A 105,619-nucleotide genomic window follows, 5' to 3' on the forward strand; every position below is an offset into this window, starting at 1 on the left:
GCAAAGCTGTCATCAAGGCAAAGTGTGGGTGGCTACTTTAAAGAATCTCAAATATATTTTGCTCAACGCATTTTTTGGTTACTACATGATTCCATGTGTTATTTCATAGTTTAGGTCTTCACTATTATTCCACAATGTAGGAAATAGTAAAGAAAGAAAAACCCTTGAATTAGTAGGTGTCCAAACTTGGCTGGTACTGTACGCAGGGTACCAGTACCGAGTAGATGTGCAGGGGTACGAGGTAATTGACTAAAAAGGTACCAGGATAGATAAACAAGTGACAAGTCAAAACAGTTAGTGCAAAAAAAGGGTAAATGCAGATAGATAACCAAACACCTACCTGGGCTAACTACACCCGACAAAAATATAAATGCAACATGTAAAGTGTTGGGACCATGTTTCGTGAACTGAAATAAAATAGACATTTTTCTAATGCACAAAAAGCTTATTTCTCTCAAATTTTGTGAACAAATCTGTTAGTGAGCATTTCTCCTTTGCCAAGATAATCCATCCACCTGACAGGTGTGGCATATCAAGAAGCTGATTAAACAGCATGGTCATTACACAGGTGCACCTTGTGCAGGGGACAATAAAAGTCCACAAAAATGTGCAGTTTTGTCACAACAAAATGCCACCGATGTTTCAAATTGCGAGAGCGTGCAATTGGCATTTGACTGAAGGGATATTCACCAGAGCTGTTGCTGGAGAATTTTATGTTAATTTCTCAATCATAAGCCGCCTACGTCGTTTTAGACTCCAATTGGCCTCACAACCCCAGACCATGTGTCCACGCCAACCCAGGACCTCTACATCCGGCTTCTTCATATGCAGGATTGTCTGAGGGGAGGGGGAGTGCTGAGGAGTATTTCTGTCAGTAAAAATGCCCCTTGGTGGAGAAAAACACATTCTGATTGGCTGGGCCTGGACCCCAGTGGGTGGGCCTACGCCCTCCTACGCCCACCCATGGCTGTAACCCTGCCCGGTCGTGAAATCCATAGATTATGGCTCAATTAATTTCAAATTGACCAATTTCCTTATATGAACTGTTCCTCAGTAATATCTTTGAAATTGTTAAGTTTATATTTTTGTTGGATGCCAAGCAGTTGCCATAAGAAGCTGTTCAGGTTCTGTTGGTTCCAGACTTGTTTAATAGGTACTGCTTGCCGTGTGGTAACAGAGAGAACAGTCGGATTTTGTTGGCTGGAACCTAGGCCAGTCCCCGGAAGAAAACAAATCTTTGTTGACCAAGAGTCGTGTGTTCTTTTGACCAATCTACAGGTAGAAATTTTACAATGTGTATTTTTCCACTATTAGGACACAGCCTGTGTTTTAAAGATATCAACTATTTGTAGGCTACTGGGCTTGTCTGACACTAAGCACACTGTGATTAAATAATTAAGACAAATAACTCAAGAGGGAGCTAGAGATCAAGATAGCCTAACAAGCAGGAAAAAACCTGTTCCCGAATCTCCTCCCGCTGCTGCTCACGAAGTTGCCGGTAATAGGATACACCAGGGGTCCGCAACCCTTTCCATTTGGAGTGCCAATTTGTGTCACTGTTTTTAACCAACCTGCGTGCCAGTTATTAGCTTCATCTAAATAAAAATTATACAAATCTAAAAGTAACTTCTATTGCCATCACCAAACATGTAAAAAGAATTGCCTACATAAAGCCAACAAATAAAAGCACTGCAGCTGGAAAATATCCTGATAAAAAAAATTGTCACATTGGCAACTCATGGCGTGTCTGCAAGGAACTTGAAACATTGTGTATCAACAATCATCTTCACCCAGCCAGAAGCGTGCACTAACAAACTTGCAACATTATTATATATATATATATATATAAAATCCCCCTAGGCCTATTTTGGGAAGTTTCAACTGGATCAGCATTTTACTTCTTTTTTCTTCTTCACACTGAGTTGTTATCGAAAAGGAGAGGGCTGGAATGATCTTTTCAAATAAGCTACATTGAGGAAGTATTTTCAAAGGGCGTAAAAACAGACTTGGTTTACTTGCCATTTCAGGTGAAGAAAACATTTAGTTTGAGAAGCTACACAGCTCATTAGTGGTGGTGAGTTAAGACAATCAGCAATACTATCAGATCCCCAAATGGGCACGTTTATAAGCCAACATTTGCATGCAGGCCACTTCTATGCATAATCAGGCCAACATCCTTACTCAACATTGACAGGAATGCTCCAAACACAATAAATTGACAACTCGTAAATAGAACAAGTGTAGCCTAGGTTGTGTGTCCACTAAGACAACAAAAACTGTAAAAGACAAATAATATGAATGCATTAACAGAAATTACAGTAAACAAATTCTAGATTCAAAATTATGGGAATTAACGGTAAATGTACTACTGGTGAGGTGATGCTGTTGTGCCATCCAAGCGGCATTCACAATGGATTAGGCCACTGAGACAGGCGTCAATCAAGACGGGTCAAAACATTGACCCAACAAAATCGGTGAGTCGACTAAATGAAATTTGATTTGTCACATACACGTTTAGCAAATGTTATTGCGGGTGCAAATGTTATTGCGGGTGCAGCGAAATGCTTGTGTTTCTAGCTCCAACAGTGCAGTAATACCTAGCAATAGACAAATCTAAAGTAAAGGAATTAAGAAATACAAATATTACGGCCTTCCTCTGACACCGCCTTGGTATAGACGTCCTGGATAGCAGGGAGCTTGGCCTCAGCGATGGACTGGGCCTCTGTAGCGCCTTGCTGTCAGATGCCAAGCAGTTGCCATTCCAAGCAATGAAGCGGTCAATCAAGTAGCTCTCAAAATGGCGCCGCTGTAAAAATGTGAGGATCTGAGGGCCCTTGTCAAATCTTTTCTGCCTCTAGGAGGAGAAAGAGGCATTATCATATCCTCTTCCCAACTGTCTTGGTGTGTCTGGATCATAATAGAACCATAGTGATGTGGACAAGAGCCTTTACCCAATCCACCACAGCCCCGTTGATGTGAATGGTGGCATGCTCGGCCCTCTGTTTCCTGTAGCCCAGGATCAGCTCCTTTTTGTCTTGCTGAAGTTGAGGGAGAGGTTGTCCAGGCACCACACTGCCAGGTCTCTGACTCCCTCCCTATAAGCTGTCTAATCATCGTAGGTGATCAGGCCTACCAACGTCTTGTCGTCAGAAAACGTAATGTTGGGAGTCAGCCGCAGCCACACAGTCGTGAGTGACCAGGGAGCACTGAGGGGACTAACCACACACCCTTGAGGGGCCCCCGTGTTGAGGGTCAGCATGGCGGATGTGTTGTTGACTTCCCTCACCACCAAGGGGCAGCACGTCAGGAAGTCCAGGATCCAGTTACAGCATTCTCACATAGGTGTTCCTCTTGTCCGGGTGGGAGATGGGCAATAGTCATATAGACAGGTTCCTTTGGCATTTTTGGTATGGTATAGAATGGAGCTGCAATGGATAGCTGTTGATTTGCGGGCTCCTGGCCAATTCTGCAATTTTGTGCGTTTATTTGTGCCGATAAACTTTTGTGCATAATGTTTCCACCATCGTTTCATATGACTGAAAAAAGCTTCTGAACATCAGAACAGAGACCACTAACCTGGATTTGGATGAAGATTCTACTTCAACGTTTCGGCTGCGCAGGACATACTGCTCACCCCGGACAAGGCCACAATTCCAGAGACTCTGAAGAGTCTGCTTAAGATGCCAACGTGCGGGCACCCTGACTAAACTACATTGGAAAATAAATGATCTGCCTCTACCCTCTGTCCGAGACTATTCTAACAACGGGGCCTGAAGAAATGGAATATCCTATGTTCCTCGGAGTTGTGGCTGAACAAGGACAATATACACCTAGCTGTTTCTTATGCATCTTCAAGACCGCATGACAGCGTCAAGAAAGGGGGCAGGGGTGTGTCTCTTTGTTAACTGGTGCTTGATCTCTAATATTAAAAGGAAGGCTCAAGGTTCTACTCGCCTGAGTTTAATACCTCATGACAAGCTGTAGACCATACTATTTACCTAGAGAGTTTATGTATACTTTTCATAGCAGTCAAAAAAAATTGGTCAGAGTCCACAACAATGGGATCACAGCACCATCAAATGTAGCTTAGCCCAGATAACACACTGTGTCCCAAATGCCACCCTATTCCCTATATAGTGCACTACTTTTGGACCAGGACCCATAGTGTAAAAAGTAGTGCACTATATAGGGAAAATGGCACCATTTGTGATACTTCCCATGTCAGTGTTCGCTGCCAAAGGATCACACTTAAGCCCAGATATTCACCATATCACTGTCCTTTATCAGAGGCTCAATCAAATCACAGAACACAGATGAGTTGGGTTGAGATTGCATCACCTGTGTGTGGGTCCAAAGCCAAGAAATGAGATTCCTTTAATTTCTATAGTCCCAGACCACTGTTCTGCTAGGCTTTAGAGCCACAATCATGCAAGTGCCAGGTAACCATGACAACCATGATGATCTTTAACCTCACTTAATCATTTCTTGTTTAGGTCACCTTTTTTTCCTGTGTCTGTGTGTGTGTATTTCAAATGCATGTAGTTACTACAGCATACTTGCTGTATGATGTTGACCTAGTGAGTGATTGGCAGGGATGACAGTAACATCCTTCAGAAATCCATCATACAACAACAGATGTGCGCTGGACAGGTTAGAGGTCGAAAGAGTTCCCATGAGGATTATGACAAACCTATTTGTAGTAGATACAACAACAAAAAAATGGATTCCCTCTCTCGCTTAATGCTTCCAGTGTGTTCTCGTCTAGCAGGAAATCACAGGCTATTTGTCATTCACCGTGTTTTACTGCAAATCCATTTATCGGCCCATTTAATAATCAATATCGGGCTACGGGAGCTGCTGTAAACATGTTTAAGTATGTAGCTAGCTATGTAGCTAAATATGTTACGTTTCATGAACGTTACAGGGCCAAGCCCATTTCTAGAGCTAACTAGGGGAGGGGGGTTTCAGAGTGTACTCTCCCTGAGCAACGCACAGCCTTGTGCTGTATACCCTTTATATGGCTGAGAGTTGAAATCCAGTCATGGTAAGCCCAATTAGCCTCCGGGCATTTCTAAAACAACATGTATGTGTGCTGTTGACTGGCTTCCTTTGCTAACAATCTATTTCGGCAGTCACAAGATGTCCATTAAAATTGCTCAATAATGTACCACGTGTGTTCCGCAAGGCACCCAACATGAACCTCCATTACGGGAAATCGATTGCTAACGGGGAACTACGGTCGCTACTCGCTACAAAAGAAACGTAGTTAGTTGCCTGCCCCTCGTGAAACATCGAGTATAAATGCATTTACTGTCTCGTGAAAAAGAAAGAATAACGTTACATTATAGCGAATTATGCAATACATCGACTTGATATCAAAATCGTTGCAATAGGGTAGAATTTCGTGTTTGTTTTGAGCCATTTTCTATCATGGCCTACCTGTTACTGAACAGAAGACTCCGTTGCTGCCCTCTGTTCCTCTCTATCCGCTCAAGCAAGCGGCATGAAAAAAAATCAAAAGGGCGGCTGCCGCGTGTGCTGGTTTTTCTCGCGCTCTCACAGTAACGACACCGAAACACACAAGCAATTCTTTCTAACTGGCTATGTTAAAAACACTTTAGAATGACGACTACCTAGTCCGATAATGTCTGGAACATGTTAACTCCGGAAGCACATGTCACTTCACTAGCATTTCCTTAGCCAAGAAGTAAACATTTTTTTACAGCTAGCTAGCTAGCTAGCTACCCATTTCACTTGTTATGTTACTCAGACATGTCGGTGAATTCTCGTAAAATTAACAGTGCGTTGAATGCACTTTGTGGCGGTTAGTTTATTATAGGCAATTAATGCAACACGAAATATTTAAAATGTCGGTTATTAGAATCTAATAAACAGTTACTTACGTTGTATCTTCCGAGCTCATCATCAACCGGCTTTCTACCATCCTATCCGGATGAAAATCCAGACCACTGTATGTCGAAGTCATTTTCACGAGCTACAACCAGAACCCACCACGCTGTAGTCAACAATGAAAGTGAGTGAAATCGCCTCGAGATTCAACTCTGCGCGACCACAAAACGCAGCGGGACAAGTGCAGGGAGGGGGGCTTATTCTAGCCTTCTACTCAGAGCAGCAGCATGCGAATACTAATCATCAGTCGGTTGACATTCGTATTCTGCAATCCCCAGCTAATTTCTTCTGCAATCCCCTGTTGAAATAAACTACAGGCGCGCAACTGGGCGGATTTGATTATGATGAACCGCGGGGCCCCGTTCTGTGGACCATGACGTGAACGGGCAAAAACGGCGATGGAGGAGCGCCCTCTCAAATCGAACAATATCAGAAACATACATCTCTTTACCATAAAATATGATAGCATTTTCTAACTAGTTTTCATTGGGAATCCAGACAAACCGTTTTTATTAAAAGTAATCACTTTTGCATGTGAACACACATAATCCTACGCATTACTCCACATGCCTATTTACTTCCCTTTTGTTTTAAGGGGACTTTGAAATGGAGGCAGCCCAGTTCCAAAACGAATCCAATCAATTTTCACCCGGTGCAAAACACGCTTACCCGGACCAGGTTAATCGAATCCCCTCACTGTCAAAGCGACTGCAGAAATGGATAGCTGGAGAGGCGTGGCTACTTCCATTCCATGTCAAGTATGTAAAAATAATGTAGGCTAGGCTAGTCCAGTCATCTTGGTTTACACTTTCACAGAATCCACAACGTGTTTGACTATTTTTTGTCAGTCTATTTAAATTAGGCTACACAAGTGTCTTCACTCACACCAACCCACCATGGCTCTCAATCTGACCTAAATTATGTGTTTGGGAAATATGGCAGGTGTTGATCCAAGGACATGAAGACCCCCACATTCCCTGGCTAGACTAGTACAGACCTAAGACAGATGATAGCAGAAAGCAATTTACATTTTGTAACAGAGGTAAAATATTATCAGAGAAAGGAAAAGTATATAGCAATCCAAACCCCTTCCTTGAACCTTGACTACAGACACAATACCATTTGTGAGAGAGGTTAGAGAGTATAGGCTATATGGCAAACCCATTCCCCGAGGAGTCCTTAGCCCAAGCACTTCGCTATTACTGAACCAATCAAGTAGCTATAGGAAATTCTCATTCTATAATCCTCTCGCCAATAATTCGAATGAATTGCTCCAGATTGTAGGTTGAGCCACTCGACTCCGAGTCCAGTCCTTTCCTATTAGTATCTGGGCCAGTATTCAGAGTAGAAGTGCTGATCTAGGATCAGGTCCCTCCCTGTCCAAAAATCATATTCATTATGATATGAAAGGCAAAACTGATCAGCGCTGCACTTCTACTCTGAGACTCTTTGTGAGTATAGGCCAGGAAGAAAACCAAGTGATTAAGATCATTAAAATTGTAAAAATGCCGGGCATCCTGAGTCTTTGGCTACATCCCAAATGGCAACCTATTCCCTACAAAGTAGGGGCCCTGGTCAAAGTAGTGCACTACATAGGGAATAGGGTCTATGGGTCCTGGTCAAAAGAAGTGCACTACATAGGGAATAGGGTCTATGGGTCCTGGTCAAAAGTAGTGCACTACATAGGGAATATGGTGCCATTTAGGATGTACACTTTGCTTCTATAGAGGTCACAGTTCATGTTCCCCTTTTGTGATTTTGCTGGTGTTTTCCTGGGGGGGAGGAGCCTGTCTTTCTTTGTTGAACTGGACTTGCCAGGCGAGGTCTTCCTATATGAAACCCACTCCGAGGGGGGCTGAAACCACGGTTGTCAAGTACTGGTTGTACCAGAGCAGAACAGTGCAGAGCAGGGGTGTATTCATTAGGCACCAAACGGAAGAAAATGTACTGAATCACAGATGGCGGGAGGGGCTACCTGAACTTGCCTAATAAGAAACACTCGTTTTGGTTTGCTGTTGCAAGATGTTTTGGTATGTTGTGGCCTAATGAATACAACCCGGAGCAGAGAGAGTTTGGTAGCCTCATCAACTGGACAGGAATTGTTCATTATAGCGTTCGCAGCAGCTTCACATTCACATCCCCCCTAAAATAATATTGGGAGTGACTCAGTCGCACTGATAAAGGAATATCCCATTTATGAAACCCCAGTTAATTCTGTATCCATAGCAATTTTCAAGGCAGACTACACTGCTGTTTGTGTTTATGTTAATGCAGAGTTTAAAAGAGCTTTGCTATGCATCGCCTACATACAGTTGAAGTCGAAAGTTTACATACACCTTAGCCAAATACATTTAAACTCAGTTTGTCACAATTCCTGACATTTAATCCTAGTTAAAATCCCCTGTCTTAGGTCAGTTAGGATCACCACTTTATTTTAATAATGTGAAATGTCAAAATAATAGTAGAGAGAATGATTTATTTCAGCTTTTATTTCTTCCATCACATTCCTAGTGGGTCAGAAGTTTACATACACTCAATTAGTATTTGGTAGCATTGCCTTTAAATTGTTTAACTTGGGTCAAACGTTTCGCCTAGCCTTCAACAAGCTTCCCACAATAAGTTGGGTGAATTTTGGCCCATTCCCCCTGACAGAGCTGGTGTAACTGAGTCAGGTTTGTAGGCCTCCTTGCTCTCACATGCTTTTTCAGTTCGGCCCACAAATCTTCTATAGGGTTGAGGTCAGGGCTTTGTGATGGCCACTCCAATACCATGACTTTGTTGTCCTTAAGCCATTTTGCCACAACTTTGGAAGTATGCTTGGGGTCATTGTCCAATTGCAAGACCCATTTGCGACCAAGCTTTAACTTTGTGACTGATGTCTTGAGATGTTGCTTCAATACATCCACATCATTTTCCTTTCTCATGATGCCATCTATTTTGTGAAGTGCACCAGTCTGTCCTGCAGCAAAGCACCCCCCCAACATGATGTTGCCACCCCCGTGCTTCACGGTTGGGATGGTGTTCTTCAGCTTGCAAGCATCCCCCTTTTTCCTCCAAACATAACGATGGTCATTATGGCCAAATAGTTCTATTTTTGTTTCATCAGACCAGAGGACATTTCTCCAAAAAGTAAGAACTCTGTCCCCATGTGCAGTTACTAACCGTAGTCTGGCTTTTTTATGGTGGTTTTGGAGCAGTGGCTTCTTCCTTCCTGAGCGGCCTTTCAGGTTATGTCAATATTGGACTCATTTTACTGTGGATATAGATAATTTTGTACCTGTTTCCTCCAGCATCTTCACAAGGTCCTTTGCTGTTGTTCTGGGATTGATTTGCACTTTTCAAACCGAAGTACGTTAATCTCTAAGAAACAGTACGCGTCTCTTTCCTGAGCGGTATGTATGACGGCTGTGTGGTCCCATGGTGTTTATACTTGCGTACTATTGCTTGTACAGATGAACGTGGTACTTTAAGGTGTTTGGAAATTGCTCCCAAGGATTAACCAGACTTGTGGGGGTCTACAATTTTTTTCTGCGGTCTTGGCATATTTCTTTAGATTTCCATGATGTCAAGCAAACAGGCACTGAGTTTTGAAGGTAGGCCTTGAAATACATCCACAGCTGCACCTCCAATTGACTCAAATGGTGTCAATTAGCCTATCAGAAGTTTCGAAAGCAATGACATCATTTTCTGAAATTTTCCAAGCTGTTTAAAGGCACAGTCAACTTAGTGTATGTAAACTTCTGACCCACTGGAATTGTGATACAGTGAATTCTAAGTGAAATAATCTGTCTGTAAACAATTGTTGGAAAATTACTTGTGTCATGCACGAAGTAGATGTCCTAACCGACTTGCCAAAACTATAGTTTGTTGACAAGAAATTTGTGGAGTGGTTGAAAAAAGAATTTTAATGACTCCAACCTAAATGTATGTAAACTTCCGACTTCAACTGTACATATGACCATGTGACCTATTGTACCATATACTGTACGTTACATTCAGGCAGGCACATACACAGCCTATCGACCATTATCAAATACATCTAATCAAATTGTATTTGTCACATGCTTCATAAACAACATGTGTAAACTAACAGTGAAATGCTTACTTACGGGCCCTTCCCAACAATACAGAGAGAAAAAAGGGAGATGTTATGGAAAAATTATAACACGAGGAATAAATACACAATGAGTAACGATAACTTGGCTATGTACCCAATTACCTTGTACCCCTGCACATCGACTCAGTACTGGTAGCCTGAGGCAATTGAGTTAAATACTGTATGTACATAAAGGTAGGAATTAAGTGACTAGGCAACCGGATGGATTATAAACAGTAGCAGCAGCGTTAGTTAGTGCAAAAAGGGTCAATGCAGATAGTTAAATAGTTAACCAATAGCTACCTAGACTAACTATTTAGCAGTCATATGGCTTGGGGGTAGAAGCTGTTCAGGGTCCTGTTGGTTCCAGACTTGGTGCATCTGTACCACTTGCCGTGCGGTAGCAGAGGGAATAGTCTATGACTTCGGTGGCTGGAATCTTTGAAAGGTTTTTGTGCCTTCCTCTGACAGCTTCTGGTATAGAGGTCCTGGATAGCACGGAGCTTTGCCCCGGTGATGTACTGGACCATACGCACTACCCTCTGTAGCACCTTGCGGTTGGATGTCAAACAATTTCCATACTAAGCGGTGATGCAGCCAGTCAAGATGTACTTAATGGCGCAGCTGTAGAACATTTTGAGAATCTGAGGGCCCATGCTGAATATTTTCAGCCTTCTGAGGGGAAAGAGTTGTTGTCGTGCCCCCTGAGGGCCCCCCCGTGTTGAGGATCAGCGTGGCAGATGTGTTGTTGCCTACCCTCACCACCTGGGGGCAGCCCATCAGGAAGTAGAGGATCCAGCTGCAGAGGGAGGTGGTCAGTCCCAGGGTCCTGAGCTTAGTGATGAGCTTGGAGGGCACTATGATATTGAATGCTGAGCTGTAGTCAATGAACAACATTCTCACATAGGTGTTCCTCTTGTCCAGGTGGGAGACGGCAGTGTGGAGTGCAATAGAGATCTGTGGATCTGTTAGGGGGGTATGCGAGTTCAAGTTGGTCCAGGGTGTGCAGGATGATGGTGTTGATGTGAGCCATAACCAGCCTTTCAAAGCATTTTATGGCTACAGATGTGAGTGCTACAGCTCGATAGTCATTTAGACAGGTTACCTTGGCGTTCTTGGGCACAAGGACTATGGTGGTCTGCTTGAAACATGTAAGTATTACAGACTGGGTCAGGGAGAAGTTGAAAATGTCAGTGAAGACACTTGCCAGCTGGTCAGCGCATGTCCTGGTAATCCATCTTGCCCCGCGGCCTTGTGAATGTTTACATTGTTGCCCAGAACAGCTGGTACTCTTATGAATGGTTCCGTGTTGCTTGCCTCGAAGCGTGCATAGAAGGAATTTAGCTCGTCTGGTAGGCTCGCTTCATTGGGCAGCTCACGGCTGTGTTTCCCTTTGTAATCTGTGATAGTTTGCAAGCCCTACCACATCCGCCGAGCGTCAGAGCCGGCGTAGTAGGATTCAATCTTAGTCCTGTATTGACGTTTTGACTGTTGGTTGGCTCATCGGAGGTCGTAGCGGGATTTCTTATAAGCATCCGGATTAGTGTTCCGCTCCTTGAAAGCGGCAGGTCAAGCCTTTAGCGCAGCTTTTGGTTGCCTGTAAACCATGGCTTCTGTTTGGGATATGTACATATGGTCACTGTGGGGACAACATCATCGATGTACTTATTAATGAAGCTGGTGACTGATGTGGTAAACTCCTCAATGTTATCTGATGAATCTCTGAACATATTCCAGTCTGTGCTAGCAAAACAGTCTTGTAGCGTAGCATTTGCTTCATTGGACCACTTCCGTATTGAACGTGATTATAAGGTGATCTAGAGGTTTTTCGCCTCTAGTTGCACAGGTGACATACTGGTAAAAATGAGGTAAGACCGATTTCAGTTTCTCTGCAATACAATCACTTGCCACTTGGAGCGCCACCTCTGGATGTGCATTTTCTTGTTTGATTGTGGCCCTTTACAACTTGTTGAGTGCGGTCTTAGTGTCAGCATCGGTTTGTGGTGGTAAATAGACAGCTGTGAAAAATATAGATAACTCTCTTGGTAAATAGTATGGTTTGCAGCTTATCATGAGGTATTCTAACTCAGGTTAGCAAAACCTTGAGACTTCCTTAAAGGGATACTTTGGGATTTTGGTAATGAGGTCATTTATCTACTACCCCAGAGTCAGATGAACTCGTGGATACCATTTTATGTCTCTGTGTGCAGTATGAAGGAAGTTAGAGGTAGCTTCGCAAGCCAATGCTAACTAGCGTTAGCGCAATGACTGGAAGTCTATGGGTATCTATATGCAGAAACCCATAGACTTCCAGTCATCGCGCTAACACTAGTTAGCATAGGCTCGTGAAACTAGCTCTAAATTCCTTCATACTGGACACAGATAATTGTGAGTAATAATATTAGATCTCCAAAAATGTCATTAAGAAAAGAAGATACATTTCAACAGTAGTCTCGTGGAATCCGACGAGTTAGTCTGAATATTGCAGCGGTTAAGAGAGTTGAGCCAGTAACCAAAAGGTCACTGCTTCGAATCCCTGAGCCGACTAGGTGAAAAAAATCTGTTGATGTGCCCTTGAGCAAGGCACTGAACTCTAATTGCTCCTGTAAGTCGTTCTGGATAAGAGTGTCTGCAAAATGACTAAAATGTACTAAATATAGTCAAGTCTGACATGGGAGATCTGCTGGGCAGCCTACTGTGGGCATAAAGGGAACATATTGTGCAGAGATATTAAAATAAATACTGTTTTATTGTTGCAATGGAAGTATGTTGCCGCCTCTCTCAGTGCTAGCCTCCCATGTTTAATCCATCAGATGATTACTATGATAATCCTATTGTAATCCCTACACATACCATGCATTCCTTGTTTACATCTTTTCTATTGTATCCCTCTGTAATGTGGGACGATCCGGACTATTCCTAGCCCCTACGAATCAATTCATCCAGCATTTGATTTGCACCTCTTCTAAACCAATGGTGGAGCGGGTCAAGTAAAAATAGGCCAACTGCACAGAGCGACCCAAATGGGTTATGTCACGTCTGTTTGTATATGTCGCCATAAACTTACTGCCTGCCTGCCTGCATGACTGACATACTTTCTCTTAGCTCTGAAAGCATTTGCAGAATGGCAAACAACTGAAGCTGGCGCTCTCAAAATGGAGAAGGAGAGGATATGAGTATGACTCAATTTTGTAATCTAATCTGAAAAGAAATGCACAGCGTCGTAGCCTGGCTGTAACGTTGGTTAACACAAACCTTATCAGAGTAGTTTGAGTTTAGGTTTGTGGTACTGGCTTATGCAAATTCCTTATTGGCTAATGTAAATTGTCCTGTGCCTTGCAGAAGATAGCTCAGAGCTTATGCTGATTTTGACTAGAGGCGTTAGAGACAGGATGGATGAACTTGTTCTCAGAAACTATGCCCTGTACTTTCCAGTGGCCTCTGTCATTTTCAAGAGGTGGAATTCTGTTTGCGTCACCGGCAGCCTGACTGACAGAGCCCCATTTCTTCAGTTTTTAACTGTGAACGAGTCGCACCTATTTTTGCCTTCGACCCATTTATTTTTCTTCCATTTATTTTCATTTCTGGGTGACCGTTGACCTTCAGAAGGGACGTCCTTTAATTTAGATGCTGTTAATACATTAGTATTGAATACACAATTCTTTGGTTTTTAAATCAGATAATATGTTTTTTTTTACACAATTGATTTGATGATAACTTCAATCAATAGGACTAATTGATGCGTCCTGATCAGGTCTGTCTGTTTCTTAAAGATGGATTTTCGGGCAGGAGGGGAGATTTTCCCCCAGATCACAAGTTACATTGTGTCTCTTTTTCTTTCAGTGAAAAACATTCACATCATAAATCTACCCTAACCCACCATGGAATGGGAATGAATACTGCAAACAATGAATCCATCCTATAACAATAGCCATTATCCACCACCACAGGAACAAAGAAGCATTACAATCACTGAGTATAGCTCCAACTACAACCACAGCTACAACAAAAGCCAGCCAGTTTAGATCCGATTCCTTCTGAATGAACTAGGGGCCAATCCAACATCCAACCAACCCGACGGACGTACCTCAGAGATCCTAGGTCCTCATTCCTGACGGGGACACCAGCGGCGGAGGCAGAGGGGGGACAGCGCATGCTGTTAACATACAAGCTCTGCACCAGGGCTAGATCCGACGAGTGTTCCAACATCGCACGGTGCTCTTCCAGAAAAATCCAACTTATTGTGTGTGTTTAAATGGCCACTTCTCTTCTTCTCACTCTTTCTCCCTCTCTCCGGGTAGCCTATTTCTCTCTCTCTCTCTCTCTCTCTCTGTCTCTCTCTCTGTGTCTCTCTCCCGCTCCCCCCACCCCCTCTCTTTCTCTCCTCCTCTGGTTTAGTGCAGTAGAGCACCCCCTTCGCTAACTGGCGTAGCTGAAATAATCCTTTTTGACAGCTCATCGTGGGCTAATGCATTGTGCCGCCCGCGGCAGCCTGGTTCGCAGGCTGCAAAGCTGCGGCCACAGTAGCACTCTTCCACTAATTGACACCCGTATTAGGAAGAGTCCAGGAAATTGGACAGGGTTGGTTTGTTCCTACTGGCACACTGGGATACATGGGGCAAAGAAGGGGAAACTTCTGAATAATTTACCAATGGATCCTTGGATCTGTTTTTCACTCAGGTCCTGGGGTTCAGGTTGTTGTGGCACGATCCCTGTTTCATGTTTTGCATGTATTTTGAATGATGCCTGGATACAGGAAAAATACAGTATAAATGTAGTTCAAACCCAGGTCAAATGTAGGTCAAACCCAGGTGTTGTTGTGATGAAGCACATACATGGAAGCTAAACCCCAGGTGCACTTGTGGCAGGAAGTTTGGTCCAACCACAGTCTCTGGGTCCAACAGGGGAATCAATACAAAAAGAAAAGCTCCACACTCTTTTGTAACAGATAAAGGAATTTCTATGTGTTGATAAACTGTATTCTGAAGTGTCAAACTTCAAATGTTGACATATTTCAATTTTCAAACTCCAATTTTCAAACTTCAAACTCCTAACTACTAACTATGCAATTAAATGCGGGGCTTTTGCCCAAGATTTAAGCTGTGAAAACACCAAATATTTAACACCGGTAAATATTTATTGGGGCCCGGCTCCTATCCCAAAACCCATCTCCAATCCAGTCATACCATCACTTCCTGAATAATCTCCTGTCTGACCGGAGGGGATGTGCATATGTCACATTCTCCAGATTCTCTCGACTGATGGATGATAAGCCACAGGAGGAGAAGAGAGAGAGAGAGAGGAGAGACACAGAGAGTGTGATAGAGACATTGAGAGAATGGGGGAGAGAGAGACAGTGTCATTATTACACTAGAGTAGAGATGGGGGGGAAGGATAGTGTGCTGCCTATACCGTATATGTTTAGTCAGTAAGCCAACAATGTGGTGAGCATGAGTACCTTTTAATAAAGGAAGGATTATGCTTGTCTTTTGTTTGCCATCTCTGTCAGGCCGCATGTTGAGCCTGACCTGAACAGAAATTTCTGCAATACTTTTGCTAGATTAAATACTGTATATCCCCATTGAGACATGGTGTGCATCCTAAATGGACTCTAATCCCATAGGGCTCCGGCCAAAAGTAGTGCACTATAAAGGGAATATGGTGCCTTTTGGGACACACACGTGATCATATCCCATTGACAGTGTAGCATATTAGCTGTTTGACCATCTCTGTATGGTCATCAGATGTGCTTGTACTACAGACAACGTCTCTTCTACTGTAACGATTGTTCAGTTGGCATGACAACGCGAGTTAGAGAAGTTGGCTATTAGCACACTCAGATCTGGCAACTTGGCCAGTCAAAATGCACTCTCATCAACTTCTTCAGATGAGATAAGCATGCACACAAAAACACTCACGCACACACGCACACACCAACACAATATGTTACCCAAACAGGTTCCAGAACTAAAATATTTACATAGTGTTGTCCCAGACCCTGGAGCCATTGGCCATCGCCCAACTGACAACAGGAAGTGACACATGAAGAGGCATACCCTAGTTTCAAATTACTTGTTTATTACTCTAATTTAGTTACTCATATCTCATCCGCCGTCATATTTATCAAAGTGAAGAGTATGGCAGGCAAGAAGTTCGATCATTTCCTGCTGATAGCCATATGTAGTTTCAAATTACAACTCGATTTCCTTAGTTTGCATAGCAACTCATCATTGCTCATCCACCTACACACTACATTGTTAAAAAAATATTATGACTATGACATGCAATCATATTAGTTCCAAGTGCTTTCGCCTAACCACAACATTAAGATGACATTTTGAATGAGATTTGCTCTGTGAAAACCTTCTCTGACTCTGAGAGCCCAGGAGAAAATACATCTAGGCCTCCGACACCCATAGGTCTCTCTCTCTCTCTCTAACATTAAGTAGGAAAGGGATTTGAATGCAGTGCACGTGGATGTGTGTGTGCGTGCAGTTTGTGTGCACTTCATGCAGGCTGGGCGGGTATCATAGGGATAAGACTGACATGATGAAGGGGATCCTCTCTTCCTCTGATCTGAGCATAAATCCCTCCTGTTTCAGCACTACTCTTACAGTCTTAGTTTCCACATAAATCATTTAACGCTGATGTGGAAATACTAGCGAGTCTTTGTGATGTGTTGATGATGTCTGTCTGCCTGTGTGTCTGCCTGCGTGTGTGCCTGTGTCTCTGCCTGTGTGTCTGCCTGTCTCTCTACCTCTGACTCTGTCTGTGCTAGGGGCAATTGCACATTCATATTCTGCACATCTACCATTCCAGTGTTTAATTGCTATATTGAAATTACTTCGCCACCAAGGCCTATTTATTGCCTTACCTCCGTTATCCTACCTCATTTGCACACACTGTATATAGACTTTTTCTACTGTATTATTGACTGTATGTTTGTTTATTCCATATGTAACTCTGTGTTGTTGTATGTGTCAAACTGCTTTGCTTTATCTTGGCCAGGTCGCAGTTGTAAATGAGAACTTGTTCTCAACTGGCCCACCTGGTTAAATAAAGGTGAAATGAAAAATTAAATTAAAAAATGTATGAAGCAGAGAGCTAAAGTTCCTGGATTCTTGGCACTAAGTTAACTTACATTAGTATTTCCTGAAATACCTCTGATCCAAATGTTACATTCTAACACTGTAATATCTATAGTCTGATCCAAATGTTACATTCTAACACTGTAATATCTATAGTCTGATCCAAATGTTACATTCTAACACTGTAATATCTATAGTCTGATCCAAATGTTACATTCTAACACTGTAATATCTATAGTCTGATCCAAATGTTACATTCTAACACTGTAATATCTATAGTCTGATCCAAATGTTACATTCTAACACTGTAATATCTATAGTCTGATCCAAATGTTACATTCTAACACTGTAATATCTATAGTCTGATCCAAATGTTACATTCTAACACTGTAATATCTATAGTCTGATCCAAATGTTACATTCTAACACTGTAATATCTATAGTCTGATCCAAATGTTACATTCTAACACTGTAATATCTATAGTCTGATCCAAATGTTACATTCTAACACTGTAATATCTATAGTCTGATCCAAATGTTACATTCTAACACTGTAATATCTATAGTCTGATCCAAATGTTACATTCTAACACTGTAATATCTATAGTCTGATCCAAATGTTACATTCTAACACTGTAATATCTATAGTCTGATCCAAATGTTACATTCTAACACTGTAATATCTATAGTCTGATCCAAATGTTACATTCTAACACTGTAATATCTATAGTCTGATCCAAATGTTACATTCTAACACTGTAATATCTATAGTCTGATCCAAATGTTACATTCTAACACTGTAATATCTATAGTCTGATCCAAATGTTACATTCTAACACTGTAATATCTATAGTCTGATCCAAATGTTACATTCTAACACTGTAATATCTATAGTCTGATCCAAATGTTACATTCTAACACTGTAATATCTATAGTCTGATCCAAATGTTACATTCTAACACTGTAATATCTATAGTCTGATCCAAATGTTACATTCTAACACTGTAATATCTATAGTCTGATCCAAATGTTACATTCTAACACTGTAATATCTATAGTCTGATCCAAATGTTACATTCTAACACTGTAATATCTATAGTCTGATCCAAATGTTACATTCTAACACTGTAATATCTATAGTCTGATCCAAATGTTACATTCTAACACTGTAATATCTATAGTCTGATCCAAATGTTACATTCTAACACTGTAATATCTATAGTCTGATCCAAATGTTACATTCTAACACTGTAATATCTATAGTCTGATCCAAATGTTACATTCTAACACTGTAATATCTATAGTCTGATCCAAATGTTACATTCTAACACTGTAATATCTATAGTCTGATCCAAATGTTACATTCTAACACTGTAATATCTATAGTCTGATCCAAATGTTACATTCTAACACTGTAATATCTATAGTCTGATCCAAATGTTACATTCTAACACTGTAATATCTATAGTCTGATCCAAATGTTACATTCTAACACTGTAATATCTATAGTCTGATCCAAATGTTACATTCTAACACTGTAATATCTATAGTCTGATCCAAATGTTACATTCTAACACTGTAATATCTATAGTCTGATCCAAATGTTACATTCTAACACTGTAATATCTATAGTCTGATCCAAATGTTACATTCTAACACTGTAATATCTATAGTCTGATCCAAATGTTACATTCTAACACTGTAATATCTATAGTCTGATCCAAATGTTACATTCTAACACTGTAATATCTATAGTCTGATCCAAATGTTACATTCTAACACTGTAATATCTATAGTCTGATCCAAATGTTACATTCTAACACTGTAATATCTATAGTCTGATCCAAATGTTACATTCTAACACTGTAATATCTATAGTCTGATCCAAATGTTACATTCTAACACTGTAATATCTATAGTCTGATCCAAATGTTACATTCTAACACTGTAATATCTATAGTCTGATCCAAATGTTACATTCTAACACTGTAATATCTATAGTCTGATCCAAATGTTACATTCTAACACTGTAATATCTATAGTCTGATCCAAATGTTACATTCTAACACTGTAATATCTATAGTCTGATCCAAATGTTACATTCTAACACTGTAATATCTATAGTCTGATCCAAATGTTACATTCTAACACTGTAATATCTATAGTCTGATCCAAATGTTACATTCTAACACTGTAATATCTATAGTCTGATCCAAATGTTACATTCTAACACTGTAATATCTATAGTCTGATCCAAATGTTACATTCTAACACTGTAATATCTATAGTCTGATCCAAGCGTCACGTTCAACAGTAGGCTTGATTCTAATGGAAGGGATTTTGAAAGTAAAGCCGTATCTATTAAAGAAACAGTGAAATTATATCATTCAGGAAATAACATCAATTTTAAAGATAACACTTTTCAGAAGGTCAATATAATCTGAAAGGAAAGTCAAGCACATCCGTTAGTCAACCACATCCGTTAGTCAACCACCACATCCGTTAGTCAACCACCACATCCGTTAGTCAACCACCACATCCGTTAGTCAACCACCACATCCGTTAGTCAACCACCACATCCGTTAGTCAACCACCACATCCGTTAGTCAACCACCACATCCGTTAGTCAACCACCACATCCGTTAGTCAACACCACATCCGTTAGTCAACACCACATCCGTTAGTCAACCACCACATCCGTTAGTCAACCACCACATCCGTTAGTCAACAACCACATCCGTTAGTCAACAACCACATCCGTTAGTCAACCACCACATCCGTTAGTCAACACCACATCCGTTAGTCAACCACCACATCCGTTAGTCAACAACCACATCCGTTAGTCAACCACCACATCCGTTAGTCAACCACCACATCCGTTAGTCAACACCACATCCGTTAGTCAACCACCACATCCGTTAGTCAACCACATCCGTTAGTCAACCACATCCGTTAGTCAACCACATCCGTTAGTCAACCACCACATCCGTTAGTCAACCACATCCGTTAGTCAACCACATCCGTTAGTCAACCACCACATCCGTTAGTCAACCACATCCGTTAGTCAACCACATCCGTTAGTCAACCACATCCGTTAGTCAACCACCACATCCGTTAGTCAACCACATCCGTTAGTCAACCACATCCGTTAGTCAACCACCACATCCGTTAGTCAACCACATCCGTTAGTCAACCACATCCGTTAGTCAACCACCACATCCGTTAGTCAACCACATCCGTTAGTCAACCACATCCGTTAGTCAACCACATCCGTTAGTCAACCACATCCGTTAGTCAACCACCACATCCGTTAGTCAACCACATCCGTTAGTCAACCACCACATCCGTTAGTCAACCACATCCCTTAGTCAACCACATCCGTTAGTCGACCACCACATCCGTTAGTCAACCACATCATGTTAGTCAACCACCACATCCGTTAGTCAACCACAACATCCGTTAGTCAACCACATCCGTTAGTCAACCACCACATCCGTTAGTCAACCACATCCGTTAGTCAACCACATCCGTTAGTCAACCACATCCGTTAGTCAACCACCACATCCGTTAGTCAACCACATCCGTTAGTCAACCACATCCGTTAGTCAACCACCACATCCGTTAGTCAACCACCACATCCGTTAGTCAACCACATCCGTTAGTCGACCACCACATCCGTTAGTCAACCACCACATCCGTTAGTCAACCACCACATCCGTTAGTCAACCACCACATCCGTTAGTCAACCACCACATCCGTTAGTCAACCACCACATCCGTTAGTCAACCACCACATCCGTTAGTCAACCACCACATCCGTTAGTCAACCACCACATCCGTTAGTCAACCACCACATCCGTTAGTCAACACCACATCCGTTAGTCAACCACCACATCCGTTAGTCAACCACCACATCCGTTAGTCAACCACATCCGTTAGTCAACAACCACATCCGTTAGTCAACAACCACATCCGTTAGTCAACCACCACATCCGTTAGTCAACACCACATCCGTTAGTCAACCACCACATCCGTTAGTCAACAACCACATCCGTTAGTCAACCACCACATCCGTTAGTCAACCACCACATCCGTTAGTCAACACCACATCCGTTAGTCAACCACCACATCCGTTAGTCAACCACATCCGTTAGTCAACCACATCCGTTAGTCAACCACATCCGTTAGTCAACCACCACATCCGTTAGTCAACCACATCCGTTAGTCAACCACATCCGTTAGTCAACCACCACATCCGTTAGTCAACCACCACATCCGTTAGTCAACCACATCCGTTAGTCAACCACCACATCCGTTAGTCAACCACCACATCCGTTAGTCAACCACATCCGTTAGTCAACCACATCCGTTAGTCAACCACATCCGTTAGTCAACCACATCCGTTAGTCGACCACCACATCCGTTAGTCAACCACCACATTCGTTAGTCAACCACATCCGTTAGTCGACCACCACATCCGTTAGTCAACCACATCCGTTAGTCGACCACCACATCCGTTAGTCAACCACCACATCCGTTAGTCAACCACATCCGTTAGTCAACCACATCCGTTAGTTGACCACCACATCCGTTAGTCAACCACATCCGTTAGTCAACCACATCCGTTAGTCAACCACATCCGTTAGTCAACCACATCCGTTAGTCAACCACATCCGTTAGTCAACCACCACATCCGTTAGTCAACCACATCCGTTAGTCAACCACCACATCCGTTAGTCAACCACATCCCTTAGTCAACCACATCCGTTAGTCGACCACCACATCCGTTAGTCAACCACATCATGTTAGTCAACCACCACATCCGTTAGTCAACCACCACATCCGTTAGTCAACCACCACATCCGTTAGTCAACCACCACATCCGTTAGTCAACCACATCCGTTAGTCAACCACATCCGTTAGTCAACCACATCCGTTAGTCAACCACATCCGTTAGTCGACCACCACATCCGTTAGTCAACCACCACATCTGTTAGTCAACCACCACATCCGTTAGTCAACCACCACATCCGTTAGTCAACCACCACATCCGTTAGTCAACCACCACATCCGTTAGTCAACCACCACATCCGTTAGTCAACCACCACATCCGTTAGTCGACCACCACATCCGTTAGTCAACCACATCCGTTAGTCGACCACCACATCCGTTAGTCAACCACCACATCCGTTAGTCAACCACATCCGTTAGTCAACCACATCCGTTAGTTGACCACCACATCCGTTAGTCAACCACATCCGTTAGTCAACCACATCCGTTAGTCAACCACATCCGTTAGTCAACCACATCCGTTAGTCAACCACATCCGTTAGTCAACCACCACATCCGTTAGTCAACCACATCCGTTAGTCAACCACCACATCCGTTAGTCAACCACATCCGTTAGTCAACCACATCCGTTAGTCAACCACATCCGTTAGTCAACCACATCCGTTAGTCAACCACCACATCCGTTAGTCAACCACATCCGTTAGTCAACCACATCCGTTAGTCAACCACCACATCCGTTAGTCAACCACCACATCCGTTAGTCAACCACATCCGTTAGTCGACCACCACATCCGTTAGTCAACCACCACATCTGTTAGTCAACCACCACATCCGTTAGTCAACCACCACATCCGTTAGTCAACCACCACATCCGTTAGTCAACCACCACATCCGTTAGTCAACCACCACATCCGTTAGTCAACCACCACATCCGTTAGTCAACCACCACATCCGTTAGTCAACCACATCCGTTAGTCAATCACCACATCCGTTAGTCAACACCACATCCGTTAGTCAACAACCACATCCGTTAGTCAACCACCACATCCGTTAGTCAACCACCACATCCGTTAGTCAACCACCACATCCGTTAGTCAACAACCACACCCGTTAGTCAATCACCACATCCGTTAGTCAACACCACATCCGTTAGTCAACAACCACATCCGTTAGTCAACCACCACATCCGTTAGTCAACCACCACATCCGTTAGTCAACCACATCCGTTAGTCGACCACCACATCCGTTAGTCAACCACACCGTTACACCACCACATCCGTTAGTCGACCACCACATCCGTTAGTCAACCACCACATCCGTTAGTCAACCACATCCGTTAGTCAACCACATCCGTTAGTCGACCACCACATCCGTTAGTCGACCACCACATCCGTTAGTCAACCACATCCGTTAGTCAACCACATCCGTTAGTCAACCACATCCGTTAGTCAACCACATCCGTTAGTCAACCACCACATCCGTTAGTCAACCACATCCGTTAGTCAACCACCACATCCGTTAGTCAACCACATCCCTTAGTCAACCACATCCGTTAGTCGACCACCACATCCGTTAGTCAACCACATCATGTTAGTCAACCACTACATCCGTTAGTCAACCACCACATCCGTTAGTCAACCACATCCGTTAGTCAACCACCACATCCGTTAGTCAACCACATCCGTTAGTCAACCACATCCGTTAGTCAACCACATCCGTTAGTCAACCACATCCGTTAGTCAACCACCACATCCGTTAGTCAACCACATCCGTTAGTCAACCACATCCGTTAGTCAACCACCACATCCGTTAGTCAACCACCACATCCGTTAGTCAACCACATCTGTTAGTCGACCACCACATCCGTTAGTCAACCACCACATCTGTTAGTCAACCACCACATCCGTTAGTCAACCACCACATCCGTTAGTCAACCACCACATCCGTTAGTCAACCACCACATCCGTTAGTCAACCACCACATCCGTTAGTCAACCACCACATCCGTTAGTCAACCACCACATCCGTTAGTCAACCACATCCGTTAGTCAATCACCACATCCGTTAGTCAACACCACATCCGTTAGTCAACAACCACATCCGTTAGTCAACCACCACATCCGTTAGTCAACCACCACATCCGTTAGTCAACCACCACATCCGTTAGTCAACAACCACACCCGTTAGTCAATCACCACATCCGTTAGTCAACACCACATCCGTTAATCAACAACCACATCCGTTAGTCAACCACCACATCCGTTAGTCAACCACCACATCCGTTAGTCAATCACCACATCCGTTAGTCAACACCACATCCGTTAGTCAACAACCACATCCGTTAGTCAACCACCACATCCGTTAGTCAACCACCACATCCGTTAGTCAACCACCACATCCGTTAGTCAACCACATCCGTTAGTCAACCACATCCGTTAGTCGACCACCACATCCGTTAGTCAACCACCACATCCGTTAGTCAACCACATCCGTTAGTCGACCACCACATCCGTTAGTCAACCACCACATCCGTTAGTCAACCACCACATCCGTTAGTCAACCACATCCGTTAGTCAACCACCACATCCGTTAGTCAACCACATCCGTTAGTCAACCACCACATCCGTTAGTCAACCACATCCGTTAGTCAACCACATCCGTTAGTCAACCACCACATCCGTTAGTCAACCACCACATCCGTTAGTCAACCACATCCGTTAGTCGACCACCACATCCGTTAGTCAACCACATCCGTTAGTCAACAACCACACCCGTTAGTCAACCACCACATCCGTTAGTCAACCACATCCGTTAGTCAACAACCACATCCGTTAGTCAACCACATCCGTTAGTCAACCACCACATCCGTTAGTCAACACCACATCCGTTAGTCAACCACCACATCCGTTAGTCAACCACATCCGTTAGTCAACCACATCCGTTAGTCAACCACCACATCCGTTAGTCAACCACCACATCCGTTAGTCAACCACCACATCCGTTAGTCAACCACCACATCCGTTAGTCAACACCACATCCGTTAGTCAACCACACATGTTTCAGTCTCTCTCTCCCCTCTCTCGCTCTCTCTCTTCTCTCTCTCTCAATTCAATTTCAATTTAAGGGGCTTCACTGGCATGGGAAACATATGTTGACATTGTTTATTGTCACGTTCCTGACCTTATTTCCTTTATTTTGTCTTTGTTTAGTATGGACAGGACGTGAGCTGGGTGGGCATTCTATGTTATGTGTTTCTATGTTGGGTTCTTTTCAATTAGCCTGATATGGTTCTCAATCAGGGGCAGGTGTTTTACGTTTCCTCTGATTGAGAACCATATTTAGGTAGGCTGTTCACACTGTTTGTTTGTGGGTGATTGTTCCTGTGTCAGTGTTTGTGCCACACGGGACTGGTTTGTTTGTTTGTTTGTTTGTTTGTTTGTTTGTTTGTTTGTGTGTGTGTGTGTGTGTGTGTGTGTGTGTGTGTGTGTGTGTGTGTGTGTGTGTGTGTGTGTGTGTGTGTGTGTGTGTGTGTGTGTGTGTGTGTGTGTGTGTGTGTGTGTGTGTGTGTGTGTGTGTGTTTGTTTGTTTGTTTGTTTGTTCCGGTTCGTGCGTTCTTCGTTGTCTGTAAGTTCTCATGTTCAGGTCTGTTTACGTCGTTTGTTGTTTTGTAATTCATCAAGTGTGCTTCGTGTTCGTCTTTCTTTAAATAAATCATTATGTCCTCATACCTCGCTGCATATTGGTCCGATCCATGCTCCTCCTCAGACGAGGAGGAGAAGGAACGTTACAGTTTATTATCTATTTCACTTGCTTTGGCAAACGTGAAATAAGCAATAAAACATTTACAGTAAACATTACACTCACAAAAGTTCCAAAAGAATAAAGACATTTCAAATGTCATATTATGTCTATATACAGTGTTGTAATAATGTGCAAATAGGGAAAATAAATACGCATAAATATGTGTTGTATTTACAATGGTGTTTGTTCTTCACTGGTCGCCCCTTTATTGTGGCAACAGGTCACAAATCTTGCACACTGTGGTATTTCACCCAACAGATATGGGAGTTTATCAAAATGTGATTTATTTTTGAATTCTTTGTGGGTCTGTGTAATCTGAGGGAAATATGTCTCTATTATGGTCATACATTTGGCAGGTTAGGATGTGCCTCTCAGCTTCCACTCATGTTGTGAGCAGTGTGCACATAGCCAGTCTTCTCTTGAGAGCCAGGTCTGCCTTTCTCAATAGCAAGGCTATGCTCACTGAGTCTGTACACAGTCAAAGCTTTCATTCATTTTGGGTCAGTTACAGTTACACTGGGTAATCTCTGTTTAGGGCCAAATGTCATTCTTGTTTGCTCAGTTCTTTTGTTAATTCTTTCCAATGTGTCAAGTAATTATCTTTTTGTTTTCTCATGATTTGGTTGGGTCTAATTGTGTTGCTGTCCTGGGGCTCTGTGGGGTCTGTTTGTGTTTGTGAACAGAGCCCCAAGAACAGCTTGCTTAAAGGACACTTCTCCAGGTTCATCTCGCTGTAGGTGATGGCTTTGTTATGGAAGGTTTGGGAATCGCTTCCTTTTAGATGGTTCTAGAATTTAACGGCTCTTTTCTGGATTTTGATAATTAGCGGGTATCGGCCTAACTCTACTCTGCATGCATTATTTGGTGTTTTACGTTGTACACAGAGGATATTTTTGCAGAATTCTGCATGCAGAGTCCCATTTTGTGAATTCTTGGTTGGTGAGCGGACCTCAGACCTAATAACCATAAAGGGCAATGGGTTCTATAACTGATTGAAGTATTTTTAGCCAGATCCTAATTGGTATGTCAAATTTGATATTCCTTTTGATGGCGTAGGCCTTTCTTGCCTTGTCTCTCAGATCGTTCACAGCTTTGTGGAAGTTACCTGTGATGCTGATATTTAGATCGAGGTATGTATAGTTTTTGGTGTGCTCTAGGGCAACAATGTCTAGATGGAATTTGTATTTGTGGTCCTGGCGACTTCACCTTTTTTGGAACACCATTATTTTGGTGTCACTGAGATTTACTGTCAGGGCCCAGGTCTGTCAGAATCTGTGCAGAATATCTAGGTGCTGCTGTAGGCCCTCCTTGGTTGGTGACAGAAGAACCAGATCATCAGCAAACAGTAGACATTTGACTTCAGATTCTAGTAGGGTGAGGCCGGGTGCTGCAGCCTGTTCTAGTACCACTTTCCCTTTCTATTAGTGGATGCACTTTCACATGGGTCTGATTGTGAAAACGGATTCTGAAACTTCTGTCAGTCTGTGTCTTGTTATCCATTATTTTGTAGAAATGAAAGCTCCATCCGTAGGTATTGGTTCAGGTATTGGTTCTGAGTATTGGTTCAGGGTATTGGTCGTTTCTGGCCAGTGACTATGTCTATGAGAACCTCCAGTCCAAACCCTGTGATGACCAGCTTTAATTGGCTCATCTAAACACCCTCAGATAAACAATTTATGATGGAACAGATGACCTGGCAACAAGCTGTGAATGTATGAGACTTGACACCCAACAGCATGTGGGGGGGGGGGAGAAAGAGAGAGACATCTTAACTACCCAACACCATCAGATGCGTTTGGCTAAGATGATCAACAGGACTAGACAGTCATGGTATTCACGAGAGGTCACAAGCACTCCTATAACCTTGTTTCTGCTGACGTCGCCATCTCCCTGTAGGTCTCACACATCTCCAATATATCCCCTAAGGTCTCACATGTCACACAGGAGAGGAAACGGTTTGCTTGTAAGAAAGGATATGCTCGACATTGATATTATTCTTACGTTAGCAGGGAAGAGCTCGTATAAGTCCAGTTCAATTTCAAATGCCAAACTTGTTTACAAAATGTTTACACCACTTTCTCTCTCTCGGTCTCTCTCTCCCTCTGTTTACACTTTCTGTAACAGTGACTTGACTTAAACCCTGCACATACTGTATAATGCTTCCTGGCTTTTTATAAGCACATCTGAGCATACCACACTTTCTATAAAGAAAGGCATTTGAGGGAAATGTTTACACATTCAATGATCTATGTATTGTTCATTGAATGCATGGTGTTGTATAACCTGATGAAGTTGGCAGAGAGCCGCCATTAAAACACGTTTTTAGTTATCTGTACAAAGCACAGTTGGTAAATGAGCTTATCTTGCAAGAGAACACTTTTCACTTCTCTTTTTCCAAGGTCCTGTTTCACTTCCTCACATCAGAAGACTGTCTCCTTCCCATCAAGGGCCAGCTGTGGCACACACAAACACACACACACTTTCACTCTTTATCTCATAACATTCTCTATATGCCATTACATTTTTAGCACTCACCTACACTATCCACCCACCCAGCCACCACCCATACAACACAACACAGTCCAAGCATGACAGTATAGTGCATCAGTTCTGCTTTCTGCCTGGCCAAATATTTCAATTTACTGTGAAGATTTCAACAAGATTTGGAGCCCACATCATCTGACTCAAGCAGTCTAAAATAGACCAAAATGAAACCCCCAGCATGAGATGTACTGGGTTGTGACAGACAGGCAGGCATACAGACTGACAGAGAGACAGGAAGGCAGCCAAGCAGACAGACAGACCGACAGACAGGCAGAGAGACAGACTGACAGAGAGACAGACAGGCAGAGAGAAAGACAGACAGAGACAGACAAATAGGGAGATAGACAGAAGGAATAGTGTAGGTATCTCCTTAAAGGTGCAATCTGCAATGGTTACAGCTATTCAATGGTTGTTTCAATTAATAATATATTATAGACCCATTGGAGTACAGATGACAGATTCTGGTTTTAAATGTCATCACGATGCAAGTTACAAACCAATTGCCTCCTAACTCATGGAGAGACATGAGATAAAAAATGCTGCCTGTTACTATGGTGATGATTTCGCTGCTTGCATGGTGTTGCTATTCCTATTATCGGCACAGGTACTGTTATATACTGTATATAAAAGGAGAGATCTGGAGAGCGAAATGTAACATTATCATGTATCCTATTAACGACGGCAAAACAAAAACCCAGTCCCTAGTCACTGGGTGGCCGTGTCTAGTTATTTGACCTCTGAAGTGAAGGACCATAGGATTTGGCAAGATAGCACAAATGTTTTTTTTTTCTTTCATTTTTCAAAATCAAACATTGCTAACAGTACATGCCATTTTTACCTACAGACAGATGGGTAGCAACAAAATAGTTCCCTGCATGATATAGGCCTCATTATGGTCCAATCAGAACATCTATTTACTCGTCTATTGTAATCCCATGGCACCTGTGGTTTGTTGCATCATGTGGGCTAGAAGACAGACACTACAAAAGCTACTGGACTTTAATTACAGTTCAAATTGCAGAAAGTGAAAGGGGGATACCTAGTCAGTTGTACAACTGAACGTATTCAACTGAAATGTGTCTTCCACATTTAACCCAACCCGTCTGAATCAGAGCGGTGCGGGGGGCTGCCTTAAATCGACATCCACGGCGCCCGGGGAACAGTGGGTAGAACGACAGATTTTTACCTTGTCAGCTCGGGGCCAAACTATTCCTCAGAGACGTTCCACATGGTTTCTACAGCATTCTGTGCACAAAATGAATTCCACTTCTTCACGCCCCAGAATCCAACATTGGATAAGAGTGCCACACTCAATGTCATGGCATGTGAAGAAGCCTGCCAGTACCTGCATTAAGAATGACACCATGTGGTCATACGGAGAAATGCAAAATTTTAAGAATTGCTGTGTAATGGAACATAACTGTGCTGCATAGTGCCTGACAGACCTTTAAATTGACTAAATACTGTGTATTACAACACCAGGAAGACATTACTTCTTAAACATTCTACCTACCCTTGGATTTTTTATATTTTTTATTTATCCTTTATTTTACCAGGTAAGTTGACTGAGAACACATTCTCATTTGCAGCAACAACCTGGGGAATAGTTACAGGGGAGAGGGATGAATTAGCCAATTGTAAACTGGGGTTTATTAGGTGACCGTGATGGTTTGAGGGCCAGATTGGGAATTTAGCCAGGACACCCCTACTCTTACAATAAGTGCCATGGGATCTTTAATGACCTCAGAGAGTCAGGACACCCGTTTAATGTCCCATCCGAAAGACGGCACCCTACACAGGGCAGTGTCCCCAATCACTGCCCCGGGGCATTGGGATATTATTATTTTTTTTTTAGACCAGAGGAAAGAGTGCCTCCTACTGGCCCTCCAACACCACTTCCAGCAGCATCCGGTCTCCCATCCAGGAACTGACCAGGACCAACCCTGCTTAGCTTCAGAAGAAAGCCAGCAGTGGTATGCTGCTGATTTTTAAGTCTTATAAAGACATTATGAAGGATCATACATGTCTTCAGCAAATAATAAAGCATTTTACCTGTCAGCTTTAAGTAAAGTGTTACTGGAACGTTTACACTAGGCTTTAGACTAAGTAAACGCTCTGCGCTGGATTCTTGAACATTCTAGTAGGCTCCACTTGAGCATTCTACATGAGGTTTTTCTTGAATATTATCCACTAGACTTCTGGGTTCCAGTCTGTTAAATCTCTTGCCAACTCCTTATGGGAGAGGACTGTGGACATGGGAGAGGAAACTACTTATTTTGGGCTGTATGACTCCATACTCCTCAGACAATTCAAATCCAAATGACAGCAAAAAAAAAAAAAGACACAATGCTTCTTTATCCAAACATTTCAGATTCATTTAACAAATTCAACTTCGGTTTTGTTAAAATATTTCCGCTGTATTTTCATGAATTAAATGCATCAAAACAAAATAAACTAAGACAAAAGTATCTTAGGGTAAAAGGGTGAGAATTGCACACAGAACAATCAATGTAAAAAACAAAAATGCACAATGGAAGATAGAAGTGGGATATGAACCTGAATCATGGAAACAAGGAGAGATGTGTACAGAGAACTTGGGTACAGATGATGACCAACTGCCATCCTAAAAAATGGAAAGAGTAATGACATTTATGTGTAGTTAACAGACTGTTAGGCTTTAATATATGAAATATCAGCAAAATTAGATACCTTTACAATGAGCACAGCTACTGTTTAACTGATTGGAAGACAATCTATATGAAAAATAAAAATACAAAAACTTATTTGAAAATATAACCATAAATTACAGAAAATCATTTAAGTTAAAAACCAATAATCTGGAAATGGATTTAACAAATTAGAATAAAAATCCTAAGAACAAAATGCATGTGGCTTGGTTGGAAGTTGGTATTTACACACAAAGGCAGTCACCTTTATATACAATCCCCTACGTATTTATTTGGACGGGGAAGCTAAAACTTTTCAATTTGGCGATATGCTCCAGCATTTTGGATCAAATATTTTATATGCGGTGACTACAGAATGTCCTATTTTATTCGAGGGTATTTTCATACATATCTGTTATACCGTTTAGAAATTAATGCACTTTATGCATTTAGTCCCCCCATTTGAAGTTGTCATTACAAGTACAGTATTTGGACAAATTAACTTAAGTGTGTTACATTTAGTCAAGTTGAGTATTTAGTACCATATTCCTAGCACACAATGACTACATCAAGTTTGTGACTCTACAAACATTTGCAGTTTGTGTTACAGATTATGTTGTGCCCAATAGAAATTAAATGAATGATAAACAACGTTGTGTAATTTTGGAGTCTCTTTTATTGTAAATATGAATAGAATGTTTTCTGAGCTACATGAATGTGGATGCTACCATGATTACAGATAGTTCTGAATGAATCGTGAATAATGATGAGTGAGAAAGTTAGCGGCATAAATATCATAACACCTTATAAAAATGCTAACCTGTTTTTGTTAATGGTTAGAGGTTAGCATGTTTTAGGGGCATGATCTTTGTGAATATAACTTTCTCACTCATTATTCACGACTCAAGTCATGATTATCCGTAATCATGGTAGCATCCACATTAATCTAAAATATTCTATTCTTATTTACAATAAAAGTGACTCCAAATTGACACAATACATTATTTACCATAGCTTTCTATTGGACACAACATGATCAGAAACACAGCCAAAACAAACTGCAAATGCATCCAACTCGCTTGTAGAGTCACAAGCGTTATGTAGTCATTGTGTGCTAAAAATATGGGAACAAATAATCAACATTTGACTAAATGTAATACACTATAAGTGAATTTGTCGAAATTCAAATGGGCGGACTAGATACATAAAGTGCATTAATTTCTAAACGGTATAACAGATATGTATGAAAATACCCTCAAATAAAACAGGACATTGTGTAGTCACCGCATATAAAATATTTGATCTCAAATCCAAAATGCTAGAGCATAGAGCCACACTAAAAGTTTAAGCTTCACTTTCTCAATAAATACGTAGGGGATTATACATTACACATTTAAGGATACTGCAGCAGAAAGCCGAGAGGGGGAATTTTAAACAGGCAGAATCTGAATCTGTCATTCAGTTTGATATTATTGACCTTATTTTATGTGACAATACTAGCCTGGTTCCCAGATGTGTTGTCTTGCTGTCTCCAACTCAAGACAATAGCCATCGGAATTGGCAAGAGCACACACAGATCTGGGACCAGGCTATGACAATACTAAGGTAAACAACAATAATAATATGAGGATGGATGAATGTAGACTTCTCTCTATACCCTGTTCTCTTTGACAACATTGAACTCAACAATTATCTGTTTGAAGCCATGATGATTGAAAAGCATAATCTCCGTGACAACATCAGAGCACCTGAACATTCCTTCCTGAACGCTGGGCTCTCACATCAACAGAGGCTGCGTCCCGATTATCTACCCAAGTGTGCACTTGCAAGTGCACACTCCAAGAGATTGTTCAATCCATGAAAGGGACTGTGATGTGGAGTGCTAGTGCACACTGACAGAAGGGTAGAAAACCAGGACGCAGACTTAAAAGCACCCCCCTCCCCAAAACACTTTACAGAAGGGAGGGGAAGGAAGCGTAGTAACCATGGAACCCACAGAATGGCGGTTGGACATGTGCTGGTTAAAGAGTCTGTATTTCTTTGTTTCCTACAGTCATACACGGGCGTTATCATATCATTGGCTCATCATGTCATTCACTAAAGTCATCAGGAGGTGTGAATGTCTCATCTGTCATGTTTTTACACTTTTCTTTCTTTCTTTCTTTGTTTGTTTACAGCAGTGCCAGGAGTGTCCAAGAGGATGGCTTGAAGAAGCAATCAGTCCAGCAAATGAACAGTCCTACGTCCAAAGTGAGCTTTGTTTTGCATAGTCTCTCTCAATGCACTTTGTGTTTCCTCTTCTTGTGTTTTTTGTCCTTTTTCTTGCCGGCACACTTCACACAGAACCACTGCTGGTCCTCGGGAGGGGCCGAGACCATCCCGACACAAGGCCTGGGGGGAGAAAGACGGAATCAGTGAGTGATAAAAAGGAGGGAAGATGGAATGATCAAATAGAGATACATAGTAAGAGTAGATCAGCTTTCCACAGAGTAGCATAAGTTGTATTCTTTAGGTTACAACCTGTCAATGTTCCAACTAGTATAACAGCAATAACTGGTCAATGTTCCTCACTATGGTTCTACAGTAATAATTAGTCAATGTTCCTCACTATGGTTCTACAGTAATAACTAGTCAATGTTCCTCACTATGGTTCTACAGTAATAACTAGTCAATGTTCCTCACTATGGTTCTACAGTAATAACTAGTCAATGTTCCTCACTATGGTTCTACAGTAATAACTAGTCAATGTTCCTCACTATGGTTCTACAGTAATAACTAGTCAATGTTCCTCACTATGGTTCTACAGTAATAACTAGTCAATGTTCCTCATTATGGTTCTACAGTAATAACTAGTCAATGTTCCTCATTATGGTTCTACAGTAATAACTAGTCAATGTTCCTCATTATGGTTTTACAGTAATAACTAGTCAATGTTCCTCATTATGGTTCTACAGTAATAACTAGTCAATGTTCCTCACTATGGTTCTACAGCAATAACTAGTCAATGTTCCTCATTATGGTTCTACAGTAATAACTAGTCAATGTTCCTCATTATGGTTTTACAGTAATAACTAGTCAATGTTCCTCACTATGGTTCTACAGTAATAACTAGTCAATGTTCCTCATTATGGTTCTACAGTAATAACTAGTCAATGTTCCTCACTATGGTTCTACAGCAATAACTAGTCAATGTTCCTCACTATGGTTCTACAGTAATAACTAGTCAATGTTCCTCACTATGGTTTTACAGTAATAACTAGTCAATTTTCCTCATTATGGTTCTACAGTAATAACTAGTCAATGTTCCTCACTATGGTTTTACAGTAATAACTAGTCAATGTTCCTCATTATGGTTCTACAGTAATAACTAGTCAATGTTCCTCACTATGGTTTTACAGTAATAACTAGTCAATGTTCCTCATTATGGTTCTACAGTAATAACTAGTCAATGTTCCTCATTATGGTTTTACAGTAATAACTAGTCAATGTTCCTCACTATGGTTCTACAGTAATAACTAGTCAATGTTCCTCATTATGGTTCTACAGTAATAACTAGTCAATGTTCCTCACTATGGTTTTACAGTAATAACTAGTCAATGTTCCTCACTATGGTTTTACAGTAATAACTAGTCAATGTTCCTCATTATGGTTTTACAGTAATAACTAGTCAATGTTCCTCATTATGGTTCTACAGTAATAACTAGTCAATGTTCCTCATTATGGTTCTACAGTAATAACTAGTCAATGTTCCTCATTATGGTTCTACAGTAATAACTAGTCAATGTTCCTCATTATGGTTCTACAGTAATAACTAGTCAATGTTCCTCACTATGGTTTTACAGTAATAACTAGTCAATGTTCCTCATTATGGTTCTACAGTAATAACTAGTCAATGTTCCTCACTATGGTTCTACAGTAATAACTAGTCAATGTTCCTCACTATGGTTTTACAGTAAATGAATGAATGAATAAACAAATATATGAATTAATCGATGGATGAACAAAATTAACAAATGAATAAATTAATTAATGGTTGGATTAATGAATCCAAACCTCTCTCTTACCAGTGGTACCAGTCATCACAGTCATCACAGCCAATCATGGGACTACCGTCGTCAGGCTTGTTACAGCCAGGACAGATCCAGACCTTGTTTCCCCACTCATCACGGACCTACAGGGGAAACAACATTAGCAACAAGACAATCAGGAGTACAATAAGAATATGCATCACATAAAATAAACGTGTTTATTATGTATGCCTATGTACACCGAGTGTACAAAACATTAGGAACATCTGCTCTTTCCTAGGTGAAAGTTATGATCCCTTCTTGATGTCACTTCTTAAATCCAGTTCAATTCGTGTAGATGAAGGGGAGGAGACGGGTTAAGAACGATTTTTAAGCCTCGAGACAATTGAGACAAGGATTGTCTGTGTGCCATTTAGAGGGTGAATGGGCAAGACAACCGATTTAAGTGCCTTTGAATGGGGTATGGTAGTAAGTGCCAGGCAATTTGTGTCATGAACTGCAACGCTGCTCAACAGTTTCCAGTGTGTATCAAGAATGGTCCATCACCCAAAGGACATCCAGCCAACTTGACACAACTGTGGGAAGTATTGGAGTCAACTTGAGCCAGCATTGACGTGGAATACTTTTGACACCTTGTAGAGCCCCGATGAATTGAGGCTGTTCTGAGGGCTAAAGGAGGTTCAACTCGATATTAGTGAGGTGTTCCTAATGTTTGGTATACACAGTGTATATCCATTACCTGTTACTATCCGGAGCAATGGAGAACATGCTCAAGACTACGCATGCTGCAGTTGTGTTTCTTCAATAAAAACATATTTCAAAACACATAGGAGTAGAAAGACATGGAGCTGGAAACGTATATCTCCCTCACTGACTTTAAGCATCAGCTGTCAGAGCAGCTCACCGATCATTGCACCTGTACACAGCCCATCTGTAAATAGCCCAATAAAATACTTAATCCTAATATATACATACATATATTGCTCCTTTTCACCCTGGTATCTCTACTTGCACATTCATCTTCTACACATCTATCACTCCAGTGTTTTTATTGCTAAGTTTGAATTATTTCACCACTATGGCCTATTTATTGCCTTACCTCCCTAATCTTACTACATTTGCACACACTGTATGTAGATTTTTCTATTGTGTTATTGACTGTACGTTTGTTTATTCCATGTGTAACTTGTTTGTGTCGCACTGCTTTGCTTTATCTTGGGCCAGGTCGCAGTTGTAAATGAGAACTTTTTCTCAACTGGCCTACCTGGTTAAATAAAGGTGAAATAAAAATGTAAAAAATGAGATGTATATGAGTGATTAAGGGGGTCCCTCAGGAAGACAGAATAGTCAGGAGAGATACATGAGTACTAACGTGCGGTGGCACTCACCACATATGTCTTGACAGTTTCCGTGACCACGCTGCGTACACATGTTTTGCCGGAGGATGCGGGGGACAGCATGGCAGGGGGAGGGCTGTCAGGGGGAAGATGGGATGCAGGAGGTGCCAACGAGGGTATTGGAGGGAGGATTGGAGGTGGCGGCGGCAGCTGAAGGCGATTGCCGGGTCCAGATTTGGTGGCGGGGGTCTTGGGAGCTGGCATCTTAGGCGGTGGCAGCGGCTCGGAATTCACGACCACCTTGCTGATAACTCTGGAGATAGGCAGAAAGAGAGAAAAAGAGGGAAAGAGAGAGAGAGAGAGCGAGAGAAGAAGAGAAAGAGAGACATCAGAACAGAGCCAATGAGAAATGACTTCATGCGGGTCAAAATAAGAGTCCCTGAACCACATAGGACCAGCCACAGCACTTGTTTTGTACATCTATGTATAATTATTCCTGTGTCAGTGTGTGCTATACATGTTTGATGCAGCTGAATGCCACAGCCAAATTAAGTTAAAGGTACAATATGTAGAAATTGCTCAGCATTTCCTGGTTACTAAAATTCGAATAGTTCGCTTAATTTCAATTTGTGACAAAACAAGCAATGTATAGTGTAGATAATCATTGTACCATCTAAACCGCTGTGAAATCTATTTTCAATCACCAAAAATATTGTATTTTCAAAAGTTTGAAGCTGGTGTACAAAATCAAAAGTAAAAGACACAAAAACGTAACTAAAGAACGGGCAGCATAGAAATTGTGCCACATAAAACAGATTTACCTACATACACCAGTCAATAGTTTGGACACACCTACTCATTCCAGGGTTTATCTTTACATTGTAGAATAATAGTGAAGACATCAAAACTATGAAATAACACATATGGAATCACGTAATAACCAAAAGTGTTAAACAAATCAAAATATATTTTTTATTTGAGATTCTTCAAAGTTTTCACCCTTTGCCTTGATGACAGCTTTGCACACACTTGGCATTCTCTCAAACAGCTTTATGAAGTAGTCACCTGGAATACATTTCAATTAACACGTGTGCCTTCTTAAAAGTTCATTTGTGGAATGTCTTTCCTTCTTAATGCGTTTGAGCCAATCAGTTGTGCTGTGACAAGGTAGGGATGGTATACAGAAGATAGGGCTATCTGGTAAAAGACCAAGTCCATATTATGGCAATAACAGCTCAAATAAGCAAAGAGAAACAACAGTCCATTATTACTTTAAGACATGAAGGTCAGTCAATACGGAAAATGTCAAGAACTTTGAAAGTTTCTTCAAGTACAGTCGCAAAAACCATCAAGAGCCATGATGAAACTGGCCCTCATGAGGACCACCACAGGAAAGGAAGACCCAGAGTTTCCTCTGCGTTCATTAGAGTTACCAGCCTCAGATTTCACCCCAAATAAATGCTTCAGAGTTCAAGTAACAGACACATCTCAATATCAACTGTTCAGAGGAGACTGCGTGAATCAGGCCTTCATGGTCAAACTGCTGCAAAGAAACCACTACTAAAGGACACCAATAAGAAGAAGAGACTTGCTTGGGCCAAGAAACACGAGCAATGGACATTAGACAGGTGGATATCTGTCCTTTGGTCTGAAGAGTCCAAATGTGAGATTTTTGGTTCCAACCGCTGTGTTTTTGTGAGACGCAGAGTAGGTGAACGCATGATCTCCGCATGTGTGGTTGCCACCGTGAAGCATGGAGGAGGAGGTGTGATCGTGTCACCAGCAAAGCACCGTCTGATTTATTTAGAATTCAAGGCACACTTAACAAGCATGGCTACCACAGCATTCTGCAGCGATGACCTGGCCTCCACAATCACCTGACTTTAACCCAATTGAGATGGTTTAGGATAAGTTGGACCGCAGAGTGAAGGAAAAGCAACCAACAAGTCCATGCGCCGAATACAACAGGTGGAGACCATGAAATACATACTTACAAGCCCTTAACCAACAATGCAGTTCAAGAAACAGAGCTAAGAAAATATTTACTAAATTAACAAAGTATTTTTGTAAAGTAAAAAAGTAACAAGAAAATAACATAACAATAATGAGGCTACCGGTACCGAGTCAATGTGCGGGTTTACAGGTTGGTCGAGGTAATTTCTAAAGTGACTATGCATAGATAATAAACAGCGAGTAGCAGCAGTCTAAAAACAAAGGGGAGAAAAAGAGAAACTATTTACATTGATAACAATGTAAATAGTCCAGGTGGCCATTTAATTAATTGTTCAGCAGTCTTATGGCTTGGGTGTAGAAGCTGTTAAGGCGCCTTATGGTTCCTAGACTTGGCAATCAGGTACCGCTTACCGTGCGGTAGCAAAGAGAACAGTCTATGACTTGGATGACTGGAGTCTTGGACAATTTTTTGGGCCTTCCTCTGACGCCACCTATTATATAGGTCCTGGATGTCAGGAAGCTTGGCCCCAGTGATGTACTGGGCCATACGCACTACCCCTGAGCAGTTGCCATACCAGGCGTTGATGCAACCGGTCAGGATGCTCTCGATGGTGCAGCTGTAGAACCTTTTGAGGATCTGAGGACCCATGCCAAATCTTTTCAGTCTCCTGAGTGGGAAAAGGTGTTGTCGTGCCCTCTTCACAACTGTCTTGGTGTGTATGGACCATGATAGTTTGTTGGTGATGTGGACACCAAGGAACTTGAAACTCTCGACCCGCTCCACTTCAGCCCAGTCGATATTAAATGGGGGCCTGTTCGGCCCTCCTTTTCCTGTAGTCCACGATCAGCTCCTTTGTCTTGCCCACATTGAGGGAGAGGTTGTTGTCCTGGCACCACACTGCCATGTCTCGGACCATCTCCCTATAGGCTGTCTCATCGTTGTCGGTGATCAGGCCTACAACTGTTGTGTCGTCAGCAAACTTAATGGTGTTGGAGTTGTGCTTGGCCACATAGTCGTGGGTGAAAAGGGAGTACACGAGGGGACTATGCATGCACCCCCGAGGGGCCCCAGTGTTGAGGATCAGCGTGACAGATGTGTAGTTGCCTGCCCTTACCAGCTAGGGTCCTTAGCTTAGTGATGAACTTTGTGGGCACTATGGTGTCGAACGCTGATCTGTAGTCAATGAACAGAATTCTCACATGTGTTCCTTTTGTCCAGGTGGGAAAGGGCAGTGTGGAGTGCAATAGAGATTGCATCATCTGAGGATTAGTTGGGGCGGTATGTGAATTGGAGTGGGTCTAGGGTTTCTGGCATTATGGTGTTGATGTGAGCCATGACCAGCCTTTCAAAGCACTTCATGGCTACCGACGTAAATGGGGCGGCAGGTAGCCTAGTGGTTAGAGCGATGGACTAGTAATCGAAAGGTTGCAAGATCGAATCCCCGAGCTGACAAGGTAAAACAAATCTGTTGTTCTGCCCCTGAACAAGGCAGTTAACCCACTGTTCCCCAGTAGGCCGTTATTGAAAATAAGAATTTGTTCTTAACTGACGTGCCTAGTTAAATGAAGGTAAAATAGAAAAATGCTATGGGGCAGTAGTCAGTCTGCTACGAAAAGACTCTGCTATGGGGCAGTAATCATTTAAGCAGGTTACCTTCACCTTCTTGGGCATAGGGACTATGGTGGTCTGTTTGAAACATGTAGGTATTACAGACTCGGTCAGGGACAGGTTGAAAATGTCAGTGTAGACACTTGCCAGTTTGTCCGCGCATGCTTTGAGTAGTGTCCGTCCTGGTAATCCGTCTGGCCCCGCGGTTTTGTGAATGTTGACCTGTTTAAAGGTCTCGCTCACATTGGCTACGGAGAGAGTGATCACATAGTCGTCCTGAACTGCTGGTGCCCTCATCCATACTTCAGTGTTGCTTGTCTCGAAGCGAGCATAAAAGGCATTTAGCTCATCCGGTAGGCTTGCGTCACTGGGCAGCTCACGGCTGGGTTTCCCTTTGTAGTGCTCAGCATATGTGGGAACTCCTTCAAGACTGTTGGAAAAGCATTCCAGGTGAAGCTGGTTGAGAGAATGCCAAGAATGTGCAAAGCTGTCATCAAGGCAAAGGGTGGCTACTTTGAAGAATCTAAAATATATTTTGATTTGTTTAACACTTTTTTGGTTACTACATGATTCCATTTGTGTTATTTCATAGTTTTGATGTCTTCACTATTATTCTACAATGTAGAAAACAGTAAAAATAAAGAAAAACCCTTGAATGACTAGGTGTGTCCAAACTTTTGACTGGTACTGTCCAATGCCGCTCTGACATATATGTATATATATTCTTAATCCATTCATTACTTATATTTAGGTGTATTTTGGAGTATATGTTGTGAAACTGTTAGATATTACTTGTTGATATTACTGCACTGTCGGAGCTAGAAGCACAAGCATTTCGCTACAGTCGCAATAACATCTGCTAAACACGTGTATGACCAATAAATTTGAATTGATTGCCGTTTAAAAATATGTATTAAAAACCTGTTTTCACTTTGTCACTATGGGGTATTGTGTGTAGACTGATGAGGATATATTTTTATTCAATACATTTTAGAATAAGGCTGTAACGTAACAAAATGTGAAAAAGGTCAGGGGGTCTTAATACTTTCTGAATGAACTGTAAATCGACTTAAAGATGTATTGATTTGAATTGAGAAACTTACATTTTGTCCTGTCCAGCCCCCACCCTCAGGGTCAGCCTGGGGATGACAGGAGACGGGACGGTCACTGGAGTCTCCACCCTCACCTGGAACAGTGGGGAAAAGAAGGCGCAACGTGTTATTGTGTGTGTGTGTGTGTGTGCGTAAGATGCTTTACTAATGTTTTATAAAACGCTACACTACAAACCAATACTGGGAAAAGACAAGTTACCTTTTCTAGTCTGATCTTCTCTTTTTCCTTCTCTCGCTTCTCCTTCTCTTTCTTCTTCTCCTCTTTCTCTCTCTCCTTCTCCCTCTCCTTTTCTTTCTCCTTTTCCTTGTCTTTATCTTTCTTCTTCTTCTTCTCCTTCTTGTCTTTCTTCTTGTCCTTCTCCTTGCTCTTCACATCCTTGTCCTGGAGGATGAGGGGAAGAGGGGGCAACATCGAGGGGATGCGGAGACACGTCGACGGGCTGAACAGGACAGGCATGTCACCCAAACTGAACGGGGTGAGGGAGGATATCTTCTGCCTGTCCTTGCCCTTCTCCCGCTTGTCTTTGTCCTTCTTGCTCTTCTCCTTGTCTTTCTTCTTGTCTTTGTGTTTGTCCTTCTCCTTCTTGCCGCTGCCATCCCCTCCAGCGCGGGACTTGATCTTGATCATGGAGCCCTCCGGACTGCCAAACCCTATCATCTGACCCTGGAAGTGTTCCCTGAGGTCGTCCTTGTTTCCAAGGTCCTTCCATGGCATCTTGGCCTCTTTGGAGAAAGAATCTTTGCTCTTGTCCCTGTTCTTATCCTTGTTCTTCTCTTTCATCTTCCCCCTGTCCTTATCCCTCTCTTTATCTTTCGGTTTCTCTCCTTTCTCCTTCTTCTTCATCTTTGTCTTCAGCTCCTTCTTCAGTTTCTTCTTGATGTCAGCCGAGGAGACGAGTTTGTTCTTCTCCTGGTACATCTTGAGGAGGGGCTCCGGCGTCGGGGGTGAGGCGGACGCTGAGGAGAGGTACGATTCGTCCTGGGGTTGTCCTGCCGAGGGATCCCCCTGGTTTACCTTGCGTATGACCTCATTGATGGAGTCGTCCATGGTCCAGTTCCCGGGGCCGCTACCTGCGTTGAGGTGTAGTGGCGTGGACAGGTCTTTAGCCATGCTGTTGGCTCCCAGTGTGAGCTTAGGCATTCCTCCTGGCTCCATGATAGTGAGCCTCCGGGGAGAGGAGAAGCCATCGTTCTCCGACTCGCAGCCCGACGAGAAGGCGAAGGGGTCGGGCTCCCGCTCGGCGCATGCCCTGGCGATCACAGTGTCGATGGAGTCGTCGATATCGGCGTTGTCTGTGCCAGGTTCGACGAGTTTACTAGAGACGAAACCTGCAAGCTCGTGGTCCTCCAGGCTCTGCACGTGGATATTCTCCTTCCCCATCCTCTCACTGAGGGCTGACAGGGGCAGCCTCTGTAGGCCAAGGGCCTGAGCCTCCGACTTGCCCTGGGGGTGAGACCCAGACTTGGCTCCAGAGCCTATCTTGGGGCTCTTGGGACTTTTAGGGCTCTTGTTACGACAAGGGGACTTTTTTCTTTCCTTGGAAGATTTGGGCGAGCGGATGGGGCTGCCTGACATAGCCCCACCAGCGTTGACCCCCTTGGGGGACTTAGTCCGTGGCCTGCCGGGGGATGAACCTTTGGGCCCTTTGCGGCCTTGACTGCCATGTGACTTATGATCCGAGTGTCTCCCGGGGGTCACCGGCTGGGGTCTGAACGACGTTGGAGGCCCAGGTGTCTCAGGGGACAGAGACATTGAACCCAGGCTGTCGTGAGAGTGGGAGGCCATCATGCCTGGAGGAACACGCTGGGGGTTGAGGGAGGTGAGGGGCTCCCTGGGCTCCATGCTCCAGTCGGGGCTGAAGCCGGGGTGCATGCGAGGCCTCTTGGAGGTGGGCATCATACCCATGGCGGCGTCTGGGCTGTCCAGGTGTCTCTTCACAGGGTGGTTCTCATCGTTCACCGCTTCGTCGTCATCCATATCCTCGTCGGTATTGTCCAGCGGGACCTGCATGGCCTCAGCAGAGGTGCCCATGTCAGCCAGGGCTTCCTCCTCTTCTGCAGTTGAGAGAGAGATAATACTGAGTTAAATCAAATCACTCAATCTTCCAGGGTCTGATTGGCATTGAATTAAAGGTCAAAGATAAAAACATGATCTGTTTGACAAAACCTCATAAACACACAAATACAGAAGCATACTCTCCCCATCACTCCCTATCTCACAACATTCTCCATGCACAGCTGTTCTCCATAGAGGTAAGTTGTGTAACACACACACAATGCTACAGCCTTACCTTCCTGTAGTGAGACCAAAGGTGGCATATAATCTGGAATGTAGTCCTTCCTCTCCTCTGCGTCCCCCCGGACCCCCACTCCAGGCTGAGGGAACTGCAGCATGTTGTTCTTGCTGAGGGGGAAGAGGGGCGTCTGCTGGGCGAACCCTACGGGCTCCAGGTTGTGGACATAGTCCTCCAGCTCAGATAGACTCACCCCCAGCAGCCTAAATGCCTGGCCTACGTCATCCAGCACTGGGTCTGTTCTCCCATCTAGGAACAGACAGGAGAATGCATGAGACATCACACCGAAAGGTCTTCTTTTACATGCATCTTCCTAAGGGTCAAACCCAAGGGGTGAGACTGAATGGACAACAAGGTTCATATCATGCCAGGACTTGTCTGCATACAGTATTTCCTTTGTCATACAGATCATCCTCTTTCTTAAATTATGGTTTGATTGAGCCAAAATGAAGATATCCTAAACCATTAGCTGTTAGGTCTTCAGCAAATAGTTGCTTTTCTGTAATTTCATCCTGTGCAATTATTGACAAACCTACTATATTTATAGGACAGTATTTTCTTAAAAGCCATTCTAACTGAGATACCACACTGTTTTCTCTGCCATGTTGAACACTCCCCTGTGTTGACATCTGCGCTAACCATGTCGGACACAGCATGACCGGTTTTAGAGAAACACAAATACACATGGCCAAAACATACACAATTAAGCTTACTAAACAGCTACATACATGCAATACTTAGAAAATGTATACTCGCAAACATAACTAAGTCTGGTCATTGATTACATAATGTGGCTAAATAACATAGTTGGTTAGCAGCTTGGTTATCTTTACTGAAAAGGTATATTATTAGCACTAACGTTAGGCCTCGGTTGGAGGAGGCGCTTAGTCACAGAGCCGGGAATAAACAACGTGACTCAATACCTAGCCAGATCACTTTCACTTCAAGTAGACATTTCATGAAATACAGTACTTACAGAGCTCCGAATATCGATGACAACCCCTGGCCAACTGCTGGATATATCTGTGCATAACATCGGAAAGCAGGTCGCAGGCGGTGAGCTGCACCGCATCCCAGCCCAACGCTTGGCAGATCTGCGCCACCGACACACGCAGCAGCGAGCGGGCATAACTCTCGCACATCACGCTGACTTTAGTAACGGTCGTGGCTTCGTCAATCCCTACTATAGAACATCTTCCTGGTCTTCATGATGCATGAAATACATGCATGTCGCGAACAAAACGCTCGATGAGGGTTAATTTTTACATCTATTCGAGTAAATATGTTGGCGGTCTTGTCAGAACCGCCATCTTGTTTCCACCGACAAACCCATCGATTAGACATGCGCAAAAACATGGGACAACCCACAGAAGGTACGTTCGTAGGGATCATTACCCGCGCTGCGCAGCCGGAAAACTTCTCAACTACCAAACAGCCATTCCATTTCCACTGACATAAATAACCGTAGGGATAAAGTAAAGAAGGACACTCAGCTATGGATGAAGAATATGATGTTATCGTTCTCGGTACCGGCTTAACGGTGAGAAAATGGACAAAGCAATAGTACGAACTTCCAATAGTCGAAGCATGCTCATGCATGACATAGTTAGGTGTGTAGGCTAATCTGTAGGCTAATGTCATAGCTAACTAACGTTAGTGCTAAATTGGCTTGCTTTTTCTTTTGTTAGATATCCATTTTAAGTTATTTTCAGAAATGTGTCTGCTTTGTTTTTCAGTCGTTATCTGTGTGTGGTGATACTTTCCACAGTCTGCAACAAGTGACAGCTCACGTACAATAACTAGTATTTCCTGTTATTTCCAACTAGAGTAAAATCACAGATAGAACAATGAGACAGATATTTCACAGGATGTATAAATGTGAAGCATCTGCTTGGCGTTTCCACTCACTACCAAATATGGTAGTGAGAGGAAGCCCACTGGCGGGTGGTGGGAGATGGATTTTGGCCGAGATTCTGCAAATTCTTATCGACAAAAACATTTGATCTCAATACAGTTTTCTGTAGCCAAAACTAAAATATGCTATTAACAGAGTGGACCAAGGTTCGTAGACTTTACCCTTTGTGAACGTTTTTAAAAAGTATTGTTGTTTAGAAGGAACGCAAAGGCGAAATGAGCTATTGCACACGCGCACTTCACAGAATAGGCGTTCCCTAACGGAAACATGCAGATGATGCTAGAACGCGCCAATAGGATTTCGCTCACACGTGCCTGGCTCTTCACCCCTCCTTGCTTGTTCTGCCCACTATGGCTCACGTGTTCACATTGGAAACGACAGGCTGTGGTCTATCTTGGTTTAGTTATAAAAAATCATTGGTAAAATGTAGCTAACGTTAGCTAGTTGGCTACACTAGCTAAGTACTAGTAGCCAGTTTAGCTAGTTGTGATGTTAGCTGTTATACTGTTTACATTGTTATTTAAACATCTGTCTAAAACATAAAATACCACTTTTATACATCTATTTTTGTGTAACGAACTTACCTGTCTGACTTCTATCTATTTATTTCCAAAGGAATGCATTCTGTCTGGCATAATGTCAGTGAAGGGGAAGAAGGTGCTTCATATGGACAGGAACTCGTACTATGGAGCAGAGAGCGCTTCCATCACACCACTGGAAGACGTAAGCGAAGGCACACAAGATGACCATTTTTATGCTATCATGCCTGTCCTGTTTTCTTTTGGTCAAACCTTAACTAGGCCAGCCCAGTAATTGGCTCAACTCAGATCAGTAGTGTGGAAAGGGTATTAACCTGGGCTGTATTCATTATTCGAATTCCGTTGCAAAACGTTTCATCCTTTGCTAAACGTTTTGCAATGGATACCGTTTACCATTTACTCTAGAACCCAATCGGAACCAAACCGGGAGGGACCTACCTGAAGTTGTCCAATAGAAACTTGTTTCCGTTGCAAAACGTTTTCCGTTTGTAGTAAACCAAATGTTTTGTAACGGAATCCAACTAATGAATACACACCAGTGGTTCTAAAACAGCCCACATCATGTGGTGTTGTCACACAAGTATAGAGTTACATGTTCTGTTATCTATGTTGTCACACAGATATAGAGTTACATGTTCTGTTATCTATGTTGTCACACAAGTATAGAGTTACATGTTCTGTTATCTATGTTGTCACACAAATACAGAGTTACATGTTCTGTTATCTATGTTGTCACACAAATACAGAGTTACATGTTCTGTTATCTATGTTGTCACACAAATACAGAGTTACATGTTCTGTTATCTATGTTGTCACACAAATACAGAGTTACATGTTCTATTATCTATGTTGTCATACAGATATAGAGTAAGTAACATGTTATGTTATCTATGCTGTCACACCTCATTGTTATAGCTGAGGCACAACTGAGTTTGAGCTACTCAAAAACTGACAGCACTGTTTTACTGTCAAAGAAATTAAGTAATCAAATCAAAGTTTATTTGTCACGTGCGCCGAATACAACAGGTGTAGACCTTACAGTGAAATGCTTACTTACAGGCTCTAACCAATAGTGCAAAAAAGGTATTAGGTGAACAATAGGTAGATAAAGAAATAAAAACAACAAGTAATAAAAAAGTAATAACAAATAAAATGTTGAATCATTCCTGTTCTGTTTTTTTCTTGTCCCCCTCCAGTTGTACAAACGCTTCAGCCTTCCAGGTAAACCTCCGGAGTCCATGGGAAGAGGTCGGGACTGGAGCGTGGACCTCATCCCAAAGTTCCTGATGGCCAATGGTAGGAAAGCAATATGGCATTCTAGATATAATACTGAGTGCAGGGTTGTGTTTATTAGCCACCACACGGGGTGGGGGGGGGGGGGACTGGAACAGGAAGGGACTAACTGGCCTTGTCCAATAAGAAATGTTTTCCTTTGCATGCCCTAATGACCAGGTCTCTTTTCCTCTCTGGGCTCTACCCAGGTCAGCTGGTGAGGATGTTGCTGATCACTCAGGTGACCCGTTACCTGGACTTCAAGGTGATCGAGGGCAGCTTCGTCTACAAGAAGGGAGCCATCTACAAAGTGCCTGTCACTGAGACAGAGGCACTGGCCTCCAGTGAGTGTGTGTATACACACTAGGTGTACAAAACATTAAGAACACCTGCTCTTTCCATGACCGACTGACCAGGTGAAAGCTAAGATCCCTTCTTGATGTCACTTGTTAAATCCACTTCAATCAGTGTAGATGAAGGGGAGGAGACAGGTTAAAGAAGGATTTTTAAGCCTTGAGACAATTGAGACATGGATTGTCTATGTCTCAAGAGGGTGAATGGGCAAGACAAACGATTTTAAGTGCCTTTGAATGGGTTATGGTAGTAGGTGCCAGGCTCACCGGTTTGTGTCAAGCACTGTAATGCTACTGGGTTTTTCACACTCAACAGTTTCCCATGTGTATCAAGAATGGTTCACGACCCAAAGAACATCCAGCCAACTTGACACAACTGTGATCAACATGGGCCAGCATCCCTGTGGAATGCTTTTAACACCTTGTGGAGTACATGCCCTGACAAATTGAGGCCGTTCTGAGCGCAATAGCGGGGGGTGCAGCGCAATATTAGGAAGGTGTTCTTAATGTTTTGTACACTCAGTGTATATCAATGGGATTCTCAGATGCTTATTTCTATAATATTATGCCATTAAGTACAAATAAACTTACAGTACAGTGAGTGCATACATTTGTTGGTATTTATATGCTATCTTCTCGGTTGATTATTTGTGGATGACCTATGCTCCTCAAGGAGAAAAAGTTAAGTCTAGTAAGTCGTATTCTATTAACTTATGCTATAGCTATACAACTTAACCAAGCTTTTATCCCAAGCGACTTACAGTATTTCTGAGCGCATCCATTTTTTTTGTATGTGTATGCGACCCCCACAGGAATTAAATCCACAATTGAACCCACAACCACACAGGACCACATTCTTAGTCTCATTTCAGACCAAAGCAGCCTTTTCTATTTCTGTCTGACTGACTTTTTCTGACACCTCAGGTTTGATGGGGATTTTCGAGAAAAGGCGGTTTAGGAACTTCTTGATCTTCGTTGCCAACTACGACTTGAACGATCCCAAAACCATGGAGGGTGTCGACCCCAACAAGTCGACGATGCGTGACCTGTACAAGAAGTTCAGCCTGGGCCAGGATGTGATGGACTTCACTGGTCACGCCCTCGCTCTCTACAGGACAGACGAGTAAGTGGCTTTGTCTGAAATAGGACAAATATAAGCACCCATATTATTATAATAATAATACAATTATAGGGAATTGGGTGCCATTTCTATATATACTATATGTGTGGATGTTTCTTGAGGTGTTATTTCATGTTTTATTTAGTATTATTTATTGTGAGGGCTCGGGTGAGTACGATTTTTGTCTTCTACACTATTAGAAACTTGAATGATGGGAATTAATAGGACGGGCGACTGTCCACTGTGTTCAGGCAGGTACAAATAATTCATGGAGTGTCAAATCTAAAATATGTCATATCTATAAACATTTATAAGCATTTTTGATGGCTTATTCATGAACATTTTAACAAAGTAACCGTGTTACAATCTAGTATTTGTGTGATCTCTCAGCTACCTGGATCAGCCCTGCATCAACACTATCAATAGGATCAAACTATACAGTGAGTCTCTGGCCAGATACGGCAAGAGTCCTTACCTCTACCCTCTCTACGGCCTGGGGGAGCTGCCACAAGGCTTTGCCAGGTAAGATTACTTAGTCTCCGCCCTGCTATTATGTAATTGTTCCTGATTAATCAAGAATTCCTGATTTTCTGACGCTATCGTTTTCAGTACATACTAGAGTTGAAGTTAACCTACTCCCAAACCAATATCCTACTGATTTCAGTTGTTCTGATCATATAAATAAAATCTCATTCTAGTTCTGTGGTTCTGATCACATCCCTGATTTGACTGTTTTTAGCCTTTTGCTTAACTAACCCATCCCATGCTCCACTATTCACCAGTGTCTCTGACTTGACTTCTCTCCCTCTAGGTTGAGCGCTATCTATGGTGGTACCTACATGCTGAACAAGCCCATAGAGGAGATTGTAATGGAGAATGGAAAGGTGGTGGGGGTCAAGTCAGAGGGAGAGGTGAGTTTTTGTCACATTTTTGCCTCATGTTATAATTAAGCAATAAGACCCGAGGGGGGTGTGATATATGGCCAATATACTACGGCTAAGGGCTGATCTTATGTATGACGCAACTCGGAGTGCCTGGACACAGCCCTTAGCCGTGGTATATTGGCCATATATCACAAACCCCCGAGGTGCCTTATTGCTATTATAAACTGGTTACCAACTTAGTTAGAGCAGTACAAATATCTTTGGGATTCATACCCGTGGTATAGGGTCTGATATATTTTTGGTCATGTAGTGTATGCGGACACCTGCTCGTCGGCATTAATATGGAGTTGGTCCCCTTTTGATGCTATAACAGCTTCCACTCTTCTGGGAAGGCTTTCCACTAGATGTTGGAACATTGCTGCGGGGACTTGCTTACATTCAGCCACGAGCATTAGTGAGGTCGGGGCACTGATATTGGGCAATTAGTCCTGGCTCACAGTCAGCGTTCCAATTCATCCCAAAGGTGTTCGATGGGGTTGAGGTCAGGGCTCTGTGCAGGTCAGTTTTTCCACACCGATCTCGACAAACCATTTCTGTATGGACGTCGCTTTGTGCATGGGGGCATTGTCATGCTGAAAAATGAAAGGGCCTTCCCCAAACTGTTGCCACAACGGTGGAAGCACAGAATCATCTAGAATGTCATTGTCTGCTGTAGCGTTAAGATTTCCTTTCACTGGAACTAAGGGGTCTAGCCCGAACCATCAAAAACAGCCCCAGACCATTATTCCTCCCCCACCAAAATGTACAGTTGGCACTATGCTTTCGGACAGGTAGCTTTCTCCTTTACACCACTCCAGCCGATGCTTGGCATTGTGCATGGTGATCTTAGGCTTGTGTGCTGCTGCTCGGCCATGGAAATTTCATTCATGGAGCTTCCGACGAACAGTTATTGTGCTGACGTTGCTTCCAGAGGCAGTTTGGAACTCGGTAGTGATTGTTGCAACCGAGGACAGACGATTTTAACACACTACGCGCTTCAACACTCAGCGGTCCCGTTCTGTGAGCTCGTGTGGCCTACCACTTTGCGGCTGAGCCGTTGTTGCTCCTAGACGTTTCCACTTCACAATAACAGCACTTACAGTTGACTGGGGCAGCTCTAGCAGGGCAGACATTTGACGAACTGACTTGTTGGAAAGGTGGCATCCTATGACGGTGGCACGTTGAAAGTGACTGAGCTCTTCAGTAAGGCCATTTTACTGCCAATGTTTGTCTATGGAGGTTGCATGGCTGTGTGCTCAATTTTATATACCTGTCAGCAACAAGTGTGGCTGAAATAGCCAAATCCACACATTGGAAGGGGGTCCAGATACTTTTGGCTGATAGCCGTGGTACACTATATATACAATCAGCATTCAGGGCTCGAACCACCCAGTTTATAATTATTGTTTTATATTAGTTCCTCATGGTGAATGTCTTTTGGCAGTGTATACAACTGACACAATTTGAATGGTTCCAGATGGCGGTTCGCTAACTCTCACATGGTGCTGACAGAGATGGTCGCTTCGCGTTCTTAGGAAACTATGCAGTATTTCGATTTTTAATGTATTATTTCTTACACTGTTACCCCAGGAAATCTTAAGTCTTATTACATACAGCCGGGGAGAACTATTGGATATAAGAGCAACGTCAACTTACCAACATTACCACCAGGAATACGGCTTTCCCGAAGCGGATCCTCTGTTTGGACCACCACCCAGGACAATGGATCGGATCCCAGTAGGCGACAGAGCGGTCTTCTGGTCAGGCTCCGTAGACGGGCACATCGCTCACTGCTCCCGTGTATACTACTCGCCAATGTTCAGTCTCTTGACAACAAGGTAGACTAAATTCGAGTAAGGGTTGCCTTCCAGAGATACATCAGAGATTGTAACATTCTCTGTTTCACGGAAACATGGCTCAGTCGGGATACGTTATCAGAGTCGGTACAGCCACCCGGTTTCTTTACGCATCGCGCTGACAGAAACAAACATCTCTCTGGTAAGAAGAAGGGCGGGGGTGTATGCCTTATGATTAACGAGTTGTGGTGTGATCATACCAACATACAGGAACTCAAATCCTTGTTCACCTGACCTAGAATTCCTTACAATCAAATGCCGACCGCATTATTTATCAAGAGAATTGTCTTCGATTTTAATCACAGCCGTGTATATCCCCCCCAAGCAGACACCTCGACGGCCCTGAAAGAACTTAATTGGAAACTGGAAACCATATATCCCGAGCCTGCATTTATTGTAGCTGGGGATTTTAACAAAGCTAATCTGAAAACAAGGCTCCCTAATTTTTATCAGCATATTGAATGCACGACCCGGGCTGGCAGCATTCTGGATCATTGTTACTCTAACTTCTGCGACGCATACAAAGCCCTCCCTCGCCCTCCTTTCGTCAAATCTGACCACGACTCGATTTTGTTGCTCCCAGCCTATAGACAGAAACTAAAACAGGAAACGTCAGTGCTCAGGTCTGTTCAACGCTGGTCCGACCAATCTGATTCCACGCTTCAAGATTGCTTCGATCACAAGGACTGGGATATGTTCCGGATAGCCTCAGATAACAACATTGATGTATACGGTGAGCAAGTTTATTAGCAACTGCATCGGTGATGTTGTACCCACGGTAACTATTAAAACCTCCCCCAACCAGAAACTGTGGATTGATGGCAGCATTCGTGCAAAACTGAAAGCGTGAACCACTGCTTTTAATCATGGCAAGGCGACCGGAAACATGACCGAATACAAACAGTGTAGCTATTCCCTCCGCAAGGCAATCAAACAAGCTAAGCATCAGTATAGAGACAAAGTAGAGTCGCAATTCAACGGCTCAGACACAAGACGTATGTGGCAGGGTCTACAGTCAATCACGGATTACAAAAAGAAAACCAGCCCTGTTACGGACACCGAAGTCTTGCTCCCAGACAAACTAAACAACTGCTTTGCTCACTTTGAGGACAATACAGTGCCACTGACAGGCCCGCTACCAAAACCTGCAGGCTCTCCTCCACCGCAGCCAATGTGAGTAAAACATTTAAACGTGTTAACTTCTCTGGGATATGTGGGACGGTAGCGTCCCACCTAACCAACAGCCAGTGAAATTGCAGGGCGCCAAATTCAAAACAACAGAAATCTCATAATTAAAATTCCTCAAACATACAAGTATTATATACCATTTTAAAGATAAACTTCTCGTTAATCCAGCCAAAGTGTCTGATTTCAAAAAGGATTTACGGCAAAAGCACACCTTGCGATTATGTTAGCTCAGTACATAGCCACAGAAAAACACAGCCATTTTTCCAGCCAAAAAGAGGAGTAACAAAAAGCAGATATAGAGTTAAAATTAATCACTGACCTTTGAGGATCTTCATCAGATGACACTCATAGGACTTCATGTTACACAATACATGTATGTTTTGTTCGGTAAAGTTCATATTTACATCCAAAAATCTGAGTTTAGGCGGGACGCTACTGTCTCACTTGGCCAAAAGCCAGAGAAAATGCAGCGCGCCAAATTCAAATAAAATACTATAAAAATCAAACTTTCATTAAATCACACATGAAAGATACCAAATTAAAGCTACACATGTTGTGAATCCAGACAACATGTCTGATTTCAAATAGGCTTTTCGGCAAAAGCACACCAAACGATTATGTTAGGTCAGTACATAGCCACAGAATAACACAGCCATTTTCCCAGCCAAAGATAGGAGTCACAAAAAGCAGAAATAGAGATAAAATTAATCACTAACCTTTGATGATCTTCATCAGATGACACTCATAGGACATCATGTTACACAATACATGTATGTGTTGTTCGATAATGTGCATATTTATATCCACAAATCTCGGTTTACATTGGCGCCATGTTCAGAAATGCCTCCAAAATATCTGGAGAAATTGCAGAGAGACACGTCAAATAACAGAAATACTCATCATAAACTTTGATGAAAGATACATATTTTTTCATAGAATTAAAGATACACTTGTTCTTAATGCAACCGCTGTGTCAGATTTCAAAAAAACTTTACGGAAAAAGCACACCATGCAATAATCTGAGACGGCGCTCAGAAATACACAACATTTCTCCGCCATGTTGGAGTCAACAGAAATACGAAATTACATCATAAATATTCCCTTTGATGATCTTTCATCAGAATGCAGTGCCAGGAATCCTAGTTCCACAATAAATCGTTGTTTTGTTCGATAATGTCCATTACTAGTGTCCAATTAGCTACTTTTGCTAGCACGTTTAGTTCACATGTCCAAACGCTGGCGCCGGTCCAGGCGAACTGGGACGAAAACTTTTTGAAGTTATATTCCAGGTCGAATAAACTGGTCGAATTAAGTAGAGAATCAATCTTCAGGATGTTGTTATCATATATATCCAATAACGTTCCAACCGGAGCATACGTTTTTGTCTACAGAGTAATGGAACACATGGCCATATCATGACTAGTGCGCGTGACCAGGAACTAGCATTCTGCCAGACCACTGACTCAAATAGCTGCCCTCCGGCCCCACATCACACTAGAGGCTTCATTCCACGTTCTACTGACTGTTGACATCTAGTGGAAGGTGTAGGAAGTGCGAACAGATCCATATCTTACTGGGAATTGAATAGGCGATGACTTTAACATCAACCAGCCCCAGAATTTCCACTTCCTGTTTGGAAGTTTGCCTGCCATATGAGTTCTGTTATACTCACAGACATAATTCAAACAGTTTTAGAAACTTCAGAGTGTTTTCTATCCAATAGTAATAATAATAATATGCATATATTAGCATCTGGGACAGAGTAGGAGGCAGTTCACTATGGGCACCAATTCATCCAAAAGTGAAAATGCTGCCCCCTATCCCTAAAAAGTTAACACCATAGTACCCTCCAAACTCGTCATTAAGCTCGAAACCCTGGGTCTCGACCCCCGCCCTGTGCAGCTGGGTCCTGGACTTTCTGATGGGCCACCCCCAGGTGGTGAGGGTAGGAAACAACATCTCCACCCCGCTGATCCTCAACACTGGGGCCCCACAAGGGTGCGTTCTCAGCCCTCTCCTGTTCACCCGTGACTGCGTGGCCATGCACGCCTCCAACTCAATCATCAAGTTTGCAGATGACACTACAGTGGTAAGCTTGATTACCGACAACGACGAGACGGCCTACAGGGAGGAGGTGAGGGCCCTCGGAGTGTGGTGTCAGGAAAATAACCTCACACTCAATGTCAACAAAACAAAGGAGATGATCGTGGACTTCAGGAAACAGCAGAGAGAGCACCCCCATATCCACATCGACGGGACAGTAGTGGAGAAGGTGTAAAGTTTTTTTTTAGTTCCTCGGCGTACACATCACAGACAAAGTGAAATGGGCCACCCACACAGAGAGCGTGGTGAAGAAGGCACAACAGCGCCTCCTTCAACCTCAGGAGGGTGAAGAAATTTGTCTTGTCACTGAAAACACTCACAAACTTTTACAGTTGCACAATCGAGAGCATCCTGTCGGGTTGTATCACCGCCTGGTACGGCAACTGCTCCGCCCTCAACCGTAAGGCTCTCCAGAGGGTAGTGAGGTCTGCACAACGCATCGCCGGGGGCAAACTACTTGCCCTCCAGGACACCTACATCACCCGATGTCACAGGAAGGCCAAAAAAATCATCAAGGACAACAACCACCCGAGCCACTGTCTGTTCACCCCGCTATCATCCAGAAGGCGAGGTCAGTACAGGTGCATCAAAGCTGGGACCAAGAGACTGAAAAACAGCTTCTATCTCAAGGCCATCGGACTGTTAAACAGCCATCACTAACATTGAGTGGCTGCTGCCAACATACTGACTCAAATCTCTTGCCACTTTAATAATAAAAAATTTGGCCTCCCGGGTGGCGCAGTGGTCTAGAGCACTGCATCGCAGTGCTATGCTGCGCCACCAGAGTCTGGGTTCGCGCCCAGGCTCTGTCGCAGCCGGCCGCGACCGGGAGGTCCGTGGGGCGACGCACAATTGGCTTAGCGTCGTCCGGGTTAGGGAGGGTTTGGCCGGTAGGGATATCCTTGTCTCATCGCGCTCCAGCGACTCCTGTGGCGGGCCGGGCGCAGTGCGCGCTAACCGAGGGGGCGGGTGCACGGTGTTTCCTCCGACACATTGGTGCGGCTGGCTTCCGGGTTGGAGGCGCGCTGTGTTAAGAAGCAGTGCGGCTAGGTTGGGTTGTGCTTCGGAGGACGCATGACTTTCGACCTTCGTCTCTCCCGAGCCCGTAAAATAAAAAAAAAAAAAATAATAATAATAATAATAATAATAAAAAATTTGATGTAATAAATGTATCACTAGCCACTTTAAACAATGCCACTTTATATAATGTTTACATACCCTACATTACTCATCTCATATGTATATACTGTACTCTATACCATCTACTGCATCTTGCCTATGCCGCACGGCTATCGCTCATCCATATATTTATATGTACATATTCTTATTCATTCCTTTACACTTGTGTGTATAAGGTAGTTGCTGTGAAATTGTTAGATTACTTGTTAGCTATTACTGCACGGTCGGACCTAAAAGCACAAGCATTTCGCTACACTCGCATGAACATCTGCTAACCATGTGTATGTGACCAATAAAATTTGATTTGATTTGATGAACTTAACCCTGAACCTATCCTTACCCACCCTCACCTGAATTATAACCCCTAAACCCTACCATCTCTCCTTTCCTCTCCAGATAGCCCGCTGTAAGCAGCTGATCTGTGACCCCAGCTACGTCATGGACAGAGTCAGCAAGGTTGGCCAAGTGGTACGTATCATCTGTGTCATGAGCCACCCCATCAAGAACACCGGCGATGTCAACTCCTGCCAGATCATCATCCCTCAGATCCAGGTCAACAGGAAACATGGTGAGACCCCTGGATACTAGGGTACTTCGTAACACATTTATAACCCATACATAACACATTCATAAGCAGTACATGAGCATTTCATCAATTCTGTGTGTGTGAAATTAAGTTGCCACTTGTTGTGACTTTTTTGAATGGCATCGCCTGTGTTCATTCGGGACCAAACGGAAGAAAACAGAAACAGGGAGGGTCTACCTGGAAGAAACGCAGATGTTTTTGCTTTTTTTCTGTTTTCAAAACGTTTTGCTACTTGTTACACCCTACTGAACACAAGGCAGTGGAGCTTAGTTGAGGGTGTATGATATGTCACTGGTCTCTTGTGTTTTTTGTGGCAGACATCTACGTGTGTATGATCTCCTCGGCCCACAACGTGGCAGCGCAGGGCAAGTACATTGCCATCGCCAGCAGCGTAGTGGAGACTAACGACCCAGAGAAGGAACTCAAGCCAGCCCTGGATCTCCTGGAGCCCATTGAACAGAAGTAGGCTTTTTATTCTATGTTGCTATACTGTACTGTACTCTGCTATAAGATACACTGTTATACTACTGTACTGTTACACTAGTGTCTAGTAAAGGGTCTTCACTGACATTTTCAACCTATCCCTGACCCGGTCTGTAATACCAACTTGTTTTGAGTAGACCACCATAGTCCATGTGTCCAAGAACGCCAAGGTAACCTACCTAAATGACTATCGCCCTGTAACACTCATATACACAGTAAGAATATGTACAGTTGAAGTCGGAAGTTTACATAGACCGTAGCCAAATACATTTAAACTCAGTTTTTCACAATTCCTGACATTTAATCCTCGTAAAAATTCCTTGTTTTAGGTCAGTTAGGATCACCACTTTATTTTAAGAACGTGAAATGTCAGAATAATAGTAGAGAGAAGGATTTATTTCAGCTTTTATTTCTTTCATCACATTTCCAGTGGGTCAGAAGTTTACATACACTCAATTAGTATTTGGTAGCATTGCCTTTAAATTGTTTAACTTGGGTCAAACGTTTTGGGTAGCCTTCCACAAGCTTCCCACATTAAGTTGGGTGAATTTTGGCCCATTCATCCTGACAGGGCTGGTGTAACTGAGTCAGGTTTGTAGGCCTCCTTGCTCGCACACAGTTAGGGTTCTGCCCACAAATTTTCTACAGGATTGAGGTCAGCTCCCTGCCATCCAGGACCTTTATACCAGGCGGTGTCAGAGGAACGCCCCCAAAATGTTCCGACTCCAGTCACCCAAGCCATAGACCGTAATCTCTGCTACCGCACGGCAAGTGGTAGCACCAAGTGCACCAAGTCTGGAAACAACTGCTTAATAAGACAGCTAAATAGCTAATCAAATGTCTAACTGGACATTTTATTTGTTTACTAACTCTTGCACTGACTCTAAGCACACATACTGGACTCTACCCACACACTCGCACATACTTACACTCACACAGCAACACACACATACTGAAAGTATTCATTCCCCTTGACTTATTCCACATCTTGTTGTTACAACCTGAATTCTAAATGGATTAAATGGAGAATTATTTTTTTTTGACCCATCTAGACACAATACCCCATGATGATAAAGTGAAAACATGCTTTTAGAAATGTTTGCACATTTATTGAACATTAAATATAGATATCTAGTTTACTTAAGTATTCATACCCCTGAGTCAGTACTTTGTAGAATCACTTTTGGCAGCGATTACAGCTGTGAGGCTTTCTGGGTAAGTCTCTTAAGAGCTTTCCACACCTCGATTGTGAAAAATGTGCCTATTATTATTTTCAAAATTCTTCAAGATCTTTCAAATTAGTTGAATACCTCCCAGTATCTGGTGGAAAGCATACTGAACCAGATTTTGCAAGTACAAAATTCTGTTTACTTGTTATATCCTGAAACTCCCTAGTCCTTAATGATTACAAGCATATCCATAACATGATTCATCAACCACTATGCTTGAAAATATGGAGAGTGATACTCAGTAATGTGTTGTATTGGATTTGCCCCAAACATCACTTTTTTGTCCTGAATACAAAGTGTTAACTGCTTTGCCATATTTTTTTGCAGTATTACTTTAGTGCCTTGTTGCAAACAGGATGCATGTTTTGGAATAGTTTTATCCTGTACATTGTTAAAGTTGAAGATATTTACTAGAAGAGAGAGACCAAGTTGAGACGCTAGACCAGGTGGATAAGGTATGATATTTAAGGCAGTTTAATAAGTTGCAAAGATATCTGACAACACGTGCACGGGCTCGTCCATTTAGCTCAGAGGGAGCTAGCAGGAGCAGCCCCGACTCATATTGTGCAATACATTTTATACAGTGAAATGACGTAGGTTGATTCTAGTAGTTCTGCTCTCCTGACTGGTCGCTGTGAGTGGAGGGCGGTCCCCTTCAGGCTGATATCAATGTTCCATTGGTTCTCAGTAGTGTTCTTTGTCCTTGGAACTCCCGCCTGAAACAGGGGTTTGTGTGTGTGTGTGTGTGTATGCATGCGCGTGCTCGTTGAGTGCCATGCCGGTCTGGGTTGTCTCTTGTATTGACAAGATGTTGAAGCAGACACCAGCAACTGGCGCCTGAGGTCAGAGCGCCCCCCCGAGGTCAGAGCGCCCCCCTGCCTTATCAGTGCTCATAAATGGTTTGTGTCAGCCATCTCTCTCTGTGTGTGTGTGGGAGTAAGGTTAGTATCTGGCACAGGCAGAACGGGTTCATCTGTGGGGTGCAGCAAAGTGTTACAACCACGTCTGCTTTAATAATGAAGGCATTATAACAATATTATAGCTAAGTGTTAAGGTCAATAAAAACATCATTTATTACAACACGCTTCCTTTTCACTCTGTAATTTCGGTTAGTATTGTGGAGTAACTACCCTGTTGATCCATTCTCAGTTTTCGCCTGTCACAGCCATTAAACTCGAACTGTTTTAAAGTCACCATTGGCCTCATGGTGAAATCCCTTAACTACCAGTAGAGTTGAACATGTGATGGAAACACATTGAACTTTACATTTTTATTCGGTAAATGAATATGTAGAGCCACTGAACACGCCGACTTGGCACGTGTTTTTCTGTTGCTCATTAGAACAATTGTATTTCATAGTCACGGAGGTGTGTTTCATGAACGATTTCCACGTTCGGTTAATGATGTTTGTCCCCCATGAGACACTAGATGTGGAAGCCAATTTAACTTCCTCAAAATCCCCAGAATGAATCTAAGATAACTCAAGAAATCAGTAATGTTAGTTTTTTTTCATCAAACTAATGTGTCTGGTGCAGTAAGAAAATGTACGCCGTGTTGTATTATATAAACAAAATCAGAGCTGCTGGGTAGGTCTGTCTCACTGAACAAGTCCGTTTGGTGGAAACACCACTGTTGGAAAATGCTAATATTTTATTTATGCAGATCTTTGAATATTCGCATGAAAATCTGTCACCAATTGGACGGAAACCTAGCTACTGTTAGTCTACACCTGTTGTTTACGAAGCATGTGACAAATACAATTCGATTTTTGGTTTACTACTGTAACTATTATACTGTTATGTAAGGGATAATCATTTTGAGGAAGTTAAATTGGCTTCCACATCTAGTGTCTCATGGGGGACAAACATCATTAACCGAACGTGGAAATCGTTCAGGAAACACACCACCGTGACTATGAAATACAATTGTTCTAATGAGCAACATAAAAACACGTGCCAATCGGCGTGTTCAGTGGCTCTACATTTTCATTTACCGAATACAAATGTAAAGTTCAATGTGTTTCCATCACATGTTCAACTCTACTGGTAGTAATCAAAAGGGGCTATGCAATGTAAGGAAAAGTGTGTTCCACGAAGCGCTAGTGAAGTTGCATTGATTTCCGTAGAACGCATATAAATGTGTTCAACGTCTACTGAAGTAGCTAGCTAGCAAGTTTACTCGATAGCTACAGTAGTTACCATGGTAACTAAACAGCCTTACTAGTTTAGCTAACCAAACCATCAGTTCTAGTTTGCTATTATGAAAGTAGAATTCAACAATAACACTGTTTTCAATTCCACGTTTGCTTCCAAAAGCAGCTCAAACAAAACATGTAAAAATGAACTATTGAATTGTACCGTGCGTTATTTAAGTGATAATGCCCGAGAAGCCAGTGTTTGGAGGATTTATCAAACGTTGGGACAGACCTACTCATTCAAGGGTTTTGCTTTATTTATATTATTTTCTACATTGTTGAATAATAGTGAAGACATCAAAACTATGAAGTAACCAAAAAAGTGTTAAACAAATCAAAATATATTTTAGATTAATCAAAGTAGCCACCCTTTGCCTTGATGGCAGCTTTGCACACACTTGGCATTGTCTTCACTATTATTCTACAATGTAGAAAATAGTAAAAATAAGGAAAAACTCTGGAATGAGTAGGTGTCAACTTTTAACTAATACTGTATTTTCATAAAAGACGTTATTGTGATGAATTCCACAAGATATAGTCCAGACACAAATCTAGGGTTGCTACCCAAGCCGGCTGATCGTTCGTTCTATCGGTTCGGTTGCTAGAGACGTGTTCCAGTCGTTCAGTCTTTTTGTTCTGCGTCTATGAACACATCCTATGGAACACCGTTTGGGTCTTTGCGTCAAAAAAGATACATGTCATATAAAACAATTTGATGTGTCAAATAAGATGGTTGACCAATCAGGACCTGAATATGACTGCACATCACATAATAATTTAACACGTTCATAATTTTTTTACGTAGTTATTACACATATGTCACAACGATTCTCAACGATTCATGGATACGTATGCTATGATGCTAGTAAAGTTATCTCGCGCACATACAGTGCTGGTCATAAAATTTTAAAAAGTAGCTAGCTCATGGATACAAACAATGTTCTTCCCCAAAAACATAGAAAACGACATCTGTTTCAGTAGCTATAGTTAGCATGCTATCTATATAGCTAGGTGCCATCATCTAAAATAACCCTAATTTATAAGACAGTTCTTAGTTGATTAATGGTGGTCGGAGCCATCTATGTGAAGCTAGCCACAATAGTGGACTTTGTGGTTAGCCTTCAAAATAAACGTATGTCATTGACAGTGATGCAAATAAATATAAATAGTAGAATTATGCCATAATTAAATAGATCATGCTTAACGAGGTTGGAATGTTGTTATATAAAATCAACAAAAGACCATTTGTTAATTTCACAAAATTCTGTTGAAATCACACTGAATGTATTATACTTTAGAATTGCATTGGGGGCATACTTATTTCACTGTACAGCATTACCTATGGATTGTGGATCAATGACATGGGGTATCAATCTAGTCAGTGTCACCCAGAGAACATTACCGTTCTATTATTGCGGGACTCTGAAACAACTGGGAATTGAGCCACGTTTATTGTCAACCTATGTGTATTGAACACTGTTCCCGAGGAAAATCAATACTGCGTGGATGTTTTGGAGTCTGATAACTCTGAGGAGGATGTTGGGGGGGGGATATATTGGGTATTGAGTAGACCGATACCCCATTTCATTGATCCCCAATCCTTAGGTAAAGCTGTACAGTGCAATATGAATGTCAATACACACAATAGGGTGACTGGGGAGGTGATTTCACACAGTCACAGTCCCGCAACAACGCTAATATTTGCGTAAACTCTTCACAGTTGTGTTCTGTGGGTGTCACAGAGTAGACTCGCATTCCAACCTTGTTTAACATTATCTAGTCAAAATATGGCATCATTCCACCAATTGTAACCTTCTGCGTCACTTTCAAATAGGTACTTTTATTTTGAAGGCAAACCGCAAATTCCACTATTGTGCCTATGTAACCGATGTGAAATGGCTAGCTAGTTAGCGGTGGTGCGCGCTAATAGCGTTTCAATCGGTGACGTCACTTGTTGTTCCCCTTGACCTGCAAGGGCCGCGGGCTTCTACACCTGCATTGCTTGCTGTTTGGGGTTTTAGGCTGGGTTTCTGTACAGCACTTTGAGATATCAGCTGATGTAAGAAGGGCTATATAAATAAATGTGATTTTGTGGCGTGATGGGTAACGATGCTTCCTGGGTGGGGTCCCTGGTTCGAACTCAGGCGAGGAGAGGGACGGAAGCAATACTGTTACACTTATTGTGGCTAGCGTCACAACACAGTCCGGTCGAGCCTCACTAGCCAAATTAACCAAGCTGGCTGCTTATCGTGTTAGCTTTGGGCAACAGGGTTAAGTAACTGGCTAGCTAGTTATATTTAAATAGGCGAACAACAACTGACTACCTAGCTAATACTTACTCATCAAGGATTCCAAAATCATTGCTACGAATAATGAAAATGACTGCAGTTTCTACTGGTCATTGTTTTCAGGCTGGTTGTATTGGTGCTAGCTGGGTACCAAGCTAAAGCTAACTACCCCAGAAGTTGCGTTCGAACAAATAATGCCTTATTACCAACGCGTATTGTAAACACATCGTTCATGGCCGGTTTTTGCTTGTTTGCAGACTTTTTTTTTTGTACAGCATTGACAGTGCTACTAATAGTAGTGGCGCTTGGCTTGCACATTCAGTACACACAACGTTCAATAATATAACGGTGTTATTTGACGTGTCAAATTAATAGCTTATTTAACTTTTTTGACACGCAAAGACCCAAACGGCGTTCCATAGCAGCCCGGTCATTCATTCTAAATGTTCCATTGCTATACTGCTAGCTAGCCAACTACGGCTAACTCAGTCACGTCAAAAAGTGCAGCCAGAATAACAGCAAAGTATTTGCACACATCCATAACAATGAGCTAATGAGGTGCGATTTCGCCTGGCTTAGAAAACGTGCTCACTTGTCAGAACACTGTTGTTCAGAGGAGCTAGCCAACAACACAGCTGACACAATCACTTCAAACTGAAGCTGGATAGACTGCTAACTAGCTGCACTTCGTATCGTTGTAACTTTTTTCAATTAACATTTATTTGTAAAAATAAGGCCAGCTGATTCATGATTTGACTGGCTGAAAAACGCTGCCTGACTGTCTCGTCCGACTCCCAACACGTTCATTACTATGGGACAGCTGGAGATCCAATTTTAATATTGAAACAATGTTGTAAATGTCAGAGACAGACAGCAATATTTATACAAATCTCCGCTGGTCTAAAAGGTATGTGATATAATGTCTTTTTTATAGTGGAGATCAAGTTTATAAATTGCTTGACTGGGCTGATGAGACAGTGGATCATGCAGGTGTAACAGTTTAGCTTCCTCTCCTCGCCCCGAACCCTAGGCACACATCAACAACTGGCTCCCACGAAGCATCGTTACAAATCGCGCCACAAAAGCCGCGGCCCTTGCAGAGCAAGGGGAACAACTACTTCAGGTCTCAGAGCGAGTGACGTCACCGATTGAAACGCTATTAGCGCGCACCACCGCTAACTAGCTAGCCATTTCACATCGTTTACACAGGCAGATGGAACAGAGTAAATGGGCATTTTCATGTCATAGATTTAGCCGGTGGTAACTTGTGGAATAGACACCGGCTGGAATGCGGTTTAAATCAATCAGCATTCAGGAATAGACCCACCCGTTGTATAAAGAGAATTATAAACTGGGTGGTTCGAGCCCTGAATGCTGATTGGCTGCCAGCCATGGTATATCAGACCATATACCAAGGGTACAACAAAACATTTTTACTACTCTTATTACATTGGTAACCAGTTTATAATAGCAATAAGGCACCTCAGGGTTTGTGGTGTATATGGCCAATATACCACGGCTAAGGGCTGTGTCCAGGCACTCCACATTACGTTGTGACTAAGAACAGCCCTTAGCCGTGGTATATTGGCCATATACCACACCACCTCGGGCCTTATTGCTTAAATAATGCATGCTCTAGAATGCCCTTCAAGCCAATGAGAAACGAGTATTCAACAATGCCATGGTATGAACTGTTTTACTACTAGCACAGGGGCTCACATCACTGGAACACAATGCTGTAAATACCGTTTTCACACTACTGAGATGTACTGGCCTGGTAACATATCCTCCATTCGTTGATGTTTGACCCTGTTCAAACCTTCTCTCCTCACAGGTTTGTGAGCATCAGTGATCAATATGCACCAACTGACATGGGAAAAGACAGCCAGGTGAGTGAATTAGTCCTAATCCTCATGTTGGCCTTCATTTTATTTATTACATTTTTTTTAAATACATGGGCATAATTTATCTTTCCCCTCTATGCTTCTGCGATATCTATGCAGATATTTATTTCACGTACATATGATGCAACGACCCACTTTGAGACCACCTGTGACGACATCAAGGACATCTACGAGCGTGCGATGGGCACTGAGTTTGACTTTGCAGAGATGGAGCGCACGAAGAACGACATCTTTGGAGACGCTGGTGATCAGTGATCGTATAACCAACATGTCCAGACAACTCCAAATCTGGTTTATAATCCAAATGTATTGTTGGAATATGTATCAATGACCCTTTAAAACAATGGAAATACATTTGTAGAAAAAGAAGAATGAAATGTTTTACTAATAAGCGAACAATTTGTGGTGGCTGCGTTTTGTTTGACAGTTGGTTAAAAACATGCAATGATCACATTGTGTGACATCATGAAGGTTTCTTCACTTTCTGACAAATGTGAATGTCGCCAAATAATTGGTTTTATTCGGGTTTATACGTAGACAATATAAATGTGATATAAATTGTATTTTTTACATAAGGCACTATTCTGTGTTAAAGTGAAATAAAGATGTATTTTATCTGGAATAGAGAAAAGAACCATGGTCACTTTCATTTTTTTGTTGCATGTATGTGGTTGAAAAGAAAAGATGAACACTACTTCAATTTCTTTATATCGCAAAAGTACAATAAATGTCTTTACAAACATACATATAAATACACAATTGAAGAAATATAATGCTGAAGCAGATGTTAATCTATACACAATCTACCTGTTATAAAAAAAATATTACGAATAAATATATCTACATGAAATTAAAGGCAATTTACACAAAGGAACCAAAACGTTGATCTAAGTAAATGTTTTTAGCCTTGATATAAACAACAACAAAAAAAGTATTATTTGGGTATCTGTCCAGGACGATTATTTAGATCTGGGTTAGATCGTCAGTATGTATTAAACTTCTGAGAGAACGCCCAAGAATTCCCTAAAAAGTTGATTTTGGAATACAAATGTTTATTTCTTAAAGGGGCCTCCTCCTTCTGAGTGGTTCCTCTCGAGGTTTGAAGGTTTCCTTAGAGTATTTCTTTGCCGCTGCTCATTGGCCTCTTGGTCGGGTTGATTTAAATCACTTTGACAACTTTGTGACAACTAAAAAAAGGGCTTTATAAATATAATGTTATTGCATTTTGATGTACTGAGGACTTCTGTGGACAGCTTCCCCATCAGCTTAAGAAATAGTGCATGTGTCACTCTGAGAAATCAGCAGGAAAGAGTTAATATTCATTGTGAAGATCCCATGTTTTGCAAACGCTTTGTCTGCCGTTGTGTCTGCAAAATAAATAAAGAATTATGTCAGAAACAAGCATTCTTGCGACTAAGAATCCTCATGTACATTGAACAAAAATATAAATACAACATGCAAAGTGTTGGTCCCATGATTCATGAGCTGAAATAAAAGATCCCAGAAATGTCCTATACGCACAAAAAGCTTATTTCTCTAAAATTTTGTAAAAAAATATATAATAATTTACATCCCTGTTAGTGAGTATTTCTCCTTTGCCAAGATAATCCATCTACCTAACAGGTGTGGCATATCAAGAAGCTGATTAAACAGCATGATCATTACACAGGTGCACCTTGTCCTGGGGACAATAAAAGGCCACTAAAATGTGCAGCTTTGTCATACAACACAATGCCACAGATTTCTCAAGATGAGGGAGCGTGCAATTGGCATGCTGACTGCAGGAATGTCCATCAGAGGTGTTGCCAGATAATTTAATATTAATTTCTCTACCATAAGCCGCCTCAACCTTGTTTTTAAAGAATTTGGCAGTACATCCAACCTGCCTCACAACTGCAAACCACGTGTATGGCGTTGTGTGGGCGAGCGGTTTGCTGATGTCAACATTGTAAACAGAGTGCCCCATGGTGGAGTTATGGTATGGGCAGGCATAAGCTCTGGACAATGAACACAACTGCATTTTATCAATGGAAATTTGAATGCAGAGATACCGTGACAAGATCCTGAGGCCCATTGTCGCCATTACCGTATATTTCAGCATGATAATGCACTGCCTCATGTCGCAAGGATCTGTACACAATTCTTGGAAGCTGAAAATGTCTCAGTTCTTGCATGGCCTGCCTACTCACCAGACATGTCACCCATTAAGCATGTTTGGGATGCTCTGGGATCAACGTGTACGACAGCGTGTTTCAGGTCTCGCCAATATACAGCAACTTTCCACAGCCATTGAAGAGGAGTGGGACAACATTCCACAGGCCACAATCAACAGCCTGATCAAGTCTATGCGAAGGAGATGTGTCGCACTGCATGAGGCAAATGGTGGTCACACCAGAAACTGACTGGTTTTTTGATCCACGCCCCTACTTTTTTCCTTATTTTTTAAAGGTATCTGTGACCAACAGATGCAAATCTGTATTCCCAGTTGTGATATCTAGCCTAATGAATATATTTCAACTGACTCAGTAAAATCTTAGAAATTGCGTTTTATATTTTTGTTCAGTATATTTTTCAGCTACACACGTAAACTTAACGAATTCTGTATAGGAAATTCTGATATCTCACCAGTTATAAATACAGGTAAACGAGCCGATACATTCTGGACCTGTAGGCGAACTAGACAGTGGAGGTAGTTGGGTCGTTCCCTTGAAATGACATCACATTCATGGTAGGGTAAGACCTCCACCATTCCAGCCTCCTGGCAGACATCCATGAAGATTTTTTTGCCCTGTGCTTCCACACTAGACCTGTAGAGGGAGGTACGAACAGTTATGGCAGTTAGGATTTTTTTTATTTTTTTTTTTATAAAATTTTATCCCCTTTTCTCCCCAATTTTCGTGGTATCCAATCGCTAGTAATTACTATCTTGTCTCATCGCTACAACTCCCGTACGGGCTCGGGAGAGACGAAGGTCGAAAGTCATGCGTCCTCCGAAGCACAACCCAACCTAGCCGCACTGCTTCTTAACACAGCGCGCCTCCAACCCGGAAGCCAGCCGCACCAATGTGTCGGAGGAAACACCGTGCACCCGCCCCCTCGGTTAGCGCGCACTGCGCCCGGCCCGCCACAGGAGTCGCTGGAGCGCGATGAGACAAGGATATCCCTACCGGCCAAACCCTCCCTAACCCGGACGACGCTAAGCCAATTGTGCGTCGCCCCACGGACCTCCCGGTCGCGGCCGGCTGCGACAGAGCCTGGGCGCGAACCCAGACTCTGGTGGCGCAGCATAGCACTGCGATGCAGTGCTCTAGACCACTGCGCCACCCGGGAGGCCCGGCAGTTAGGATTTTACGGGATCATTAGTTACCTTGAAATATAACATTTACTTTGCCCAAGATTCAAATCAAATGCATTGTCTTTGACTACCTGCCCTAGACCTGTATCAAATAAAATCTAACTTAATTTTAAAGTGCATTTAAAATCGCAACACACTACAGTAAAACAATAACATTTTGCAAACAGAAGAATAAAAAGTGTAATGAACAATTATGGTGGTTAGTAAGGATCTTTTACGGGATGATTAGTTCCCTTTAAAATATAAAAATGTACTTTGGCCGACATTAAATGAAACGCAGTGTCTTTGATGACTAGTGCACTGCAATCGACTTTAAACGTGGATTTCTGCTTGAGCTGACATCTGTGGCATTTACAGAATTAATTCTCTAAAATATCAAGTCATCACTAGGGCTGTGGCGGTCATTACATTTTGTCAGCCGTGATTGTCAAGCAAATAACTGCCGGTCTCAAGGTAATTGACCTTTAATTAACAAACACATTTTTAGCATCTCCTGGCTTCCACACTGATGCAGACCTTTGGAACATCTACATTTTTAGAAAGTCTATTAAATCCATTTAATATAGCCGACACCATCACAATAATTCCATTATTTATTTTAGACAGGTCTAAAAAAACATGATATGAAGAAAATGAAGTCTATTTCAGAAGAACAGAAGAGCATACTCAATTGTCGTTATGGGAGTGCGCACATGCGGCTATTCTGTGTTGAGCGGTTTAACAAAGAAACATATCCTCCTATATGCTTCATTTAGAGTTACAGTTGAAGTCGGAAATTTACATAAACCTTAGCCAAATACATTTAATCTCAGTTTTTCACAATTTCTGACATTAAATCCTAGTAAAAATTCCCTGTTTTAGGTCAGTTAGGATCACCACTTTATTTTAAGAATTTGAAATGTCAGAATAATAGTAGAGAGAAGGATTTATTTCAGCTTTTATTTCTTTCATCACATTCCCAGTGGGTCAGAAGTTTACATATACTCAATTAGTATTTGGTAGCGTTGCCTTTAAATTGATTAACTTGGGTCAAACGTTTTGGGTAGCCTTCCACAAGCTTCCCACAATAAGTTGGGTGAATTTTGGCCCATTCCTCCTGACAGAGCTGGTGTAACTGAGTCAGGTTTGTAGGCCTCCTTGCTCGCACACGCTTTTTCAGTTCTGCCCAAAAATTTTCTTTAGGATTGAGGTCAGGGCTTTGTGATGGCCACTCAATACCTTGACTTTGTTGTCCTTAAGCCATTTTGCCACAACTTTGGAAGTATGCTTGGGGTCATTGTCCATTTGGAAGACCCATTTGCGACCAAGCTTTAACTTTGTGACTGATGTCTTGAGATGATGCTTCAATACATCCACATAATTTTACTGCTCATGATGCCATCTATTTTGTGAAGTGCACTAGTCCCTCCTGCAGCAAAGCACCCCCACAACATGATTCTGCCACCCCCGTGCTTCACGGTTGAGATGGTGTTCTTCGGCTTGCAAGCCTCCCCCTTTTTCCTCCAAACATAACGATGGTCATTATGACCAAACAGTTCTATTTTTGTTTCATCAGACCAGAGGACATTTCTCCAAAAAGTATGCTCTTTGTCCCCATGTGCAGTTGCAAACCGTAGTCTGGCTTTTTTATGATGGTTTTGGAGCAGTGGTTTCTTCCTTGCTGAGCGGCCTTTCAGGTTATGTCTATATAGGACTCGTGTTACTGTGGATATAGATACTTTTGTACATTTTTCCTCCAGCATCTTCACAAGGTCCTTTGCTGTTGTTCTGGGATTGATTTGCACTTTTTGCACCAAAGTACGTTTATCTCTAGGAGACAGAACGTGTCTCCTTCCTGAGCGGTATGACGGCTACGTGGTCCCATGGTGTTTATACTTGCGTACTATTGTTTGTACAGATGAACGTGGTACCTTCAGGTGTTTGGAAATTGATCCTCAGGATGAACCAGACTTGTGGAGGTCTACAATTTTTTTTCTGAGGTCTTGGCTGATTTCTTTTGATTTTCCCATGATGTCAAGCAAAGAGGCACTGAGTTTGAAGGTAGACCTTGAAATACATCAACAGGTACACCTCCAATTGACTCAAATGATGTCAATTAGTCTATCAGAAGCTTCTAAAGCCATGACATAATTTTCTGGAATTTTCCAAGCTGTTTAAAGGCACAGTCAACTTAGTGTATGTAAACTTCTGACCCACTGGAATTGTGATTAAGTGACATAATCTGTCTGTAAACAATTGTTGGAAAAATGACTTGTGTCATGCACAAAGTAGATGTCCTAACTGACTTGCCAAAACTATAGTTTGTTAACAAGAAATTTGTGGAGTGGTTGAAAAACGAGTTTTAATGACTCCAACCTAAGTGTATGTAAACTTCCGACTTCAACTGTATTTATACAACTTTAGTTGTGATACAAACGTTGGGCTATATGTTTTGATGCGACTTGCATGAAAGGCATGAGCTCTTTGTTTTTTAAGCAGGCTGTTAACACTTCATCAGTCTCTCATTCACAATTTGACAAGCACTTGATAATGCCTCGAATTTCCCGGTGGCATCCCCCTAGTGTGGCCGTAATGCCCCGTAATAAAATTTAAATAAAAACATGCATTTTGTGGCTGTTGTGCCCTTGGGTTGAATATAATAATTATAATTCCCTTCTCCCGGCTGCATGTTCCGACGCACCTCTGTCACGATCGTCATAATAACTGAACCAAAGCGCAGCGTAATCTGGGTTCCACATCTTTATTGCTATGTGAACCTTAAAGCAAAACAAAAGAATAAACGAACAAAACGAAACGTGAAGCTACAATAGTACTCACAGGCAACTATACATAGTCAAGATCCCACAAAGCACAATGGGGAAATGGCTGCCTAAATATGATCCCCAATCAGAGACAACGATAAACAGCTGCCTCTGATTGGGAACCATACCAGGCCAACATAAATCATTAATCACCTAGATAACCCACCCTAGTCACTGTCACGCACCAACCAACATAGAGAATAAACAGCTCTCTATGGTCAGGGCGTGACAACCTCTCACTCACATGGTTCTCAGATATCTCAATTCTTATTAGCCAATGCCCGTAACGTGATCGGGCTCTTCTTACAGTCATCTATCGCAGCTCTGAAGTAAGCTACAAGTGAAGACAAGACACATCGAGGACGCAACTGCGCTAATCAATCTTATCAAATTCCGAGGCGCATATTAAAGATGCTAGAACTGTCCACGTTTACTTTTCGTCAGCAATCAAGATGAGTAGGCCTAACGAAGACCAAAAGCACTAGGCTATGTCAACCACCAATTTTTTCATTTTACCTTTTTATTTAACTAGGCAAGTCAGTTAATAACACATTCTTATTTTCAATGACAGTCTACCGGGGAACAGTGGGTTAACTGCCTTGTTCAGAGGCAGAACAACAGATTTTTACCTTGTCAGCTCGGGGATTCGATCTTGCAACCTTTAGGTTACAAGTTCAACGCTCTAACCACTAGGCTATCTGCCACCCCACTATCCCCCATAGTTATAAAGTTGACCTATTCTATTGGTCCGAGAGAGAAATATTCCAAACATAGTCTGGGACAGTTGTGGGATGCGATTAAATACCAAATTAATACAACTACTTGCATCAAAAAAAACTTTCAAAAGCAATGAGGCTGAAGCAACAGATCAGAACATTTTGCTTAAAATGTTGATAAACTATTAGGCTATTTCTTCACCTTTATAAGCGCAGCAATGTGCACACAGGCAGCAGGCTATAAGCGCGAATATTCCAAAATGCAATCAATTAGCGGGAAAACACCATTCTCTAAAGTGACCACATGCGATTATACATGTAATGCTTTATTATAAAGGTGCATTTTTATGGTGAAAATGATCTTCCCCAGACTTGAAAATCACACACCGCCTATGTATGCCACTGGTTACAAAGCGGATTAATGTGCTTAATTTTAAGAAGTTATTTGGCCACTTTAGTTGTGATACAACCCTTATCAAAACATATAGGCCTATGGGCTAGACTACATGAGGCGTGCGACTATGATTTGAAAAAGTCGCCAAAAAAAAGGCACGCGCTGTTTCTTGCCTTACGCTGTGCATCAAGTGATAGGCTAATATTGTCACTTATCAGACTATTCTTGATTTAATCTGGTCTTTACATATACTAAATAATATGTGTGACATTTGTTTTGATTTAGAATGGACCATTAACATGCACCTGTCTCGGGGCAGGGGAAAAGACATGTCATCTATGCAATTAAATAGCGAATGGAGGACGCTTTTCCCCATGGTTCATTTTCATGCCAGCCAGGTAGGTTATACTCCTGTTGTAAAGGAGTTGGGAAAGTTGAGAAATATAATATGCCTAGCCTATAGAAAGCTGATGAGATCCTCTTTTTAAGAGGTCTTCAAAACTGTTTTCTCACGCAATTGCATAGCCTATAGAATTTTTGCACAACATGATGGGCAATCATGAAGTGTTTGATTTGATTTTCAAATACATTTGCATTGATGTCAGAGTGATTAGGGGGACAATAGAGTGCTGGGTACCAGGCAGTTAGTACGTTTGGTAGGCTACTAATGACCATCAGCAGCATCAGAGCTGGAAGAAGCCTAGTTACCGTGACTAAACAGCCCCGTGGAATTTGACTGTGGTCATGACTCGTGACTGCCGGTGTGGCAGTAATATGGTCACCGCCCTAACAGCCCTAGTCGTCACCACACATCTAAAGAAGCCATCGTAAAGCTTCTTACAAGAGCAAGAATAAGCTTACCGTGCGTTCTCTTTCAGTTTCCGGCTGTCTCTGTAGTGCAACAGCCATTTCCACTTCCCTTTTTTACTCAGTCCCTCCAGGAAACCAGACATTTTCTTCATGTTGCCTGAGAGAGAGCGAGAGTTACTCAGCGACTCACACATTCCATGCAATGTTGGGAGGGGACATAGCCTGGCCCCAGATCTGTTTCTTGCCAAACATCAGCCATAGGAGTTGGCAAGATGACACAAACTGATCTGGGACCAGGCTAGGGACATCCTAGTTGCTTGTAGAGATAACTGCTGTGAAAACATAATAACATGTAGAAAATGCACTTTTTTATATGTTCTCTTGCAAATAGAGAAGCGTCCATACTGAGACTGAGTGTGTGCAGAGCTGCTCCCTCAAACACCACAAAACCGCCTTTGCCGAAGAGTTCTTGGTGGGTCAGGTTCACGATGTCATCAGGACGGTCAATACCAGCAAACAACACATTCTGAGACTTCTTTAACTCAAGCAAGTGAGGGACCTAAGGGTAGAACAGAAATCTCAAAACGACGATGTAATGACAAAGTATACCGATTCAAAAGGTTGGATTTCGAATCTGGATTGATGATTATTTTCCGGGAGTTTGAAATACTTTTTATAAGTCTACAATGGTATAACAGTCTTACCTCACAAATGTGTTCAGCAATATCTTCGTTCCTTAAGATGATGTGTAGAGGGCAGGATGGACTTTCCTTTCCAAGGCAGAATTGAGACTGTTCTACCGCAATGTGGCCCTCTGCTTCTAACAGCTCCTACAAAATTAAAATGCTTGTTTTTAAACATGGCGGAATAATAAATGTTGGCTTTCATTATTGTACTAATGGTTTTCATAGACTAGTCCCAGATCTGTTTGCATTGCATAGGCTAACGTTTTTACATTCATCTTACCTTCGTCTCTCTGAAGAATGGGTCAGATGATGTCACCAGTATGTAGAACCTGAATTTGTTCTTACATGACTGTCTCACAACAGAGTTCAGATTATCATGCAGGCTGTCATACATGTCCTCTTTCATCTGCCCACAGAAGTCTTTGCTTGGAGCTCGAGACTTTGGCGAACTGTTTCTCTTTGCTTCTTCCCTCTTGAGTCTCTCAGTTCTGGATGGGTATTTTTTGCCTGCGCAGACCTCGGTCATCATAGCATGGTACGCCTTGAAACTATCCACAACCAGATCTGAAACTTTTACATGCGTCATCTCACTGCCCTTTGTACAGGACAATTTCTTAAGATGCTGAGGTTCTCCATCTGTTTCTTCAGGCATAGCCATCCTTTCAGGCATCTCCACTCTGATCTTTTGTCCTGCAAGTGACGGTATCGCCTCCCAGTGCTCCTCGGAGCCGTCCTGATCCTCCTGTAGACTGGAAAAGTGCACTGTCACAGCCGGGCTACTGGTGGAAGCTCTTTCTTCTACGTTTGACCTGCGGTGTCTCGATCGGATGTACCTGCTGCTGCTACTACTCTTACGTTTTAGCATCTGGTTCATTCTCTCTGAGAAGATGAGGGTCTCCAGATCCATAGATGACTGTGTAAGATCAGATTCATCAGCGTTATGTGTATCATCCCACCTCTTGGAGAACTCCAGAAAACTGCTCAAGCCCTGTCTGTTTGAGTCAGGAACTGTCCGTGTGTGCATGCTTGCTGTAGGTTTCAAAACGGGATAGTTTTCATAGGTGATTCTGTTTCCTTTGTGATCCAAAACGGTAACTAAGCGTGGCTTTGCCACTGAGGAGTCTTCTTCCTTGGTCCTATCCATCTGGCTGCCACTCCCCGTAGCCCTACAATACTTTAACCACTCCTGTTGGTTCTCTTCCATACGGGAAAGTATTTTGTCTGATTCTTCAGACTGGAAGGTAACCGACGAGGAAATGCCTTGCTTGCTGAAGTCCAAAACCCCATCAAATTCCCTTTGCTCCCATTCCTGAGACTGGCGTAAAGAGTTGATGAAGTCAAGTCTTGTTTTATTCAACCGGAATTTACTTCTTAAATGTTTGTCATCTGATATCCAATTGGTCTCTAAACTGGATTCAATTTTGTCTTTATCTACAGAAGGCGCCTCATTTTCACCCATAACATCCTCATCAGCCATAACATCCTCATAATCTTGCAAAACTGCAATCTGTCTCATCTCTCTGGCATACTCTGTGTTATAAGGGTGAGCATTAGTGTTTGAGCGGACAGGGGTATCGGTTTGTTTGCTTTTTAGGACATCTGAAGACATAGGATCGATATCTGTTTGTCCTTCTTCCCAGTTGTACTGTCCTCTGCTGTCCTCACTCTTGGAGAGATTCACAATCATGGCAGGTTGCTGGCTGTTTGGCTGGGGCTGAGTAAAACTGTGCACTGAAAGGTTCTGAGAAGCTGCTGTAGGTCCACTGCCCGCTGGAATACTCAGACGGGTGGACTGTAGGATGAGCTCACTTAAGGCAGGACGCAAACAAGTCTCTCTTTCTAAAGCGATTTCACTAAAGTTCCCAGTTACTGTTGTTTCATTGGACAGAACTTCCGGGTGGATTGATGGCACAGAGAAGGCAGCTTTCTCTGTTAAGGAACAGTGGGTGTTGGGAAAGGAGTAAGAGAAACTATGCAGCAAATGGCGACTTGAATGAGCATGCAGGTCTGGTTCAACAGCGGCAAGTCGCATATTTGAATATGGATCGTAATCGCTTCTTTCCTTTAAAGAAGATGAGGGAGTGTTGAGAGGTGTGCTAGTGGCGATTGGGTTCTTGCGAGGATCAGCCAATATTTGAGAGAACTGATTATCAATGGCTTCCAGATTATTTGGTTTGTTATTGTTGCTGTATTTATGCAGCTTGTGCAACCCAGTAGCAGCCCTAGCTTTATAGAGACTAAGACTTGGTTCATGATGATCCTTTTCATTTTCAATGAGCGCAAGACCACTATCGAGGTTGGGACTGTTGGTGTCTTTCGCATTGGGCAACAAAACAGTGTTTGGTGTGTGATGTACATAAGAAAATCCTGGAACGAAAGGTGGCTCGTATTCTGTAGGAGTTGGGCATCTGCTGTAACCTTCCCCAGTGCTGAGGGGTTTGCTGACCCCATCGGCATCGCAGATGGCCAAGGAGGCGCTGCAGATGTCAGGAATGGGGATGTAACCATACAGCACCTCATCCACAGTTGGGCATCGACTGACTGATTCTGTTCCCTTTGAAACTATTTTTGCTAGCATTTCAGCTGATAACACATTAGCACTATCACAGACTGTGATCAGTGTCTCTTTCTGACTTGGGTGAGTATCATGCACCTCTGTGTGATTAATATCCTGGCTATCCTTCTCTACTCCAATGAATGGTATTTCTACTCCAATAAATGGAATTTCTACCTGACCTTGCGCCATCTCTGATGCCTCACCTATTGAATGTAGAACATCTGTGTGTGCGATGTCTTCCCTGGGAATCGGTGGTATTTCCACCTGACCTGTCAGTCTTTCTGATGTCTCGTCTTGAGAATGTTGGGACCCTGGCGGGAATGTTGTGGAACTTTGAGTTGTGACATCATCAGATTTACTCTGACCCTGCATCAATTCTTTTTCCTGTTGTTTAGTTTCTACATCAGCCTCATCTATTTCATGTTTAGCCACTCCTAAAACATTATTGGGCTGAATGAGTGTGTCAAACTCGCCTACAAAAGGCATATTCCCATCGCATACTGTAAATACTTGCGTGGGCAGTTCATCATCTTTACATTTAATCTCACCATGCATTTCTGGCAGTACCCTGCTAGTCCCAGCAGAAACATCCCCAACCTGCCCCATTGGTAGTTCCTCATCCGTGGAACCATTTATATCATGCACTACAGTGGGTTCTACGTCTATGTACAGCTTGCCATTACATTTCACAGGTAGTGTCGTATCTCTCGGATCATTTCCACCATGCACCACTGACAGTGTTGCTTTTTGGGAATCAATGTCAGTATGTGATATCTCTGGTAGTGCCTCAGCCACAGACGTATTCCCATCACACACCACAGGTGGTGCTTTATCTCCTGAATCTTCTCCACAAATCATCGCTGGTAGGGTCTCATCTCTAGTATCATTCCCATCCTGCATTGCAGTTTGCACCTGGTCTTTGGTGTTTCCATAATCTCTGGGAACATTTTCACTGTGCACTGCTTTGAGTGCCTTATCTTTATCAATGAAATCCTTCCCAACATGCACAGCAGTTTGTGCTTTAGTGATTTCCTTGTTTGTGGTATCTTTCCCAGTATGCACTGCTTCTGGTTTTGCGGCTTCAACAGAATCCTTCACGTTGTGATCTACTTTGTGCATCTCCTCTTTTGACTCACTGCCATCACAGATGACAACGTGAGCCCCATCTCTGGCTTCATTTGCATTACTCTCAACTGTGTCAGCCATATTGACAGCATCACCATCCATCTGCACTTCTGTGTATGGCATTGTTTTGACTGAATCGTTATCTTTAAGTTGTTGCTCCTTATTGACATCTTTAGAGCCCATGGTTTTAAGACACGCTGCATTTGGTTCTCCATCACCCGTCATCTCCTCCTCCTTTTGGATGAGCTTTTTGTTGTTGCCCTCCAAAACCTGAGCAGTTTCAGTCTCCAGGAGCTTTTCTTGATGAATGTACACACTTGCTGCCTGTTCACACAGAAGTATGTACGATCGATCACTTTCCAAAGTTCTTTCGTAAGGGGACACACCATTTTGGAGGGTACCCTTGCTGTCATTCTCATGGTTGTTGGTTTCATAGTCTTCATCATCACCCAGGTCACTTGATTTTTCTGACATCATGCTGTCCACACGGTCTCTGTAAACCTGTAGAGAAAGAGAACAAGAAGATAAACAATTAATCATTGCAACAAAAAAAATAAGTCTACAAATGTATTGGAAAACATATGTGGTTTAAATATATAATATATTTGTTTTCCAACCTTTAACTCAACACCTGTACTTCGTTTCGGACAAGAGATGGTTTCCTTGTGCAGGCCAGTTGCTTTTCGGTATAATGGTTGATTTTTACAATCTATTATCTGCTTAGACTCTGTGTCTAGAGAGACTAGCACAGTTGAGGTTGTTTTCATTGAAAGGTCCAATACCTCAGCTTCCAGGCTTAATGGTTGTGCTTCTTTTTTACCCATGCTACTAAGGTCCAAAACTTCAGGTTCTGGTATCCTGGAGAGGGCTATATAAGCAGGGGAACTTGTCTTGGTCTCAGGTGGAACCTGGGCTGGTACCGTTCCATGACCCACTTCTGTAGAATCCATTTTTTCCAAACATGTTAGAGTTGAGTCTGCCTGGCAGAACCTCGCAGTGGACCTGCTGTAGAAAAGACCTATCCACATGTGGATAATGAGCTGAACCTGTTCCTTTGTGTCCTTAATGTCAAAATCCCATGGGCTGTACAGAGAGGGAGTGCAGAGGGATGAAGGGAAAGGACAGAGAAAAATCAGAGTTTTAATTTGCAATTCCAGTCAAACAATTAGTCGACCACTGTGAGTAATATAGTATCAGCTTTTGGTCTCTAGCAAACTCTTCAGTTATCCTTTCTTCTAGCTACTGTATGCATAACTAATCAAACTGAAGACATTAGTATTTAAGTTAGTGATTGTAAGTACCTACCCATGTAGGGCTCTAATAACTGTTTTATCCTTAGGGTCGTTGGTAAACTTGCTGTCTGAATTAAAGTTGTAGTTTTCCTTCCACAGCCTTGTCACTTGAACTGAGCCATCTTTTTCAATGAACCTCCGGAAGCGATGGAACTTCTGCTTGCACCCGATTCCTTTGCTCAGGGATTCCGGAGACAATCCGGGTTCCTTCCTGTTCTGGTCCTTCTGCTGACACAGGAAGGCCCGTAGTGTTTGAGATCCGTCAGCAAAGATATCCTTGCGATGCTGCTGAAGTCCCTCCGAAATTGGGACTTGAAGGATTGAACCTGACAAACCCAATAGTAGAGAGGATGGCGGCAGTGAGTATGAATGTTCGTGTGAGACTAACACAACCCGCTCCCCACTCCCCACTACCAGCCCCTTGGGTGATGGAGACTGAGGGAGGAGTTTAAGCCTAGCAGCAGAAGGGTGCTTCAGCAGAGCAGGAAGGACAAACTCTGGCTCACCATCTGGATCATGAGGAGAGACGCCATCTTTGACACTGTTGTCACTTATCACCAAACTTGGGTGGTCATCTTGTTTCTCAAGAGCCTTTGGGTCTGACTGTTGTTCCAGTACTTTGTCATTACTGGTACTGCGAGCCAAATTAACCAATAGGGTCAGAGAATCTGCAGGTGGGCATGATACAGTGCTGGCACATTCGCAGGTCCTACCCCTACTGACAACACGGCTGACATCCGGGTCAAGTGTCACTAGTTGGGAGGATATAGCTACTTTCTCACTTTCTAAAGAAGCTGGTGAGCGATAATGCAACCACCCTGTAGAAACAAAAGACACAAAGGAGACAGAAGAAACAGCATGAAAACAGTAGCGCATGGTGATGATTAATACCTACATGGCTGTAAAGCAGTCCCCTGCATGCAAATTAGTCAGTAAAGATCTTTATTTAATTTTTTACTTTTTGAAGCTGATAATGTATTTCTTGCAATAGTAGAAAATATCCTCGCCAACCCACTGAACCTAATTTAAACATGATCTGTAATAGATGTAACTTTATGTTCAACAGGGGGACCGCAGCAATAGGGGATCTAGCCAAACAACACACAGCAAGATGAGGCAGAGGCGGCAGCAAGAGGTCCCAGATCTGTTTGTGCCGTCTTACCACGTGCGTTACAATGACCATAGGATGGCACAAACTGATCTGGGACCAGGCAAGCAAGAGGCCATTAGCACATTACTTCAGAATGCCGCTTTGCAGTTCAGATGAAAAAGGAAATATAGAAACGGAATCGTCAGGAATTCAAGACAACCGGATTATTTCGGTATATTTCAACATTTCAGCACATATATTAACTGTAATCACAACTCAATGATGAAGAACATTGCTATCTAATTTAGCATTTGGTTTAATGAGAACAAAAGAAAATCCATCTGCATGGTCTGTTATTTGCATGACATGTGAAGTTCACAACAACCACGAACTTCCCCAAAAGGAACTTACATTTTTTCCTAATGGAGTCTGCATGCTCGTGTTTCTTTTTGAATGGTCTCCTCTCACTCGCCGAGATGATTGTTGTTGAAGGTGAGCTAGGCAAAGCCTCAGATGTTTGGTCAGATGTGGCTTGAGGTGGGACCAGGTCCAGTCTGTCCTGAATATCTTTCTTTAACGGAATATCACTTTTTTCTGGAGATTTGTGTGCGTCATTATGCAACTCCGTAGGAGTCAAGCCTAATGCTAGTGCAAACTTTGGGTCTAGGCCAAATGTCTGTTCCTTTGCAACTTCAACAGCACCTGTGGTTCTGTCCGGGTTGGCTTTGTTGATATTATCATTTTCCATTTTATCCATGCCAGGAGTATCAGCCTTGCTTTTCTTGTTCAAGGGTGATGTTTGATCTTCTGGAGCAGGATTGATGGATGTATTCCGCTTTCCCCCTCTTGAAAGAACTGTCTTTAGTTGACTGAGGGATATTGCGACATATTGACGCTTCTTTTTGTGTTTTCCTGAGGAAGGAGAATCCGTGTCTTTGTTCAGGACCAGTTCTGAGGGATTCAGAGAGGCCATCTTGCCTACATCAGCCATTTTGACCTCATGCAGACTGTCTTTACTGTCTATGGGCAAATCTTTGTTCTCATCTGACTTGTTCAACTCTAGGTTAGGTCCATCTCCTGTTTCTATGGGTTGGGGGACTTTGATACAAGCTTCAACCATCATCTCGTCAGCACATTGTTTGTGATCTAACACTTTCCCCTTAATTTTCAATGATTCTATATCCTTGGCGATAACTTCTGAACCATGAGGGACAAAGATTCTACCGCATTCGGAGATGATTGCCTTCAAGTCCCACCGTTCTGTCTTCTTTTTCAATGGATGGTCGTCATGAATCAAATCCATACTTTCTTTATTTCTCAATGGGTGATAGTGGATTAAATCCTTGCTTTTCATTTTCAATGGGGGATCTTGGATCAAATTCCTCAATTCTCTTGGCATTTTCAATGGGTGAACTTGGGTCACATCCACCTTTTCCTTCTTTTTCAATGGGGGATCTTGGATCAAATTCATCAGTTCTCTTGGCATTTTCAATGGGTGAACTTGGGTTACATCCATCCTTTCCTCCTTTTGCAATGGGTTAACTTGAATTAAATCCATCCGTTCCTTCCTCTTTTTCAATAGGTAGACTTCACTTGAATCCATACTTTCCATGTCCTCTTTTTCTTTCGCTTCAAAGTCAGCCACTGTAGACCTCAAGATCCTTTTACCCAATCCGCTAAATCTATGACGTTTCCTTGGCCGTTTCCTCCAATCAGATATAGAGGAATGACTGACCTCTGTGGGTTTTGAAGGCTGATTGGCCTTGCCACGTTGCCCATTGAGAGCACTTCCGCCCTTATCCTGTACTTTGGCACAAGGCAAACTGGAGGAGTTATTTGTGGTGGACTCTGTGTTGATCAAGTCAAGGTTCTCATTGTGAGGTAAAACGGTTTCAGTTCTTTCAGTGGCAGTGATGACTAACACTGTTGGGAGGTTACCTGATGCAGGTGAGGTTGAAACCTCTGTCACCTCTGTGGCCTTTTTCATCACTCTCATACTGGCTATCCCAAAAGCCTTTGCCGACACTGCAAGCTGGGAAAGATCAGAGGGAACCTCCTCTTGCACCTCCTTCTGAGGCAAAGTTCTCACATTATCCTCTACGCCTGCCTCTGGTGCCTTGCTATTGGGCTTGGTCGCCAGGGCCGGACTAGGTTTCCTCAAGACCTCTGCAGAGACTGGAGGCTGTGAAACACCAGAGGGCATATCCTTTTGCACCTCCTTCAGGTACAAGTTAGTCTCTTCATTCGCTACTCCTACCTCTGGTGCGTTGCAGTCTGCCTTGCCCAATGCTGCCAGGTCAGCTTTCCCCAAGTCCTCTGCAGAGACTGCAGGCTGTAAAAGATCAGAATGCACCTTTTCTTGTACATCAACTTCAACCTCCTCTGGGATCAAACTTGTCCCTTCATCCTCTGTTCTTACCCCTGGTGCATTACAGTCAGCCTTGGTCTTCCCAGGTTTTTCAGAGTCATCTGCCGACACAGAAGGCTGAAAAAGATCAGAGGGGAGCTCCTCCTGCACCTCTTTTGGAGGCAAAGTTATCCCTGGTGCATTACTGTGTGCCTTGTTCAAGCCAGGTTTCCCAAAATCGTCTGCAGGGATTAGAGGCTTGCTAAGATCCGAGGGCAACCTTTCTTGCACTTCCTTCGAAAGCAAGTTATTCCCTTCCTTTACTGCTTTGTCTGATGCATTACTGTCTTCCATAGTCTTACCAGGTTTCTCAAAGTCCTCCATTGACACTACAAGTGCTTTACTAAAGTCTGCTGCTGTGTCAGCTGTGTCTCCTGGGGCCTTTCCCCCTGACTGCTGCTCCTCTGGGCCACCCAGACTAGCAGGACTCATGGGGGACCCCTCTGGAGATGACAGACAGTAGTAGACATCATCATCCGGCTCATCTCCTCGCTCCTCTCGCCCTGCCACCAGAAGCTCCGTGGCTCTGGACACCGACAGCTCAAAGGAGCCTGGCTGGTGGAAATAAGATCTGAGACGTTTCCATCCCATCTCAGTCCACTTGGGGGCGGAGTAGAGGTATTTGAGGGCGTCGGGAACATCAAACTGATCTGGGAAGATGCTGGCCTCCCTGGATGGACTGATGGTAAGCCCAGGGTGGATGAGGGAAGCGTAGCTCTGGATATGCTGCTCTAGTAAACCACGTAGCTCCCCACTTGGTGAAGGGAGGCACTTTTCCACCTCTGTCTCTGCGTAGTTCAGTGCCGGCACCACCTGGAGGCACTCTGGTGAGAGGGAGGGCTTCTTCCAGCAGACCTTGGTGTCTGTGGTAAAAAATTAAAATAATAAAAAATGGCATTACATAAAGATACATCACAAAAGATTAGATAAAAATCACTACTGTATACAAGGGCATAAGTGTTCACAAATTAAAGTTGGCCACACACACCTCTATGTATAGCTCTGGAGTCTGGAAACACAAACATCCCCTGCAATACCTCTGGCTTACTGGACCCAGTATCTGGAAATATACAATTATAATGTCACGTTAGAAGCTAAATATCTATCTACAATATCTAAATACAGTATGTTGTGTATACAGGTTCTGTCTTACCTTCATATGTGAGGAAGTGAGATGAATGTAACAGTATAAGAAAACCATTATCATTCAGTTGTATTGTGAGGGCCTGTTAGTAAGAAAAATATAATTTATTTGAATCAAAGTCTGACAAGGCAACAATGTACTGCATTCCGTTCTTTCAATAGTCTGTGAGCCAAATTTAAAAACAATGAAAGCTCACCAGGTCTTTCTCCTTGAGGTCCTGTGTGAGCTGAGAGAGAGAGGTGTCTTCAGCCTCACTGGGTGCAAGCTCATACAGACTGCAACCCATTCCTTCCAGAGACACTGAAAAACAGTACAACTCAATATAATAAAGTACTCCTAGTGTGTAAAGTTAGTTATTGCAAGAAAATACAAAATACAGAAAAAAGGTGATCATTTAGACATTCAGCATTACATGGTAAAGAACGAAAAATAAATCTGTGTAAAGCTAATATAATAAAATATGCCATTTAGCAGAAGCTTTTATCCAAAGTGACTTACAGTCATGCGTGCATACATTTCATGTATGGGTGGCCCCGGGAATCAAACCCATAATCCTGAGGTTGCAAGCGTCATGCTCTACCACTGAGCCATACACACTCAATAAAGACTGTTATCAAAGCTGAATAAATAAACAGTTTCATCTTTATTCAGATAAGCAACACCTAAAAATTTCCTGAGAAGGTTTTGTTTGTGGTGACACTGCTCAAACAAAATGCTATCTATCAAAATGAAACCTCTTTTTGAGTACATTTACAAACATGACTGTACCTTCACCGGAGAAGCAGGTTTCAAATATAGCCTTCGGTAATTTCTGCCTCAGATCTGACATTTGAATTGCTCCGTCAACTGACATCATTGTTGGACTGCAATCAACCAAAAGGAAGGACGTGTAATTCATGTGACATTCTCAAGTTATGTTACCACATGAAAACAGAATAAAATGGGGAGGTACTGAAATGTGTTTTTAGATTTTCCGTTGCTTAATGTTTTTCCATGGTGTGCCCTACTGAACACGACCCACATCAAGTCAATTGGAGATAGATTTAGAATATATATTTTTAAAGTCGTATCATAGGGAGAGACAGTACACCTTCACAGGGTTGCGTTGAACTTACAGTTTAGCTGGGATTAGGGGTCCTGTGCTGGACTTCAGACCCACATGGTAGATCTGAGAGCTGATTTGGAGCTGGCCCCTCCACGGATAGTAGTGAAAGACTGTAATCGTATTCCATTACCATTATCATAACATTATCCAAAAGCACCAGTGCAGTGTTACAATACACACAAAAAGTCAAATTCACATGGATAACACACTAGACATAGACACATTGATAAGTAGCCATCAGTTCATTGCTCACCTGTTTTTTCTTCCTCACTAAAAAGACAGGGAGACATTTTTATTTTTATTAATCATAACAATAACAGTTTAATTCCTTTTTTCACCTAGTATTTTCTATTGAGCATAATGTCATTTGTTACAAACCCCCATGAGGGGAAAGAGGGAAGTGTACCTTTTCTCCTGCTCCTCTGATGCGGATGTCTTGGTATCCCAATAGGAGAAAGCCACGATAGCGAATGGGCAGACATGGCTGGGAGGCTGGACTGCCCCTCCAACAGGCAGCTCATACATGTAGTACTGCAAAGACCAACACAAATCTCGTCAGCTTTGCTATTGTGTTCTATTTACCACTACTGTATCTGCAGGTGTATTTCATCAACTTTGCTAAATGCCTGTGGCAAAAAGACGAATAATACCTAATTACATTTTTTTGTTAGAGGTAGCTTACTAAATAACATTTTTGTTTTATTGCTTTGACACACTGAGTGCATATTTGACAATTGAAGGCAACTTAACACACCATGTGAGAGGGAGGGATGATGGTGGAAGGAGGAGTCTCACCTGTGTTCTCTCGAAGGCCAGGAAGGAGCTGGTGTTGGCTGACACAGAACTGAGCTGCTCTGATACATGACAGTCAAACTCATTAGAGGGAGAGGTGTAGTTTACTGTGTAGTTCTCAGTCACCTCTCTGACCCTGCCCTGTAGAACCCCACAAAAAGAGAGAGAATTAAATTGCAGGCCCTTTCAACTAATCAATCAAATATATTTATAAAACAGTTGACCCAAATATATTCATCAGCAGTAGTCCCAAATTGCTTTACAGTAACCCGGGCCTAGACCGCAAACAGAAGCAGAAGCACAGTGGCCAGGAGGCAGAAACCTCAAGACAAACCTTTGGGGGAAAGGAGGTTACCCAACTTTGAGGTTACCCAACATTATGACCCGGTGGCCGGTTCTGACTAGAGGGAGTACAGCTACGACCGGAAGTGTTTTTTTTTGTAGCAGGTTAGGAGAATTAACGTGGCAGGTTAGGAGACTTAGGTTAAGGTTAGGAAAAGAGTAACGGTTTAAAATGCTCTCATAACCTGCTATAAAAAAGTTACTTCCGGTCGTAGCTGTACTTCCTCTAGTCAGCACCCCTATTGCCCTGCTACTGTGTACATACCTTGGTGAGCTTGATGATGGCGATGTACCCAGACTTCCCGTGGTACCAGCGGTTTAAGTCCAGGCAGTCCGAGTACTTGGACACGTACACACCTGAGTTACCAAGAAAAGACACACGTGCACACCTGAGTTAAACAAGAACATTCACAACACTGATAAGTCTGTTTCCACAACAAGAACATGGGGTGGTGAGTGTTCCAGTATCCCCCCTCCTCTTTCTGATAAAACCAAAACAACAAGAACATGGGGTGGTGAGTGTTCCAGTATCCCCCCTCCTCTTTCTGATAAAACCAAAACAACAAGAACATGGGGTGGTGAGTGTTCCAGTATCCCCCCTCCTCTTTCTGATAAAACCAAAACAACAAGAACATGGGGTGGTGAGTGTTCCAGTATCCCCCCTCCTCTTTCTGATAAAACCAAAACAACAAGAACATGGGGTGGTGAGTGTTCCAGTATCCCCCCTCCTCTTTCTGATAAAACCAAAACAACAAGAACATGGGGTGGTGAGTGTTCCAGTATCCCCCCTCCTCTTTCTGATAAAACCAAAACAACAAGAACATGGGGTGGTGAGTGTTCCAGTATCCCCTCCTCCTCTTTCTGATAAAACCAAAACAACAAGAACATGGGGTGGTGAGTGTTCCAGTATCCCCCCTCCTCTTTCTGATAAAACCAAAACAACAAGAACATGGGGTGGTGAGTGTTCCAGTATCCCCCCTCCTCTTTCTGATAAAACCAAAACAACAAGAACATGGGGTGGTGAGTGTTCCAGTATCCCCCCTCCTCTTTCTGATAAAACCAAAACAACAAGAACATGGGGTGGTGAGTGTTCCAGTATCCCCCCTCCTCTTTCTGATAAAACCAAAACAACAAGAACATGGGGTGGTGAGTGTTCCAGTATCCCCTCCTCCTCTTTCTGATAAAACCAAAACAACAAGAACATGGGGTGGTGAGTGTTCCAGTATCCCCCCTCCTCTTTCTGATAAAACCAAAACAACAAGAACATGGGGTGGTGAGTGTTCCAGTATCCCCCCTCCTCTTTCTGATAAAACCAAAACAACAAGAACATGGGGTGGAGAGTGTTCCAGTATCCCCCCTCCTCTTTCTGATAAAACCAAAACAACAAGAACATGGGGTGGTGAGTGTTCCAGTATCCCCCCTCCTCTTTCTGATAAAACCAAAACAACAAGAACATGGGGTGGTGAGTGTTCCAGTATCCCCCCTCCTCTTTCTGATAAAACCAAAACAACAAGAACATGGGGTGGAGAGTGTTCCACTTTGAAGAATCTCAAATATAAAATATATTTTTACCGGTTTAACACTTTTTTGGGGTTACTACATAATTCCATTTGTGTTATTTCATAGTTTTGACATCTTCACTATTATTCTACAATGTAGAAAATAGTAAGAATAAAGAAAAACCCTTGAACGAGTAGGAGTGTCCAAACTTTTGACTGGTACTGTATATCTGAATGTAAGCATACGTTTAAGATCTTTGTGAGAACAATTAAGTGAGACATTTAGAAACTTCACACTTTAATTTTTTTTTTTAGGTTTAGTGGTTTACAGTTCCAACACTGCATAATGTAACTGAGGTGGTTTGGCAGAATTGGCGCCACACGCACATAATGAACTTGTTGGCTCCCTAAGCTAATGCCTAGGCTTTAGCACAGCAGGCGAACACTGTCTTGTGGCACACAGGTACATGCTATGGATATGTGATTAGATGTTCTCTTTCCTTATAATTTCATCTAACCAAAGAAACCTGTTTCACGTTGATTAACCTACAAGTGACAAAACAGGAAAAACTAGTTGAAGGACATAAGAAGTGACAAGTGAAGAGACAATACATGAATGAAAAGGACTGACAAAAAAGTACTATTATACTGCTACAGAAGGGAAAAAAACACTTCAACTCTTACAGGGCTTCTATGGTGATCTCATAAACATCTAGAACTGTAAACTTGGAACATGACGAAACAGAACACTAGACTACACAAGGACTTTGACCACTGTTTCCTTCCTCCATAACGACGGCAGTTATCGCAATCTGAGCCTAGTAGATAAAAAAAAAAAAAAATTGCAGACTTTGTCCAACTGTAGATAATCTTCCACCACCCTCCCCCTTTTCCACTAGGGCCTGCAACCGAACACAGCCTGGCTCACTATTGTAACCCGAAGTAACAGAGATTTCATTTGAGGAATTCTAACTTCAAACAAAGAAAGATATTTACCAGAGTTTCATTGTATGTATGTTCAGAGCTAAACTCCCGTAACATAATATTCTGTTGATAAAGTAGAATCCTCTCTCATTCCTCACTTTCATTCCAATGAGGTAAAATCTCATTTCTACATCACTCAAACATTTTTACTGCAGGCCCCTAAGTATAGACTAATGTTAATATCTGGTCCTAGCAAACACTACTGGTTTCTCCTTCCACTTTCTCTTTACACGATCATGTACATGTACGTAAAGCAGTTTCACTTTTAAAAGCAGAAGGACAATTGACCAAACATGTACTGAAACCAAACATCTGAAACAGTACACCATTATCCTAGTAAGAAAACGTATTTAAATCTCACTACTTATGTTTTGACATGTCTTTAGCCATATAGTCCACACTCAAATAGAATTAGTTTAGGTTCGTGGCTAGAGACTACTCCGTGTCATGTAGTGTGTGAGTTGCCTCTATATTTAACATGTAAAAGCTTAGAAATGCTCCATTGTTTAGGTGAGGCCTTGTTCGATGATATGAAAAAGGTTTCAGTAGAAATAGTTCAAACCAGTTTTTCTCATATTTCCTTAACCCAAGACAGGTTGTTCTTGTTAATATCGAGGCGTTATTGTCCAAGTGTATTTAACTTCCGTGCTGTGGAAACCCAGGCGTCTTGTCTGATATCTCGTTATTTACACAATATGGCGCAGCTCATTTACCCTTTGAAGGATCTCCAAGTGTGGTACATGTGCTGTGTCCAGGGACAACACCAGTTTCTCCCACTTTATTTGCCTTTAAAATAGAAGAATAGTGATCATTAGCGATTGGTAACTTGATTACAATGTTTTGAGGTCGTTTTCTATAACATAAAGTTAGATATGGGTTTCTCCATACAATTTTTTGGGGGGGGAGAATACATTGTGTGTGTGACTTTACGTTTTCTACAGAAATAGAGATGTATGAATGACTATAAACATTATTGTGAGATATACATTGAAATATTTATTTTGTTACCTTATTTTCGTCGTCAAACAGCAAGAAGCCATAGGACTCCTCCATTTCTTCCTCTGAGTATCCCATGTCTCTCCTCTTTGTTCGGAAAGCCTCATACTGTCAAACAACAAGCAATAGTTTAGCCTATCTCAAATATAATAAAATGTGTATTTGTCACATGCACCGAATAAAACAGGTAAAAACTTTAACATGAAATGCTTACTTACGAGCCCTTTCCCAACAATGCAGAGTTAAAAATAAGAAAAATAAAAACTGAGGAATAAAATACACAAGAATGGAGCTATATACCGGAAGTACCAGATCAATGTGGAGCTATATACAGGAAGTACCAGATCAATGTGGAGCTACAGTGGGGAGAACAAGTATTTGATACACTGCCGATTTTGCAGGTTTTCCTACTTACAAAGCATGTAGAGGTCTGTCATTTTTATCATAGGTACACTTCAACTGTGAGAGACGGAATCTAAAACAAAAATCCAGAAAATCCCATTGTATGATTTTTAAGTAATTAATTTGCATTTTATTGCATGACATAAGTATTTGATCACCTACCAACCAGTAAGAATTCCGGCTCTCACAGACCTGTTAGTTTTTCTTTAAGAAGTCCTCCTGTTCTCCACTCATTACCTGTATTAACTGCACCTGTTTGAACTCGTTACCTGTATAAAAGACACCTGTCCACACACTCAATCAAACAGACTCCAACCTCTCCACAATGGCCAAGACCAGAGAGCTGTGTAAGGACATCAGGGATAAATTGTAGACCTGTACAAGGCTGGGATGGGCTACAGGACAATAGGCAAGCAGCTTGGTGAGAAGGCAACAACTGTTGGCACAATTATTAGAAAATGGAAGAAGTTCAAGATGACGGTCAATCACCCTCGGTCTGGGGCTCCATGCAAGATCTCACCTCGTGGGGCATCAATGATCATGAGGAATGTGAGGGATCAGCCCAGAACTACACGGCAGGACCTGGTCAATGACCTGAAGAGAGCTGGGACCACAGTCTCAAAGAAAACCATTAGTAACACACTACGCCGTCATGGATTAAAATCCTGCAGCGCACGCAAGGTCCCCCTGCTCAAGCCAGCGCATGTCCAGGCCCGTCTGAAGTTTGCCAGAGGAGGAATGGGAGAAGGTCATGTGGTCTGATGAGACAAAAATAGAGCTTTTTGCTCTAAACTCCACTCGCCGTGTTTGGAGGAATAGAAGGATGAGTACAACCCCAAGAACACCATCCCGACCGTGAAGCATGGAGGTGGAAACATCATTCTTTGGGGATGCTTTTCTGCAAAGGGGACAGGACGACTGCACCGTATTGAGGGGAGGATGGATGGGGCCATGTATCGCGAGATCTTGGCCAACAACCTCCTTCCCTCAGTAAGAGCATTGAAGATGGGTCGTGGCTGGGTCTTCCAGCATGACAACGACACGAAGCACACAGCCATGGCAACTAAGGAGTGGCTCCGTAAGAAGCATCTCAAGGTCCTGGAGTGGCCTAGCCAGTCTCCAGACCTGAACCCAATAGAAAATCTTTGGAGGGAGCTGAAAGTCCGTATTGCCCAGCGACAGCCCCGAAACCTGAAGGATCTGGAGAAGATCTGTAGGGAGGAGTGGGCCAAAATCCCTGCTGCAGTGTGTGCAAACCTAGTCAAGAACTACAGGAAACGTATGATCTCTGTAATTGCAAACAAAGGTTTCTGTACCAAATATTAAGTTCTGCTTTTCTGATGTATCAAATACTTATGTCATGCAAAAAAATGCAAATTAATTACTTAAAAATCATACAATGTGATTTTCTGGATTTTTGTTTTAGATTCCGTCTCTCACAGTTGAAGTGTACCTATGATAAAAATTACAGACCTCTACATGCTTTGTAAGTAGGAAAACCTGCAAAATCGGCAGTGTATCAAATACTTGTTCTCCCCACTGTATATACAGGAAGTACCAGATCAATGTGGAGCTATATACAGGAAGTACCAGATCAATGTGGAGCTATCTACAGGGAGTAGCAGGACCAGATCAATGTGCAGGGGTACAAGGTATTGAGGTAGATATGTACATAGGTAGGGGTAAAATGACTAGGCACCAGGATAGATAATAATAAGAGTAAAACATTTAAATAAAAACAACATCCTACTGATATTAAGTAAAATGTATTTATGTTGTAAATATGTACTTAACGACTGAAGGGGCAGCACAAAATGTCTTAAGTAATACACAAATATACTATCAAGTATTACACAGAAATGTAACAGTACATATACTAACATGTACTATCAAGTATTACGCAGATATTATCATGAAATAGTACAGGATAGTATATGTACTAAGTATTGCACAGATACTATAAACTGGACTCTATGGGCAGAGTCAGGGCCGGGTTACCGTACACCAAGGAGTAAGCCAGGGTTGGCCAAGTTTACCATGTACTGTAGTGAAATACTGACCCGTTCCTGCAGAGTAGCATTGTTTATCAAGAAAGCAGAGTTGTATCTGAAAGACTGCTTAGACTCCTTGTACATGTACGAGTTTTGCAGTGGAGGCCGAATGCTGTTGTCGAAGTTTTTCGAACCTGGTAGCACAGGTACCAACACACCTGGAGGTTGCAATAGGAACATGGTTAAAAAGTGACTACTGTAGAGTTGCAAACTCGTTCTGTTTTTACCAAAAGGTGCCATGCATTGTATTTTCTATTCTATGCATCTTGTATTTATAACTACCATACTGATATATTCTATTCTATGCATATTGCATTTGTAAATAACATATTGATATATTCAATTATTGTTTTCTATTCCATTCTATTTAATTATATACTAGGTGTCTTGCATTTTTAACAAACTTATTGATTAAGGTCTAACATTGGTGAACATATTGTTAAAAAAACAATATAAAAAGATTTATGCAACAACAAAGAAATGTCTCGCCCATGTGAACACATTATTCTCGTTGCTAACGAATTACAATGGCAGTCAACTTCTTTCGACCAGTATGCGCACTTTATAAAATACTTCAAACTGTAAATACTGTAATCCTTTAGGCTAAACTAAAACAAATGATGTATGACTAAAACCAACATTGTCGAGATGTTAACATGTTAAATTATGAATAGTAACCATAATAGAAAAGTGATATAACATTGTGATTGACCAAAAAAACATTACTCGACGTCACCTTCTCTCACGGCACCATTATCGATTTCCATGGTTGGAAATGTATAAAATCAGTTTGTCTCTATTTCTCTGGACTTTTGCAGACCACCTCTGTCTTCCATTGACATTTCGACACTTAATTTCTCTATTCCAAGGAAAATGTTGCCAATCCATATGAGCGATTTGGCGTAATCTTCGTGCCAAAATCAAATCTCAACATTGTCGGTGAGTTTGGTAGACTGAGGAAAAATATGTTGCAACCAGGAAGTAAGAAAGAGCACAAGGAAAAACTTCGCCATTAGAACACATTTCGATAGTTAGTGATTTTTTTCTGGGTTTATGCTCAGATATGTTTTACATATATCTTATATATAATGACAAAACAATGTAATCCTAACTAAACGTGAAGTATTGCTTCCAAAAAAGAAACAGAAACTTAGCTATAACTACCTGCATCCATTTCGAGACTGCTTCGCTTTCATTTCTTCACTCGCCTACCGCTAGTAGACGCAGTTATGGAAGCCCGTTCCCGCCACCCCCACAAAAAATATCTGACTACGAGTTATGAGATAGTAAGTCATAATTATAAAATAGTAACTCATAATAATAATATACTAAGTAATAATTATGAGATAGTAAGTCATTATTTAGAAATCTGTATCACATTAATCCAATGTGCACTTTGCATCAGGCCCTTCTCAACTTTCAAGGGTAACCTTATGTAAATCCTATTGTTGATCACACGTGTGTGTCTCTGTGTGTGTGTGTGTGTGTGTGTGAGAGAGAGAGAGAGAGAGAGAGAGAGTTTGTGGTGATATTTTTCCATATTAATGTATCAGAGTTTTATGTTGAAGTGAGTTGGTGCCTGCTTGGTGACTGACATCTGGTTGACATCAGATTTAAAGACAATTTTCACAATTTAGGTCCCTGATCAGTATTTTTGATGTAAATTGCATGTTATAGGTTTCAGACACTTCTTTTAATTTGTTTTTGAGAAACTTGCCCCAACAGCAATTTACTTCCTGGGCCTCATTCAGGAGATCCAGGGCATCCAAAAATAATTAACAAAGGCTCCAAAAACACCCAAATACATATTTTTTCAGACTGCAAAGCTCTCTGTATCATGATGCAGGTCTTTAGATGTTTTACACATGAAATTGTGTCATGCCAAACTTTATCCATAACGTTATAATCCATTTTGTTGAATTCGAAGCGATAATTCTTGGCATGTATGCGTGTACTTCCTTGTTATTCTCGCTACTGCGCACATGTCAGTAGGTGGCGTGCTACTGGTACTGGTACTAGTTAGTTAGTTAGTTAGTTAGTTAGTTAGCTAGCTCTTTGTTGAGTGTTGCAGGTGTTGAGTCATCTGCATACATAGAAACTCTAGATTTACTCAAAGTCAGTGTCTTGTCGTTAGTAAAAATTGAAAAAAAGCAAGGGGCCTAAACAACTACACTGGGGAATGTTGGTGCATGTTGGTGCATGTGTCTGTGCCAATGTTGGTGAAGTAGGGGCCTGAGGGCACACAGTGTGTTGTGAAATCTGTGAATGTATTGTAATGTTTTAAAATTGTATAAACTGCCTTAATTTTGCTGGACCCCAGGAAGAGTAGCTGCTGCTTTGGCAGCAACTAATGGGGATCCATAATAAATACAAATACAAATGCAAGCCCTTACACAGCCTGGAGGTGTTTTGAGTTATTGTCCTGTTGAAAAACAAATTATAGTCCCACTAAGTGCAAACCAGATGGGATGGCGTATCGTTACAGAATGCTGTGGTAGCCATGCTGGTTAGGTGTGCCTTGAATTCTAAAGAAATCACTGACAGTGTCACCAGCAAAGCAACCCCACACCATCACACCTCCTCCTTCATGCTTCACTGTGGGAACCACACATGCGGAGATCATCCGTTAACCTACTCTCCGTCTCACAAAGACATGGCGGTTGGAACCAAAAGTCTAAAATTTGCACTCATCAGACTAAAGGACAGATTTCCACCGATCTAATGTCCCAATCAAATCAAATCAAAGTTTATTTGTCACGTGCGCCGAATACAACAGGTAGACCTTACAGTGAAATGCTTACTTACAGGCTCTAACCAATAGTGCAAAAAAAGGTATTAGGTGAACAATAGGTAGGTAAAGAAATAAAAACAACAGTAAAAAAGACAGGCTATATACAGTAGCGAGGCTATAAAAGTAGCGAGGCTACATACAGACACTGGTTAGTCAGGCTGATCGAGGTAGTATGTACATGTAGATATGGTTAAAGTGACTATGTGTATATGATGAACAGAGAGTAGCAGTAGCGTAAAAGAGGGGTTGGTGGGTGGTGGGTGGGACACAATGCAGATAGCCCGGTTAGCCAATGTGCGGGAGCAGTAGTTGGTCAGCCCAATTGAGGTAGTATGTAAAGGAGTGTATAGTTATAGTGACTATGCATATATGATAAACAGAGAGTAGCAGCAGCGTAAAACAAGGGGGGGGGGGGGGGACACAATGCAAATAGTCAGGGTAGCCATTTGACTACCTGTTCAGGAGTCTTAAGGCTTGGGTGTAAAAACTGTTGAGAAGCCTTTTTGTCCAAGACTTGGCACTCCAGTACCGCTTGCCATGCGATAGTAGAGAGAACAGTCTATGACTGGGGTCTTTGACAATTTAGGGCCTTCCTCTGACACTGCCTGGTGTAGAGGTCCTGGAGGGCAGGCAGCTTAGCCCCAGTGATGTACTGGGCCGTGTAATAAATATCATTTATTATAACACAAGCATATTTGCTATTACATTGTTATAACTAACTTCTTTCCAAACAGGGTTTCTCACAAACTCAAAAGCAGATACGGAGACCCACACACACCCAGAGACAGATGGCTGACACAGGCCTTTTCATAAAGACTGATAAGAAAAGGGGTGCCTGGTACTGCATATCACGAGAAACTGAGACACACACATACCCAAGGACAGAGGGCTGACGTAAACCTTTCATAAACACAGATAAGACAGGAACATCTACGCACACACAAAAACTCCTCTTCAGTCTGAACATTTTACAGAGACACACAGAAATGTCAAAATAGGAACATCTACGCACACACCTAATCTCCTGTTTTAGCTGAACATTTCTGAAGACAAAGAAATCTACTCAGAGCCAATGAGACAGTGATACTAGCCTGAAGGGGACCTCGCCCAACTCATCAGGACCAACCAGAGGACAAGAACTTCCAGACTCAACCTACTTTCTATCTTTGTATAAAATGTCTATGCACTCTGTTATCTGGGCTTCTTTCAGAGAGTTCCATTTGAGCTTGATGAAAGGGTCCGTGCACGCTATTTCAGATATCTTTACACTTTAATAAACTGCCTTATATCATACCTTATCCACCTGGTCCAGCATCTCAACTTGGTCTCACTCTTCTAGTAAATGTATCATCAACAGCCGTACGCACTACCCTTTGTAGTGCCTTACAGTCAGAGGCCGAGCAATTGCCGTACCAGGCAGTGATGCAACCAGTCAGGATGCTCTCGATGTTGCAGCTGTAGAACCTTTTGAGGATCTCAGGACCCATGTCAAATCTTTTTAGTTACCTGAGGGGGAATAGGCTTTGTTGTGCCCTCTTCACGACTGTCTTGGTGTGTTTGGACCATTCTAGTTTGTTGTTGATGTGGACACCAAGGAATGAGAATGGGGGCGTGCTCGGTCCTCCTTTTCCTGTAGTCCACAATCATCTCCTTAGTCTTGGTTACGTTGAGGGATAGGTTGTTATTCTGGCACCACCCGGCAAGGGCTCTGACCTCCTCCCTATAGGCTGTCTCATCGCTGTCGGTGATCAGGCCTACCACTGTTGTGTCGTCTGCAAACTTAATGATGGTGTTGGAGTCGTGCCCGGCCATGCAGTCGTGGGTGAACAGGGAGTACAGTAGGGGACTGAGCACGTACCCCTGGGGAGCTCCAGTGTTGAGGATCAGCGTGGCAGATGTGTTGCTACCTACCCTCATCACCTGGGGGCGGCCCGTCAGGAAGTCCAGGATCCAGTTGCACAGGGAGATGTTTAGTCCCAGGATCCTTAGCTTAGTGATGAGCTTTGAGGGTACTATGGTGTTGAACGCTGAGGTGTAGTCAATGAATAGCATTCTCACATAAGTGTTCCTTTTGTCCAGGTGGGAAAGGGCAGTGTGGAGTGCAATATAGATTGCATCATCTGTGGATCTGTTTGTGCGGTATGCAAATTGGAGTGGGTTTAGGGTTTCTGGGATAATGGTGTTGATGTGAGCCATTACCAACCTTTCAAAGCACTTCATGGCCACGGACATGAGTGCTACGGGTCTGTAGTCATTTAGGCAGGTTTGCTTTGTGTTCTTGGGCACAGGGACTATGGTGGTCTGCTTGAAACATGTTGGTATTACAGACTCAATCAGGGACATGTTTAAAATGTCAGTGAAGACACCTGCCAGTTGGTCAGCACATGCCCGGAGCACACGTCCTGGTAATCGGTCTGGCCCCGCAGCCTTGTGTATGTTGACCTGTTTAAAGGTCTTACTCACATCGGCTATGGAGAACATGATCACACAGTCGTCCGGAACAGCTGATGCTCTCATGCATGCCTCAGTGTTGCTTGTCTCGAAGCGAGCATAGAAGTGATTTAGCTCGTCTGTTAGGCTCGTGTCACTGGGCAGCTCACAGCTGTGCTTCCCTTTGTAGTCTGTAATAGTTTGCAAGCCCTGCCACATAAGACGAGCGTCGGAGCCGGTGTAGTATAATTCAATCTTAGCCCTGTATTGACGCTTTTCCTGTTTGATGGTTCGTCGCAGGACATAGCAGGATTTCTTGTAAGCTTCCGGGTTAGAGTCCCGCACCTTGAAAGCGGCAGCTCTACCCTTTAGCTCAGTGCAAATGTTGCCTGTAATCCATGGCTTCTGGTTGGGGTATGTACGTACAGTCACTGTGGGGACGACATCCTCGATGCACTTATTGATAAAGCCAGTGACTGGTGTGGTGTACTCCTCAATGCCATCGGAAGAATCCCGGAACATGTTCCATTGCTCGTGTTTCTTGGCCCAAGCAAGTCTCTTCTTATTATTGGTGTCCTTTAGTAGTGGTTTCTTTGCAGCAATTCGACCATGAAGGCCTGATTCACGCAGTCTCCTCTGAACAGTTGATGTTGAGATGTGTCTCTTACTTGAACTTTGTGAAGCATTTATTTGGGGTGAAATTGTCACGCCCTGACCTTAGAGATCCTTTTATTTCTCAATTTGGTTAGGTCAGGGTGTGATTAGGGTGGGCATTCTAGTTTTTCGTTTTCTATGTTGGCCTGGTATGGTTCCCAATCAGAGGCAGCTGTCTATCTTTGTCTCTGATTGGGGATCATATTTAGGCAGCCTTTTCCCACCTGTTGTTTGTGGGATCTTGTTTTTGTGTAGTGCCTGTGAACACTGCATTTACTTCAAGTTTCGTTTGCGCTTTATTGTTTTTGGTGAGTTTCATTTATTAAAACATGTGGAACTCTACGCACGCTGCGCCTTGGTCCATTTATTCCAACAACGAACGTGACAGAAATCTGTCACAGCCGTTGTCTAGGTGGAAATGACCGGACCAAGGTGCAGCGTGGTGAGCTTACATTTTCTTTTATTTAGAATGTCGCCAACAAAACAGGAAACAAAGAAATGACCGTGAAGCTTACTAGGGCTATAGTGCCACTAACAAAGTCAACTACCCACAAACACCAAAGGAAAAAAGGCTGCCTAAGTATGATTCCCAATCAGAGACAACGATAGACAGCTGTCCCTGATTGAGAACCACACCCGGCCAAAACATAGAAATACAAAACATAGAAATAAAGAAACTAGAATGCCCACCCTAGTCACACCCTGGCCTAACCAAAATAGAGAATAAAAACCTCTCTATGGCCAGGGCGTGACAGTACCCCCCCCCCCCCCAAAGGTGCAAAACCTGACTCTATAGGGGAGGGTCCGGGTGGGCATCTATTCACGGCGGCGGCTCCGGTGCAGGACGTAGACCCTGTTCCACCCCTGGCTCCCCCCACTTTGGTGGCGCCTCTGGTGCGGGGGACTCTCGTCGCCGACCCCGGACTGGGAACCCTCGCCGCAGGCCCCGGACTGGGGACCCTCGCCGCAGGCCCCGGACTGGGGACCCTCGCTGCAGGCCCCGTACTGGGGATCCTCGTTGCCGACCCCGGACTGGGGACCCTCGCTGCAGGCCCCGGACTGGGGACCCTCGTTGCCGACCCCGGACTGGGGACCCTCGCTGCAGGCCCCGGACTGGGGACCGTCGCTGGAGGCTCCGGACTGGGGACCGTCGCTGGAGATCTGGTGCTTCTCCTTGGCACCACTCTTCCAGGCTGAATGCCCACTTTGGCCCGGCACCTCCAGAGCGCAGGCACAGGTCGAACCGGGCTGTGGGGGAGCACTGGAGATCTGGTGCTTAGACCTTGCACTGCTCCTCTTGGCTGAATGCCCGGCACGTACGGAGCGCAGGCATAGGACAAACCGGGCTGTCACAGCGCACCGGAGACACAGTGCGCAGAGCCGGCGCAGGACTCACCGGGCTGTGGAGGCGCACTGGAGGTCTGGAGCGTAGAGCTGGCACAAGACGTGCAGGGCTGGGGAGGCGCACAGGAGGCCTGGTCCGTGGGGCTGACACAGTCTTCACCAGATGGCTAGCACGCACCTCAGGACGAGTATGGAGAGTTGACTCAGGTGACATTAATCTGAGGACACGCTCCGTAGGGCGAATGTCGTGCCTCATGCACCAACACAGCAGCTCTCTCCTAACTCTCTTCTCCAATCTCCCCATCAACTCCTTAACTGTCTCTGCTTCACTCCCCTCCAAGTTCACCTTCTTCTCCCCGACTGGCTCTGGTTCCAACCTCGGCTCCGCCGACCGTCCCGTGTGCTCCCGCCTCTCCTGGCCACGCTGCTTAGTCCTTTGGTGGTGGGTAGTTCTGTCATGGCCGTCGTCTAGGTGGAAATGACCGGACCAAGGTGCAGCGTTGTGAGCGTACATTTTCTTTTGATTGAGAACCACACCCGGCCAAAACATAGAAATACAAAACATAGAAATAAAGAAACTAGAATGCCCACCCTAGTCACAAAATCTGAGGCTGGTAGCTCTAATGAACTTATCCTCTGCAGCAGAGGTAACTCTGGGTCTTCCTTTCCTGTGGTGGTCCTCATGAGATCCAGTTTCATTATAGCGCTTGATGGTTTTTGCGACTGCACTTGAAGAAAATTTCAAAGGACTTGAAAAGTTCCGTATTGACTGAGCTTCACGTCTTAAAGTAATGATGGACTGTCGTTTCTCTTTGCTTATTTGAGCTGTTATTGCCATAATATGGACTTGGTCTTTTACTAAATAGGGCTATCTTCTGTGTACCACCCATACCTTGTCAAAATACAACTGATTGGCTCAAACGCATTAAGAAGGAAAGAAATTCCACAAATTAACAAGGCACACCTGTTAATTGAAATGCATTCCAGGTGACTACCTCATGAAGGACGTCGCCGCGCCTGTCAAGGACCAGCAGAAATTGAAATCCAGGTAAGATATATGCTATAATGTTAGCTAGCTAGCTAATAAAGTAACATCACTGATGAAAGGGGGAACACTGAGTCTGTTGCTATTTAGCGCTAAAAGTTTGCTACGTAGCCAGCCTTGCAAGTGTGTGTTTCAGAATAAGGTAAACAACTAGCTAGCTATTTTCAGGTTGTTTTGTGCTTCACTATTGTTATATAATTCTACAAAACATGTATTTTGCTAACATTAGATGGCTTAGGGCGCTTTCACATATGCCCTGTATGATTTGGATCCTGTAGCTTTTGTTTAGGTACCCTGATTGGCTAGGTATAGCTATAGTTATGTCTATATTTGTATTTGTGTTTATTAAGGATCCCCATTAGCTGCTGTCAAGGCTTCCTGGGGTCAAGCAACATTAAGGCAGTCATAAAGCATGAATGAAACGCAGTATCGCACCCAGGCGAGTCGCGTGGACATTTTTGTCCGTTGTAAACAAACTAGCTAGCTAACATTGTGTAGAATGCGTGTCTCGTAAATCTGATCCTGAAACGGTTATGTCCAGGTCTTGTAAAAGCAAAACGTGTTTTGTATAATTCTCACAAATGCTACCGGGAACTGAATTTCATATGGGAAAACGCCCCCTAAATTGAACATCATAAGCTGGAGGTAGGATGACAGTGGATTACGGATAACCATGGTTCTATTATTGGGTAGGCTAATGTGTTGAATACTTAGTGTGAGACCCTGGCCAGGCTGGATCCAGTTGTGTTTTACACTTTTCTATTTATCTATGTTATGCAGGCTGATGTCGGTGGCAGCACAGAAATGTGTGGATTGCCCATGGCTGTTGAGATTTCCAGTGTACCACAATCTACCCCACACCAACTGTAACTCCAAGCAAAAGTCAACCTGCAACCCATGGAACAACTGCATCATTGGAGTCTGTAGATATCACAGAACTGAAATTGCTGCTCTCCAGTCCACAGCAGGCATACCCACGTACAAAGCATTTGTGTTCATTTCTCTACCATAAGCCGCTTCCAACATCGTTTTAGAGAATTTGGCAGTACATCTAACCGGCCTCACAACCGCAGACCACGTGTAACCACGCCAGCCCTGGATCTTCACATCTGGCTTCTTCACCTGCGAAATCGTCCGAGACCAGCCACCCAGACAGCTGATGAAACTGTGGGTTTGCACACCCAAAGAATTTATGCACAAGTAGTCAGAAACCGTCTCAGGGAAGCTCATCTGCGTGCTCGTCGTCCTCAACAGGGTCTTGACCTGACTGCAGTTCCAGGTCGTAACTGACTTCAGTGGGAAAATACTCACCTTCGATGGCCACTAGCATGCCGGAGAAGTGTGCTCTTCACAGATGAACCCCGGTTTCAACTGTACAGGGCAGATGCATGGCGTTGTGTGGGCGAGTGGCTTGCTGATGTCAATGTTGTGAACAGAGTGCCCCATGGTGGAGGTGGGGTAATGGTATGGGCAGGCATAAGCTACGGACAACAAACACAGAGATACCGTGACGAGATCCTAAGGCCCATTGTCGTGTCATTTATCCGCCACCATCACCTCATGTTTCAGCATGATAATGCACGGTCCCATGTCGCAAGGATCTGTACACAATTCCTGGAAGCTGAAAATGTCCCAGTTCTTCCATGGCCTGCATACTCATCAGACATATTACCCATTGAGCATGTTTGGGATGCTCTGGATTGACACATACGACAGCGTGTTCCAGTTCCCACCAATATCCAGTAACTTCGCACAGCCATTGAAGAGGAGTGGGACAACATTCCACAGCCCACAATCAACAGCATGATCAAGTCTATGTGTATCAGTGTGATGTTGTTCCCCTAGATTATGCACCAAGTTGCACACAAGGACCAATTCAAATAGGCCAGGTCAAGAGAGGATGTTAATAATTTGATAATAATAATAATAATCCAGTGTATTTTTTTATTTAATTACAGCTGCATAGCTAATGTTTTTCTTTGGTGTAGAAACACTTTTTCATATCAATATTGTACATACAGTGGGGAGAACAAGTATTTGATACACTGCCGATTTTGCAGGTTTTCCTACTTACAAAGCATGTAGAGGTCTGTCATTTTTATCATAGGTACACTTCAACTGTGAGAGACGGAATCTAAAACAAAAATCCAGAAAATCACATTGTATGATTTTTAAGTAATTAATTTGCATTTTATTGCATGACATAAGTATTTGATCACCTACCAACCAGTAAGAATTCCGGCTCTCACAGACCTGTTAGTTTTTCTTTAAGAAGCCCTCCTGTTCTCCACTCATTACCTGTATTAACTGCACCTGTTTGAACTCGTTACCTGTATAAAAGACACCTGTCCACACACTCAATCAAACAGACTCCAACCTCTCCACAATGGCCAAGACCAGAGAGCTGTGTAAGGACATCAGGGATAAATTGTAGACCTGTACAAGGCTGGGATGGGCTACAGGACAATAGCCAAGCAGCTTGGTGAGAAGGCAACAACTGTTGGCACAATTATTAGAAAATGGAAGAAGTTCAAAATGACGGTCAATCACCCTCGGTCTGGGGCTCCATGCAAGATCTCACCTCGTGGGGCATCAATGATCATGAGGAATGTGAGGGATCAGCCCAGAACTACACGGCAGGACCTGGTCAATGACCTGAAGAGAGCTGGGACCACAGTCTCAAAGAAAACCATTAGTAACACACTACGCCGTCATGGATTAAAATCCTGCAGCGCACGCAAGGTCCCCCTGCTCAAGCCAGCGCATGTCCAGGCCCGTCTGAAGTTTGCCAATGACCATCTGGATGATCCAGAGGAGGAATGGGAGAAGGTCATGTGGTCTGATGAGACAAAAATAGAGCTTTTTGCTCTAAACTCCACTCGCCGTGTTTGGAGGAATAGAAGGATGAGTACAACCCCAAGAACACCATCCCAACCGTGAAGCATGGAGGTGGAAACATCATTCTTTGGGGATGCTTTTCTGCAAAGGGGACAGGACGACTGCACCGTATTGAGGGGAGGATGGATGGGGCCATGTATCGCGAGATCTTGACCAACAACCTCCTTCCCTCAGTAAGAGCATTGAAGATGGGTCGTGGCTGGGTCTTCCAGCATGACAACGACCCGAAACACACAGCCAGGGCAACTAAGGAGTGGCTCCGTAAGAAGCATCTCAAGGTCCTGGAGTGGCCTAGCCAGTCTCCAGACCTGAACCCAATAGAAAATCTTTGGAGGGAGCCGAAAGTCCGTATTGCCCAGCGACAGCCCCGAAACCTGAAGGATCTGGAGAAGGTCTGTATGGAGGAGTGGGCCAAAATCCCTGCTGCAGTGTGTGCAAACCTGGTCAAGAACTACAGGAAACGTATGATCTCTGTAATTGCAAACTAAGGTTTCTGTACCAAATATTCAGTTCTGCTTTTCTGATGTATCAAATACTTATGTCATGCAATAAAATGCAAATTAATTACTTAAAAATCATACAATGTTATTTTCTGGATTTTTGTTTTAGATTCCTTCTCTCACAGTTGAAGTGTACCTATGATAAAAATTACAGACCTCTACATGCTTTGTAAGTAGGAAAACCTGCAAAATTGTCAGTGTATCAAATACTTGTTCTCCCCACTGTACATGTGATTGTAAAAGTTGTGTATATTTTGGTTGGGCCATCGCGGGTTATCTGTATTTCCGTACCCCCTTATTGTTCTCTTTTGCCTGACCTTCGGCTAGCAAGGTATGTTGTCCTTGGCTCCGAAATTGTTTAATATAAAACCGTCATAATGTTACACAATGTACTGTTATGCTACCATAAGTTTGTTACAATGTGGATAATATAAAGATTTATGTTAACAAGTTTCACAAAGCTCGCTAACTAGGGTATCTATTGTAACTTGTGAGTACTTGGGACAGTGTTTGAGTGAGTGTCCATGTGCTTGTGCAGGTGCCTGAGAGCTAGGACGGCGCCAAGGGTTAACATAATGTGTGTTGTCTCTTCGTGTGCAGGGCAAATAAAAATAATTAAACTAGCAGACCTTCAGTTGTGGCAGCGTCCTAATTAAAAGTACACAGCGCAGAATGAACCACGCTACATATGCGAAGGAGATTTGTCGTGCTTAAGGCAAATGGTGGTCAGACTAGATACTGACTGGTTTTCTGATCCACGACCCCACCTTTTTTTTAAGGTATCTGTGACCAACAGAATGCATATCTGTATTCCCACTCATGTGGCTAGAGATTTGAGTCAGTATGTTGGCAGCAGCCATTCAATGTTAGTGATGGCTGTTTAACAGTCCGATGGCCTTGAAATAGAAGCTGTTTTTCAGTCTCTTGGTCCCAGCTTTGATGCACCTGTACTGACCTCACCTTCTGGATGATAGTGGGGTGATCAGGTAGTGGCTCGGGTGGTTGTTGTCCTTGATGATCTTTTCGGCCTTCCTGTGACATCGGGTGATGTAGGTGTCCTGGAGGGCAAGTAGTTTGCCCCCGGTGATGCGTTGTGCAGACCGCACTACCCTCTGGAGAGCCTTGCGGTTGTGGGTGGAGCAGTTACCGTACCAGGCGGTGATACAGCCCGACAGGATGCTCTCGATTGTGCATCTGTAAAAGTTTGTGAGTGTTTTAGGTGACAAGCCACATTTCTTCAGCCTCCTGAGGTTGAAGAGGCGCTGTTGCGCCTTCTTCACTACGCTGTCTGTGTGGGTGGACCATTTCAGTTTGTCCGTGATGTGTACACCGAGGAACTTAAAACTTTCCACTCTTAAAAAGGTTTTAGAATTTCAACATGTGTTAGAATTTGTAGACCTTAAGATCAGGCAACCACTGCTACAGGTGAACACCTGACATGCAACCACTGCTGCAGGTGAACACCTGACAGGCAACCACTGCTGCAGGTGAACACCTGACAGGCAACCACTGCTGCAGGTGAACACCTGACAGGCAACCACTGCTGCAGGTAAACACCTGACAGGCAACCACTGCTGCAGGTAAACACCTGACAGGCAACCACTGCTGCAGGTAAAATGGGATGGTTTTGCAATGGACAGGTCATGGATTCTATACAGGGCCTTGGTGACTGGAGACATATGGTCTAGGGTTAGGAAGAAGCTAATCACATTGTTTTCAAATCTTTGTAGGCTTGGTAAAAGTTACACAATTTCACTTTTTTTCCCAGTAATCCTTGTCACTGTCATTGTGCATACTTTGTAATCATAGTTTTAGGAAAGGTAGACACCAGGCAGACTTGGTGTGTAAATCTTACGTGGAAGTGAAAAAAATGCTAATTGTTGTTTAATATCTCCTCAGGCAGAGGTTTTCCCAAAACAGTATGGTTTTCCTCAGGTACAGTATGGTTTTCCCAAAACAAACCAAAGCCTGAGTTGCTAAGAAAATGTACAAGCCAACAAAACAGACCTTCCGGTTGGACCTGGTAGTGCGTGTGCTGAAAAGACAGGAGAACAAGAACTCAATCTCCCATGTACAACTTTCAAGATGACCACCCAAGAACATAGCCAGTGTTCCCAGACCAGATGAGGCCGAGACTGTAATCTGCACACCGGTCCAGATTCGGACTCCTGCCCCTTACCTATGTAGCTCAAAAAGGACAAAATGAATGTTCCCACTCTGGTGCCGACACCCCACTGAGAGTTCCTGCTCCCTAATCACAGCCACCACACAAATGGTAATCAAAACCGGTTTAGGCCAACTTGGATGATTTTTTTTGATTTACAGATTAGTAGTAAATTACTCAAATCAATGTGGCACCCATATTTTTTCCCCCCCATTTTTTTTCTGCCCAATCGGTAGTTACAGTCTTGTCCCATCGCTGCAACTCCCATACGGACTCGGGAGAGGCGAAGGTCGAGAGCCATGCATCCTCCGAAACACTGCCTTGCCAAGTCGCACTGCTTCTTGACACACTGCTCAACCAGCAGCACCAATGTGTCAGAAGAAACACTGAACAACTAGCGACCGAAGTCAGTATGCATGCGCCCGGCCCGCCACAGGAGTCGCTAGAGTGCGATGGGACAAGGAAATCCCGGCCGGCCAAACCTTCCCCTAACCCGGACGACACTGGGCCAATTGTGCGATGTCTCATGGGTCTCCCGGTCGCAGCCAGCTGCAACACAGCCGGGCTCCTAACCAACTGTGCTATTTTGTTAGTTTTTTCGCGTTGTTTGTAACTTATTTTTTTATAATGTTGCTGCTACCGTCTCTTATGACCGAAAATAACTTCTGGACATCAGAACAGAGCTTACTCACCTCGAACCGGACAAAGATTTTCTCTTTAACAAGTCCAACGCGAAGGATATACTGCTTTCTCAGGAACGGGCCCAAATCCCCATCATTTGCGTGAAGAAAAGACAAAGAAAAAGGGGGCGAAAGTCGGCCTGCATTCTGAGAATTTGTAGGCGAGTGAGTAAACCTCCACTACCATCCGTTCTATTGGCCAACGT

The 105,619-nt window shown here is 42.9% G+C and overlaps 4 protein-coding genes and 1 long non-coding RNA gene across 26 annotated transcripts in view; 2 read left to right on the plus strand and 3 right to left on the minus strand.

Moving 5' to 3' along the window:
• Window positions 1-14,335, minus strand: part of LOC139584273 (CUGBP Elav-like family member 2) — a 48,635-nt gene extending 34,300 nt beyond the window's left edge. For 4 of the 17 annotated variants that reach the window (XM_071415918.1, XM_071415917.1, XM_071415913.1 and 1 more), the window contains exon 1: window positions 14,094-14,333. In XM_071415918.1, coding sequence (XP_071272019.1) covers window positions 14,094-14,215 — 122 coding nt within the window. In that variant the 5' untranslated portion in view covers window positions 14,216-14,333. Of the gene's footprint in view, window positions 1-5,439; window positions 5,673-5,903; window positions 6,257-14,093 lie in introns of those variants that run through there. The other 13 variants (XM_071415916.1, XM_071415915.1, XM_071415911.1 and 10 more) reach the window with 9 other exon arrangements.
• Window positions 14,336-30,568: 16,233 nt separating this feature from the next.
• On the minus strand, window positions 30,569-45,852 carry LOC139584277 (transcription initiation factor TFIID subunit 3-like). Of its 3 annotated transcripts, none has more exons than XM_071415937.1 (7): window positions 45,727-45,852; window positions 43,225-43,476; window positions 41,133-42,988; window positions 40,925-41,007; window positions 36,311-36,572; window positions 34,959-35,065; window positions 30,569-33,285 (listed from the first exon to the last, which is right to left on the minus strand). In XM_071415937.1, exons 2-7 carry the CDS (start codon window positions 43,325-43,327, stop codon window positions 33,171-33,173), a joined length of 2,526 nt encoding a protein of 841 aa, XP_071272038.1. In that variant the 5' UTR covers window positions 43,328-43,476; window positions 45,727-45,852; the 3' UTR covers window positions 30,569-33,170. The 3 variants fall into 3 exon arrangements, with proteins under 3 accessions (XP_071272038.1, XP_071272036.1, XP_071272037.1); XM_071415935.1 differs by lacking the exon at window positions 45,727-45,852 and adding an exon at window positions 44,204-44,407; XM_071415936.1 differs by lacking the exons at window positions 30,569-33,285; window positions 34,959-35,065; window positions 36,311-36,572; window positions 45,727-45,852 and adding exons at window positions 37,209-40,251; window positions 44,204-44,407.
• Window positions 33,173-36,224, plus strand: LOC139584279 (uncharacterized). The gene is made up of 2 exons (XR_011676745.1): window positions 33,173-33,308; window positions 34,962-36,224. It is a non-coding gene; the product is annotated as an uncharacterized lncRNA (long non-coding RNA).
• Window positions 44,629-64,993, plus strand: LOC139584278 (rab GDP dissociation inhibitor beta-like). The gene is made up of 11 exons (XM_071415938.1): window positions 44,629-44,767; window positions 45,758-45,865; window positions 46,878-46,977; window positions 47,163-47,297; window positions 48,231-48,429; window positions 48,817-48,948; window positions 49,238-49,337; window positions 56,072-56,243; window positions 56,579-56,723; window positions 64,290-64,344; window positions 64,459-64,993. Exons 1-11 carry the CDS (start codon window positions 44,723-44,725, stop codon window positions 64,612-64,614), a joined length of 1,347 nt encoding a protein of 448 aa, XP_071272039.1. The 5' UTR covers window positions 44,629-44,722; the 3' UTR covers window positions 64,615-64,993.
• Window positions 64,994-65,050: 57 nt separating this feature from the next.
• LOC139584276 (protein TASOR 2-like) lies at window positions 65,051-92,196 on the minus strand. Of its 4 annotated transcripts, XM_071415932.1 has the most exons (24): window positions 92,072-92,143; window positions 91,644-91,860; window positions 90,917-91,065; window positions 88,467-88,562; window positions 88,172-88,244; window positions 85,241-85,332; window positions 84,637-84,774; window positions 84,248-84,372; window positions 84,095-84,111; window positions 83,852-83,951; window positions 83,505-83,599; window positions 82,933-83,036; window positions 82,746-82,818; window positions 82,581-82,652; window positions 79,597-82,455; window positions 78,602-78,913; window positions 78,109-78,421; window positions 77,421-77,886; window positions 73,402-77,304; window positions 73,140-73,265; window positions 72,841-72,994; window positions 72,487-72,592; window positions 66,985-67,166; window positions 65,051-65,726 (listed from the first exon to the last, which is right to left on the minus strand). In XM_071415932.1, exons 2-24 carry the CDS (start codon window positions 91,672-91,674, stop codon window positions 65,626-65,628), a joined length of 9,687 nt encoding a protein of 3,228 aa, XP_071272033.1. In that variant the 5' UTR covers window positions 91,675-91,860; window positions 92,072-92,143; the 3' UTR covers window positions 65,051-65,625. The 4 variants fall into 4 exon arrangements, with proteins under 4 accessions (XP_071272033.1, XP_071272034.1, XP_071272031.1 ...); XM_071415933.1 differs by lacking the exon at window positions 78,602-78,913; XM_071415930.1 differs by having other exon boundaries at window positions 78,109-78,913.
• Between the last annotated feature and the right edge of the window lie 13,423 nt (window positions 92,197-105,619).

This window comes from Salvelinus alpinus, chromosome 9 (genome assembly GCF_045679555.1).
Source record: "Salvelinus alpinus chromosome 9, SLU_Salpinus.1, whole genome shotgun sequence".
NCBI lineage: Eukaryota > Metazoa > Chordata > Actinopteri > Salmoniformes > Salmonidae > Salvelinus > Salvelinus alpinus.

What these genes read in the sequence shown, in the direction of transcription:
- LOC139584277 (XM_071415935.1), bottom strand. Translation starts at nt 44,369, where the DNA reads ATGTGCGAGAGTTATGCCCGCTCGCTGCTGCGTGTGTCGGTGGCGCAG. An exon ending in AAACTGTCAAGACATATGTG is followed by an intron (nt 35,066 to 36,310) that starts GTGAGTGCCACC and finishes TTTCCCCTGTAG; the next exon opens with GTCCGTGATGAGTGGGGAAA. An exon ending in TGTGATGACTGGTACCACTG is followed by an intron (nt 33,286 to 34,958) that starts GTAAGAGAGAGG and finishes TTCTCCCCCCAG; the next exon opens with GCCTTGTGTCGGGATGGTCT.
- LOC139584278 (XM_071415938.1), top strand. Translation starts at nt 44,723, where the DNA reads ATGGATGAAGAATATGATGTTATCGTTCTCGGTACCGGCTTAACG. An exon ending in TTCTCGGTACCGGCTTAACG is followed by an intron (nt 44,768 to 45,757) that starts GTGAGAAAATGG and finishes TTATTTCCAAAG; the next exon opens with GAATGCATTCTGTCTGGCAT. An exon ending in CCAGGTCAACAGGAAACATG is followed by an intron (nt 56,244 to 56,578) that starts GTGAGACCCCTG and finishes TTTTTGTGGCAG; the next exon opens with ACATCTACGTGTGTATGATC.
- LOC139584276 (XM_071415930.1), bottom strand. Translation starts at nt 91,674, where the DNA reads ATGGAAATCGATAATGGTGCCGTGAGAGAAG. An exon ending in CATTCTTCAGAGAGACGAAG is followed by an intron (nt 73,266 to 73,401) that starts GTAAGATGAATG and finishes TTAATTTTGTAG; the next exon opens with GAGCTGTTAGAAGCAGAGGG. An exon ending in AAACTGAAAGAGAACGCACG is followed by an intron (nt 67,167 to 72,486) that starts GTAAGCTTATTC and finishes CTCCCTCTACAG; the next exon opens with GTCTAGTGTGGAAGCACAGG.